Genomic DNA, 143140 nt, shown 5'->3' with positions numbered 1-143140 from the left:
CAAGGTTTTGTTTTACTGTACAAAAATACATCACCTGCTCTAGTCAGGTTATAAATATAATCTGTGAATTTTTTTAAAGTCTCATGTCCAAGTACAAAAATAAATACATTAAATAGCAAAAAATAAATAAATATATTAACTAATAAATATATCCAACAGTAGAAAGATATTACAAAAATCTTGTACAAGTATGATCTCAATTAAGATGGGGAATGCATAAAGATAATCACGAAAGGAAACAATACATAAATAAGATACACTGTGACCAGTACTAGACTAATACGGTAAAGAGCTGGTGGTTTGGGGTCATGCCTCTGCAGGAATTGAGGACTGGAGCTCTTGACCTCGAATACTCTTAGCAGCAGCATCACTTTCCTCCTATTCTGTCTCCTCCATCCATTGCAGAAGAATGTCTAGTTCCCCCAAAGCCTTCACAACTGCTGCCTGAGGCTCCAGCTGAAAGAGATACACACCCATGTTGTTAGCAATTCATGAGACAACATTTGCTCCACGGTTAATTCTCTCTTTTATGTATAGGTCTGCTGACAATTGTGAGCAGAGCATTCTTTTCAAGATGAAGCACTTGAAGAAGTTATAGAATCTCAAGATCTCACACAAGGAAGGGAAATCATTGAGTTCATCACCCTGGGCTTATGTACAGAAACTGAGGTGCAAGGGGGTAGCAGAAGCAAAACTGCTACCTAAGACTCTTGTATCACAGAGATCAAAGTAATCAAGCTATTTTCTTTAAGAAATGTGTGTGTGTGTGCCTGTGTGTTTGTGTGTGTGTGTGTAGGGGTTGCCTACTGTGCATACATCAATTGAACAGATATTGATTATGCCAGTCACCTGGCTGATGGCTAGGGATGAAAAGGTGAATGGCACAATCCCTATCCACAGTTGAGTGAGGAGATTGGCAAAAACAGGCAACTAAAATGTAGTGTGGTGAATAAAGGGATGAAATTCCCACAGAATGATGTGGGAGGCCTCTAACTCTGAGAGAAGGAGCCAGCACCTTCCTGAAAGTGATGCCCAGGCTGAGTCTTTAAGGATGAGTAGGATTTAGTCAGTGAGGAGTGAATTCCAGGCCTTCCTGGCAGACATGAGAAGGTGTGAAGGTGAGAAATTGAATGGCATGGGTGTGTGTGAAATTGTGAGGTTTCAAATGTACGTACAAGTGTGTGAACATCGAAAAACTATGGCCTCTGGTTTGTGCAGCTAAAAGATCCAAATGTCACTGTAGTGACTTCTGGAATCATGGCCATTCCCTTTCCATTTCCAGAGCATCACCCAGAGAGGGTACTCTTCTAGAGCCTGGATGGGTGTCCCCTGGGTTAAAGCAAGGGCTGGTCATCATGATTTCAGAGGGCTATGAACCTGAAGGCTACAGGATGTCTAAGAGATGTCTGCAATATCCATCCCACCCACCTATGATCTCAGTTCTTAAAACACACCCATCCCAATCAATGCCAAAATTGCATATACCTCTTCAAAGTGACTCAGAATCTGGCCGTATTTCTTCATTGCTTCCTCCCCACAATGGCATGTCATGTGGGCATGCTGGAAAGCACCCAAAGAATAATAGATTATATTACAGATTCTGATTTTTTACCCTTGCCATTGACATGAAGCAGGTAGAAATTATACTCTTTCACCCACAACCATGAGGATGCCTATTCCTATAGAAAAGCTCTTTCAGACCTCACATTTGGAATCATTAAGTTCATCATCAGCTAGGAGAGGAAGCTACCTTTTAGGCTCAAACATGGAACTCATTGCTTCTTTTTTAGAAACAGGCAGGCAGTGCTGAAGGCATTTGCCATTCCCGTACCCCATCTGGCCTCCCCACAACCCCCAGCTGTACTCTAGGAGCTCTATCCCAGAGCTCTTTGAGTCTCCATGAAGGAAAAAAAAAAAAGAATTGAATTCCTAGGTCCTATTCACACTATATTCTGAGGTCAAGTTCAATGGTCTATTAATTGACTGCCTAGACAGAGGATACACTAATATACTGTAGAATACCTCACCTACAGAAAAAGTATAATTTCAAAGATAATAGAGTTATAATTAATATCAAATAGTTAGCACCTTATAGTTCTTTAGACTTTGCAAAGTACTTTTTGCCCAGAGCATATACCCAAAAGTCAATAAAACTGAGTTCTTATTAGTTCTTATTACCTAGTCACATGTCTCAACACAGATTATTAGAACTTTTGGACTCAGTTTCTCCATCCATTAAATGGAGGCAGGAAAGAGAGTTTAGTTGCTAAGCCATTGAAGCTGTGTGCTGAGAGGCATCCTGTTACCCAAGATCCACACTCACACAGAGCCGGAGGTCCTTCTTGATGGTAAGAAAGGAATTGGCGAGGCTGCTGATCTTCCGGAGAGTATAATGGTCAGGGGTCTGGTAGTTTTTAAATACTCTGTCCAGGTAGAGTCTTAGCAAATGGCGTAGAAGGCAGCACCGATCCGTAGGCTGCAAAAAAAAAAAAACACAGGTGTGCTGGTGAGGGGAAAGGGGACAGCAGAGACAAGAGCAGGGTGATGGAGATGCTCCCACTCCACATCTCCTCCCAGAGTTGGTCTGGGCCAAGCGCATACCTTTGTGTCTTGCAAAGACTCAGTCCTCCTTAAGATTCTGATGTCAGTGTTTCCATCTTTGGCTTGCTAAACAGAAGAAGACAAAGTGAACAAGGATGAGTCAGTGACTGCTGCCAGGGTCTTCAATATCAAGACTTCTCATCCACTGCCTGCCAAGAACTAGTGGGAGTTCTGCCTACAAGAACTTTCCCAAAACATTTTACATATTTGAACTACAGTTATTTCTTGGGAATACACCCCACACCCCCACCACCGGGTAACGAGTCCCCAGCCTGCCTCTTTTCATGATTACACTGTCAGGACTGCCAGGAAAGAGAAACGGACAAGGAAGGAAGAGGCTTCCAGGAGAGGTAGATACCCGCTTACGTACCACACTGCCCCGTATCTCAGAAAATCCATTTCGTATTTCCCAAAGGTTTGTGGCGATCACACAGCTTCCCAAATTGAGTGTCTTCAGTCCAGTGGAAGGAGTCCATAGGAGGCAAAACGCAGCAGAGAGAAGGCTGAAGGCAAGACTAGAGGCTTTCATCTTATGCTTGAATTCTGGAGACCACAGGAGCTAGGAATTCAAAGAGAGCGTGACTTACTGATTTCCCCTCCTCCAAGTGTCCACGGGGTGGGGGGGGTGGGGGGACAGGGGAACAGAACAGCCTTATCTGGCCTCAGACAGTGTGGCCCATCCATGTAACTTACTAAGAAAAACTGCCAAGCCTCCCGTGAAGAGAAGCTTTCAGGTCTGAGTTCAGAGTCTGAGTGCGAGTTGGTGCCACAGGTCGTGGCTCCTTTATTCTGTCCCCATCCTGGCTCCGCCGTTAGTGCCCAGCAGGTAAGGCCTGGAACAGCAGGCACTTGCAGTGACTAGACAGAGGATGACATTTCAGGAGAAATGTCAAAACTTGTTTTAGGGAATTGACGCATATAGCCTCCCCTTCCAGAATGCCAACGTAGCTCACCCTTCTGGTCCCCTCAGACCCACAGGGGAACTGCGGAGAAACGGAGTTTCACTGAAGCTGCGGCTGCGCTATCGAAAACACCTGGGGGGAAATTGTCTGGATTTTATGGCCACGCACAGGGCAAATAAACTGAGCTCTGTTTGGCATTTGTCTGAGATCAGATAGGTTATTTGAGAATAACAGATTCCCTTAAGCCCCAGAGGCAAAAGAAAGTCAATGATTTCATAACAAGCCTACTGCCAGGGAAAGGCAAGACGTGGATGGGCAATCAGCCCGATTCCACCTAACCCTCAAGTGTCTGGGACTCCACAGCGCCCTCTGCAGCAGGACTGTAGTCAGGCACTCCTGGGTGGATTCGAGAGTACACCCTTTTCTGGCCCTGGAACTCAGGTCCTAGACCAAGCAAAGGGTCCCAAAAGTCAGAGAAGAAAGGCGATGACGGAATTCTTTATTCTTGGGTGAGGCTCCTCAGTAAGAGATCAGGTTAGGGTGTTTGCTGAATTTTAAGATAAAATGATAATGGGCTGGGGTTAGGGTAAAACAATTGCACTCATTTTGGGTGCAAAATTTAAGGGAGCACTAAAAAACTTCAGTAATCAAGATAAAAATATTTTAATGCAGTATCAAAATGAATTAAAAAGTTTATGAGGAACAAAATATCAAAATTTTAAATAAAGACAAAATATAGACTATGCCATGCTGAGCAATATTGAAGCAAAAGGAAAAATATGTACCGCTATTCACATGTTTTCATGTTTCATTCTTAATGGTTAACTTTGTTTCTCAAAAGCATATAATGAAAATATTATTGATGAGTTTCCTTCCCTTAAAACCAGGACAGTAAAATTATAATAAATTTTGTTTGGGGCATAAATCAAATATTTAAACTTAAAGTCATGAGTTGTAATAAACCTACTTTTTAATTTTTCAATTTTCTCAACTATTTTAATATTTTTGAAAGAAATAACATACATAAAATGTATAAAGACATATATACACACACACATTTTATATATATATGTATGTACACATCCATATATATATGACTGGCTCCATAGCTTGGCACAGCACTGATAATCATTATCACTTACTGAATTTTTCCTATGTGCCAGGCAATATGCTAGACATTTTTTACATTTATGACCACTCGAGATACTGTCAAATGTAGGAAAAGGAAAAAAGCAAACCAAACCCAAAAGAATCAGAGAGAACTCTGTGTTTGGAGACAAGAGAGCTGGGTCCAAATAAATCCTTGCTTTACTAGTTCCCATTGATGTGGGTCATTCCAGTTTACCCAGGACTGAGGTTGGGGGGTGGGGAGTGGTTCCTGAGATACAGAAATTTCAGTTTTAAAACTGGAAAAGCCACAGGTAAACTGGAATGAGTTGGCCACCCTACCTCTATGTGATCTTGGACAAGTCAGCTCACCTCTGAGTTTCATTTCCTTAACCCCAAAATGGTGATAATTAAACTTAACCCAGAAATTGTTTTGACATTTAAATAAAATAATCTATGATTTATACACTTAGTACAGAGTAAGTGATCAATTCATTTTAAGTAGAGATCGATGTTAGTTGTCTTGAACTAACAATTTGATGAGCATTTAATGAGCACCCACTGTCTTGAATGTTGTGCTAGGCACTGAAGTACAAAGATAAACATGATGATTATTTGTCCTCAAAGAGATTTTGTCCTCATGGAAAAAGGTCCTTTAGATGTAACCTTGAACATACCTGGGTAAATGATTGGGAGAAGTAGGTGATCCCCAGAACAATGTGAGCAGTGTCAGTAGAGGGTAAGGTCTCTTACCTGAGCTCAGGAAGGGCTGCTGCTTCTGGTCTCCTAGAAGCCTGTTTCAAGTTGAAAGGCTTCCAATTGTTTGTATCTATCTATATATATGTCACATGAAGGAAGTGAGCTCAGGCAGGTGAGGGCTGGAACTCCCTTGGAATTTCTCTGGTGGCATTGCTCTTCCTCAAGCGCTGCAGCAGCTTAATTGCAGGACAGATTACCCCAACACCTTCCTCCTGGAAGAAGCACTGCCTGAGGGGATTACTGGTTGTACTGTGGATAAAGGATGTGCCTCCTTCTGGCTCCACCTTCCTGCTTGGTAAAATGATAGGATAGAGAAGATCTGAGTTACTGAACCGGAAAAGAATTCGGGGGATTCTCTTGCCCTCTCCTCTAAACCCAGTTCCCATTAACCAAGTTTCTCCGCAACTCCAGACACTTTGGGCTCATTCCTGCTGTTTTTCCTCAGCCCTTGCTATCCCCACCATTGCTCTCCAACATGGCCACCCTTCCCTCTAGTCATCATTAAAGAGGAGACCCAAATCTTTTTTCCTGAACAACTCCGGGTTACACCAATCCCTCCCTTCTCTGACTTCCAATAGCAGATTTTTTATTTGGCAGTGAAAGCATCTAATGTTGTCCTCTGTTTCATGGAACTTGGTCTTTTCTCCCTAGCGACACTAGAAAATTTTTTTAGGTTGGGACTAGTCCATCATGTAGGACCATGCTCCTGGACAAAATTAAATTCAAAGAACCTGGGATGAATTACAGACAACACTTTGAAAATCATAAAAGTGGTAGAGACTATCATATGCTCTTTATCAACTTTTTAAAAATTAAATATCTAAAACTCTGAAGTCTTATATTTGAGTCCAAAGATTCCATAGTTTAAAGGATGACTTTGACAAATGATTGTGTCTTTCTGGATCTCAGTTTACAAATCTGTAAAATGAGAGAAACAGACTAAACAGTGTGTAATGTCTTTTCCTGTTCTGACATTCAATGACTCTTTGTGTTTCTACCTTTTGGATCAGAATGTTCTTTTCACCATCTTTTGATATCTTCTTAAAGTTTCCTGAAAATAAAGACCATGGCTTTTTATTGTAATGCTTGATAAATGTTGAAAATATGTACAAATAACTAATCTAAATATCTCTTAAGCTACTTAAGCTCATGCCTATTTTTTCCATCATTGGTGTCAAGTCAATCATTTCTCATGATCATCCTTAAGTGTGATTAAAGTAAAATTGGGAGATGTGGTCTGATGAGAATAGTTGAAATCAAGATTTTCAGTAAATCTAGGTTTGCATAAGCCAGTCATGTCAGTCAATTCCTTTTCATTACCTGAGAACAACCCAATTGCATTGTTTTAAATTACCTGTAATGATTAATTAAACTTAGTATTCACACAAAATCCCAATTCTATTTTTTTTTTTTTTTTTTTTGAGACAGAGTCTCACTCTGTCACCCAGGCCGGAGTGCAGTGGCGCGATCTCGGCTGACTGCAAGCTCCACCTCCCGGGTTCATGTCATTCTCCTGCCTTAGCCTCCAGAGTAGCTGGGACTACAGGCGCCCACCACCACGCCCAGCTAATTTTTTTTGTATTTTTAGTGGAGACGGGGTTTCACCATGTTAACCAGGATGGTCTCGATCTCCTGACCTTGTGATCTGCCCATCTTGGCTTCCCAATTCTATTTTAATCATCAAGTCTCCCCTTTTCCTATCTCAAAATACTTTTTTTTTTTTGAGGTTTTTTTTTTTTTTTTTGAGAAGGAGTCTCACTGTCGCCCAGGCTGGAGTGCAGTGGCCAGATCTCAGCTCACTGCAAGTTCCGCCTCCCGGGTTTACGCCATTCTCCTGCCTCAGCCTCCCGAGTAGCTGGGACTACAGGCGCCCGCCACCTTGCCCGGCTAGTTTTTTGTATTTTTTAGTAGAGATGGGGTTTCACGTGTTAGCCAGGATGGTCTCGATCTCCTGACCTCGTGATCCGCCCATCTTGGCCTCCCAAAGTGCTGGGATTACAGGCTTGAGCCACTGCACCCGGCCTTGAGTTGTTTTTAAGACAGGGTCCCTCTCTGTCTCCCAGGCTGGAGCGCAGTGGCACAATCACAGCTCACTGCAATTTCCTGGGCTCAAGTGGTCCCTGGTCTCAGCCTCCAGAGTAGTTGGGACTACTGTGTGTGCCACCATTCTTGGCTAAGTTTTTTTTATATTTTGTAGTGATGGGGGTTTCATCATGTTGCTCAGGCTGGTCTCAAACTCTTGGGCTCAAACAACCCACCCTCCTCAGCCTCTCAAATTGTTGGGATTACAGGTGTGATCCCACACCCAGTTCAAAATACTTCATTCTTTTAAAATTCACTGCCCACATTCCATATCACATTCTGTACAGACACCAACTTACCTCATCTCCTCTGCAAAACTTCCCCTGCCTCACCCTAATCTCTCTCTTCACCCCCGTTTCCCAAGGCGAAACTGATTCCTCCCACCGTTTCACCTTAACTTTACGTTGTATATTGCTTTTTATATTTATCACAGTCAATTATAATTTTTTAGTTGCATCTCTCACAAATAGAGAGCTCCTTGTTCATTTTCTTGGTCCCAGCACCCAAACGCTCCTGGTAGGTACTCAGTGAACACTTGATGACTATGGAATGAGTATATTGATTTCTCACTGTTCCTTCTTTCTGCTGTGTTCTAAAGCATGAGCTCTATGATTTAACTTATGAGGGGACCCTGGGGCTCCCCTGACACACATCTTCTCCAGTAGGTCCTGGAAGGTCCACAAATTTTTTCAATTAAGGAATTCTACCTCAATGGCTAGAATATCCTTATCTAATGATAGACTGTTCCTCCTGGACTGTTAGAGCAAGAAGTGAGTTTTAAGAACAACAAGTCTAATTCCTTCATTGTATAAATGGGGAAACCATAGTTCAAAGAGGTGAAGTAACTTGCCCAAGGTCATTCAGCTGGTAAAAGGCAGACCCCAAAGTTGTATTCAGCAAGTGTTCATTCTACTACATGACACTCTTAACGCATGAGAAACTCCTATAGTAAATAGCTTTTCTTAAAATGAGACTGAGAAGGAAGCTTTTCCCATCTCATAATTCTGGTAGAGAAATGAGGCTTCAGTGGAAACAGGGTAAAGGGTATTTGCACTGAAGATCACATGGGACTGAGAGCCAGAAGACCCAGTCCTAATACTCTTTCTCACCAATTTTCAGGGTGAACTTGGGTGACCCAAGTCTAGTTTTTACACCTTTCAGGAATTCAGAGTTTCATTAATAAAATGGAGATAACACCTACATCATCTGTCTGGCTCATCCAGTTGGCAGGAGTTTCATATATATATATATGCATATTTATATAAACCTATAAACACAAAAGATCATTTTTATCATCCTTGTGTCTGATAGATCTTAAAAGCCATCCTTTCAATAAATATTTATTAAATGCCTATTATGTGCAAGACACTGTGCTGAATGCTGTGAGGATTGCAGAGATGCCCCAGGCAGGTCTCTGGCCACTGCCTGCCTACAGCCTTGGAGGATATGTGGTATGCTTGCAGAACCAAGATCAATACTGCTGAGCGCACAGAAAGTTAAGTGCCAAGGGGCACAGAGGAGGGCACTATCACATAAGAGAGCCTGAGCTGAGCCTTGAGGGGTGGGCAGAATTTAAATGAGCAGAGATGCTGGGGAGGGGTAGAGAGGAGGGTGATGTTGAACAAAGGACATTCAGAATAGAAATGAGAGGACAGAAAGACCCACAAGGTACTTGAGGACTGGCAAATAGATTTGTTAGGCTGGAGCTCAGTTTCATGGGGAAAAGCCATGGAGAATCAAGTTGGAAATATGGCTGTAATATTAACGACCAAGAATACCATACCAAGGAATATAAATTTGATCTGGGAGTTTAGAAACTTAAGTTCTAGGCCGGGCGCGGTGGCTCAAGCCTGTAACCCCAGCACTTTGGGAGGCCGAGACGGGCGGATCACGAGGTCAGGAGATCGAGACCATCCTGGCGTACACGGTGAAACCCCGTCTCTACTAAAAAAAAAAATACAAAAAACTAGCCGGGCGAGGTGGCGGGCGCCTGTAGTCCCAGCTACTCCGGAGGCTGAGGCAGGAGAATGGCGTAAACCCGGAGGCGGAGCTTGCAGTGAGCTGAGATCCGGCCACTGCACTCCAGCCCGGGCTAGAGCGAGACTCCGTCTCAAAAAAAAAAAAAAAAAAAACTTAAGTTCTAGCTCTAGCTTTACCTTCACCTCATTGTGTGATCTTGGTAAAATCACTTCCCTTCCTTATCTGTAAATTATGGGAAAATAAATTAAATGATTTATTAAACCCCTTTCTACTTGGCTTTCTTAATTCTGTAATTCTTGACTTTTCCCCCTTAAGGCCATAGGGCCACTGAAGACTCTTACAGTGGGGGAGAGATGTGGGAATAGCTGTGCACGAACCATGGGGTCTTCAAGGGCAGCAAGTGCTTGGCACCTTGCTAGTGCTCAAATGGAACAGATTGGGGATGCAGCTGTGTTAGAGAATCCAGGGGTACATTTCATGGGCACTTCAAGCCAGCTTGAGAAAGTGAGGTTCCAAAGCCGGGAGTCAGGCTATAATCGGTGCCAGTGGCATTGCAAAGGTAAGCCGGGCAGAAGGAAGAGAAGGAGAATCCCTTCCTAGGAAACAAACTTAGCTTCCTAACCAGCCATTTTTGGGCAGGAAACAATTTTCTAGACAGCAAGGAGAAAATCCAGCCGCTCCTTTTTTTCCAAAGCAAGACCTGAGTTTGCAGTGCAGGGTTTTCCCTGTCTAGGACGTCACAGTTGCTGACATCTGAGCTTCCTGCCCAGTTGCATCACTTTGCAGGGAAGTACATGGGCCTTCAGTTCTGCTGGAGGAAAAAAAGCCTTAGTTCACAAGGTGGGCAGGTGAAGGCCCTTGCCACTCCCAGGCGGGTAGTGCTGGGAGCTTTGCCCCACCTGCAATTCCAGCTACCTTTGGGAGACAGCAAGGTGGGATGGGCAGAGTAGCTGACTATCAAAAGCGTACATTTTCAGTTCCTTGTCCTCAAAGCTGCCAGCATGAGTGACGTCATTTCCCTTTCCTGCGTTTTTTCATCATGCTCTGTTTAACCAGCTCAACTTGTTTCCAGGCTTTCTCCTGAGACTTCCTCTGGCGTAGCTGGATCCCCAAAGTTGGTTAATTCCTCCCGCCCCCTGCCTGCAGAGCAAGAGACACTGGGCATTTATTTCCTCCTCTGGAACTGGAGTTGGGAACAAAAATCCAGAGAAGGACTTGATTTAACAGTTTCTTCACCTGAGAGAGCAGGGATGTACCAGTTACTTTCCTTTTATTTTATTAATTTATTTTTTTGAGAACGAGTCTCACTCTGTCACCCAGGCTGGAGTACAGCGATGTGATCTCTGCTCACTGCAACCTCCGCCTCCTGGATTTAAGTAATTCTCATGCCTCAGCCTCCCAAGTAGCTGGGATTACAGGTGCATGCCACGATGCCTGGCTAATTTTTGTGTCTTTAGTAGAGACAAGGTTTGACCCTGTTGCCCAAGGTGGTCTCAAACTCCTAGGCTCAAGTGATCCACCTGCCTCAGTCTCCCAAAGTACTGGGATTACAGGCGTAAGCCACCACGCCAGGCCAGTTCTTTTCCTTTCAATTTCACAAACAAGCACAGAGAGTCTCCCATGTGTGAGCACTAAGCTGGATTGACCCAAGGGCTACCAAAGTGGAAAAGACATGGTCTCTTGGGATCCCCCTCCATGGGACCTCATAGTGTCATGAAGGCAACAGACCCTCTAAGGCAGGAGTTCTTAACTTGGGAGAAGGTAGATGGGAAGACACTACATCTTTTCTTTTAGCTAACCCCTAATTGAAATTCAGCATTTTCTTCAATTATAAGGATAGGGAACAAATACAAACCACAATAATATTAACAGTACCAATGACTTTGTCACTGATGGAAATCACAAATATTTTTGTATCACATTACAGTGGTTTCACGTATCTCAAAATATCACTTATAGTCATTACTACTTAGAAATGTCAGCAGTTTGTAGGCCTACTGCTAGATCATGCATTAATGCATTAGTAAAGAAGCACATATATATTACCTATTTGTCATTTCCATATTTTGATAGCTATATTTTACTACTGCTAGTTTCCTTTATAACCCGATTTCTTTTATTTTGTGCATTTAGAAATGTTATTCTGAGTTCATAAGCTTCACTGGCATACCAAAGGAATCCATGGCACACAAAAGGTTAAGAGGCCTTGCTGTAATACCTGTGGGCATGGTGACCACAACTCCCCAGTTGTGACACACAGTCTGAAAACAATGAGACGATATTAAGGGGATGATGGGAAGGAATTTGTTATCAGGACATTCCTAAAAAATTCAGAGTCTATGTTCATAATAGGCATTTGGGTGAGGAGAGGAGAAAGGCACTGAGATTCCTTCTGAGGGACAAGAAGGGTATCTGAGATTTCTTAGAGAAAGTTTGGTTTGAGCAAGGCCTTGACAGACTAATGGGTTTGTGAGCTTTGAGGATGGAGAATGTGGCAGGGTCAGAAGAACTCTTACTCCTTCCAGCAAGAAAAGATGGCACAAAATTCCTGAGGCCAGAGAGCACTCCTACCTCCCGTACCTGAGGGATGGCGACTTGTGGATGTTGGGTGGGGTTCAGGAGCAGGTATTGAAGAAAGTTTAAAAAAATCCTGGAATTGCAATGAACTGTGGGCATGAACTTGAGAAACTACACTCTGAGACGTTCTAAGAATCAGTAACTGTTTTCCTTTGGTAACCCACTCAGAATCTAGGCCAACATCATACATCACAATAGGTCAACTGACTTGCTTACTGATGTGTTTCCCTAATTTCAAATTCAAAGCACCTTTTTTTTTTTTTTTTAGAGAGAGAGACATATAGAGACAGGGTCTTGCTTTGTCATCCAGGCTGGAGTGCAGTGGTGTAGTCATAGCTCAATGTAACCTCAAACTCCTGGGTTTAAGCAACCCTCACATCTTAGCCTCCTTAGTAGCTAAGACTACAGGCATTCACCACCATGCCTGGCTAATTTTTTGTTTTTGTAGCTGTGGTGTCTCGCTATGTTGCCCAGGCTGGTCTCAAACTCTGGCCTTCAAAGTACTTTTTCGTTCACTGGTTTCCTGCAGAGACTGAGCTCTCTACTATCCAACAACTTTCACATTAGACACCATTTCTAGCCACCTAGTGGTACTGGAAGGACCCTGCCTGCACTCTGCCTAAGGGGTATCTCATCTAGACTTACACCTTGCTCTTCTTGAGCCAGGTGTGAGGGACATTTTGGAGCCATTGAGGAGGTGAGGAAGAAGAGGTGAAGTCTTGAGTTCTTTCTCCCCACTCATAGGGTGGCTGGTCTGAAAAAGCTGAGAACTTCTGGCCCAAGTGAGAAGGTGCTGCTTCTGCTGCTGCTGACCTTGTTGGAGCAGATGATGCCCTCTAGCCTGCAGACTTGGGACTGCACCACTCCTAGGTGAGAAGGGCCCCGGTTAGCAAGACACCCAGAGCCCTGGCCAGCCGAGGAGTTGAGTGGAGACATTAATCTTCAGGCTTCAGGATGTGAAGTTAAGGACCATAGGACAATAATCAGGGGTGAAAGAGAAATGAAAGGCAAGAAGGACAGACAGAAAATTGACTCCTTTGCCATGGAGCTAGAAACAAAGGACGTGGAACAGAGGTAGAGGATCCAAGTGGAGGATAAAAGGAAGGCTGAGAGGTTCCAAAACCAACGACAAAGTCACAGGCTTCCTTTAAGTGGGCTCTGCCTTTGCTTCATGCATGCATTCATTCATTCAATGAACATTTATATACTGAGTGCAGCCATTTACAAAGTGGCTGTGCCCTCAGAAGCTCAGAATTCTGGAGATAGGAAAAGGATACTGAGATATCTCTGACTTGTCAAGAACTGGAAAACCATTCCGGGTCCCAAGGAACACAACGAGGAGTGGAGGTAGAGAGGAAGGAGCAAGAGGAAGATTGCTTTCTGCCCTGGGGGAAGGGCTGCAGTTCTTGGGAAGTTAAGCCTGTGCTGGGGATAGAGTTAAGATGCACTAGAAGGTGACCACAGGCTCTTTTGTGGTTTGTTTGTAGCACTTACTGTGTGCCAGGCACTATGTACTTCATGAAATATTAGTTCCTTTAATTCTCATGCAACCCCATGAAGTATGTGTGCTTATTCTCTTCATTTTCCAAATAAGGATATTGAGGCACAGAGTGTTGTTAGAATGTCTAGGGAAGTGATCAGCAGAGGCGTCCAGACCAGAGTGTGCTGAGTCATACTTACCTCCTGATATGAAAGCTAGATTCTGAACCCACTCCCCATCCCTGGTGCTGGATCCAGCCTCATTTACAGCACTTGAATCTTCACTGAAGGTGGTTCTTTGGCAGAGCTCTGAAACTGAACTAATTGAATGTCTTTCAGTAACAGAATGCGAAGTATATAGACGTCTGTAGAATGCTCTAGAGCAGGGGTCCCCAACTCCCAGGCCATGGACCAGTACTGGTTGGTGTTCTGTTAGGAACGAGGCCATAGTAGGAGGTGAGCTGCAGGCCAGCGAGCATTACCACCTGAGATATGCCTTCTGTCAGACCAGTGATGGCATTAGATTCTGATTGGAATGTGAACCCCAGTGAACTGTGCATGTGAGGGATCTAGGTTGCACTCCTTATGAGAATCTAACTAATGCCTGATGATCTGAGGTGGAACAGTTTCATCCCAAAACCATCCGCCCTCCGCACCCTTGACCTGATGGAAAAATTATCTTCCACAAAACCAGTTGCTGGTGCCAAAAGGGTTGGAGACTGCTGCTCCAGAGAATGCTCTATCTCGGGCCAAGTGCTGTGGCTCACACCTGTAATCCCAGCACTCTGAGAGGCCAAGGCAGGGAGATCACCTGAGGTCAGGAGTTCAAGACCAGCCTGGCCAACATGGTGAAACCCCGTCTCTACTAACAAAAATACAAAAATTAGCCAGGTGTGGTGGCGCACACCTGTAATCCCAGCTACTCGGGAGGCTAAGGCAGGAGAATCACTTGAACCTGGGAGGTGGAGCTTGCAGTGAGCCAAGATCATACCACTGCACTCCAGGCTGCTAGAGAGAGTGAGACTCCATTTCAAAAAAAAAAAAAAAGAACACTCTATCTCTGGAATGCCTTGTCTCGCTACTTAAGAAACAAAAACAAACAAAAAAACTCATGCAACTTGAGCTCATAGCAACTTTTAAAGAATTTATCCTCTCCCAAAGGCCTTGGCCAAATGTGGTATGCTGACCCCTACTGTGGACCTACATCCAGGAATAATTGCTTTGCCCTGCTACCCACAGTCAGGCATTGCTCATGGCTGCATGGGAGGTACTGAGTGCATCTTATGTGCCAAGGGTTATTCTAGGCATGACAATTAGTGCTGAACAAAGCAGGGATCCGTATAGAGTCAGGGGAAGAGTCCTTCACTGATGAGTACTGTGACAGAGGAAGAACAGAGCACTGGGTCAGCCTGCAGGAGGGGTACCTGAGTAGCAGGGAGAACCAGGAAGGCTACCTGGAGCCTGACTGGCCATGCAGAAACTGCAAGAGCCATTGCTAGGATGCGGCAGAGAGCCATCTGGAGATGCAGACCTCGAGGAAAGTACAGCTGCCCTGGGCCAGAGTCTCTTGCCTTCATACTTGCTAGTTATAAATAAATAAATAAATAATAAATAAATAAATGTACAAGTAAAACTCTCCTAAAACAACACTGTTATATGGGAAATAAAATCGTAAAGTTGAGAATCATTAAATACTAAAATCATCTTTTATTCAAATGTTTATTTTTTGTGAGTACACAGCAGGTGTATATATTTATGGGGCACATGAGATGCCGTTATACAGGCATACAATGTGTGACAACCACATCATAAAAAATGGGGCATCCGTCCCCTCAAGCACTTATCTCCCATGTTATAAATAGTCCAGTTATATACTCTTCTAGTTATTCTAAAATGCACAAATTACTATTGACTATAGTCACCTTGTTGTGCCATCAAACACCAGGGCCCATTCATTCCATTTTTTTTGTTATTTTTACCAATTAACCATCCTCCCCTCCGCTCAAGCCCCCTACTACTCTTCTCAGCCTCCGGTAACCATGCTTCTACTCTCTATCTCCATGGGTTCAATTGTTTTGATATTTTAGTCACACAAATAAGTGAGAACATGTGATATTTGTCTTTCTTTGTCTGACTTATTTCACTTAACATCATAACCTCCAGTTGCATTCAGGTTGTTGTAAATGACTGAACCTCATTCTTCTTTATGGCTGAATAGTACTCCACTGTGTATATGGTACCACATTTTCTTTATCCATTCATCTGCTCACAGACACTTAGGTTATTTTCCAAATCTTGGCTGCTGTGAACAGAGCTACAGCAAACATGGGAGTGCAGATATCTCTTCAATATAATGTTTCCATTCTTTTGAGTATATACCCAGCAGTGGGATTGCTGAATTGTATGGTAGCTCTATTTTTAGTTTTGTAAGGAACCTCCAAACTGTTCTCCATAGTGGTTGTACTAATTTACATTCCCACCAACAGTGTATGAGGGTTCACTTTTCTCCACATCGTTGCCAGCATTTATTATTGCCTGTCTTTCGGATATAAGGCATTTTCACTGGGGTGACATGATATCTCATTGTAGTTTTGATTTGCATTTCTCTGATGATCAATGATGTTCAGCACCTTTTCATATGCTTGTTTGTCATTTGTATGCCTTCTTTAGAGAAATGTCTATTCAAATCTTTTGCCCATGTTTTGATTGGGTTATTAGATGTTTTCCTAGAGAGTTATTTGAGTTCCTTATATATTCTGGTTATTAATCCCTTGCCATATGGGTAGTTTTAAAATATTTTCTCTCATTCTGTGAATTGCCTTTTCATATTGTTGATTGTATTCTTTGCTGTGCACAAAAACTTGATGTGATCCCATTTGTCTATGTTTGCTTTGGTTACCTGGGCTTGTGAAATATTGCTCAAGAAATTTTTGCCCAGGCCAATGTCCTGGAGAGTTTCCCTAATGTTTCCTTGTAGTAGTTTCACGGTTTAGGGTCTTAGATTTAAGTCTTTAATCCATTTTTATTTGAACTTTGTATATAGTGAGAGATAGGGGTCTCATTTCATTCTTCTGCATATGGATATCCAGTTTTCCAAGCACCACTTATTGAAGAGACTGTCTTTTTCCCAGTGTATGTTCTTGGTACCTTTGGCAAAAATGGCAAAAAACTGTAAGTGTGTGGATTTGTTTTGGGGGTCTCTATTCTGTTCCATTGGTCTATATGTCTGTTTTTATGCCAGTATCATGCTTTCTTGGTTACTATAGCTCTGAAATATAATTTAAAATCAGATAATATGATTCCTCCAGTTTTGTTCTTTTTGCTTAGGATAGCTTTGACTATTCAGGGTCTTTTGTGGTTCCATATAAATTTTAGAATCGTTTTTCTATTTCTATGAAGAATGTCTGTATTTTGATAGGGATTCCATCAAATCTGTAGATTGCTTTGGGTAGTATGGACATTTTAACAATATTCGTTCTTCCAATCCATGAACATGGAACATTTTTCCATTTTTTGGTGTCCTCATCAATTTCTTTTAGCGGTGTTTTATCGTTGCCATTATAGAGACCTTTCACCTCTTTTGTTAATCCCTAGGTATTTAATTTTATTTGTGGCTAGTGTAAATGAGATTACTTTCTTGATGTCTTTTTCAGATTGCTCACTATTGGCATAGAGAAATGCTACTGATTTCTGTATGTTGATTTTGTATCCTGCCACTTTACTGAATGTGTTTATCAGTTCTAATAATTTTTGGTTGAGTCTTTAGGTTTTTACAAGTATAAGATTATGTCGGCCGGGCGCGGTGGCTCAAGCCTGTAATCCCAGCACTTTGGGAGGCTGAGACGGGCGGATCACGAGGTCAGGAGATCGAGACCATCCTGGCTAACACTGTGAAACCCCCGTCTCTACTAAAAAATACAAAAAACTATCCGGGCGAGGTGGCGGGCGCCTGTAGTCCCAGCTACTCAGGAGGCTGAGGCTGGAGAATGGCGTAAACCCGGGAGGCGGAGCTTGCAGTGAGCTGAGATCCGGCCACTGCACTCCAGCCCCGGCGACAGAGTGAGACTCCGTCTCAAAAAAAAAAAAAAGATTATGTCATCTGTAAACAAGAATAATTTGACTTTTTATTTTCCAATTTGGATACCCTTTATTTCTTTCTCTTGCCTGATTGCTCTAGCTAGGACTTCAAGTACTACATTTAATAACAGTGGTAAAAGTGGACATCCTCGTGGTGTTCCAGATCTTAGGGGAAAGGCTTTCAGTTTTTCCTCATTCAGTATGATACTCGCTGTGAGTATGTCCTATATGGCTTTTATTATGCTGAAGTGTTTTCTTTCTATACCCAGTTTTTTGGGGATTTTTATGAAGGGATGTTAAATTTTACCAAATGCTTTTTCAGCATCAATTGAAATAATCATACGGTTTTTATCCTTCATTCTGTTGATATGATGTATCACATGGATTCATTTGCGTATGTTGAAACATCCTTGCCTGCCAGGGATAAACCCCACTTGGTCATGATGAATGATCTTAATGTATTGTGAAATTCGGTTTGCCAGTATTTTGTTGAGGAGTTTTGCATCAATAGTTATCAGAGATATTGGCCTGTAATTTTCTTTTTTGAGGGGTCTTTGTCTGGTTTTGTCTTTAGTGGTCCATAGTAGCCACTAAATGATCCTTTGAATTTCTGTGGTTCAGGAGTGTATTGTTTAATTTCCATGTATCTGTATAATTTCCAAAATTCCTCTTGCTATTAGTTTCTAGTTTTATTCCGTTGTGGTCAGAGAAGATGCTTGATATTTTCTTTTATTTTTTTTTTTTTAATGTTTTAACTGGTTTTGTGACCTAACATGTGGTCTATCCTTGAGAATGAGCCAAGGATAATACTGGCCTCATAGAATGAGTTTGGAAATATTACCTCCTCCTCTATTTTTCAGAATAGTTTGAGTAAGGTTGGTACTAGTTCTTCTTTAAGTGCTTGTAGAATTCAGCAGTGAAGCCATTGGGTCCTGGGCTTTTTTTTTTTTTTCCACTGGAGACTTTTTATTACAACTTTAATCACGTTACTCATTATTGGTCTGTTCAGGTTTTGGATTTCTTCAAAAGCTTGATAGGTTCTATGTGTCTAGGAATCTTTTCATTTTTTCATTTCTTCTAGATTTTCCAATGTGTTGGCATATAGTTGCTCATAGTAACTCACTAATGATCCTTTGAATTTCTGTGGTATCAGTTGTAATGTCTCCTTTTTCATCTCCAATTTTATTTATTTGAATCTTTTTTCCTAGTTAGTCTGGCTAAAGGTTTGTCCATTTTGTTTAACTTTTCAAAAAACCGACTTTTTGTTTCATTGATCTTTTGTATTGTTTTCTTCATTTCAATTTCATTTATTTCTGCTCTGATTTTATTATTTCTTTTCTTCTACTAATTTTGGATTCGGTTTGCTCTTACTTCTCAAGTTCTTTAAAATGCATTGTTCAGTTATTTAGTTGACATCTGTCTTCTTTTTTCATGTAGGCATTTATAGCTATAAACTTACCTCTTAGTACTGTTTTTGCTGTATCCCATAGGTTTTGGCATCTTGTGTTTCTGTGATCATTTGCTTCAAGAAATTTTTCAATTTCCTTCTTCATTTACCCGCTGGTTATTAAGGAGCATATTGTTTAATTTCCATGTATTTGTATAATTTCCACAATTCCTCTTGCTATTAGTTTCTAGTTTTATTCCATTGTGGTCAGAGAAGATGCTTGGTATCTCAATTTTTTTAAATGTTTTGACTTGTTTTGTGACCTAACATATGGTCTATCCTTGAGAATGAGCCATGTGCTGGGAAAAGAATGTGTGTTCTGCAGCAGTTGGATGAAATATTCTGTAAATATCTATTAGATTCTTTTGGTCTATAGCGCAGATTAAGTTTTTTTGTGGATTTTCTGTCTGGAAGATCTTTTCAATGCTGAAAGTGGGATGTTGAAATCTCCAGCTTTTATTGTATCAGGGTCTATCTCTCTTTTGTTCTAATGTTTGCTTTGTATATCTGGGTGCTCCAGTATCAAGTGCATATGTATTTAAAATTGTTATATCCTGTTGCTGAATTGACCCATTTTCATTATGTAGTGACCTTCTTTGTCTCTTCTTATAGTTTTTGTCTTGAAATCTATTTTGTCTGATTTAAGTGTAGGCATTCCTGCTCTTTTTAGTTTCCATTTGTGTGGAATATGTTTTTCCATCCCTTTATTTTCACTCTGTGTGTCTTAACAAACGAAGTACATTTCTTGTAGGCAGTAGATCATTGGGTCTTTTTTAAAAAATCCATTCAGCCACTCTATGTATTTTGATGGGATCATTTAGTCCATTTACATTCAATGTTATTATTGAAAAGTAAGGACTTACTTCTGCCATTTTGTGATTTGTTTTCTGGCTGGTTTGTGATCTTCCCTTTCTTCTTTCTTTCCTTCCTGTCTTCCTTTTAGTGAAAGCGATTTTCTATGGTGATATAATTTAGTTTCTTGTTTTTTATTTTTGTGTATGTTTGTGTATCCATTGTATGTTTTTTGGTTTGAGGTTACCATGAGGATTGCAAATACTATTTATTAATCCATTGATTTAACTTGATAACAGCTTAACACTGCTTGCATAAACAAGGAAACAAAAATCAAGCAAAAAAAAAAAAAACTAATAAAGATTCTAAGCCTTAACTTTGTCCCCAAACTTTTTAACTTTTTGTTGTTACTCTTCATATCTTATTGTACTGTCTGTGTCTCTAAAACTTACTGTCTTGAAAACTTGTTCCACTCCTCAAGTGGAAGTTATTATTTTTCATAATTTTTCATCTTAAGATAAAAGTAGTTTATACACCACAGTTACAGTGTTGTAGTATTCTGTATTTTTCTATGCACTTACTGTTACCAGTGAGTTTTGTACTTTCAAATGATTCCTTACTGCTCATTAATATCCTTTTCTTTCTGATTAAAGCACTCCTTTGAACATTACTTACAGGATAGGTCTGGTGTTGATGAAGTCCCTCAGCTTTTGCTCATCTTGGAAAGTCTTTCTTTTTCATGTTTGAAGGCTATTTTCACTGGATATGATATTCTAGAGTAAAAGTTTTTTTCCTTCAGCACTTTAAATAGGTTGTGACGCCACTCTCTCTTGGCCTACAAGGTTTCCACTGAAATATCTGCTGCCAGATGTATTGAAGTTATGGTGTACATTATTTGCTTCTTTTTTCTTCCTGCTTTTAGGATCCTTTCTTTACCTTTGACCTTTGGGAGTTTGATTATTAAATGCTTTGAGGTAGTCTTCTTTGAGTTAAATTTGCTTGGTGTTCTATAAACTTCTTGTACTTCAATATTAATATCTTTCTCTGTACTTGAGAAGTTCTCTGTTATTATTCCTTTCAATAAACTTTCTACCCCTACCACTCTACTTCCTCTTTAAGGCCAATAACTCTTAGATTTGCCCTTTTGAAGCTATTTTCTAGATCCTGTAGACGTGCTTCATTGTTTTTTATTACTTTTTCTTTTGTCTCCTCTTACTGTATATTTTCAAATAGCCTGTCTTCTGCTTGATCAATTCTGCTATTAAAAAACTCTGATGTGGCTGGGCGCAATGGCTCACGCCTATAATACCAGCACTTTGGGAGAATGAGGCAGGCAGATCACGAGGTCAGGAGATCAAGACCATCCTGGCTAACATGGTGAAACCCCATCTCTACAAAAATTACAAAAACAAAATTAGCCAGGCAGGGTCGTGGGCACCTGTAGTCCCAGCTGCTCCAGAGGCTGAGGCAGGAGAATGGTGTGAACCCAGGAGGCAGAGCTTGCAGAGAGCTGAGATTGTGCCACTGCACTCCAGCCTGGGCGACAGAGCAAGACTCTGTCTCAAAACAAAAAAAAACTCTGATGTATTCTTCAGTATGCCAAGTGTATTTTTCAGCTTCAGAATTTCTGCTTTATTTTTCTCATTATTTCAATCTCTTTGTTAAATTTATCTGATAGAATTCTGAATTCCTTCTCTGTGTGATCTTGAATTTCTTCAGGTTTTCTCAACACAGCTATTTTGAATTCTCTTTCTGAAAGGTTACATATCTCTGTTTCTCCAGGATTGGTTTGTCCCTGGTGCCTTATTTAGTTCACTAGGTGAGGTAATATTTTCCTAGATTATCTTGATACTTGTAGATGTTTGTCTGTGTCTAGGCATTTAGCTATTAATTGTAAGAGTTAGGTATTGTAATCTTCACAGTCTGGGCTTGTTTGTACCTGTCCTTCTTAGGAGGGCTTTCTACATGTTCAAAAGGACTTGAGTGTTGTGATCTAAGCTCTATCTGCTTTAGGGGGCACCTCAAGCCCACTAACAGTGTGATTCTTGCAGACTTGTAGAGGTACCACCTTGACAGTCTTGGACAAGATCCAGAAGAATTCTCTGGATTACCAGGCAAAGATTCCTGTTTTCTTCCCTTACTTTCTCCCAGTCTCTCTCTCTGTTTTGAGACACCTGGAGTTCAGGGTGGAGTGACACAAGCACCCCTGTGGCCACCAAGGACTGTGCTGGGTCAGATCTGACGCCAGCACAGCACTGGGTCTCACCCCTTCTGTAACCATTCCCTAGCTACCGCCTATGTTTGCTCAAGGCCCTGGGGCTCTACAACCAGCAGGTAACAAAGCCAGCCAGGCCTCTGTCATTCTTATCAGTGTGACAAGTTCCCCCAGGCCCCCAGAGGTGCTATCTGGGAGTCAGAGACTAGAGTCAAAAACCTCAGGAGTCTACCCTGTGTTCTGTGTTCTACTGTACTGCACCTGAGCTGGCACTCAAATCACAAGATATAGCCTTTCCCACTCTTTCCTCCCTTTCCAAAGGCAGAAGAGCTTCATCGGATGGCTACCACCACCCCAGGCCCACAGAGAGTACTGACACACTACTGCCAGTGTTCCCAAGGGCTCTTCAGTCAACTTACAGTGAATGCTTCTAGGCCTGGGACTCACCCTTCAGGGCCATGGCCTCCAATGTGCCCCAGGACAGGTTTAGAAATGTCATCCAAGAGCCAAGTCCTAGAATCAGGGACCCCAGGACCCCAATTGATGCTGTATGCCATTGTGTCCAAGCCGGTACCTAAGGTGAAAAACAAAGTCCCCTTTACGTTTCCCTCCACTTTTCTCAAGAAGAAGTCTCACCCCATAGCTACCATAGTCGGGAATGTGAGTCTCATCTGAAGCCAGCAAGTCTCACAGTCTCACCCAAGGCCCTTGACATAGTACCTGGATATCATTGCTGGTTATTCAGGCCCAAGGGCTGTTCAGTTGGCCGGTGATGAATCCTGCCAAAACTGGGTTCTTCCCTTCAAGGCAACCGGTCCCCTTCTGGCCCACAGGGTGCCTAGAAATGTCAAGTGAGAGCTAGGACCTGGAAAGGGGGCCTCATGACTGACCATTGCCCTATCCTGATGTGGCTGAGCTGGTATCCAAGATATAAGACAAAGTCCTCCCTACTCTTTTGTCTCCACTCCTCAAGTGGAAGGAAGGAGTCTCATTATTTTGAACCATCAGTTGTGCAGCCTGGGGTTAGAGGAGGGGTAATGCTGGCACCACTTTAGCTGCCTTGGTTGGTGTCTCAGTATATTGTGTGCCCTCACACCCTAGTCTGCTGGCTCTGGGCCCAGTTCAACACTAGTACTTGCCTAGGAGTTGCAGTCCTTGTGGCCTAGACTGAATTTCAAGTTTATTTAGAACCCCAGAGCACTTCAGCCCACAGTGGTAAGTCTTGCAGAAACTCAAGTTCTGACTGTTGGGGTCAGTGACTCCCCTCTGGGTAGGGCTGGTTTAAATCTCCCTCCATGGGTGGGCATCAGGTGAATGTGTTCCAGTTTTGCTTCCTCCTATAACAAGGACAGTACTGATTTCAATGCCTCACAATTGCTGCGCTCTCCCTCTCCCTAGCACACAAAACTGCTCTCTGCACCACACTGCCACTGCTGGGGAATTGGGGACAGGGTGGCATCAGTGATTCAAGACTGTTTTTCCTACCTCTTCAGCACCTCTTTCAGCAGTATGAAGTTTCAGTAGTATGAACATGTGTGGCTGTTAACAATTTGTTCTGGAAGATGGAAGAAGGATAGAGCATCCCCAGGAGGAGCCCAGGCCTCAGCTGGGCCGGGAACATCGCGTGACACACTCAGAAGTTGGCCTCTGCTCCTTTGCTCTGTGTTGGTCCATAAATTCGTGGGTAACTTCAGAAGTTTGTGGCTAGTTAGTCCAAGCCCCTTTTGGTGCATCTGGGTTTAGTTATCTGCATTCCTGGCATTCAGCATAGTAACCTGGGTCCTAGGTTATACAGTCTTGTCCAGGATGAAATGAACTCTGCTAGCAGCAAGAGGAGAGGGCACCAAAGCCAGAAAGATGGGGCATGGATTCATTTTCTGGATGTGCCATCCCAAAGCTATGTGGACTTGGGCAAGCTCCCCCACCTCCCTGAGTCTAAGATGCCTTCACTGACCGTATGAGGATAAGAACTCCAACCCCCTTGGCTTCCTCTGAGGCTTGAATGAAGTCCTACGTGTAAAGTGCCTATCATGGCCCTGGTGCATGACACGGGTTCCCTTCCCATGCACCTTAGCAGTGGAAGTGAGCTCCAGATTTTTCAAGGGTACCTACTAGGGACTGACAGAGGACTCAGCATGGTTTGGGAGATAATGTTACTCTTGGTTTCCTAGCATGTATTTCTTAAGCACTAGCTCTGTGAAGAAACACACACACACCACGATGCCAGAACTACTGTGAACTCAAAAAGCATTGGGACATATTCTTCAAGTCTGAAAAACGAGAAAGGAAAGGTAGATGAGGAAAGGAAGCAAACAAGAGACGTAGGAGAGTTTCGAGCAAGATACCAGCCATTTCAGAGAGGATGAGTGAGCTCTTCTTCAATTATCTTCCTCCTGCTCCTCCTCCTCTTTTACTAGTACTTCTATCACCATTGATAATAACAATATTTCCTGCAGGTGCAGGTCATTATTGCCAGTAAATCACCTTCTCATGTGGGCTTCTTGCCACATGAGCAAGATGCACAAGCCACAACAAACCATCATGATGGAGGACTCAGGCTTTGGAGTAGGACACCCGGAGTTGGTATATTGTCAAACTCACTAATCTCCAGACTTTTTTGTTTTGTTTTGTTTTGTTTTGTTTTTGAGATGGAGTCTGGCTCTGTCGCCCAGGCTGGAGTGCAGTGGAACAATCTCAGCTCACTGCAACACCTGCCTCCTGGGTTCAAGTGATTCTCCTGCCTCAGCCTCCCTAGTAGCTGGGATTACAGGCACCTGCCACCACGCCCAGCTAGTTTTTCTATTTTCAGTAGAAACGGAGTTTCACTGTGTTGATCAGGCTGGTCTCGAACTCCTGACCTAGTGATCTGCTCACCTCGGCCTCCCAAAGTGCAGACTTCTTCACCTTATAGTTATAACCTTACCTTAGAGAACTATCATGAGGAGTAAAGGAGGAGCCATAAGTTAAGTTCTCACCTTGGTGCCTGGCACATGATGAACTCACCATATGGACATTATTGTGGACATTATAGTTCATTCTGGAATGTGGCTGCCTGGATTGGAAGCTCAGCTCTTCTAGTTATGCAATGTGTGGCCTAGGGTAAGTTATTTAACCTCTCTGTGCCTAGTTTCCTTCTGGGGGTTTAATTATCTGTAGTGCTAGCAATCAATGAGGTAGCCTTTTTCATTTTATTTCATTCTAAAAACCCTAAAATAGGATCGTTTTGAGAAATAAATGACATATATATATCATATACACTTATATTATATTACAAGAAGTATATTTCTTAGACTGTTGGCTTGCCTATAGGAAGCACTATGTATGTGTTGGTGGTTATTCACATTTCTTGAATAAATAATCTGGCTGAATTGTGAATTTAACACCTACGAAGTGCCAGGCAGTGAACAAACTAAACCAGCCCTACACTCATGAAGCTTACCTTCGTATGGAGAAAGAGCTAATAAACAAAATAGGATGCTAGATAAACAGAAAAGGGGTATGAGGTGTGCTGAAGGTGGAAATGGCGGGTTATCCTCCAACAGGAGACCTTTGGAGTGAAGGTCTGAAAGACGTGGAGGTGCAAGCCATGCAGGTGTCTGGGGAAGCACATCCCAGGGCAGTGATAAAAGATCAGAAATGCTATAACTGCCATCATCCTGCCATCACCCAGCCTGCTCAGGGTGGGTGCCCATCCAAGGTCACTTTGGAAAGCTTAGGTGCTCAGCAAACAACCCTGCTCCCTAATAGCCTATGAATTCCATTAACGCATAATGTGTGGAGGGTTTCTTTTATTTTTTAACCCTACCTCAATTTATGAGTGTGCATGTACACAAAGTGCAAAGGCTGTATGGTGAGAACATGCCTGGTGTGTTTGAGAAATACAGAGCCAAACACTATGGTTGGGTCAGAGTGAGCCCAGGGAAGCAGCAGGGGCACAGTCGGGGGAAATAGCCAGGAGGGGTGTGTGTGCACATATTAGGGTTGTCAAAGCCCTCATAATGACTCCATCTTTTAAATGATTATATAGAGGCAGGTGTGGTGGCTCATGTCTGTAATGCCAGCACTTTGGGAGGCCGAGGAGGGAGGATTGATTGAGCTAGGAGTTTGAGACTACAGTGAGCAATGATCATGCCACTGTGCTCCAGCCTGGGTGACAGAGTGAGACCCTGTCTCCATAAATAAATAATCATATGGAGCAGGTAGTACAGAAGGGTCAGTATCCACACTACCAAAAACTAAGGACCAAAGAAATGTACTGACCTGCCCTGGGAAATTCATGGCAGGAGACGCCTTAGAACCAGAAGGTGGCCCCTGAATCAGCAGTCTTTATACTGCACTGTGCTGTCTCCCACCCTGCTGAGGTCATGAGAGACCTTCTCCTCACTCAATGCTCACAGCAACACTACAGGACTGGTGTTAATATCTTCACTTTACAATAGAGGACACTGAGTCTTAGAAACGTTAAGTGCTTTTTTCGAAGTCACATAGGATTGGAACCAGATCTGTCGGACTTCAGAGGTCTTGTTCTTTCCATTAAAGCATGTGATATGAAATCTGAAAGATAGGCATTTGTGCTCTGAATCATCTATGCGGTGTCCATCTAGATGTTGGTGCCCTTTTTGGCCTCTCTACCCAGTGGCCCCTCTACTTACTTGTGGCTGTGCTTGTTCAGCTTTGTCACCATGACAACCATTCCTCTGTCAGAAACACCCTGTCCTCAGTCTTGACTGACTCTCCCTGAATGAAAAGATCCTTCCATTCATACGTAAAATACAGAATTTATTCAGAAAAACCAGTCAGTACAATGTGTACTACAGGATATCACACTCGGCTCACATCACAGACATGGACTATACGACTTCACAATAAATTAGAGGGTAGGCAGCCCTTTACTCCCTGCAGGCCCTTTCAGCAGATAGAGTTCAGTATCAATACCACAGTAGACTTTTTGACTATTTTCAAGTGGAATCAGACAGCCTGAGGCCAGCCAGTGGGACTGTCCGTTGCAAAGGGCCTTCCCCATCTCCTTCCCCTTCAAGGTGGGCCGTCTCCCACAGTAAACTGCACAGGGGATGTTCATCACTGGATCACCATACAGGTTCCTTGTCATCAGGCTGAGGACGTTACTTCATGATTCTTAGCAATCCAGGCTAGAAAGATGTCGAGCTCTCCCAGGGATTTGACGGCAGCAGAGCGGACCTCCAGCTGAAATCAGAGATCATTGTAAGAACCCATCTTTCTAGACTGTGTAATGGTTTTCAAGTCACTTTCTTCACATGCTGGTCCCCACAAGGTTTTGTTTTTTGTCGTGAAATATATTTGCATAACATACAGACTCAGTATTCTTTTCCTCGCAGGCAATCAATTTTTTTCCCCACAAACAAGCAATTAAATCATTTCAGCTCCTTATAAACAAAACTTTAAAATTCTTCATTCTTTTCCCTCAGGTTTTTTTTTCCTCTGTTTTTCACAGGAAAAAAATCTGCCTTACTGGCCAGTTCTGCTGATTTTCTTCTCCACATCAGCTTGCTTTAGTGCTTCTGTTATCCCAGAACATCTTCGTCCCTGTGGTGCTGGACAGCGGGTAGGGAGAGCATGTTGTCCCCATTTGACATATTAGAACACTAAAGTCCCTAAGAGCAAGTGTCCTACCCAGTGTCACACAGACAGTTAGTAACAGAGTTGGAACTGAAGCCCAAGTCTCCTGCCTTATTCCACCTCCTTCCCCAGCAGACTGAGTTCATGCTTTTAGCATGTCCTGCAGAGCCAGCCAGCGTGGGATTGAATCCTACCTCTGCCATGCAATTGCAGTGTGAACTTAGTTTAGTTACTGCACCTGCTCGAGCCTCAGTTTCTTAATGTATCCAATGCAAATAATGACTCATAGCATTGTTCCGAACGACAAATGTATAATACTTGTTGTGTGCCTAGAACAATACCCAGCTTATGGTAAGAACCATGTAATCCTTAGCTATTTCTATAACATTATCTTACAGAGCCTCTCCACAAAGAAGCAGAGCCCATAATAGGCTCCCTAACTCCTTGCTATTCAAAGCATTGGCATCATTTGTCAGTATGATCTAAATGCAGAAACTCAGGCTCACCCCAGCCCTGCTGAGCCAGAATCTGCATTTTAACAAGATCTGCTGATGCTCATGAAAAGCACTGCTTCTCCCTCTACATCCACGTGAGATGTGCATTTTACACCAACATTAACATGAGAAGTACCGTGTCTTCATCACTACACACAATATGGGCGGGGGGGCAGGTAGTGATCGCAGTGACAGCATGCAGGTAACACGTTTTACGCATAATAGCTCACATTTTATGGGGGATCTTTGCTCCCTCTGTGTCATCCCATCTTAAGCAGTGGGTGCTTTCCCCAAATCGTACAGGTCAGGCTTGATATACGAGGCTATGAGAAAATGGTGGAGGAATGATGGAGATGGGGAGCCCAGGAGGTTAGCAAATGAGGTAAGATCAAAACTCTCTTTACAGACACAGAGAATTGAGGCCTGCCCACAATGACTGCTTATAGAGTGAATGCACGAATTTAAGTGGAGAGGAGGCTGAAGGGCTGGCACCCTCCTGATCTCTCATCTTCCATCTTCCCCATCCTCTTCCCAGATCTTACCTGATCATAGTTGTCATGGATGACTCTGGTGACATTGGTAGCTTCCTGCCTGCAGTGACACTGCCTCTGTTCCTGCTGTGATAAAGTGGAGGAAGCTCCTATCAGAGGACATTTCCACTCGGGCCCTCTCTTATTCCTACCTGCCCGCATGAGAAGTGACATTTCTCCTCCCTCCCACAGTGAGAATCAGATGAGTAAACTCAGGTGGGAACAGCCATGGAAAAATAGAGCTTGTTTGTAGAATCACCTGCATCTGCCCACGCCTTTTGTTTTTTCTGCATTTAGAGCCCATCGGACTGTTAGCACTAAGAAAGCAGACACCATATCTGTCTTATCACCACTCTGAGTGCTGCCTCCCACAGGGTAGGCACTCAATGAACATTTGTTAAATATTAATTAGATAATAAATATTAATAGATTATTAATTAAATAACTGGTTAGGTGAATTTGTTTGAGTCCATTATCATATTAATGCAAGTAGGACAGGGACCGTCACCCCTTCTAACAATTTCAGAATCTGAGGCACAGAGAGGTGAAGTCACTTGACACAAAGTCTCACAGGAAATCATTAGCAGGAATGGGACTAGAGCCCAGATTCTCTACTGGTCTAAGTTTTTGTTGCTTTGTGTTGGTTTTGTTTCTGATGTTGGATTTGAATAGATTGCAATGAATTTCTAGGTGACCTTTAGGGATAGGCCATACCAAGGACCTACCCAGAAGTTTATTGATGTAAAGACACCAAAGGGCCAGAAATAAAGAAACCAGGGGTATGCTTATAGTAGAACTGGTGTCCCTGCCATGCCTCTTACTAAGGAATATGTTGACATAAGTCGGTCACCCCAGGAGGGTTATCTAGGAGGAGACCATCCGAGGAGTTGTCAGCAGGCAGGGAGCCCTGGGGAAGCAGTGGCCACTGGGAGAGGTTCTCAACAGTTCTCCACGTAGACGTGGGCAGAGAATTTCCTTTGACTCCAAGCACCATATCAGGAGACCGATGGGGGCCAGCACATCGTGGCCTCTCCTGGGGCAGAAGGGGAGCAGATGCTGGAATCCTGACCCAGTGACTCACACATTGCCGCAGAGTTTTCTGCATGTAGAGGAAAGAGTTGGCAATGCTGCTGATTTTTCTCAAGATTTGGGGGTTTGGCTCTTGATGATCCTTGAACACCCTGTCCACGTAGAATGCTAGGAGGTTCTTGGTCACGCAGCACACATCTAAGGGCTACAAACACAAATTAGAGAAACACTGGAGGCCTATTCTCTCATTATGTTAGAGACCAGGGCAGTCCATTTGAGTGGGGTCAGCAACACATGAGAGAACTAAAAGTCATTTTGGAAAAATTCGTAATGGTCTCAGAGTGTTCATCCTCTCTTATTCCCAGCAAAACTACTTATGACAAAAATGGTGAGAAGAGATTCCAGTTCTCCCCATTTTTTGTATGGCCAAGAAATACATTTACCAAGGATGGGGCCCAGAATCCATCATAGACTAATTCTCTCTACAGTATCCCTAGCGTGTCATCACTAACTTCCACTTAAATCTTTCCAGGAACCAGTTGCCTCCTTTTTAAAAGGACTGATGGCTGAGCAACTTTTTGGGAAAGGACTTCCTTACATTACAGGGGCTGAAGTCGGCCTCTCTGTTATGTCTCCTGTCTGGCAACACACAAGGACTGTTGCATGCCAGTCATCCTGCTAGGTGTGCATTCCTCCAACTGTAATCACAGTGCATTCATTCTAGCCACCTTACTCTGGGCCACACTGCTTAGCTCTCCTCTAGTCTGTCCTTTTACAACCAGAAGGAGCACTAGAATGAGGCTGAGATTTGCAAGAAGGGAGACCGACAGCTGCAGAAGTGGACATATTTGGGTAGGTCTGCAGCCTGCAGAGTGCAGATGTCCCAAAAAGATAGTCTCTAAATTCCCAGGCACAGCCCAGAGAAGTTGGCTAGACAGTTTCCTTCCAGAAGTTTGCCTGCCATCTGCCCTGAGAGTCAGTTACTCTGCAGAAGATAAACTGTTCAGTCTAAGCAGGGAGTGGTTAACGGTGGGACAGCACATCTATCTTCATTCAAGAAGCAAAGCCTCCTTGGCCCCAGTGGCAGCTTTTCCTAGATGGCAACACAAAAACCCTTCTCCTCCTTCACTTTTGCTGATTCCCTTAACCAGAAGGGCAAAGTGTTACACTCCTCTGCACTATCAAAGACTGTGGTACTAGAAAAAGGAACACTGCAGAAAAAAGGAAGGTGGGGCTGAGAAAGGAAGGGAAGGAGAGAGGAAGGGAGGGAGAGAGGAAGGGAGGGAGAGAGGAAGGGAAGGAAAGGGAAGGGAAGGGCAGGGAAGGGAAAGGCAGGGCAGGGCAGGGCAGGGAAGGGAAGGGAAGGGAAGGGAAGGGAAGGGAAGGGAAGGATAAAGACCTGAATCCTTATTGACTCCTTTTCTTATTCCACATGAGCTACTTCCCAACCTTGAAAGGAGAAAGAATCTGAAGATGGGGGCATACACCTGGGGGTCTATTCCTAGCTCTGCCACTAACTCATCATGCTCCCTCCCAAGGTCTCACTGTCCTCATTTGAAAATGATGGTTTTGGAATAGATGATCTTTTGGGTTCCTTCCAGCTGTCATATCTTATGCGTCTATAATACAGTTGGCTAGAATTTTATTTAGTAAGTGGCTACATCTCTTCACCATAAATAAATCACTGCTTAGAAGAATTATGAAGGGGTGTGTGTGTGTCTCTCTCACGTATGCAGAGAAACCTGAGAAAAAAGTAACTCAATACAAATATACCTCACACTCTGTCATATAAAATCCCCCCTTAAACTGGATCTGTCTAGAATACTTCCCAGGACTAGAGAAGCTCACTTTTAAAGGCATCTCTCATGGGCCTTTTTGTAAAATGAATGATCACCTGATAAACCAGCTATTTTGTAACATACTCTCGTCACCTCCTGTCTAGATGGTTGGACTGATCTTCTCACTGGCTTTCCTGCCTCACGTTGTCCATTGTAAGAACAGCACCAGATTGTCTTCCTAAAACAATTTATGATCATATAACTTTGGGCTCAAAAATTTCCATGACTCTCTATTGCTGCTATTATTTTCTTTTATTCTTTTATATCTCCATGGGGCCTTCCAAAATTACCCCTAAGCTACAGAAGTCCTAATCGCCTCTGAGCACTGGGCACCCCCAATCACTCTCTAGGAGATGGCACTTCTTTAGGTCCTCCCAGGGGTTCCAAGTCCTTGGGACACTAGTGTGCCCTAACACACATTCTTTTATTCTTTTTGGGCATCTCAATCTGGCGCCCAGGCTGGAGTGCAGTGACACAGTCATGGCTCACTGCAGCCTTCACCTCCCAGGCTCAAGCAATTCTCCCATCTCAGCCCCCCAAGTAGCTGGGACTACAGTTGCATGCCACTATAACCTGCTAATTGTTTTGTTTTGTTTTGTTTTGGAGACGAGGTCTTGCTATGTTGCCCAGGCTGGTCTCAAGCTCCTGACCTCAAGCAATCCTACCCGCCTCAGCCTCCCAAAATGGCATAAACCACTGCACCCAGCCTATTGCCTGTACTATAAGTCTGAGGCTCAGCCTGGCTCCAGGGACCTTTATAAAATGACTCCAAGGTATTTTTTTGCCTCATCTCCCACCACTCACTTACATGTCCTTCGGGTCACAAACCTGGTCACCTCTCTGTCCAACCTTCACTGATCTTACAGCCATTATCTTATCTTGCCCAAATACCTTCCTCCTTCTTATCCACTGATCTATGACCTCCTCAGGTTTTAAGTCACTGTTTTCTTAGCTACCTCCATGGGACCTTCCAAAATTAGCCCTAAGCCACAGAAATCCTGTCCCCTCTGAGCACCCCCAATCACTCTCTAGGAAGTGGCACTTCTTTCATTCCTCCCAGGGGTTGCATGTCCCTGGGACACCAGCATGCCCTAACACATCATCTGACAAAGAAGAAGCCTGGTGCATTTAGAGTGCATTGGAGATTAGGAAAGAGAAGATGATAATGTAGGGATTTCTTTCTCAACCCAGAGCCATTTAGACATGAAGATAAAAATATTAGAAAAAGCAGACATAGGCCAATACCTTAATGATCTGCAGAGTCTCCAATGTGGACAGGATAGTGACATTTGGGAAGGTGTCCTTAGCTTGCTGTGGAGGGAAACATAAGAACAGACATAAGCAATCAGTATCCTATGTTATTCTGAGATGCAAAAGGCAATGAGAAGGAACTCATTTTCAAGCTAAGATGTAAGGGGAGGTATACCCCATCACCCACACCTTTATACCAACCCATACTCACGATGGCTCTTTTGATTTCTTGGAAACTCTCTTCTATATGGTGCATGTCTGTGGAAATCAGACATCTCCTGAGACCATGGTTGTCTACTGAGCACAACATCAGTATTGTACCCAGGAGCCAAAGGGAAACACAATGTAACTTCATGCCTGCACAAAGGAGAGGAAGTCAGCTGTCCAGCCAAGAGTGGAGAGCAATGAAAGAGAAGAGCCCTGATTGACGTCCCCTTCCAGCCCCAAAAGCAGGCCAGGTGAAATACAAGAAAACAAGACTAAATACCTCAGCCTTGAGGAGTTTCAGGGGTATGTGTCTCCTCTGGTTTTCTTGAGTCAACTGGATATGAGTTCTTCCCCACCCTCACCCCATGCCCCCACCTCCACCCCAGAAAGCATGATACACCACTCTCTTAAGTCCCAGGAAGCATACTTGTGTGCATATCACTCTCCTATGACTCAACACAGCCTACTTTGTCAACAGGGGTGAAAAGCATTGTTTTTAATAAATTAAGTAGGAAAAGCAGGGTTGGTAAGATGCCCTAGGAATTGGGCAACAGATGTGAAAAACCATAAAAACACACTTGGTTTTTGATGTTTACCCCCAAAATAAGTAACACCCTTTTATTATAAACCTCAAGAGTGTATCTGCTTAAAATCATTTGTTTGAAGCCAGCTGTGGAGATTTCATCTTCTGGAGAGGATGGGAAAGGGAGACACAAGCCATCTTCAAGAACTAATTAGCCACAATGAGGAGCTAGGGGAAGATGCCAATGGTAGAGGGCAGCTTGGCAACTTCCCGTCTGTCACCCGCTGAGCCAAAGGGTATGAGCGGCATGTTTGCAGCTGGCTGCTTCATAGCCAGGGCCAGACCCTGAGAGGTTTGCCGCCTCTTCTCATTCTCTTACCCTTCTTGCGTCTGTCTTTCTTGCTGCCTCTTCATTTAACCACTTTATATTGTGCCATATAATGCACACAGAGAAAAGTGCATAAAATATAATGGTACAGCTTATGGGGTTATCTCTGCTTTCACCCACATTTCCCAAGCTTATAAACAGAGCTTAGCCTTAATGCACGTCTTATGACAACACATGTGACGAGAGCAGCCCTCTGCTATGCACTTTGCATGATGCCCACTGAGATCTCCCATTTACAGCTGTGTGTGCCAAGGTAAGTGTATCATGTGTGGCCGTGGAGGAGAGGAGGGCATCAGACACAGGGAGCCAGCTGCGGGGACTGCAGAGCTATAGTTAGAGCTGCTGTAACTCACACATGTGAGTGTGAACCCCAGCTGCCCCCACTCCCTATGCCTTCCTCAGGATTCCCAGCTCCTTCTCTGGAAAGTCAGGAAACAGGAAATCCTGTTTAGAAACCATTTTTGCCTTGTCTCTCCGTAACTGGGCCTCATTCCCAGGGAATAGACAGGTGTATGCTGAGACCTTACCACGTGGCAGGCATTAGGCCAAAGAGCACCCTTCCTCTTTTATCAACCTTTCTTTCTGGCTAAACAAAGATGGGCCCCATTGCCAGGGAAGTTTGTAGAGAGTCCCCCAGAGCTCTGTCCCCTCAGAAGGCTACTGGGGTGCTTCTAGAAAGCCAAGAAAGAGAGTGCGTTTTTTCTTCTGACAAGATAACTCTCAGAAGCAGTAGGATATTGCCTGCTCATCCCATGCCAGGAGACTTGCATATTTTGTGGAGGAGAAAGATGCCTCCCTTAGCTTGGTGAGTCAATGCCAGACATCTTGGCTATTTCAGATATTAGTAGTAGGTAACATTTATCCTACGTGCCATGTGCATTGGGCACTGTCCCAAGAATTTTACGTAATTTTCTCATTTAATGCTCACAACTACCGTGTGAGGTAGGCTCTGTTTTTGTTCCCATTTTACCAAGAAAATGAAGTAACTTGCCCAAGCCAGGGTTTGAGGGAAGGCGGGCCAGTCCCTGAGCTGGCTCTCTTTACTGCTACTCCACCCCACTAACAACACTGTTTCTCTCTGGCATCACAGCCTGGAATCCCAGTAGCTCCCCTGACACCAGACAGACAGGAACCCATTTATGAACCGGTGGTGCTCCTTACATTTAAAAAGACATTTAACATTGCAAAGGATTAAACAATGATAACACATTACAAAGTGCCCAACACAGTTCTTGGAACAAAAAAGCAATAGTAAAGACATTAGATTCCTTACCTTTCCTTCCTTCCCTCCTTCCTTCCCACCCTCTATCTCTTCTCATTGAAACTAAGGTACTAGAAAATTCACCCCTTCTATAGAGTATCTCTTCCCGTTCTATCAAATGCCCAGCATCTGGAACATCATAGCCACACACAATGGTAATAGGTCACCTCTCTGCGGCCATGAAGGAGGAGGTCTAGGATGGCGGTGCATATGAGCCCCTGACGATGGACAGTATGAGCCTCACCTCTCACTTGGTGCTTGCGGGCTGCTCCTTGTGTCTCCTCTCAGTGCTCTCTGCCATTTGGAAAGGGCTGGTCATTTTTATTCAGGTGGATAAGAGGAAATGCTGTCAAGGTTTGCTGGGTGGATCCACCTTGGGGAGATTGTTTTTTCCCTTGTTTTCTTAGTATCCTATTTCCTTAATTGTTTTCTTTCTTCTTTAAGATATAGCTGATTAATCATTACTATAAAATGCCTCTTTCTTCTGGGTCTTGACATGCAGCTTCTAGGAAAAATAAACTCCCCATTTCCATGCAAATGAGAATTTTTTGCAATTCTGTGTCCATGCAGAAAAATCCAAGTTAGGTCACTTTCCTGAGAGCTGTGGCACATTACCAACTGTACCCTGCAGGCCAGCTCATGAAAGCACTCTCAGTCAGCCACACCCTGCAGCAGCCAACCCGTGAGGCTCTGCAGGTGCCTCTGGCTCCAGCATGATCCAGCTCTCCAATGCCTCAGGCAGCTATGAGTGTCTGCCATGTGCCAGGTGCTAGCTAACTGCTTTACCTGCATTATTTTGTTGAACTTCATGAAGAACAGTTTTTCCCCTCATAAAGCAAGTATTTCTTTGCACATCATCTCTTTCACCTTCATCTTGTCCCCTGGAGAGTTCTCTCATTCTTGATTAATGCAGAGAGAGAGATAATGAGACTGGAAAGAAGAGAGGTTTAAGAGAAGCCAGTGGCAGAGCCAGGACCTGAAATCCTTATTCTTGGGCTAGAAGACTCTCTATCTAAACTACCTTTTTACATAAACTTTTTACCATGAAGTTCTCTAGGGATCAGGGTTTGGGGCAATGAAAAGATAGGGTGTAAACAGTTTCTTCCCAATAAATAAAATTTCCAGGAGGTGATTGGTTTGGACCGAGTTACTGCACTAGGCCAATAGGCCAAACCGAAATGGAATCACTCATGCTGAATGAAGTTCCACACCACCAAGCTGAAACTAAATTGTTTATCTAACCTTCTGAGAAATCAGGAGAGAGAAAGATAATAGCCAAATCCTCAAGTGAGCCAGTTTTAGCCAGCATATAAGGAAGTCTCCTCTGCTCTAACCTTTACAAGGAAAGTAGCTTGAAATGACCAATCTGCTTTTTGTTCTCTGTTTCTGCTTCCTCCAGCCCTTGTCTGCCTATAAAACCACTCTCCTCTGTCAGCTCATGGGGCCACTCATTCTATGTCTATAAAATGGGATGTTGCCTGATTCTAGGATTGCAAATAAAAGCCAATTAAGATCTTTTAACTAAATGTGTTGTAATTTTGTCTTTTGACATCCCCAAACACAGTCTCCCAGAATAAATGGAGCTTTATTCAAATGAAGTGAATAAGTCAAATGAAGTGACCTCGGGATGAGATGCAATTATGAGACCCCATTGGGCTGGTACAAACCCTGCCCCTGCAGCCAGATTCAGGAGACAGAGAGGGTGATAGGGCACCGGCAAAGAAGGAAAAGGGACGGGAAGGATTGGGGTCTTTTATGGGACAGGTGCAAGGGAAAGAAACCCCAGGGACTTGATGTCTTGTGGTCCAGCATCTTGGACATAATAAAATGATAAGTGTTGAGGGAAGTGGTAGACTGTAGCGGTTCACAATGTAGTTCTGGGTTTAAACCCTGGCTCTCTCTCTTCTCTTCTCCCTTGTCTCCCTTCTCTTCTTGGTAGCATGCCACAGCTCTCAAGAAAGTGACTTAACTTGGATTTTTCTGTATGAACAAAGAATTGCAAAAAACTCTCATTTGCATGGAGATGGGGAGTTTATCATTTTTCCTAGAAGCTACATGTCAAGACCCAGAAGAAAGAGGCATTTCATAATAACGATTAATCAGCTATATCTTAAAGAAGAAAGAAAATGATTAAGGAAATAAGATGAGGGTATGGCCAGGTAGGTACCCTCTCTGCCTGGCTCAGAGAGGGTACCATGCCTATTGCCTTCTGTGGGAATGAGGCTTCACGGAGTTGAGCAATATGTGGCCCTATTGCAGAGTCTGGATGAAATGCATTAGGTCTATAGACACTGGACAAGCTACTTAAAGCCTTTCTGAAGCTCCATAAAGTAAGCCTTTCTGAAGCTCCATAAAGTAGGTAAAATAAACTGTGAAGATTTCAATGAACTAATGGACCTGTATCATAGTAAGTACTCCTTAATAAATGTTATGTTTTTCTAAGCTGTGTGCCAGGCACCTGGAAAAGGAGAAGACATCTTTGTTAGGAGCTAATGGACATCTTTCTGCTCCTTTGGAGAGGGGGCAAAGAGCCACTCTTGACATCGGAAATCTCCCCTATCCCCCTATCCCCACCCTTGTTTCCCCCAGAGGGGTCGGATGGAGGGAGGTGGGTGCTGTTTTCCCAGCAGGGACTGAGCTGCCTGGCTCAGAGCCCCTCTGCACATGTGAAAAGAGCAGTTCAGAGCCCAGCCACACATATGAGAGGATTTGCAACACTGTCCTTGCTGAGTCTCACCCCACATTCACCCCTTGTGTTCAGACTATATGTTCTGACCCAGCTTTCATTTCAGGGCAAATATGTCATACCAGGAAGCTTGCAGGGGAAGGGAATAAGTGATGTGTTTATAACTCCGCTTCCAGCATGCAGTGTACCATAATTGCCGGTACTGGAAGCTGGGTTGACTGGCTCTACTTTCTATGGCTGTCAGACTGAAGGCAAGCCACTTAATCTCAGTGCCTGTTTACTCATCTGTCAAATGGTACACATCATGTCTACTGCACATTCACCATGTAGGCACGGCATGAAGATAAAGTGATTACACGTAAGTCCTCAGCACAGTGCCTGGCACATAATAAGCAACTTGAAAATGATGACATTTATTATCAATTTTACAATTCCCTTTAAAGCTCCTAAATCAGGAAGAAGGAACTATAAGAAATAAGTTCTCTTCATATTAAGCCTTGCTACCTGACCCCTAATATCAAAAATAAAATATAGATTGAGATAGAATGGCATCTTTCCCAGGATTGCAATTAAATTATGAATCTGGTCTCCAGACATATGGCTGCATCTCACCTTAGAATTGGGACTTCTGGGACCAATGGACCCACCATTGAGATATCAGAGCTCAATTTTCCACTTGTTAAGTAGGGAAGCAGAAAGAATATGAAGAAAGATTGGCGAGCCAGAATGGAGAATGCTCTGAGTTTGATATGTTCTGGACACAACTCTCTCATGTCTTCCAATTCCTTATCCCCACCTAACATGCACTCCAACCTCATGAATTTTTCATAGTGATGCCAAGGCAATTTCCTTCCCTTAAAAGAGTTGATTCTGGCCATTCCTAAGTACTTAGTGCTGGAGCACATACAAAAATTGCATAATTCCAGAGGGTACCATGCCTATTGCCTTCTATGGGAATGAGGCTCCATGGAGTTGAGCAATGTGTGGCCCTATTGCAGGATTTGGATGAAATGCATTAGATCTATATGAGTAATTTTGGTTAGATTTGAGAAAGAACCTGTCATTATGAGGACTATAAAACACTAAGAAGTATGACTGAGAACGAATTTGTAATAGAAAGAAATATAGGCTGGGCGCGGTGATTCACGCCTGTAATCCCAGCACTTTGGGAGGCCGAGGGGGGCAGATCACGAGATCAGGAGATCAAGACCATCCTAGCCAACATGGTAAAACCCTGTCTCTACTAAAAATACAAAAAATTAGCTGGGCGTGGTGGCAGGAGCCTGTAATCCCAGCAACTCGGGAGGCTGAGGTGAGAGAATGGTGTGAACCCAGGAAGCAGAGCTTGTAGTGAGCCAAGATCGCACCACTGCACTTCAGCCTGGGTGACAGAGCAAGACTCCGTCTCAAAAAATATATATATATACACACACTATATATGTATATATATAATGTATGTATACATAATATATATACATGTATAATCTGCGTATATATAACATATGTATATATTATATATATTACTGATAATGATGGATGGGTATTTTATTTGGGAAACTAATAGGAATTTTAAAACAATATATAAGTGTTTAGATGTCTTGGTAAATATATCTAGATCATAATGATATGTGTGAACTTGAGTAGAGCTTTGAAAATAAAACAAAAAAAAAAGATGAGAAAAAGAACTGGGAAATTTAAACCTAAAAAAGTTTCTCCTTTGTTTTGTTTTTGTTTTTTTATCTTTTGTCTCTCTTTTATTCTTCATTTTCAGTGGGGTTGGCTCTCCTTTGTTGTGATATTTGGAAATGAGAGTCAGAGAATATAACAAAGAACTCAGTTCAATGTTCGCATTACAGGGATGAAGAAATAGAGAAGTGAACCAGTCCTCCATGGCACAGCAAGGAAGTGGCTCTCAAACTTCTCTCTCCTCACCTCTGGCTCAGCGCGCTTTCTAACCCCACGCTGCCCTTTCACTCTGGGATTAGGTGGAGTGGAAAGGAACCTAGACTTGTGAGGGACCTCAAGCCCGTTCAGCAGGGGAGGTGACGTAACTCTCCCAAGCCATGCTGTTCTGACTTGTCATTACCCAGAAAGCTGATGACCTAAGGAAATCCAAACTGGCCACACCTGTGCTCCTGGGGAGGGAAGTACAAATCCACATTGGGCACCTATGCCGCTTCAGCCTGGACTTCCTCCTCCTCCTCCTTTTTTGCCCACAGGGCTCTCAGTCAAAGCCTGTTCAAAGCCTCAGGCCCCGGGTAACATATCTTATGTCAATGGGCTCTGTAGCTCAAATGTTGTGAAAGAGCCCCAGTGGAGATGGGATGGAGGGATAGGTCATGGAAAGAGCCCAACTGATGCCTCCCCATTCCTCTCCTGAACAATCCACTCTTCCCTAGGCAGGTGGACTTTCTAAAATGCAAACCCAGCCTTGGAACTCTCCAGTCTAAAACTCCCAGCGTAACGCCCTGGGGCCTCTCAGTAGCAGAAAATCTGCTCCCCACAACATCCAGACCCATCGCAGCCTGGACCTTGCCTACATTTTCCACCTCATCTCTCTTGCAGGTCTCCCACACCTTACGGGCTCATCTTACCTAGAAAGCCCTCCCTGGCTCTTCTACCTTGCAAACACCAACCCAACGTCAAGACCTAGCTCTGGTGTGACTTCGTTTGTGAAATTTCTCCCCTCTTCCTTTCCTCTCCCCACTCCCCTCCTCCTCCCCACTTCAACCCTGGTTGAGTTGACCACTACTTTCCTTTTTTATATTCCCACTGTATACAAGATGCACATTTAGCTTTGAATTTCAGACGAAAACATCTCAGTGTTTATCTATCTGAAATTCCAAGTTAACTGGGGGTCTTGTATTTGTATTTGCTAAATCTGGCAACTGCTACAGCTCATACAATTGAGTGGGGAGGGTCCTTTTAAGAAATTGAATTCAGGCTGGGCACAGTGGCTCACACCTGTAACCTCTGCACTTTGGGAAGCCGAGGTGGGAGGATCCCTTGAGACCAAGAGTTTGAGACCAGTATGGGCAACAAAGCGAGACCACATCTCTTGAAAAAAAAAAAAAAAAAAAAAAGCTGTGTGTGTTGGCACATGCCTGCCTGTAGTCCTCGTGCACACCTGTAGTCAGGAAGTTGAAGCAGGACAATTGCTTGAGGTCAGGAGTTGAAGACTGCAGTCTGCTATAATTGCACCATTGCACTCCAGCCTGGGCAACAGAGTGAGATCCCATCTGGGGAAAAAAATTGAACTCAAAAATAGAAGTACAAAATTAGAGACAAAAGTAAATGTTTATTTAGAAAGAGAAATTACAACAAATTACAAATTCATAAAAGTTAACAAATACCACAAACACCATAAAATCCAGAAAAAAACATTTTTATTCATTAACTCCTGATAACTTTTTGTTTCCTTCTTCTATGTGAATACTTTTTTTATTGTTATTTTCTGTAGAGAGAATAAAAAGATATTCAGTCTGTCCTTTGCTGTGGTTGTTTCCATCAGCTTACCCCAATGGAAGGTTAAGATTTAATTCTTTCATAACACTCCGTACAAACCTGTTATTTCTTTCCCCCATCCCACCAACATAAACGTATCACAACGGCACCTCTTTCTAGGCAACGTGTCACCCACATTGGCCCAGGGAGGTATCCGCTTTGGGAGAAGGCAGAGTCTTACTCTCCTGTAGCCTTGTGTCTCTGGGAGAACCAGAGAATGGTATTGGGTCCACATGTTTATGTACCTTTCACTCCAATTTCTAACATTTCTCATGGTCACATACTCAAGATGTTGCCAGAAAAGAGGATCCCAATCTAGACCCCAAGAGTCGGTTCTTAGATCTCATACAGGAAAGAATTGGAGCACAGAGAAAGAAGCAAATTTGTTGGAAACTACTCCATTAGAGAGTAGGGCATGCCCAGAAAGCAGGAGGAGGAACCCCTGTCCTTTAGGAACATCTCTGCTTATAAGAAACTATAAGGAGCTATGATTAAACTTGGAATGTGCAGATGTGCTCACTAAAGGTACAGGCTGTTGGTGCTCTTCAACCTAAGTCTGCTCGTTGATGTTATCTCTGAGTAAAGTGGACTGTACTTGGGACATCTGGACATTCTGCAGACTTGGTGGGAGATGTCCTGTATGGCCATCAGTCTTCTGTAATTATAAGTGGTGGTCAGCTTAGAATGTGGCTATTTTCAGACCATAAAGCATTAACCTTCTAGGTGCCTTGTGAGTGCCTAGCCTACTCACTTCAGGATGGAGTCGCTCCAGTCATGTTTTATTAAACCAGAGGCCTGGTAAGCAGGAGTTCCTCCAACAAAATTCATAGACTGAAAGAGTAGACTCACACTAATAGCTAACAAGTACTGAGCACTTTTGCTGCCCCAGGGTCTGTGTGAAGCATCTATATGCATGGTCTCCTTTCATATTCACACCTATTCCATGAGGTCAACACTATTTCTGTGTCCATCATTTTGGATGAGGAATATGAGACTTGGAGCTACTAAGTACCTCACCCAAAGATACCCAGGTGGGGTGTGGTAGAGCTGGGTGCAGTCATAGGCAGCCCACTCCAGCGCTTCATTGCACCAGACATGAAAGAGCATCTGGTCCAGCCTTCTCATTTACAGATGAGGAAACAGCTGAGGCCCAGAGAGAAGCATTTTGAAATTGAAAACTGACTTCAAAAATAGAAGGATAAAATTAGAGACAAAAGTAAATATTTATTTAGAAAGAGAAATTGCAACAAATTACAAATTTGTAAAAGCTAATAAATACCACAAACACCATAAAATCCAGAAAGAAAACAACATTTCTATTCATTAACTCCTGACAACTTTTTGTTTTCTTCTTCTATGTCAATACTTTTTTTACTGTTATTTTCTATAAAGAGAATAAAAAAAATTCAGTCTGTCCTTTGCTGTGGTTGTTTCCATCAGCTTACCCCAATGGAAGGTTAAGATTTAATTCTTTCTTAACACTCCGTACAAACCAGTTATTACTTTCCCCCATCCCACCAACATAAACGTATCACAACGGCACTTCTTTCTAGGCAACGTGCCACCCACATTGGCCCAGGGAGGTATCACAGATTTTTGTTTCTTTCTTCAGACAACTGAGTAGTGGTGGAGCTGGGACCGGAGGCCACATCCCTGAACTCTCAGTCCAGTGCTCTTTCCATTCACAGAATCTTTGTCCCCTCTTCTCACTTCAAACTTCCTCCCTATAGAAACAGGCGTCTCTTCCCTCCAAGCGAAGGAACAGCCGAATGGCAAATGGCATACAGGATGGCTTGACAGTGTCCTTCCCAGCTGGCAAGTCCCAGGCGTGTCAGGAGGAACTCTAATTCTGTGGAAATCGGTTGTGGTTCTTGTCCCTTATTGTTAAAATAAATCATGTCAGTTGAAAAGAGTTTCTCCCATCGGTACTGGGAGCCAGGGAGTTCCTGGGGAGGGCTTCACCCCAGAGCCCTGGGAGGAGGAGAGGGTGGACTGGAGGCTGCTGGCCTGCTGCAGAGTTACAGAAAGCAGGTGGCAGAGTGAGAGCTGACTCATCTGAAATACTAAAGCGATAAGGGCAGGCCAGGGACAAGGACTGCATCTTGCATCCACATTGTTTCCTGGAAGAAACCCCACCCAGCTGCCCTCTCCCCTACTACCTTCCCAGCTCCTCAGATCCTGTCCATTCAGAAAGCTAGTGGTGTAGTTCAGACTTCGTTTCCTAGAGGATTTTCTGCCCTAGGCTGTCTAAATCTCCACCATGTCCCGGGGCCAAAGTCATTCAATATGGCAGGTCAAATAGAAGCCAGCTATCAGCGTCTACTTAGAAGTTAGCTAAGATTTGCAGTTTAGGGCTAAAATTCAAAGCAAGGTGCAATTCCTCTAGGAATCCCTCTCTCACTGCCCTCACTGCGTTATCTTCTCCTTGGTCTCCCCTCAGCGCTTGAGGACTTATTTTGAGCTCTGTTCACTTCCACTTTAGATTGTTTGGGCCACTCTGAAATCTCTCACCTATCAGACTTGAAGGTGGAGGAAGGCTGAGACTGTGTCTCCCAAGCGGAGGGTGCATAACAGTTAGTGGCCAGATGAGAGGCCCCTTTGTTAAGTTGGTCTCTCAGTTTGAAGGTCAAGCTCTGGTTTGAATATAGACTCCACAAGGGCAGGGGTCTTGTCTGTGTTATTCATCACTTTATCCTCAAAATGTAGCACATACTGGGTGCTCCAAGTTTGTTGACTGAATGAAGGAATGACAGGGAATGAGACCTTCCAAAGGCAGGGACAGTCGTGCAGTTCCTTGGTGTTTCCCCACACCCACCTGCACAGGGTTTTGGTAAGTTCCATGTGAACAGCATGCCTGTTAAGCTGGGTTCCTGGTGGGAAGGAGCCCCTGAATCCATGCTGTAGAAACATTATTCTTCTGTGCCCCTTCGGTGAAGCTCTTCCAGAGAAAAATCAGAAAGGTCAGGCCCAAAGAGTCTACCTGCTTCTCTCCCAGTATCCAACATAACTAGATTCAGAAGGGGGTGGAGACAGGCAATCCTGGCTGTTAAAGAGTTGAATTATAGTCTTTTTTCTTCCAGGGTATGCACCTAGGTCGAAGATTAAACAAAATGTGGTATCAGAAGAAAAAGTGTTGATCTTGACATCTTACAGATACTGAAGAGTTATTAAGCCGGGAGAAAGAAAAATTCAAGTTGGCCAGCTGCGTCAAAGGCAAATCAATCATTTTGACTAACAACCTTGAAGCGCAGTAACAATTAAGTACATTTTAAGTGCCCAAGTAACTTGCCATCACTAAAGCTTTTCTTGTAGTATATCAATGTTTAAATACAGAAAGAGTTACTTAGGGACCAACTACAGGTCCAAGATTTTGGATTCATTTATTTGAGAAGTTGATTCAATATTTGGAATCCCTCTCCCCCCAAAAATGTACACATATGCAAACCTTCCTTCTGATGTCTTTCTGCGAACCCCTCCATGAATCCTAAATTAGTAACATTAAAAGACTTGGATTCAGGGGGCCTGGCACAGTGGCTCATGCCTATAATTCCAGCACTTTGGGAGGCCGAGGTGAACAGAACGCCTGAGGTCAGGAGTTTGAGAATGGCCTGGCCAACATGGTGAAACCTTGTCTCTACTAAAAATACAGAAAACTAGCGGGGTGTGGTGACAGGCACCTGTAATCCCAGGAAGCTGAGGCAGGATAATCACTTGAACCCAGGAGGCAGAGATTGCAGTGGGCTGAGATCGTGCCACTGCACTCCAGCCTGGGCAACAAGAACAAAACTCCATCTCAAAAAAAAAAAAAAAAGACTTGAGGACTCAGGTCTAACTTTGACACTTGCTGGCTCTATAACTTCAGACAAATCAATTAATCTCTCTGTGCCTCAGTTTCCTCATCCGGAGAAATGGGGGTGATAATTCCTCCCCTACTCTTACTAGCTCTGTGATCTTGGGAAAACCAGGTCAGTGTATCTTTCATTAGCCCCAGTTTTCTCATATATAACATGTGGCAAATGAGGACCAGACGGTATAACATACAGGAAGCTCCTAGAAGAAGGAGGAAATGCCATACATGTTTTTGACTCGGCAGATGCAAGAAACATAAACTTAACTCACTGAAAAGAGTCCATGTTTTCCTCTATTCCACCAAATACTTTTCTCATTCACAAATAGCACCTGTCCATCACTTTATGTTCTCCAGGGCATTTTCACATATAGTATTACTTCACACTCAGAATTCCATGTCAACAGGGAAGATGTTCCATATCTAGGGAAGATGTCCTCCTTTCTTCAGATGGGAAGGCTAAGGCTCAGTGATTGAAGGATCATGCAGCCAGCTAGAGCTAGAACTCAGCCTACCTGGGCACCTTAACTCGGTCCGGGCCTCCTCTCTGCCTTCCCCCTGGGACAGCAGCTAGGGTTGCCCTCCATCCGGGGGCCCCAGACCTCTAGAGAGAAATAATCCACTGATATCAAGTAACAGTGCTGGGGTGAGCAGCAGGAGCAGCAGTTTTGCCCCTCAAATGATACACTCAGTACCATTTCTTGGCAAAAGATTCATGGTTGAGAACATTCTTTCCCTCTGAAAACATGGTGATCCTGTTAAAACTGAAACTTGCCCCAGTCACATCCTTCTTAAGATGGAGGGAAACAGGGCTTCCACCCCCATGGCTTTGAGCATTGAGAATTCCCTCGGCAGGAACAGCTTGTGAAACCTCCAACAGGCCTTGGAAGGCTGAGAAGCCTTCCCACCACACACTATTTATTCCCTGCATTTCTTACCCATTCTTATCTTTCGGTGATGGCTCCTCCCCTCCTGACAATGGAGAGTGTTATGTTTGTTTAATAACATTTTTTTCTCAGCCATTAGAAAAGTAATCCTTGCTTTGGTATGGAAAAATTATAGAGAATACAAAAATAAAATAGATAATGGAATAAAAACTAGAAGGAAAGAAAAATGGTCATCCACACTTATTCTACCCAGGAATAATCTTGGTGTCTTTTTTTTTTCTTCTTGCTCTGTCATCCAGGCTGGAGCGCAGTGGCGCGATCTCAGCTGCAACCTCTGCCTCCCGGGTTCAAGCAATTCTCCTGCCTCAGTCTCCTGAGTAGCTGGGACTACAGGTGCATGCCACCATGCCCAGCTAAATTTTTTTTGTATTTTTAGTAGAGACGGGGTTTCACCATGTTGGCCAGGATGGTCTCAATCCGTGAGCCACCACACCCAACCACCTTGGTGTCTTTTCTAACTTGGATCACCTAGAAAAAGAAAATATTTAGGCCAGATGCGGTGGCACACGCCTCCCGGCACTTTGGGAGGCCAAGGCTAGTGGATTACTTGAGGTCAGGGGTTTGAGACCAGCCTGGCCAACATGGAGAAACCCTGTCTCTACTAAAAATACAAAAATTAGCCAGGTGTGGTGGCATGTGACTGTTGTGCCAGCTACTCAGGTAGCTGAGACAGGAAAATCACTGGAACCTGGGAGGCGGAGGTTGCAGTGAGCCAAGATTGCACCACCATACTCCAGCCCAGGTGACACAGTGAGACTTCATTTCAAAAAAAAAAAAAAAGAAAGAAAAAGAAAGGATCCATGCAGTGAAATATAACCCTAGAGCCTAACCCCCACAAGGACTGCAACCACCTGAGCCCACCCTGGTCACTTACACATTCATTCAACCGGACCCCTACAAGCCAGGCCCTGCACTAGGTTTGGGGGACACCAAAGTGGACAGCACAGTCCCGGCCCCACAGATCTCACAGTAGCAGGAGAGACTGGCCACTAAACAGTTGTCACGATCGCTCTCACCAGTCAAGACCTGGGCTCTAGGTCGGGCGCGGTGGCTCAAGCCTGTAATCCCAGCACTTTGGGAGGCCCAGACGGGCGGATCACGAGGTCAGGAGATCGAGACCATCCTGGCTAACACGGTGAAACCCCGTCTCTATTAAAAAAAAAAAATCTAGCCGGGCAAGGTGGCAGGCACCTGTAGTCCCAGCTACTCAGGAGGCTGAGGCAGGAGAATGGTGGGAACCCGGGAGGCCGAGCTTGCAGTGAGCTGAGATCCAGCCACTGCACTCCAGCCTGGGTGATAGAGCGAGACTCCGTCTCAAAAAAAAAAAAAAAAAAAAGACCTGGGCTCTGTGCTAAGTATTTTCAATATATTAATTTATTTATCCTTACAACCTTGTTGTGAGAAGGTACTATCTTTAGCCATGTCACACAGATTGATAAAACTGAAATTAAAAGAGTTTTAACACTTGGACAAGGTTGTCGAGCCTGTAAATGAGGAGCTGAGATCCGGACCCACGGAGACCAACTCCAAAATAGAATGAGGGTTATGAGGATCAGGAAAGGTCTCTCTAAGGGAGTGAGGTTTAACCTGAGACATGGCGGAGGAGCACAAGTAGAACATTTCAACCCCATTCTTTCCCCTATATCACCCACCAGCCTCCAACTCACCCATAGCTGTGGCTCTTCATGGGCCCTGCAGCTGCCATTCCCACTTGTCTTGCTTCTCAGCCCTTCTATGCAGGGGTGTTTCCCCCATCGTCCTTCTCCATTTCCCCCTTTATGGAAGCCTCTTACCCAGGACCCAGACCTGCTCATTCTCTCGAGGGCATCTTGGAAATTCCCCTTTCCCCCTTGCCCAGGATAATTTCAGGCTTAGCCCAGAACCCCCAGTTTTCCCAGCACCAAATATTAATCACAGTTCGGGCTAAAACTGCCGTGCTCAAGTTCTTCCAAATTCCAGGCAGGGTGGTGCACGGACATGATGAGAGAACTCTGGGACTTTTCAGCTTCCGGCCACCCTAGAAAGGCAGGGCAAGAACAAGGCCTGCGGGAACTTGAAGAACCTGAACACCTCCTCCAAATTAAGGTGCAGACCAAACCCTCTCCCAAAGTGTAAGGAGCTTTCATTTCAGTGGGCGGCTTTCCTTCCAGCCTTCCCACACAGGACATCCTGGGGAACAGTAACTGTTGATCCCAGGGTGGCGGCATACCAGAGCACTCTGTCCCTGAATTCACTTCTCCCTTTCCTTAACCCTGCTGTGCCTGGGGAAGCTTAGAACCACCTGGCAGGTGGTGATCCCTGCATCCACCTGTTGCAGTGGAAGCCAATAGGAGAAAAGCTGATGGCACTAGAGCAGGGACTGAGCCTTTGCCAAGAGAAAAACACATGCAGATTCTGTCAGTCTTGAACACACTTTCTCTTCCAGAGGATTCCTCCCAGGGAACTCCCAGAGGAGGAGGAAGTGCCAAGGTCGTCCAAGGTCCCTGTTAAAGAAAAACCCTGATGGGAGAGCAAAAAGAACCTTTGGCAAAGACAGTTCTATACCTGAAAGCCGCAGGCATCATAACAATGATAATAGCAACAACGAATTCGTATATGGTGCTTACTGTGTGTGAGACACTGCTCCAAATGCTTTATGGACTTGAACTCATTTAATCTTACATCCAGTAGAACCTGCTTCACTGCAGCTCTTTACAGGTGCCAGGTCTTGTTGCTAATCTGGTATTTCGATAGCATCATTTTAACTTCCAGAACCTGTCATCATCACATCACTCATTGATTCAACAGATTGAGCACCTACTATATCTTACACACTATGCTATGGTCTGGGAATGCAAAATGACAACAATTTCGTCCCCTGAAGAGCTGCTAATCTCGTGGGAAAGACAGGCAAACAAAGAGGATAATCCATTACAGCAGGATAAGTGCTTTGAAAAGGGGAAATAAAGTGTGCTATGGAACACAGTAGAGAGATAGTAATGCAAACCAAGTTGTGTGGGGGCAGGGGATATCAGGGAAGGCTTCTAGGTAGAGGTGACACCTTGGCTGAGTTTTTGAGGATACATGGAAAAGGACAAGCACACTGGATGGAGCCCTAGAGATGGTCAATGATGGCACATTGTGGGAAACACAGGTTGGTCAATACGGGCAGAGTTTGAAAGCAGGGTGGGGAGGGAGCGGCATGAAGCCATGAGAAAAGCTGACAAGACTCTCAGAGTTGTGCTAGAGGAGCCTCACTGTGCCAGTCCCCAGCTGTTCTTTAAGCCCAGCCGATGCCACAGTAAAGTAGACGCCCACTGTTCTCACCCAGCCATGCCCACATTTCAAATTCATCAGTGAATAAATGATTGCTATTGTTTGAAGCCACTGTTGTGGGATGGTTTGTTTTTCAGCAACAAATAATCAAACAACCACTTTAGAGATGAGGGCAGTAAGAAGGAGGGCTAAGTGGAAATGACAAGCATCAACACTGGTGCCAATATCTTGATCCTTCTGGCCCTTATGTTTGGTTAGAAGCAAACATTGTTTGTCTAACATCTGGAAGTCAGTTACAACCAGTATATGATTCTAGATGGTGCTAGTAGGTCTTTAGGCTCCAAATACAAAACATATCCCCTAGAATCTGGAGATAAGAACAGAAATGGGTTGGTATGCTGGTATCTTGAAGGTTACAGACTGGTAAACTGATATAAACCTCAAGTGGGAGGGTTTCTAATAGCTGACCACAGGCCTTCATCCTTTCCCTTGCCTTAGCAATGATTTTTATCGATCACTCAGATGAAGTTTAAAGGGGCCATATTTATCAAAGTCACTAAATACATGAATCTTGGAAGGCGAGAGAACATATGGAATGACAGGATGAGGATCCTAAAATATTTTGACAATCTGGAGCAATAAACTTAATCCAACAAGATAAAATTTAGGAGGGATAAATGTAAGACTCCGTGGTTGAATGTGAAAAGAATCCTCCACAAGTATAGAAGGAAAGGGGTGTGGCCTCGTCACAGGAGATATGACACGCACCTAAGAATTCAGGCTTTGGGGTTAGATAGACATACGTTTACATGTTAGGTACACCAGTTAGTAACTGTGACCCTTGGAAAATTATTCAAGCTTCTCATAGTCTTTCCTTGCAAGAATTAGAGATAATTCATATAAAGGACCTGGCAGTTTCTGGCAAAAGTAAGTGCTCAACAAGTGACCCGTGAAAGATCTAAGTTGCCTGTAATCAGTGCTGAGTCTCTACATAGCCCAGGAAAAAGCTGTCCAAAAGAACTTTCTCTAATGGCAGAAATGTTCTATAATCTGAACTCTCCAATATGGTGGCCACTAGCCACAAAAGGCTATTGAGTTCTTGGAATGTGCCTATTGCAACTAAGGACTGAGTTTTACTTTTTTTTTTTTTGAGATGGATTCTTGCTCTGTCACCCAGGGTAGAGTTAATGTCACATCTTGGCTCACTGCAATCTCCGCCTCCCAGGTTCAAGCGATTCTCATGCCTCAGCCTGCCGAGTAGCTGGGACTACAGGCACACACCACCATGACCAGCTAATTTCTGTACTTTTAGTAGAGATGGGATTTCACCATATTGGTCAGGCTGGTCTTGAACTCCTGACCTCACGATCTGCCCACCTCAGCCTCCCAAAGTGCTGGGATTACAGGTGTGAGCTACTGCACCCAGCCCAGTTTTACATTTTAATTGTAATTAATTTAAATTTGGATGGCCACTTGTGGCTAGTAGGTTATTATATTGAACAGTGTGGGTTAAGATGATGTTAAGAAATGCTAAACTCTGAGACAGGAGGATTGTTTGAGCCCAGGAGCTTGAGGCCAGCCCAAGCAACACAGCAAGACTCATCTCTTAAAAGAAAAAAAAGTCTGGGTGCGGTGGCTCACCCCTGTAATCCCAGAACTTTGGGAGGCCAAGGCAGGCCGATCACGAGGTCAGGAGTTTGAGACCAGCCTGGCCAACATAGTGAAACCCCATCTCTACTAAAAATACAAAAATTAACTGGACGCAGTGGCGGGTACCTGTAATCCCAGCTACCTGGGAGGCTGAGGCAGGAGAATCGCTTGAACCTGGGAGGTGGAGGTTGCAGTGAGCCAAGCTCATGCCACAGCATTCCAGCCTAGGCAACAGAAGTAGACTCCATCTCAAAAAAAAAGAAAAGAAAAGAAAGAAAAGAAAGAAAGAAAGAAAGAAAGAAAGAAGAAAGAAAGAAAGAAAGGCAGAGAGAGAAGGAGGGAAGGAGGCAGGGAGGGAGGGAGGGAGGGAAAGAAATACCAAACTCTAAACCTAAGTAAGATCTGGAGCAGAGGGACAATTTTCACTTTTCTTTATAAACTTCTAAATGGGCTCTTTATTGTAATGAAAGTGTACAATTTGATAAGCTTTGGCATATCCAGACACCCATAAAACCATCACCTCAATTAAACTGTGAACATACTCAGTAGCCCCAGCAGTTTCTCCTGCTCCATTTTAATCCTTCTCTCCTGCCCTCTCACCCACATCCCCACTCCAATCCTGCTCAGGCAAGCACTAATCTGCTTTCTGAAAGTATAGACTAATTTGGGTTTTCTAGTGTATTATGTGAATAGAATCATACAGTATGTAGTCTTTTTTGTCTGGTTTCAACTAAACATAATTATCTTGAGATTTGTCCATGATGTTGCATGTATGACCAGTTCATTTCTTTCTAATGCTTAGTAATAGCCATTATGTGGCTATGCCACAATTTGTTTGCCCATTCTCCTTCTGATGGACATTTGAGCTATTTCCAGTTTAGAGCTATTGCAAATAAAGCTGCTACGAACATTTCTGGAGAAGGTTTTTTTTAATAGACATATGCTTTCCTTTCTCTTGGGTAGATACCTTGGAGTGAAATTGCTGGATCATATAACAGATGTCTGTCTGACTTTTCTTTTCTTTTCTCTCTCTCTCTCTTTTTTTTTTTTTTTTTGAAATGAAGTTTTTCTCTTATTACCCAAGCTAGAATGCAATGGGACCATCTCGGCTCACTGCAACCTCTGCCTCCCAGGTTCAAGTGATTCTTTTGCCTCAGCCTCCCGAGTAGCTGGGATTACAGGTATATGCCATCATGTTCAGCTAATGTTTTTGTATTTTTAGTAGAGACGGGATTTCACCATGTTGGTCAGGCTGGTCTTGCACTCCTGATCTCAGGTGATCCACCCACCTCAGCCTTCCAAAGTGTTGGGATTACAGGCGTGAGTCACTGCACCCAGCCTGTCTGATTTATTGTTATTATTTTTTTAATTCTCAATTAGGATACGAAAGTATTCAGCAATGACCGGGTTCCTCACTATAGGGTGCTGGGCCAAGGAAGTCATGGTCAGGAGTGCAGAGTACCCCTCCACACTGACCCCTCCTTAGTGCTACTTGCATGGCCACTCATGTTTGAGTCCCTTGTAAGAAAGGCAGTCGCTAAAAGGCACTAAGCTGCTGGCACCATAGAAACTCTCCGGTGATGCTTGTCTCTTCACGGTGACATACTAACCTCTTTGAAACACTTCAACGATGCCTTTAGGGGTGAAATTTTGCATCAATATCTAGCTTGGTGGCTTCCCTAGTGAGATATCCATAAATTCTTTCTCCTTCATGGTATGACTGACACCATGTGGGAGTCCTGGTGTCTGCTGTCTGATTTTTTTAAGAAACTGCCAAACTCTTTTCCAACATGGTTGTAACATTTTGCTTTCCCATTGACAATGTTGTAAAAGCCCCTGTTCCTCTTATCCTCACCAACACTCAATGTGATCAATATTCTTAAATTTTAGACATTCTAATACATTTCAATGTCGGTATATCTTGTAGCTTTAATTTGCATTTTTCCCTAATGACTCAGATCATTGAATAACTTTTCATGTGTTTATTTGCCATCTGTATAATTTTTCTGATGAGGTGTCCAATCAAATGTCTTGCCCATTTTTAAGACTGAGTTGTTTATTTTCTTATTATGCAATTTAGAGAATATATTTTCTGGATACAAGTCTTTTATCAGATATACACTTTGCAAATATTTTCTCCCAATCTGTGGCTTGTATTTTGTTTTATTTTATTTTTTATTATACTTTATGTTCTAGGGTACGTGTGCACAACGTGCAGATTTGTTACATATGCATACATGTGCCATGTTGGTGTGCTGCACCCATTAACTCATCATTTACATTAGGTACATTTCCTAATGCTATCCCTCCCCCCACACCCCACAACAGGCCCCAATGTGTGATGTTCCCCTTCCTGTGTCCAAGTGATTTCATTGTTCATTCCCACCTGTGAGTGAGAACATGCGGTGTTTGGTTTTCTGTTCTTGCGATAGTTTGCTGAGAATGATGGTTTCCAGCTGCATCCATGTCCCTACTAAGGATATGAACTCATCCTTTTTTATGGCTGCATAGTAATCCATAGTGTATATGTGCCACATTTTCTTAATCCAGTCTATCATTGATGGACATTTGGGTTGGTTCCAAGTCTTTACTGTCGTGAATAGTGTGTGGCTTGTATTTTAATTCTCTTAACAGTGCCTTTTGAAAAGCAAAAGTTTTAAATTTTGGCCAAGTCTTATTTATCAATTGGTTCTTTTATGGATTTTGCTGTTGATGTTATATTTAAGGACTTTTTGCCTAAGCCAAAGTCGCAAAGATTTTCTTCCATATTTTCTTCCAAAAGCTTTATAATTTTAGATTGTACATTTAAGTCTATGATTCAATTTTAGCTAATTTTTGTATATGGTGCAAGGTAAAGATCCAAGTTTTCTTTTTAATATAATATCCAATTGTTATAGCCCCATTTGCAGAAAAAGCTGTCCTTTCTCCATTGATTGCCTTCACACCTTTGTTAAAAATCAGTTGTCCATATGTGTATGGGCCTATTTCTGGCCTCTATTCTGTTTCATTGATCCATTTATCTGTCTTTATTTGCCTTGATTACTGCACCTTTGTAGTACATCTTGAAATCAGGAAGTGTTAGGCTCCAACTTTGTTATTCTTTTTAAAAATGGTTTTTAACTATTCTTAGTCCTTTGAATTTCTACATATTTTAGAATGAGCTTGTCAAATTCTACCCACACACAGAAAACTTTGGGATTTGTTTTTTAATCTGTAGGTTCAACAAATAACAGTCAAAATATCAGCAGACTTTTTCTTTTCTTCTTTTTGAGGCAGGATCTCACTCTGTTGCCCAGACTGGGCACCATGGCTCATCCCTGTAATCCCAGCACTTTGGGAAGCTGAGATGGGAGGAACACTTGAACCCAGGAGTTTGAGACCAGCCTGGGCAACATGGTAAAACCCCATCTACAAAAAAAAAAAAAAAAAAAAAAAATTAGCCAGGCTTGGTAGGGTACTCCTGTAGTCCCAGCTACTCAGGAAACTAATTGGGAGGATCACTTGAGCCCAGGATGTCTAGGCTGTAGTCACCACTGTACTATGGACTGGGGAACAGAGTGAGACCCTGTCTCAAAGAAAAAAAATAAAATAAAAAGTCTACTGGGATTTTGACTCATATTTGTTGAATCTATAGATCAACAGAATTGCTATGTTAACTATTTGAGTCTTCTGACTCATGAACAAGCTGCACCTCCCTATTTATTTAGATCTTCCTTAATTTCTCTCAGCAATGTTTTATAGTTTTCACAATACAGGCCTTTTACAGTTTTTGTAAAACTTATTAGGTATTTCAAATTTTTATGCTATTGTAAATAGTGTTTTTAATTTCAGTTTCTGATTGTCCATTGCTAGTATACACGACTTGATTCTTTTTTTTTTTTCAGTTGCAGTCTTGCTCTGTTGCCCAGGCTGGAGTACAGTGGTGCAATCTTGGCTCACTGCAACCTCCACCTCCTGGGTTCAAGTGATCCTCTTGCCTTAGCCTCCCAAGTAGCTGGGACTAAAGGTGTCTGCCACCATGCCTGGCTAATTTTTGTATTTTTAGTAGACATGTTGTTTTACCATGTTGGCCAGGCTGGTCTTGAACTCCTGACCTCAAGTGATCCACTTGCCTCGGCCTGCCAAAGTGCTGGGATTATAGGCATGAGCCACTGTCCTCGGCCTCAAACTTGATTTTTGTATATTTTATTTTAAAACAATCATTTTTTATATATTAGTTTTGCATTCTGCAACCTCTCTTGACTCACTTAACAATTTCAGAATTTTTTTAAGATTCCATAGAATTTTCTGTATAGACTGAATAAAGATAGCTTTACTTCTTTCTTTCCAATCTGGATGCCTTTTTTGTTTCCTTGCCTTATTGCTGTGATTAAAATCTCAAGTACAATGTTAAATAGGAGTGGTGAGAGTGAACATCCTTGTATTGTTTGTGATATTAGGAAGAAAGAGAAAGTTTTCAGTCTTTCTCCATTAAGTATTATGCTAGTTATAGACTTTTCATAAATGCCCTTTATCAGATTGAGAAATTTTTTCTAATATAGGCATTTGGTGTTATAAATATTCTCCTAAGTATTGCTTTAGCAGCATTCCACAAATTCTACATATGATATTTTCATTATCATTTGGTTCAAATTACGTTGTTTTTTTGTTTGTTTGTTTGTTTTTTTGAGATGGAGTTTTGCTCTTGTTGACCAGGCTGGAGTGCAATGGCATGATCTTGGCTCACTGCAACCTCTGCCTCCTAGGTTCAAGCAATTCTCCTGCCTCAGCCTCCCAAGTAGCTGGGATTACAGGCATGTGCCACCACACCCAGCTAATTTTGTATTTTTAGTAGAGGTGGGGTTTCTCCATGTTGGTCAGACTTGTCTTGAACTCCCAACCTCAGGTGATCCACCCGCCTCAGCCTCCAAAAGTGCTGGGATTACAGGCTTGAGCCACCATGCCTGCTGTTTCAAAATACTTTCTAATTTATCTTTGATTTCTTCTTTGATCCAAGGGTTATTTAGAAGTATGTTATTTAGTTTCCAAATATTTTGGAATTTTCCAAATATCATTCTGCTATTGATTTCTAATTTAATTCCATTATATTCAGAGAGCCTACTTTGTATGACTTGAATCCTTTTAAATTTACTGAGATTTGTTTTATGGTCCAGAATATGGTCTATATTGGTAAAGATTCTGTTTGCACTCAAAAAAGATGAACATTCTAATATTGTTAGGTAGAGTGTTCTATATATGTTAATTAGGTCAACTTGGTTGACAGTGTTATTTAGGTCTACTACATCCTTGCTAATTCTGCCTACTTATTTTAAGGATTATTGAGAAAAGGGTATTGAAATCTTCTACCATAATTGGCCGAGTGTGGTGGCTCACGCCTGCAATCCCAGCACTTTTGGAGGCTGAGGCAGGCAGCAGATCACTTGAGGTCAGGAGTTTGAGACCAACCTGACCAACATGGTGAAACCCCATCTCTACTAAAAATACTAATATTAGTTGGTAGTGGTGGCACACACCTGTAATCCCAGCTACTCAGGAGGCTGAGGCAGAAGAATTGCTTGAACCCAGAAGGCAGAGGTTGCAGTGAGCCAAGATTGCACCACTGTACTCCAGCCTGGGCAACAGAGAAAGACTTTGTCTCGAATTAAAAAAAAAAAAAAAGAAATCTTCTACCATAATTGTAAAATTTTCTATATCTCCTTGTAGTTCTATGAAGTTTTATCTACTTTAAAGCTCTGTTATTAGGTGCATAAACACTTAAGACTGTTATGTCCTCTTGATAAATTTACCTGTTTATCATTATGAAATGACCTTCTCTATCCCTGGTAATATGCCTCTCTGAAATATGTGTGATATAGATATAGGTAAGATTTATACCTCTAGATAAATAGGTAGACATATATGATAGCCAGCTTTCTTTTGACCATTATTAGTGTTACTGCACAAAAGTGGCTTGCTGCTGGATGTGCTAGAAGCCAATATTACGACATTGAGTTTTTGAGAAAAGAAAAGCTTTATATTGTGAGTTGACTCACAAGAAAAGAGTGTCAAGCTCAAATCTGTCTCGTTGTGCTGGCTTCAAGGCAATATTTTGATAAGGAAAAGTTCAGGGGGTGGATTCTGAGATTAGTAGGTGATTGGTGGAAGAAAAGGGGAGGTCTGGAAAGTCCTTAGGCATGCGCAGTTATCTCTTCATGTTAACTCACAGGTCATATGTGCAAATTCAGAGGAGTTAGTATGAAACATAGGGTGGAAATTTAGGCTGTGATGTCAGCAAGCTCGTTCTGTGCAAACTCCAGTAGACCATCTCAGTTCCAACTGATTCAGTCAGTTTTTTCTTGATATCACAAGCCGAGGGAGTTTCAGCGTTTTAGCAAGTTGCTTCTTATCTGATATCCTGCCAACTCAAGAATTTCTGTTACTGGTTTCTTACTCTTTGGTGCACAGTTTCAGTTTCAACTTTTCAGCAAGTTGTTTCTTTTCTTACCTGCTATCCTATAAACCCAAGAATTTAGTCTTTGGTTTCTCTAACTCATTGAGGGACAGTTTCATTAGCATAGTATATCTTTCTCCATTTTCTGCATTCTTTTACTGTTAACCTATTTGTGTTTTTAAAGTATGTTTCTCATATAGTTTGTACCCATGTATTTTTTTTTTTAATTCAATCTGATTATGTCTGCTTTTTAATGGTCGTATTTAGGCCATTTGTATTTAATGTGATTATTGATATGGCGAGGTTTGGGGCTATCCTCTGGCTATTTGTTTTCTATTTGTACCATCTATTTTTTTAATACATTTGCCCCCTTTTTCTGCCTTCTTTTGATTTCATTAAGTATTTTCATTATTCCATTTTATCTCCTTTGTTGACTTATTATATACAACTTTGTTTTATTATGTTAGTGGCTGCTTTAGGGTTTCATATATACCTTATACTTTTAACTCATCTGCCTTCAAATCATACTATATATTTCATGTAAGGTATAAAAGCCTTATGATAGTGTACTTCCATTTCTTCACTCCCAGCTTTTATGCTATTATTTTCATAGATTTACCTATACCTATTTTATAAATTCCAAAATAATTATTTTTAAAAATAATTATATTTTAAAGATTTTTTAAAAATCTTATACACTTACCCATGTAGTACCATATCCAGTGCTCTTTATTTATTTGTGTATATTCAAAATTCCATCTGATATCATTTTCTTTCTGCCTAAAGGACATTAACATTTCTTGTAGCGCAGGTCTGCTTGCAATGCACTTTTTCAACTTTTATATGCCTGAAAAGTCTTTATTTCCTCTTTATTTTTCAGAGATAATTTCACTGGGTATAGAATTTTAGGCCGGCAGGTTTTTTTCTTTCAGTACAGTAATTCCTCACTTAACTTCATTGGTAGGTTCTTGGAAACTGCAACTTGAAACAAAACAACCTACAATAAAAGCACTTTTTTCTCATCAATGTTATAATGAAGCAATGTCAAAGGAAACAACATTATTCAAGGGCCTGCTGTACATCGTTTTGCTAAAAGTTGCCATTTTCAAGAACCTATCTACAATGTTAAGTGGGGACTTACTGTACTTTAAAGATATTGCTTCGCTGTCTTCTTATTTGCATTGCTTCCAATGAGAAATTTGCTATCATTTTCATCTTTCTTACTCTCCCCATAGATGTCTCTCTTATATAGCTGCTTTTAAGATATGTCTGGTTATAACTTGCTTGGTGTTATTTTCTTACCAAGACTATGTTTCATATAGGATTATGCTACTCCTTTTTTGCTGATGTTAATCTCCAAAACCAAGGTGGATAACCATGGTGGATAACTAAAGCCACCCAATCCAAAGAGAACTACATACACTTTAGTTAGCAGTTAACTTGGCCAGTTAGGAATTCTCAAGAGTAAAATTTTGGCTGCCTGTTCTAATATTTCCTCTGTGGCCATTTTAAAACATGGTCCCAAAATTCTTTGACATTCTTCCCACTAAGACATGACGTCTATATCTCCTGCCCTCGAATCTGAGTTCTGTGACCACTTAACTGATAGAATGCAGCAGAAACAAGTTTTTTTGGTCCAGACATTAAGACTCTGTCAGTTTCTCATTTTCTCTCTCAGGCTGTTTGTTCTTAGAACCCAGCCATAAATGATCCCAAACATCCTGGAGATAGACTCACAAGGGAAAGAGGTTCATAGCCCACTGCTCTGGCAGAGCTCCCAGAGAGCCAGCCTCAGTCACATGAATGAGATATCTTGAAAGTGGATCTGGCAGTCCTCGTTGAGCTGTTTCAGCTAACATTATGTGGAACAGAAATGATCTGTACTGAGCCCTGTCCAGATCGTATATTTGTGAGCAAAATAAATGATTATTGTTGTTTTAAGTCTCTAAGGTCTCAGATGATTAGTGACACACAACTGTCTCCAGTAAGTAACTTCTGCTGTGATCCAGGGTGGTTTCCTCTCTTCTAAATTCTAATCTTCTATTTGACCCAAGGTGTTCCATTCTGTTTTTCTTCTGCACTGACATAGTCCTGTCCTAGTAGTACTCATACTGCTATTCATAGAAAGTAGTTGTGCTTCCACTCTGCATATGTTCAAAGTGAATTGTGTGTGTGTGTGTGTGTGTGTGGTGTGTGTGTGTGACAGAGTCTCACTCTGTTGCCCAGGCTGGAGTGCAATGGCACAGTCTCAGCTCACTACAACCTCCGCCCCCCAGGTCCAAGTGATTCTCACGCCTCAGCCCCTCAAGTAGCTGGGATTACAGGTGCCTGTCACTACGCCTGGTTAATTTTTTGTGTGTTTTTAGTAGAGATGGAGTTTTGCCATATTGGCTAGGCTGATCTCGAATGCCTGGCCTCATGTGATCTGCCCACCTTAGCCTCCCAAAGTGCTGGGATTACAGGTGTGAACCACCGCACCAGGCCCAAAGTGTTCTGATTCCCTCCATTATCCTCTGCAGAATGCCGCTTACCTGTTCTATGTGTTAACCATTGTCTCTTGCTGCTCTTCTAACCTACATACTTGGGTTTGCCATATTCTCTGCCTAAGCAATGTTCTATTAATATTTACTGACTGCAATCTCTGCTCACAATTGCTGTTCAAACTTACACTTAGTATAGGAGTCTTTATTGAAAACTTCCAATTGTGCATTGCTTGACTCACTTAGAGTTCAGTCAGGAGATGGAAACCACAACAGTTATTTAAATACATGTAAATAGGTACAAATATTCTAACTAGATAACTATATCAGTCAGAGATCTCCAGGAAAACAGAACCAGCATTTCTTACTATATACAAACAGATTTATTTCAAGAAATTAACTGATACAACCATGGGAGCTAGCAAGCCTGAAATCTGCAGGGCAGGTTGGCAGGCTGGAAACTCCCAGGAAAGAGGGATTTTGCAGTCTTGAGAATTCCTTCTTCCTCCAAGAAACCTCAGTTTTTGCTCTTCAGGTCTTTCAACTGATTGAATGAGGTCCACCCACACTATTGAGGGCCATCTCCTTTACTTAAAGTCAATTTAGTGTAGCTCTGCAAGATACCTTCACAACAATACCTGATTAGTGCTTAATTGAATAACTAGGTACTACAGCCAAGCCAAACTGATATATAAAACTAACAACCACAGTAACTAAAAAAAGTTAAAAGAGAACTCTAAAATATCATAAAGGTTGCAACTGCTAAGAGCCAAGAGGCAAAGAGAAAAGGTTGAAATTACTAAAAATTAGAAACTTAGTAGAGAAGCCCCAAGGAACTGAAACTCAGATCTATAAGAGGCATTGCTTGGCCGGTGCTTGTTGTCTGAGTTCACAGGGAGGGATCCAGGGGATTAGGACCCAAATCTCTGCAGAAAGGACACTGACTGGCTATTGCTGGTGTCCCCAAGGGACACATGATGAAGCTGATTCTGCAACTTAGAAAAACTGAAAACTACATTTAGCTGCTGCTATAAGGAAAAAAAAAGTTATGATGAAAAAGCTTCTCTGGGGTAACACTCACAGGAACCACAAGCGACAGGAAACCCTCAGGAAGCATATAGAAAGGAGAAAACCCCTTGTTCTGCCTCCAGCTTTGAAGTCTCCATCTAGTGCCCCTATTGGCAGAGCCAACTGGCAATGCAGAAATGTGGTTTTTAGGGTCTGGGCTCTAGGATAACAAAGCAGACTATAGAAGGGTGGGTTTAGAACTGAGAGGCAATAACTGATACAGTTCACCCCTTTGGCTATTTAGCATCCATTACACTGCTCCACAAAAATTTGAACTTTGATACAACCACAAAACAATTCATTTCCTCCCAACAAAATGCAACTATTCAGCATATAAAACAGGCGAGCATCACCTTCTCCCCAAATTCAGAATTATAAAGTATCAAGTCATTGTATCCATCTCTGAGAAATGTTAATTCTCAAATTCAGTCACGGTCCCATCTGAATATGTTTTCTAAAAACCAAATTGCAAAGTTAACTTCCAACAAGACCTGTATGAAATGATATGAATTAGATGAAAAAATAAAACAATTAATATATACAAATACACACACAGTAAACAAGTAACTAGTCATGAGGCCATAATTGATATTTATAACTTCCTTCTTCCACTGCCTATTTTATGTTTCCTTTGCCTTCATCCAGCACCTCACATGGTTGGGGTTTTTTATGTGGTGGGGTAATCCATCTGGCCTGAAGGGTCTGAATCATCAGTGGTTATGCCTTTAGCCAGGGGCTGAGGAAGTTGTCATCTTCCGTTAACTTTTACTATTGGACATGAAAATCCTAAAAGACACCCCAGAAAACCCCCCTGGGTTCCAGATATAGTCCTCTCTGGGCCCATGGAGTGGCAGCAATCCAATTTCACTTTGGTAATCAATCGCCGTAGTCATAGAGTAACCTTCTTCTTAGCCTGTTGATTTGGCATCATGAGGAGCCCCAAATGGCCAAATGGTAGTCTCATCTTCCAAACCAATGGGACATTGATGTATTTCCTGGTAGAGACATTTGTTCCTTAGGAATCAAGACTCCAAACCAACAGAGTTCAAAGGCACAGGGATGAAAAGCAAAAATTCCATGAGTAGGCTATGAGATGCGAAAGTGTGAAGAGCTAGTCCCCCTTCCACCCCTGATTCCCAGACCTGTGTAGTCTGGCTGTGGGAAATATGGAACCATATAGTTGTCTATGATTCCAAGTATAATCTACATCCTTTGATGTAGAACCCCATCTTTTCAGACTGTAATCTCCCAACTGGTACCATAACTGAATCTTCAGTAGACCGTCAAATCTTTCTATTATGCCATCTGCTTCTGGGGATTAGGATATGTGGTTGTACCAGTTAATTCCATGAGCATAAATCCATTGCTGCAGTTCTTTTGAAATTACTTTCTTGATCAGAAGAAATGTTGTATGCAGTACACCATATTTTGTAGTCACAACTACCAGAAGATTTTTGGACAGGATAACAAATCTGTACTGAGAATTCATATGTCCTACAGTAAAGAAACATTTTTGCTTCCCTCCATGATGGAAGGGTTGCACTGTAATCAACCTGCCCCTGGGGGCTGGCTGGGCCTTTTAGGGAGTTGTACCATAACAGAGGCTTAGTTTAGTTGGCAAGCTAGGCATTCAGCAGTGTTGGTATTCAGAAAAACCTTGACTAGGGTAAATTCATGTTGTTGAATCCATGCATAGTCCCCATCCCTGACATTATGGTCACCTGATGCTCAGGGCCATTGAACAAGCACGAGAATAGCTGGAGAAAGATACTAACTGAAATCCACAGGATGCATCATTTGTCCACCTTCAGTCAAGAGATTCTAAGTCTGGAACCGGCCTAGGTCTGGAAATAGAATGAAAGGCAGCTCGAGTTTTTGGTTACCAAACTTTTTTTTTTTGAAATGGAGCCTTGCTCTGTCACCCAGGCTGGAGTGCAGTGGCGTGATCTCCTCTCACTGCAAGCTCTGCCTCCCAGGTTCTCGCCATTCTCCTGCCTCAGCCTCCTGAGTAGCTGGGGCTACAAGTGTCCGCCACCATGCCCAGGTAATGTTTTTTTGTATTTTTAGTAGAGGTGGGGTCACCAAACTTTTTATATAGCTCAGATGACATTTTAGTAAACTGGCCATCTTTTTCATTCCTAGATGCACCATGATCAATTCGCCTCACTAAAAATCTCCGGGTTTCAAAACAGTTTGATTATCATTATGCCCTTCCTGTTTTTTATGGTATTTGTCTTAGTCTATTTTGCATTGCTATACAGGAACACTTGAGGCTGGATACTTTATAAAGAAAAGAGGTTTATTTTGGCTTGCAGTTCTGCACACTGTGCAAGAAGCATTGCACTGGCATCTGCTTCTGCTGAGGGCTCCAGGAAGCATCCAATCTGGTGGAAAGCAAAGGGGGCATGTTACATGGTGAGATAGGAAACAAGAGAGATGCCATGCTGTTATAGACAACTAGCTTTTGTGTGAACAAATAGAGTGAGAACTCACTCATTACTCTGAGGAGAACACCAAGCCATTCATGAAGGATCTGTCCCCATGAGTCAAACACTTCCCAGTAGGCCCCACCTCCATCTCCAGCATTGGGGATCACATTTCAGCATGAGATTTGGAGGGGACAGACATCCAAACTATGTCAGTATTTGCAGTCCCCTTGTCTCTAATGGTTAAATTATAGCATTTGGCCTCTGCTGTATGGGAATCTCATCATTTCTATTAAAATCAGATCCAACTCAATGGAGGTGTCTCACCATCATTCCTGGCTTATAGAAGACAGCCACCACAGAGTTTTTCAGAGATGCAAGTGCTACCTTTGTCAATATGTTTCTCAATGTCTTTATGAAGGGATTGTCCTCTAGGCATTCTGGGGGATGGATTTGAGTGCGGTAAATGTAGAGATTTCACGTGATAAAGTCACTCCATCATTCCTTCCTCCTTGAATCTTGGATGCCTTCCTCTACATTGTGTCAGGGAAGTTCTGGCATTCCAGGCTTATTGAACATATGCCACCATTGGGTCCGAGGTTTAGTCAGCCAACCAAGAAATTTTAGAGCCACTTTCAGTTACAAGAGCTAGCACACTAAACCCAGAATGTCTCATAAATATACCCAATAAATTCAATCCAATCCAGTGCTATATTCTATCTTTCTTGGTCTAACACCCTTAGAATCTATTCTCACACATATTTCCCAAGATTCTGCCAGTATTTATTAGTAAAATCTTGCACTTCTTTTAGTGTATAAACTATTCTGAGTCAGACTTTGTCCATGCCCTCCAACCCCCAAAGAAAGGTGAGATCCGACCCTAATGGTGAGACTAGTGGCAATAAAGAGAGGTTGGGATGGGTCTTGAGAGGAAGGAGAATTTATTCCCTTAAAGGAAATTGCCCCAAGTGAAGTTGTCATAAGGTTTTTCGCAAACATGGATGAGATGGTTGATTCTACACCTGGTGGTGATTGCTCAGCTGCAACATGCAATCCACTGATGAATCTGGGGAAGTTCCTGTCAAACTCATTATAAATGAAGGACAGTATCTTGCAAGTCATCTAATGGAAATTTGTCCTTATCATTATCCTGGGCCCAACTCCACCTCCCAGCTATTATATTTCTTGTTTGAAGCAGGTCTCATCTAATGCACCGAGGCTGCTATGGTGCCATCTAGTGCCAATTGAACAACCCGCCTTATAGTTTACATGCTACTTACAGTCGATCAAGAGGACAAATTCACCTTTTCTGGTGATTTTCCTAAAACTAGGTAGATGCCCAGAGATTGGTATGGTACTTTTACAGTCTACAGTGGTGCAGTATAAAATCATCTTTTAAAGTCCCTACCAGAGCTGTGGGCTGGGCAGAGAAATATTCTACCCAGTTGGCCAACAGAGTCTTCCTTTGAGGCTGAGCTAAAGTGAAGACCTGCAGGAAAAGCCAGTGTAGGTCAGGCCCACAGACAGCATCTTCTGAAGCTCATGCCCACCCACCTCACACCAAGTACAACTAACAGTACAGACTACAAAGCCTATCACATATGGAGATCTCACATAGGGATGTGGAAATCATGCATTATTATCCCTTCCTTTCAGATGAGAGCAGTCTTAAGATAATGAACCAGCTTGGATTTACACAGATAGTAAATAGCAGAGACAAGTATTCCAGCCCAGGTCTGCTGCCTAGGAATGCTTTATCTACCACTCTTCACTGCTCCTAGGTGCTCCTGTCTGCAGGTAGCAATGCCCATAGGGGCTGCTTTGAGGGACATCATGATCAACATAGACAAAGACTGTTTGCCAAGAATAGAGAGCAGCTTTGTTCTCTCCCCCTAAACAAGACCTGTTTCTGAGTTCATGGGGAGTAGTATAAGTTTGTTTCCAGAACCTTCTGCCTTCCTTCTCTGTCATACAGAATCCTCAGGCACCCTCTTCACTCATGATGCCCCACCCAGGCCGTCCTTTCCTGGCCAGCATCTCTAGCTCCTGCAGCCTCTTCACTACATCTGTCTCTTACCTTCTTTGTTGCACCACAAGGGGTCCTTATTGTCCACAGACCAAATGGGCTGGGAGCCTTTTCTCAGGACTCCTGCTAAGACTTGTGTCAACTGTAGGCACACATACATAGCAACAAGCCCCTCTAAAGTGGATGCTTTGTCCTCATGGCAACACTTTCTACATTACTCTCTGTGAATTTAACCTACCGCGAGTTCTCTTGTACCTGGAAGTCTTAGGTGCTCCTCACCCTCCCACCTCACTCCATTTACTCTGTCTCAGTGCCAGATCTCTGCTTACCTAGTCTTTTCCTACCTCACCCCACCACATGTGCACATGTACGTGTGTGCACACACACACACACAAAATTCCCTTCATACCTCTCCCTAATTTTCTGAATTATATCCTTCCTTCAAGGCCACAATCACTCTACATGCACAGTTAATTTTACTCTCAGAGCTTCACATCACGTCAGTCGTATCTTTGTTTGGTATAGTTTGTTTTTGTTTTTGTTTTTGTTTTTTTTGCTGTTGTTTGTTTGTTTTTGTTTAGATGGAGTTTCGCTCTGTTTCTCAGGCTGGAATGCAATAGTGCAATCTTGGCTTACCACAACCTCTGCCTTCAGGGTTCAAGTGATTTTCGTGCCTCAGCCACCAGAGTAGCTGGGATTACAGGCATGTGTCACCACACCCGGCTAATTTTTGTATTTTTAGTAGAGACAGGGTTTCGCCATGTTGGCCAGGCTGGTCTCGAACTCCTGGCCTCAAGTGATCTGCTTGCCTCAGCCACCCAAAGTGCTGGGATTACAGGCATGAGCCACCACACCTGGCCTATATCAATTTTTAAGGCACCAAATTAGGAACCAAAAGCACTATATACTTAATGTGTTTATGTACTCTTTTAAATATGTTTTCTGCTCCATTTTTTAACACCATAGTTCATCTCTTTAATAGAAAAAAATGTTTACCATCACCTTAGAAATTATAGTTAAATCAATTCCCATAACGTATTTCTATATATTTGTTTCTATATATAGTTACCCCCTTTCAATGTTTCTTCTTGCCTTATTCCTACAAATATAAATTGCACACCATTTCTGTGTCATGCACTGTGCTAAGACCTGGGAATTCAGTGGCAAATAGATTAAACATGGCCCCTGCTTTTGTGGGGTTCATACTCTAAGAGAAGACAAATGTAACACAAGTAAACACATAAATATATAGCTACATTTTGTGATTAGTGGTCTGAGATAAAGATGCCAAAAAAAAAAAATTAAAGGAAGCTTATTTGCAGATTGTGAGACCAGAAAACTTCTGAAGAGGTGATATAAGTAAGCTGAGATGTAATGAGAAAGAAGGAGCCAGGAAAAGAAAGGGTTGGGGGAAGAGAGTTCCAGGTCTAGGGAACAGCATGAGTGAAGGCCCTGAGAGAAGAAGGAGCTTAGCATGTGCACAGCAAGAACTGATCAGTGGCTATGTGACTATAGCATGGTGAGTGGAGGATAGTGTGGCTGGGCTGGGAATAACTGCAGAGGTAGAATCAGGCAAAGTCTTGAAGGTCATAGCAAGGAGCTTGAATTGACTCTACATGCCGTAGGATATGGTTTGGCTGTATCTCCACCCAAACTTCATCTTGAATTGTAGTTCCCATAATCCCCATATGTCATGGGAAGTACCTGGTGGGAGGTAATTGAATCATGGGAGCCGTTACCCCCATGCTGCTGTTCTAGTAATAGTGGGTGAATTCTCATGAGATCTGCTGGTTTTATAAAGGGCTTTTCCCTCTTTGCTCAGCACTTCTTCCTGCTGCCATATGAAGAAGGACGTGTTTGCTTCCACTTCTGCCATGATTGTAAGTTTCCTGAGGCCTCCCCAGCCCTGCAGGACAGTGAGTCAATTAAACCTCTTTCCTTTATAAATTACCCAGTCTTGGGTATGTTTTTATAACAGTAGGAGAACAAACTAATACCCATAAGAAACTGTAAATTTATTTTAAGCAAGAAAGTGACACGATCTGGTTTATTAGACCATTGGTGACATGTAGAGAATGACTTAGAAGGGCTAAGAGTGGAAGAGACAGGCAAGTTAATAGGCTGTGGCAATAGTCCAGGTAAAATATGATATTGACTTGGACTAACAGCATACCAGGTTGATAATGGAAAGGGGACCAATTTGTAGTGTATTTCAGAGGTAGAATGATAGGACTGGGTGATAATTTGTACCAACTCTAATTTATCCTTATTGTGATACATTTTTTACTAGTTTGCTCAGGGAGAGTCCTGGGAATTGTATTTTTCGAGTGCATATGTTATGCATATGTTATGAGTGACAATTTACGTAGGCACACCCCATTTTCCTCTGGCGATCTCTCCCTTATTTGCAGTCCATATGACAAAGCTGACCCATCCTCTCATCCCAGGAGTGGGTATGTGCTGCCGGTGAGATTAAGGCAACAACCCTTCTCAATTGCATAGATTGGTTCAAGGGTGAGTACATGACCCAAGCCAAGCCAATCAAAATCAATAAGGATCAACCCAAGGTTAATGGCACATGTATTAGGACTCTCTTTTCCACTGGGATTGGCAAACTGGGAGAATGTAAGTCTGGAGATACCGAATGTCACCCTACAGGAGCAACCCTCCCAAGAATGACGGCAATCCAGAGAAAAGCAACAGCAGCAGGGATGGATTCCTAGTGAACCCTTGGACTTCGTTAAGTGAACCAGCAAAATTCCTTTTTAGTTTAAGCCAGTTTGAACTGACCCTGACACAACCCAGACTACTGATGAATACAGTAAGCACATTCAGTTTTTAAAATAAGATTTTACTTAAAGCCATTATATTTTCTACGTATGGCTTCTGCTCCAAAAGAGTCTGTTCATTATTTTTATGAACTCCTGTTATGTGTAGGTTAGCTCTTTGATATCTGTATTTCATGTTTACTCTATTCTTTCATTTTCATTTCTTTATCTTTTACTTTTGTGTTCTAGGAAATTTATCTTCAGTTTGCCTTTTACTCATTATTTCAGTTTTCTGCAGTGTCCATTTGTAAGCTATGGCTTGCATTTTGGAGTTTAATTCAATAACTGTATTTTCCAGCCTGATAAAATATTTCTTCCATTTGGATTGTTTCCTTTTTATAATGGCTTGCTCTAGTCACACACATGTAAATTGTTTTAGCATCTAGCACATGGCATTCTTTGATAAACAGAAAAAAGTGAATGAGGTGATTATTCATTTTTCAGGCCAATGATTTTCCTGATTCTATCACTTAACTCCCCTTAGCCTGCTTTGTCTTTATAGCCTCTACCACCTGGTATATATTTGTATCAAGACCTAGAGCAGTGGCTGCACAAGTTGTCACTAAAATCTATTTATTGGACGTGTAAATGGGTCGGTACAGATGTGTTTTCACTCTTAATTTGCTCAAAGTCCCATTGAGAAGGTAAAACTAGCACAAAAAAGTAAATAACCATCCCAGGCAGCTGAGAGCTATCAGAAATACATACATGATTAATAGCCAAATAAATTGTGCCAATACAGGTGTGTACTCTAGAATCAGAGCCAGGGATGCAGACAGCAGGAGATCATTTCATGCCTGAATGATCAGAACAGTGTCCACAGAGGATCCAAGGACTGACGGGAACTTCGAAGAAGGGTATGATTTAGAAAGGAAGGAGTCTGGTGGATTCTTCTAAAGAGCATTTCTGTGGGATTCAGATAATTTCACCCATGCAGTTAGCACTCATTCTATCCCTGAAAGATACAGCTACTCTTCCTATAAGGTAAGAGAATTTCAGGCTCGAACAGAGAATTTTAGATTGAAAAATCCAAGCCCATTTTCTGTTCCTCCAACCGCAAATAAAGGTGTGGAAAGCAGTTGAGGAAACAGATTGAAATGAGTTTCATTGAAGCCTTGCTCTCTTACATCTCTGTTTGATCCCTGGGTCATTCTCTCAGGCATCTCTGGTTGGAAACACTTTCAAACCCCAAATCTCATCCTTATTGGGTTTGCATTGTGCTTAGAAAGATGTTGACACCAATAAAAGCTTGTTGCTTAAAGACACAGCCTATGACTCACACAATGCACACTTTATACACCCTAATTGCTTCCGTCTATAGTAACTTTCAGCTTCTCATTACCTAAATTATTTCATTGCACTCAACCTGGGGGTTATCATCATATAGGGAATCAAAGGAGGTGCCAGAAACAGATAAAAATCAAGAAAACAACCATTTGAAAAGGTTATCATCGGCATCAGGGAATGTCTGTGTTGGAAAGGATCTCCAGGTTCATTAGCCCCCGCTCCCAGCACAGGAACCCTCTTTGTTATGACTCGGACAGATGTTATCCAATTTTGCTTCACAACTTTCAAGGCCTGGGTGCCACATTCTGCAGCTGTCATATGCAGACTTGACAGGCAGGTGAATGTGGCAAGCAACCCATATTTAAATATAGTTGAAGCCCTCCTGGAATTTACACAGCTACATCTTTCCCTGTACTGCCCTGCAAGAAACATGAGAGAGGAAGCTCTTCTGAGCCTCATGCCATGTTATACAGAGCAAGAAAGAGAAGGGAAGAGACAGGGCGAAGAAAGAAAGGATGACTTAATATTGTAGTGTTCAAGCTGGAATAATTTTCCCTCCCACCTTACTGGAGTGCTTTCCAAGTGCTATTTCCTGGAGCAATGCCAGATTAGTTATTCCAGAATTCCCGGGGACTTTGCACAGAGTCCCAGACCCCATCCCTGAGAGATGAATTTGGTACATCTGGGATGAGGCCTGGGCATCTCTATTTGTTAAAGCTTCTGATTATTTTGAAGCGCAGTCAGGTTGAAAGTCACTTTATTAGAGGGCTCTGGACTAGGTCACCCCATTCCTGGTGGTTGAAAAACCTCATGCAAGCAGATCACTCCTATGTCCTGTGGCAGTTTTCTGTAAGCATGTTTTTGTGTTGCTGAAGGCAGCCCCATCAGCCCCTGGGGGAATAATCCTTTCCTGTTCTCTCCAGCCATGCCCTACAGGATCACCTGAGGCCTGTGTCTGGGCCTCTTTACTGCAGCACAGCATCCAGCTTGTACTCTTTGTTGTGGGCTGGCCAAGATGCTGACAGGAACAAAAATGACTTGTTTTTGAGAGTAAAGATACAAGCTTTGACTGAGATGACGCACACATGTTCATGGAGGGAGACTCTCACATCCGACCTACCTTCTTCCGTCCACAGAGAGTCACGTTGCTACTCTAACCACATCACTAATTCCGAAAGATGGGGACTCCTACACAGGGCCTGAGGTCAATGCCTCTGATTAGGGCAAGGAACTGGAAGGCATCCAACCCCAACTTCCTGGCACTCCAAGTTCTCTCAGCAGCAATAGAGAAAGCCCATGGATGTAATTGCATTACCGAAGGCAAGGCCCTCAATGTGTAGACTCTCTGGGGTGCTGGTTTTAAAAAGGCAAACTCTCAAGCCCTACAAAAAGATGTTTTGAAGATCAGAGTGAGGACAGGAAATCCACCTTTTGAGCAAGCAGGACTAGGGAATTCTGAGGAAGGCTAGTATTTGAACTTTACCCATTTGGGACTGAACCTCAAAGGAAAAAAGGGATCTGGAAAAGGAAATGACGTCCCCTCTGCCCTTCCAGAGCCACTGGTGCATCTGCTCTTGAGATATTGGCCAGGCCCCTTATTTTTCTGACATTCCCCTTGCTTTCCTGTCGCCTCATCTTCCTTAACAGGCCTTCTTATCTGCCAGAAGATTGGTCTTTCTTTAAGGCTAGCAGTTAGCCTTGCTTGGGGATCCAATTCTATACATGTGGGCATAGAGGACAGAGCAAGAAGACAGGGCAAGTGGGCAGAACTGTACAGGGAAGGGAAGGACAGTGTTGGAAGTGAAGCCCAGGCTTGGAACTTGCCTATGGCAAAAAAAAAAAAAAAAAAAAAAAGGAAAATTATACCTCCAATATGTCACCAGGGATTGAAATTAAGTTATGACTCACGACTTACCCATGAAGCTCTTTCCCAATTAGTCTGGGTTGTGTCATCAAACGACCTGAATTTAAGTCATGGCTCCATCGCTTATTGGCTGTGTGATCTTGGGAAAATTATTGAACTCTCTGACATTTAGTTTCCTTATCTATAAAATAAGGGTAATCGCTTGATAAAGGTGCTGTTCGTTTTGATGAGGTGATACATAAAAATGCTTAGTCCAGGTTTTGGCACATGGAAGGCAGAAAAAAAAAAACCACCCTAGATATTATGAATAACATAATTCTGTCATGTACACCTTTCCACACTTAACCTCCTCTCACAACCTACTCCTTACTCTAGGCACCAGGCAACCTGAATTACTAAATGTTCTCTAGGGCCCCAATAAGCCATGGGTTTTAGAGTCTAATGGAATGGCCTAATCCCATCTCCATCACCAACTCATGAGCTGTGTGACCTTCCTGGGCCTCTGTTCCCTTCTCTATGGATCAATGCCAATACATCAGGTTTCTGCAAAGGCCTGGTACATTCACTGATGCGCACAAGGAGCCCAGGACAGTGCTCAGAGCACCCTGTGCTGCAGCCTCCCTTTCCCCTCCTTCCTTGCAGGCTCCCATGTTTGTCCATGCCTTTCCACGGCAGTGCCTTTGTTCAAACTGTTTCTTCCACCAGGAATGTCCCCTCCCTTTTTCTGCTCATTGGAGTTCTTCCCAAAGCTGCCTTCATCCTACCTCAACCCCAACAGTCAAGATACCCAGATAATCACCCTTCATTGACAAATAGAGTATGTACTGAGAGTCTGTGATGTGTCAGGCACTGTTGCTCATGACCAGGGATACAGAGATGATTAAGATCTAGTCCCCAAGAAATTCAGTCTACTTAACATAAGAACATAAGAAGAATATGAACATAAGAACAAATAACTGCCCTCCAAGGAAGCGGGGGTAATAATAGAAGTGAATCAAAAGTTCAGGGACAGCACAGAAGAGGGAGCTCTTGGGTCTGACTCAGGTGGGATGGAGAAGCCTTTATAGAGACACAGACTTTTGACTGGAAGGGTGAGTGATGTTGGACAGGCAGAGAAGGGGGAGTAGTAGTTTGTCTAAGACTGACCCAGAGCAATAGAGATCTGAGATAGACAGGTGGGCCAACAGTGCTGGAGGCTGACCAGGAATTGGGAGGGCACAGAGACAGAGCTGTAAAGAGAAGAGGACCAGGTGCCAATGGCCTTGAGCCTGGCCAGGGAAAGGTCCCGGAAGTTGCCTCCATTCCACCCCTGCCTAGGCACATGGGGACAGTGGAGAGCAGATCTGTCATCTGTGAGGAACATTCCAGAGCAGGAGCAGTCCATGGAAATCCTTCATCTCTAGTCCCCCTCATATCATTGGCTAGAAGGCCATGGGCTACAGGCTTGTAATTCAAAAGACACAGGGGTGTGGAGGCAGACTTCTGTTGCTTTTTTTTTTTTTTCTACAAATGGACAACTTTCTTTGATTTCTTAAATTCAATTGCAAAATTTAGAAAAGCCCACTCCACTAAGGAGAGAGTGAAAGTTAGAATATCCAGTGCTTTCTGAGGAAGGTTGCAATATAAGAGTGACAAATTTCACCAGAATCTCACCATCCAGCCATCTCCCTCCATGAGCCAGAGGTCAATGACCTCAGGCAGGAGTAATGTCTCATCCTAAGGCCTTCTGGAATATGTTTCTGGCCAGAGGTAGCTGGTCTCCAGGGTCCTCATGCCCAGCCAACGTCATTGCCTTCAGACCCCAGGGCAACTGGCAGTATCTACTTACCCACTGCCTCCCGGACTTAGCACACAAGGCCAGGAAGGGCCGGGGCCAATTTCCCCATTTTTTTCCCCATATTTTTTGTGTGCCAGATATACTAAATGTCTCACCTTCCTCCAGACACAGCAGCTCTTTCACAATGCCTAAAATCTTTTTCCAGATAAATGACTTGATCTGGAAGGGCTTGATCACCATCATTCCTATCTCCTTTCCCCATCCTGGTTCCCTAAACACATGCACACTCACATACTCAACTCCCACTCTCCCTGGCAAACTCTTATTCACCCTTCAAGTTCAGTCACGTGTCACTGTTCTCAGCAAAATCTCCCTTGACCACACCCTCCTCCTCTAGGTCGTAAATCACTCTCTCTTTGGGGTCTTACAGCACTTCTTCCCCAACCCTTAACTAATAATACTGTCATGTTCTTCACCAATACACTGGAAGCTCAATGGGGTATGGACTTTGTCTTGTTCAGCGTTGTGTCCTCGGCAGTCTGGTATGTAGAAAGCACTCAATAAAAATTGGTTGAATTAATTGCATTTAATTAAGCCAGGACAATTTTCAGTGAAATGAAACACTTGCCCAAGTTGCTTAAGTTCCTGAAAATTTATTTATCTGAAGAGTATCAATGACTTTGGATAATTATTGAATATATCCTTTTTGTACAAGCTGCGAAATATATGAAGATAAACAAACTTGCTTATAGATAGGTGGGAGAGGGGATGAGATGTTTATAAAAATAATAGTAACACAAAATAGAAAGCAATACATGCCAAGAAGAGAAAGTGCTGTGGGGATTCAGGAGAGAGGGCACTTCTTCCATAGGATTGATCAGGAGTCTTCACAGAGGACAAGCCATTTAACTTGGGACACCATTGATGATGTTTTCCACCCTGAACTTGGTCCACTGGCAGCCATGTGACCCTGGTCTCCTGGCTATAGCTGATTAGAAAGTGAATAACTGACCTAAGCTGAGCTGTTCGTCTCTGTCTCCCAGTGATTTGGTCTTGGGACTTTAGAGCACCAGTCAGTCTTGGCTGGTCCCTTGAATTACAGACTGGTAGCCTCTAGAGCTGTGTAGTTGCAATCCTCTGCAAACTGCTAAGAGATGCAGAGAAAGCTTCCAAGGAAAGCAGAAAGGTGTGACCATGTGGACTCAGAGAGCAAGAAGCTGAGTCCTGGCTTTCTGATGACTTCTACTCCTGGTTCCAATCCCTCAGTGTCCTGCAGCAGCTTCCATCCCACAGATATTCCAAGACACCCCAGGCTCTTTACAGTAAATTCCCCCTTTTTACTATAGCTAGCTGGACTGTACCATTGCAGTTAGCAATCTTGGTGAAGACTTGTTTGTGTGAAGAAATGGGCCATGACCAGTATGGGAGCTGATAGGGAAGGGGTATGCAGATATGTTTTATTTGTCTTCCTTTCCACCCTACACTCCCTCACTCACCCTCAGCATCTCCAGTCTGGTGACCCCTCTATCTCCCCTAAACCTAGCCAGCAGTCTGTCAAAAAGGAACCTTATGACAGACAAAGGTGTCATAGGTGTCTGGAAGTCCAGTCTTTCAGACTCTTAAAATAAATTGGATATCTCTAGTCCCAGAGAATGGCTCCACATCCACGGTCCCTATAGCAGAAGTTACTCACTCCATGGAACAGAGCCCCAAAGCACTGGCACACACACGGATATATGTGTACACACATGTGAGAGGTAAGGAACATGCAGATCTGTGTGGAAACGCTCCCTTAGTGCACATTTTTGGACTCCTGTCAGTGTGTACAAGCACTGCTCGATGGAGAAAATCATAGAGAGTCATCATTACAAAAAGGTGCACTCAGCTCCCTCCTTCTGGTGGCTTTGAGGTCGGCAAAAGTGCACACACGGCAACCTCTTTACAAAAATTCAACCCAGCTACTCTGAACCGAATCACACCCTCAATCAAGGCTTGTACTGTGTGGGAGAGCTCCAGGAGGACAGTGGTGTTTCTCAGGGCGTTGTGGGACTCTGACATTTGGTAAATCGGGTCGGGGAAGAGGGTGGCCAGATTTTATGAGGCCCAGAGGCATACATAATGGGAGGGAGAACTGTCTTTTAAGAAAAAAAAATGTATATATAATTACTTTGGCTGTGGAAAGGACCAATGCAAGTAAGAGACCCTGAAGCTTTTATTAGTGTCACAGGATATTGACTTGGGGGTGGGAAGGTGGGAGCTTAAAATTAAACCCCGATTTCCTTTGCTCTGTGCTTGTCATTTCTATACAAATTGAAGCCCGCAAGGACTGCAGTTCCACAACAGCACCACTTCCCTTGCAGAGGGGATGCCTAGGCTGGAGTGTGGGCTTGCACACCCCCCCGCAGGCTAGCAAGGTCAAGCTCGGATGGAACAGTGAGCCAGGTGAAGAATGTGAACTAGGCAGCTTGGAGAGAGAGAAATGAACCACTCCTCTGACACAGCAATTCCCAAACTTGATCTTGATCCTTTTATTTCTACATCTCACAGATCATCCCCGCTCTCTGGATCCCCAAGTCACAAAATCCCTTCCTTTGGTGGGGGTCGGGAGGTGGGGCAGGTGGAGGCAGGAGGAAGATGTACCATTATTCTGTAGTACCGCCTCTAGGTCTGGGAGGCAATGAAGCCAAGAATGGGAGCTTGGAACCAGGCTTCCTGGGTGTGGAGCCCAGCTCTGCCACTTAGCTGGATGACCTTGGGCAAGTTATTTCAGCGTTCTCTCTGACTTTCAGTTTCCCCCCTGTAAAACTAAAATAAGGTTAGCCCCTATCTCATAGGGTTATCTGAAAATAATTCGGGGAAAATGTCTAACACAGTAGGGCTCACGAGGTTAACTCTTATGGGTCATAACTCACCAGCCAGCAGCTGTTGGATTTTAATGCTCTGGCCTCCCAACCTCGTGAGGATCGTGCCCTCTTGTTGGACAAGTCTCTTTCCTCAACCCTCTCTCTGAGGAACTCAAACAATTTCTAAGATATACTGCCTTGGAGCACAAGACAAGGAACTTGGGGCAATTCTCCCCATTTTACAGCCAGGCAAAATAAGGCCGAGAGCTGTTAGGGGCAGGGCCAGAGGCTCAGAGAAAAGTAAAGGCATGTCTACAAGTGAAGCTGAGGGCTCATGGCTCCTCGGTAGTATTCTCTGGACAGGGAAGGTGGTGGAGTTGTCCCGTGGAACACCACCACTCTGCCTGGTACTCTGCTAATGAGGAGGGGTCGTTGGCAACAGTGGCTCGCCCTGTAGTCCCAGTGACTCAGGAGGCTGAGTGGGGAGGATTGCTTGAGCCCAGGAGTTCGAGGCTGCAGTGCACTATCATTGCACCTATGAATGAAGAGCCATTGCACTCCATCCCAGGCAATATAGTGAGACCCCATCTCAAAGATAATTCAAAGGGGAAGTAGACAGCAAGAGGTCTGGGGAAAGTCATCTGACCCCATGACCTACAGCAGGTGTGCCCTGCTTCCTCCTTCAACTCCACCTCAGCACAACCAAACACCGAAGGTGCTGAGCTCTCTGGGAAAGGACTGCCTGTCAGGAGGTTTGTGGCCTGTGAGTCACAGCTCTGCCACTAGCTAGCTCTGAAATCCACTTCTTCTGCCTGTAAAATCAGGGATTAGGCTGGATGACATCTAAGGTTTTTATCTTAAACCTCTTCAGAAATTGCTTCATCTCATAGCCACATGAAGAAAGAGCCAGAAGTCAATATCCCTGAATGTGGCACTTCCTGACAACCACGACACCTTCTCCGGACTCCTATCATGTCCCAGGGAGTCCTGATCCATGTGGGGACATAGCCTGAAACGGTCAACTGCTGTCCTCCTTGGGCCATGGAACCTCTAGGGTTTGTGAGTGGTAAGAGTAGGTCTGAAGGAGGCAGCAGGAAACGTCCTTGAGAAAAAAAAATCAGGAAAATGATTTTTCCATTTAAAGGGCAATGCTTCAAATAATTTTTTAAGACAGATGAACACAGACAACTGCCCATTCCCAATATACAAATTCCCAAACATTTTTCTTGTTTTCCAGGAAAAACAGGAAAGGGCTCTGGATAAGCTACAGTAGCAAAAATGGAGACATTTGCAAGAATACCTGAACTCTCGGAGGTGAGGAATGTGTAAATGGGTGACTGCAGGTCAATGTGGAAACCCTCTGGTGCCTCTGACGTCCATGTGCCTGCTTAGGAAGATGTATGACATGACCTCCACCTCACCCCACCCTCCGCCATGAATTCCCTTCCTGCCTGAGAATTCTAGAATTCTACACCAGTTGAGCAAGAAAGTACAAAGGAGGACTGACTTGGCAAAATCCCATGGGGCCCTGGTGAAACCAACAGGTTTGGCAATGATTGTGTCACTGTGACCCCAGACAAGTGACTTAACTTGACCATGCAAAAGTCAAGGATGTTCACATCCTGTCCCGCAGCAAAGTCTCTACACTGCAGGGAGTGAGCCCTGACCCTTAGAGACTGACCCCAGCGAAGGAGTCAGGGAAGGTTCTTCTTCCTCCAAGTCTTACCCCAGCCTCAGCATGAGGAGGCTTTGTGATCTGGTTATCGGGCAATACTTCCCATTTACTGGGCTACGAACATCCCTGAGTCTGTAGCCCTGGGCTGGACAAAGGGTGAAAATCCAGATAAAGATTGCAAGACAGTCATTACTGTTGGGGCCTCCTAGAATGATGGAGGAAGCTGCCAGACTAATGAAGGTGATATAGAACACACTAAAATTCAGTCATGTGTCACTCAACAGTGGGGATATGTTCTGAGAGATGCCTTATTAGGTGATTTTGTCATTGTGCAAACATCATAGAGTGTATTTACACAAAACCAAGATAGGCCATATAGTATAGCCTATTGCTCCTAGGCTTCAAACCTGTACAGCATGATGCTGTACTGAATACTGCAGGCAACTGTAACATGATGGTAGGTTATTTGTGTATCTAAACATATCTAAACATAGAAAAGGTATAGTAAAATACAGCATCATAATCTTATGGGACCATCATGATATATGTGGTCCATTATTGACTGAAACACCATTACATGGTGTATGCCTGTAATCCTACAGGAGCTCATGGGGGAAAAACAATGGCAAGTGAAAATTAACACAGCACAAGCCACCGGCCTAGAAAAGAATGGAGGATTGTGATGGCTAATTTATGGTCAACTTGACTGAATCACAGGATGTCCAGATGTCTGGTTAAGCATGATTTCTGGGTGTGCGTGTGAGAATGTTTCTGGAAGAGATTAGCATTTGAAGTTGTGGACCGAGTGAAACAGATTGCCCTTCTCAGTGTGAGTGGGCATGGTCTGATCTATGAAGGGTTCCAGTAGAACAAAAAAAAGTGGGGGAAAGGAGAATCCCCCTCTCTGTCTGACTGCTTGGACTTGCACTGAAGCATCCATCTTCTCCTGCCTGGGAACTTCTTCTAGTTCTTAGGCCTTCAGAACTGAACTAGAATCTAGCCCATGGGACTCTCCAACTGGCCTTTGAACTATACCATCAGCTTTTCTGGGTCTCCAACTGCAGATAGGTGATCATGGGGCTTCTCAGCCTTCATAATCACATGATCCATACCTTATACCTTATAATAAATCACACACACACACACACCACACACACACACACACACATTTCTATTGATTCTGTTTCTCTGGAAAATCCTCACACAAAAATGAACTGAATTAATCAAAGAAGGCTTTTTCTTGGAGAAGGTGAGTTTCAAGACTGCTAATAGAAGGAATAAAGAGAAGGGAGCCTTTGATTCAGACACAACTGATGGAACAACAGTGGGCTATGGGGGATACCTTGAGGGCAGGCCCTGATCCAGGAGCAGGAATGTACACAGCTATCCATGTGTAGAATGTAGAGGTTGTAAGAAGCTCATAGCAAATCACCCCCAAGGCTTGGGTCTGTCTGCCCATCCATAGAATGAGGAAGAAGGTAGACTAGCTAGTCTCTACAGCTCCTTCCAACTCCAGCATTCTACAGTTCACAATCCTAAAAGCGTGGGAAGGAGTCAAACGGTGAGTTGGCTTGGGTTCAGTAGAAAACAGGTGGTTAGTAGAAGGGGAGTAAGCCAGGCTCTTGAAGCATCCAGTCTGAGAGTAATTTAAACATATCTGCCTGGGCTGAGCAAACTCAAACCTCATTCCTGACCAAACATCATCCAGGACTAGTTCTTATAAAGCAGCCTCAAAGCCGAAGGCAACTTGTGTATATGACAGAATATACCCAGCTGGATGCAAAAAGACTAAAATGTTCAAGAAGGTGGGCTAGGTCTAGAAAAGTGCTGCAGCTTCAAGGTGACATGTCCGTCCCCTTTCACAACAGACCACTGTCTGAAGACTGTTGTCAGGCTGAACTGTACCAGCCTTGATGGTCAGGCATTACTCTACTTCCCAATTCTCCAGCTGGCCCTTCTGTCTGGATCTAGACTGGCCTCTACGCCTAAGCTTTTTGTGGAGAATGAAAGGCCCTGAGAGACACCTGGGCCAGAGCATAACAGCCAAGGTTGCTTTAGCTGGCATGGAGAGATGGAGGAAGGGTTTTGGTGATCTGCCGGGCATGAAGCAGTTTTGGTACTCCACATCCTGCCCTGAAGGATGTACTCACTGACCCTTTTCCCTGAGATTCCAATATTTTCCATCCCACAGCACTTTTGCCAATTCATATGAGTGCCATGGGCAGAAATAGGTATGGAAAGTGGGGAGCATAGGAGGATTCCAGCTTAACAAAGCACCAGGCTTGGTACAGGTCATGAAACGTGGTACAGGGAAATCCCCAAACAGAAGTGCCCCAGATGGTTTCCCCATTACTTTGGGTAACTTTCCATTGCCACACACCCACCCCTACCCACCTCCCAGGTCTCTTCTAAAGAACCTATTGCTCACCTTGTGACTTGGCAGACATGAGAATCAAAAGAAGCAATGAGCCCAGTTCCTGAACTTGAGAAGCTAAAATCTATGTGAGAACATGAAACTTATACCCATTCTACAAGTAGGGAGGACCCAACAGGAGGAGCCGGGGCCACCCGTAGTATAAGAGCTCAGAGAGGGGGTGTCGACGTGAGCTGGAACAGTGGGAAGAGGCTTCACAAAGGAGGGACACGGGGTCATGGGAATCAGTGAATGTGTGGGAGGCAGGGCAGGAGTCATGGAACAGGTGACAGACATTGGAGTACAAGATGTGATGGACCATACACAGAAATAGAGTGAAATAAACCATCACCTACTGAGTGCCTACTGTGTGCCAGGCACTTTCCATCGTTATTTCATTTTATCCTCCCAATAACAGCAGCAGTATCTTTATTTCCAAGTTACAGGTGGGGAAACTGAAAAGTTCATATGAATTTAGAGTTGTTCTGGTGGCCTATGAGAAGTCTCTCCCAGTGGCCAAACTGGGGAATAACTTGATGGTGATGGTGATGGAATGAGATTGGCCTGGCCATGATGTCCAAAGTACTGGAGAACATTGCCCATCCACCACCTGAAGAGCCATGAACCAGGAGCCCCTAGATGTCCTTGGAACATTAAGTGGTGGTCTCTGACTTAGGGATCTGTCCTCTTGACTCAGGTGCACTAGCGCTAGCCTTAGCCCAGGCTTCCACCCACAGTTCCCTGTCCCACTCTCCTTCCCCTTCTTCTCAGCCCCTGTTTCTTGTCAACAGGCACACTCCTCCCTAGCCCTTTGACCAGATGATGTCATTAATCACTACCAACTGCTGAGGAAGCCACTGAGGTGCTATCATAACAAGCACCCGAACTATGACTATGACTAATCGAGTGGTGTTAGAGATGCAGAAAACATTAATAATTATTATAATTATTTTTTTCTGCGTTGTGTTTTTTCTGCTGTTTGAGGTTCCAGGCATGAGATGGAGGGTGAAAGGAAGTCCCAACCTTTCCGGAGTTGAGAGGATGTGCCATTTTGTTCAGCCTCCCAACCAGCCTTGCAGTGGGCAAGGGGATTGCCTGCTGCAGCCTCTTTGACTCTCCAAGCAGCACCTTGACAGAGGTCTGAGCGATGCAGGGTGAGTCAGGCCAGCTGGGGGAATCGGAGGCATTCGACCAGAGTGCGACTGCCAGGCCACACAGTCGGGGAATCCCTCAAGGGAACCAGGGACCCATGCTGACCAAATCCAGCCTGTAGGAAAGCCCTGTCTTGCTACATGATGCCTGATTCATGGCTTTCCCCTCCTGGGGCCCAGCTCACATGCTGCCCCTAAAGCAGCCATCACCAGCTGCCTTACGTTATTTTTAAAACTGTTACCCCCAAAATCCTCAGAGAACCACCTCCCTGAGATGAAGAGACTGAAATGTCAGAAGCTATAAAAGTCATTGGCAGAAGGCCCCATTGGGATTTAGCTCCAGGTATAAACCTCTGAGGACGGTGCTGACCAACCCAGATGATTGTCAGCGGCTTGTGTGGGTGTCCCACAAGCGCATTCATGCACTCAGATGCAAATCCTTTTAACTCTAATGGATTCTGAAAGCCCTTCATTCCACTGTCATTAAAATGCAAACCATTCCTGGGGCAAGGGAACTAACATTTATTGTGGTACCTTTGTGCCAGGTACCACGAAGTACTTCATTTCAGCTAATAATATGCCAATTAGTTCCCCATAGCTTTGTTAAGGGACAACAGAGTGTGGCCTCTGCAGCCACACTGCCCAGGGTTCAAATCCTGGTTTTGACACTTACTAGCTGTGTGGGCTTGGATTGGTCACATCACCTCTCTGAACTCAGTTTCCTCACCTGTAAGATGGGCTTAAGAGAGATACATACATCTAGCCAGGCATGCTGGCTCACACCTGTAATCCCAGCACTTTAGGAGGCCAAGGTGGGCAGATCACGAGGTCAGGAAATCCAGACCATCCTGGCCAGCATGATGAAACCCGTCTCTACTAAAAATACAAAAATTAGCTGGGCGTGGTGGCATGCACCTCTAATCCCAGCTACTCTGGAGGCTAAGGCATGAGAATCACTTGAACCCAGGAAGCAGAGTTTGCAGTGAGCCGAGATCACCCCATTCCACTCCAGCATGCGCAACAGAGCAACACTCCATCTCAAACAAAAAAAAAAGGGGGGGCTGGGGGGAATTGTGAAATTGTGAATGTGCTAAACCACAAAGGGTCAATCAGAGCATCATGTTTTTGTCATTACCCAATTTTTTCTAGGGTGGCCCTGTGAGGGAGCATCCATCACTGCTCATAAATATAGCCTTTAATGGAGGGGTGGAGGGGTGGAGGGGTCGAGGCCATGCCAGGTTGGGAAAGGGAAGAAAAAGATGGTTAAGGAATTTAGGTCTGCCCCTGACTCAGGAACACTCAGCAATGTTCACTCAGGAAGTGGGTAGGCAGTTGGTTTGCTTGTATACTATTTCCAGGGTAGACTTTTATGCTGTTCCCCAGGCTTTCTCAGAATCTTGGAACCAAGAGAAGGCATCTCAGACTCAGCCCTCAGAAGCCACAAATATTACCAGGTTGGGGCAATTCCAGAGAAGTGGGCATCTGCCCGTGAGTGGCACTGCTCATCTTAAATGTTGGGAAGGGCAGATGAGCTGATAAATCCAACCAGCCTGGGAAGACCCAGGGCCTCCGCACCCCCACTCAAATGCACATACACGCACACACGCACAGGGCCAAGGATGTGCCAATTTAGATACCCTGTCTGGGATATTACCAGTGAAAACTACAAATCTTTTTCTGGGAGGGTGAAAGGTGCAGTTACAACCTATTTTTAAAAATGTTCAGTTGGCCAGTTACCTTTAAGAAAATGGGGTTTTTACAGGGGGAGGAGAAAGGAGCCTCTGGTGAGGGTGAAGTTCTTGGTGAAGGAAACCACACTGAGGCTTTGAAAGCCAAAGCACCAGTGAGAGGGCACTGGGGCTGGGCATGGGGCACAGGAAGCTTTGGGACTGAGCACAGTGTGCAGAGAGCCAAAGCCAAAACCTAGGGACCAGTCACGGTGGTTCACGCCTGTAATCCCAGCACTTTGGGAGGCCAAGGTGGGCAGATCACTTGAGGTCAGGAGTTCGAGACCAGCCAACATGGTGAAACCCTGTCTCTACTCAAAATACAGAAATTAGCCGGGCATGGTGGTGGGCGCCTGTGATCCTAGCTGCTCGGGAGGCTGAGGCAGAAGAATCGCTTGAACCCAGGAGGTGGAGGTTGCAGTGAGCTGAGATCATGCCATTGTACTTGAGCCTGGGCAACAAGACTGAAATTCCATCTAAAAAAAAAAAAAACCTAAGGACCTCCCGGTCACACCCAGCAGCAGAGCTGCAGGGAATTTGACCAGCTCCATCCTGATAATGAACCAATCACTTTCCAATTAGTCCTCTCTGTCTAACTCTACAGTTGTCCCTTGAAACAATCTCTTTCTTACCAAAAGGAAAAGGATGCCGGGCGCGGTGGCTCAAGCCTGTAATCCCAGCACTTTGGGAGGCCGAGACGGGCGGATCACGAGGTCAGGAGATCGAGACCATCCTGACTAACACGGTGAAACCCTGTCTCTACTAAAAAATACAAAAAAAAAAAAAAAAAAACTAGCCGGGCAAGGTGGCGGGCGCCTGTAGTCCCAGCTACTCCGGAGGCTGAGGCAGGAGAATGGCGGGAACCCAGGAAGCGGAGCTTGCAGTGAGCTGAGATCCGGCCACTGCACTCCAGCCTGGGCGACAGAGCCAGACTCCGTCTCAAAAAAAAAAAAAAAAAAAAAAAAAAAGGAAAAGGAAAAGGTCACTCTGGCATTCTGATTGGTATCTGTTTATTGGTGGATACGACATACACGGTCCATCTTCGTATCTTGATCAGCAAATGAGGTGGTAAAACTGACCAGACCCGGAAAGCCCCTCTACCTAGAAATGCCTTACACACACAGGCACTGCACAACAGAAAATAACTTAGCAAAAAGAAATGAGGAAAGATATCAAAGGTCACCTACCATGTCATCCTCAACTTTCTGGAATCTGGGCTAAGAGAAACCCCTATGGAATCAAGGCTCTTGCCTCCATCCTGCCTGCACTGCCTTAGGTTGAGGCATGTGCTAAGCAGATTCTGGAGATGGTGAAAACCCTAACAACTTTCCAGCACCTCTAACTGCTTCTGCCTCAGCTAGTCTGGTCCTGGGGCAGTTGGGGGCAATGGGGGAAGGGGATGAGGTGTCAGAGGCCTGGACAAGTTCGTAAACCCCCAGACACCTGTCAGAGCCTTAAACTTGCGTCAGAGTCTGTCTCCACCAAAAGGAAAGAAACCAAGAGTGCCACAACCAAATCACAGTAGCCGGAGTGGAAAATGTAGCTCTGACACAGGCCGTTGGCTCTGGGGAAAATTCTGCCGATGAACCATATTGAGACTCAATGTTGTTTATCTTCTATAGTTGCCGAGCTTGGGTTTTTACATTTTACATTTTTTCCCTCTTTTTCTACCTGGGAGGTGCTGGGTATTTTCCTTCCCCTGCAGTAGAGGGGGAAGCAGGCCACAATCAGAGACAGAAACAGAACATGCCATGGGGCTCAGTTTTTTTTTCTGGGATAGTGAAAGGATGGCACAATGAGAGGACCACGCCCTGATGGCATTTTTTAGCCTTTTAAAAACTACTGGAAGAACCACAATGAGATACCACCTTACCCCAGCCAGAACGGCCATTATTAAAAAGTCAAGAAACAATAGATGCCGGTGTGGATGTGGTGAAAAGGGAATGCTTATATGCTACTGGTGAAATGTATATTAGTACAACCTTTATGGAAAACAGTATGGAGATTTCTCAAAAAACTTAAAGTGCATTTACCACTCAATCCTGCAATCCCACTACTGGGTATCTATTTAAAGGAAAAGAAGTCACTATATATATATATCAAAAAGACAACTAACTGCAAATATATGTTTACTGCAGCACAATTCACAATTGCAAAGATATGGAACTAACCTAAGTGCCCACCAACCAATTAGTGAAAAAAAAAATGAGATCATATCCTTTGCAGGGACATGGAAGGAGCTGGAGGCCATTATCCTTAGCAAACTGACACAGGAACAGAAAACCAAATACCACAGGTTCTCACTTGTAAGTCAGAGCTAAATGATGAGAACACATGGACACATAGAGGAGAACAACACACACCGGGCCTGTCAGAGGGTGGGAGGAGGGAAAGGATCAGGAAAAATAACCAATGGGTACTAGGCTTAATACCCATATTAGTAAGACAGCAAACTCCCATGACACAAGGTTGCCTATGTAACAAATCTGCGCATGTACCCTGAGCTTAAAAGTCGAAAAAAACTACTGAAACATAAAAAAAGAAAGTATGGTATATATACACCATGGAATACCACTCAACCATAAAAAAGTATAAAATAATGTCTTTTGCAGCAACTTGGATGGAACTGGAGGCCATTATTCTAGGTGATATAACTCAGGAATCAAAAACCAAATATCCATGTTCTCACTTACAAGTGGGAGCTAAGCTATGGGTTCGCAAAGGCATACAGGGTGGTATAATGGTCATCGGATCCTCAGAAGGGCAGGGGATAAGGGTTTTAAAATTACCTGTTGGATACAATGTTTAGTAATTTCCAAAAAGGGAACTTCAATGAGAAGGTTTCATAGTGTCTAATGACCCTAATGGTCAGAGCATCTTCTTCAGTTCGACAAAGATCTCTCGTACTGCACTATAAGCCCAGAGCAACCTTCTTGGAACGCCAGGACTTCAGATCATCAAATCACTTTCCAGTCAGTCCTCTCTATCTAACCCTACAGCTATCCCTTGAAACAATCTCTTTCTTTCCAAGGAGGAAAAAGAAAAGGTCACTCTGGCATTCTGATTGGTATCTGATTATTCGTGGATACGACGTACACGGTCCATCTTTTACATCTTGATCAGCAGATGAGATGGTAAAACTGACCAGACCCAGGAAAGCTCCTCTGCCTGGAAATGCCTTACACACACAGGCACCGCACAACAGAGAATAACTTAGCAAAATGGAATGAAGAAAGATATCAAAGGTCATCTATCGTGTCATCCTCAACTTTCTGGAATCTGGGCTAAGAGAAACCCCTATGGAATCAAGGCTCTTGCCTCCGTCCTGCCTGCACTGCCTTAGGTTGAGGCATGTGCTAAGCAGATTCTGGAGATGGTGAAAACCCTAACAACTTTCCAGCACCTCTAACTGCTTCTGCCTCAGCTAATCTGGTCCTGGGGCAGTCGGGGGCAATGGGGGAAAGGGAAGAGGTGTCAGAGGCCTGGACAAGGTGCACTAAAATCCTAGACTTCACCACTGTACAGTTCATCCATGTAACCAAAAATCACTTGTACCTCTAAAGTTGTTGAGACCAAAAAAAAAAAAAAAAAACAAAATTTAATTATTGGAGTCACATTATTTGTCTCTGCATGGAGATATGGGTAAAAGAACGAACTGATTATCAGGAGACTTGAGCCTTATTTTATGCTACTGTAAAATAGAATTAATGATTGGATCAAATCTTTAGATTGTTGTAAAACTTAAAATGAAACAATATGAAGTGTCTTATACATAGTAAGACATCAAAGAGCGATAGGGGAGACCAACTAAGACAGGTAGTAGTTTGCCATTGGCCTCGCCTGGGGTCTAGGGCTTGGGTCAGCACATGTCTCAGTCTATAGCATATGGTGGGCACACAGTATACAGTATCAGATAACTGGCATCAGTTAGTCATAGGACAGCTGCAAAGAGTCACACACGCACACACACATGTGAGCACACTCACATAACAGATAAGATTGCTCAAGCCACCTCCGGGATCGTGAAGATGAATAAGAGGTCTGCAGACCAGTGTGTTTCCCCAACCATGTCACAAGGAAGGAAGGTCCACAGGGTCCCCAGGAACCCTGGGCAGAGGGGGATTTTAGAAGGAAGCTTGCTGAAAAACACGGATTCCCATGGCTATGAATGTGGCTGGTGGAAAGGAAAGCGAGACCTGACGGGCTGCACCACATAGTGCAGTGGAAAGGATAACACAGCCCAGGAAAAGATTGTGTGGCTTGGTGGTTTGTGGCATGGCTGGGGAGGAGAAACTCCTGGATCCTAGTCCTACCGCTGGTTCTGAGAAAAGCCACCAGAGCCTCCCTTCTTGAGTCAAGGACAAGACCACAGAGGGGCTCTTTCATGCATTTAGCTATTTTGTGGCTTTTAAGTATTTCAACCTATTGACACATCTCTTTGATCCTCTGTAAAGCAGGAGAAAGAACTGAGGAGTCTCTCCATTTCACAGAGACAGAAATCGAGACTCATTGAAGGTGGAAGACAGCTCACAGTCACATAGAAGAAAGACAAAAACCCGGGCCTCCTTTTCCCAGACCTAGGTCTTTACCATTTGCGAATAGTAAACCTGTGCCTTAGCCAAAATGAGAAAAATATACACACCAAGCTAGACTGTGTCTCCTCTCTATCTCTGGCATATATAAAACATGGGTCCAGGCCACAGGGATGAAATACACACATATGCATATGTGCACACATGCATCCACGCAGGCAAAGACATTTCACAACTCTAAGGCAGGGTACACAAAATACTGCCAAGGATGGTCATAAGCACTGGAGGATTTTTTTTTTTAATGAAATCTCAGTGGAGTCAGGTTGTTAAAGGAAGGCTCATGGAAGAGGTAGTGCTGAATTGAAAGAATTCTGTTGGAAAAAGGGAGGGTGGTTATTGCAGGCCAGTGAAGCCATGCGTGGAAGTAAGGAGGCGGGAGAGTACAGGGTATATGCTGACAATAGTGAGAGCCCCCTTGTTTTGGTTAGAGATCTTGTGCAGAGAACCTGTGGGAAGGAAAGTTGTGAAGGCATTTGGGAGTGCAAATGTCAAGCTAGGTTGGGCTGTGTTCTGAAAGCCCTGGGCTGCCACTGATGGTTTGTGAGAGTGGAGTTTTGCTGATACAATGAGTGCTTTGAAAAGTGAACCTGTCTTGGTGGTTTGAAAAAACTAAGACTTTAAGAATGCTTTCTGTTCTCCTGTGGCTTGGGGGCTGGAGAACAGAATTTAACATGTTAACTTGGTTGTTCTCAGAAGGTTGATGGCAGTAACTACAGCTGAATGAACCTCCATGTGGCCTTTAGCTTAGCTAGGGTGGGAAGTACTGGGGAGAAGGGTGGGGTCAATGTGAAGAGCTCAGAATCCCTCGCACCATTTCCACAGGACCACACCCTGGTTACCGTGGCCCTAGCAGCTTCAACCCCAATTTTCCTACCACTGCAGCCTATAGAGAAGCAAGTTCTGGTTCAATGTGGCCTGGTTCAATGTGGCCTGGTTCAATGTGGCCTGGTTCAATGTGGCCTGGTTCAATGTGGCCTGGTTCAATGTGGCCTGGTTCAATGTGGCCTGGTTCAATGTGGCCTGGTTCAATGTGGCCTGCTGCAACTCAGTCTCTCCTCCTCCCCTCCCATTTACTCTAAAGCCCTCTGATTTTACCTGAAATGAAACAGAAGCCCCAGCTACGGTCACAGTGACCAGAAGCTCCTGTGTCCCACTCCACCAAGGACCTTGCCTTTTAGTCCCCAGCCAACCTTCACTCACACAGAAAGCACTGTGGGGACATTAACTCTCCCTCCACTTGCACCAGTCTTTGGATGTTCAAAGTCATTACAGGAAGCCCAGAAGAGAAAGAGAAATTGTGGTGGTATCAACAGTCATAGCTGTCCTGATAGTACTGGCCATAGTAGCTGTAGTAGTCTCAGTATAGTTATAGTCATTGTAGAGCAAGCAATGGTTTGTCAGGTTAAAGTCACTGAGTGCTTGCTATGTGCTGTGCACTATGACAAGCATTTATCCCATTTTTTTCTCATAGCCAGGAGGTAAGTATCATTATGTTTTCCATCTTACAGATATGATAGGGTATCCTTGGTGAAGACGTATATGGGATTCTGGATTCCAATGGCAGAGCTTTGGTGAGGCCAGCTTGCTCATGACACCCTCTAAGGATGTCCTATATCCCTCCCCTTTCCCTTCCCCACCCCAAGTCCCCGTCACCACCTCTCCCAAACACACAGTTTACATCGTGCAACCCCTTTGACCAGATATATGTTTATACACTTTGGTGCAGGTAGCTTTCCAATTTTGCACAGATGTCTGTAAGTCACTTTTTTGGAACTTGGAGCAACATATTTGTAGAAACTCTACTTATAAATGTTGATTCATTCCCAGTCTACAAAGCAATTGGGTTACACTATAAATAGCATCAAACTTAGTTCAGGTTCTTGGGAGCTAGGGGTCTATGAGATTTACAAAGGACAGCTTCTTTCTCCTACTGGACATATGAACAGCCTCAGGCAACATCTGAAATAGTCAAGGTCATCTTGGGTCAACTTCTGTCACACTCTACTCCCTCTCCCTAGCTGCCCTCTCTGGAGGTCCCTCTGAACTTTCCCCTCTGAGGGGCTGTAGGCCCTCCATTGAAATGCTAACCTTCTGCCCTGCTTAACTACCTGCTCCCAGATGACCTACTCTCCTCCCGACCTGCCCCCGCTCACCAAATCAGCCCCACAGGATCTCCACCTCCGGGATTAGAACCACCCAGGGATTTCAGCATCATTTTCATGGCTTCTTTCCCACCACTGTATTTGACCTCCTGGCTCTCTAGCAGTTGCTGGTGATTTCATAAAGGATTTCTCACAAGCAGGGTTAAGGAAGAGCCAATGGTTGCCACTCAAGTCCATAGAAAACAGGCACTTCTAAATTGGGGGTGGTGTATGTATTCTTTTGCATTATCCGTATGTTTGTGTTTCATGGGTCTTCAGTCTACCTGAAGTCCATCTGCATGGACACTCCTTCAAGGATCCAAGAATCTGCTGATCCAGAGCCTGCATGGCCTGAGTGTTCATACACAGTGGTTTTCACAGGGGTCAGATATCCTGTTTCCAGCACTGGCCATTCCTCCCTACCTGCTTGGCTTTTCCCATGGGATGCAATGGAGGCATTGGGGGACTTTAAGACTTCAAAGCCCAGAGCAGCTGGCAACTCCTGGGACTGAACCAGCACCCAGACTGGCCTCACTGTGCTCTGCCATGGGAATTCAGCATCCCATGGTCACCTCTCTCAAGGGAATGTATTATCTGAATCCCATGTCGGGAGTCAACTACGCCATGAACACTTCCCCCTCGGCATAGGCCTGCGTCGCGCAGGCATCAAAGCAACACAGACATTTTACTGCGTGGTGCAGATAATTGCTTAAGAATGCAAAGTTCTTTCTGAAAGAGATGTGAAGCGCTTTCTAGGGCTTTCCAGTAATCTTCTTTTCTCCCTGAAACAGTCAATGTGAGAAATCCACTTCCGGAAGGTGACCACCTCCCTTCCACACCCCCGCCGCCCCCAGGGCCATGCTCTTGAGGAAAAGGCAGCATCACGTCCTCCCCTACCAAGTGGAGGCTCTTCTGATTTCCACTGCTCTCAGCAGGCCTGACTCACAACGAAACTGCAAGCTCAAAGTGCTGGGGGCCAGGATTGCGAGAAGGAAATACAGGTGAACACACGCAAAAGCTGCCGGAGGAAAAGGTTTTGTTTCTCTTACAGAATGGCACTTCCAGAGCTAGGCAGAAGCTATGAGCTAGAAGAGGCTGACAGGGCCTGGTCTTGTGCTGACCTGGTGGGTTTGGAAAGGAAGGAAAATGTGTATCAGAACCACTCACGTTCGCTCACTCCGGCCAAGGGGAACAGAAGGGGCAGGCTGGGAGGAGAGATAGGGGAATCACAAAATTCAAGGGCCGTAGCTTTGGAAATCTTCTTAGAAAAACAACTTTGGCAAGCCCTTGGCTTACTGATGCAGAAAGCAAGGCCAAGGGATGAAAAGGAACTTGTTTGGGATCTCACAGTAGAAGGTCCGGGGCTGGAAACTGGATCTCGTAAATGCCTGAGCCAGACAGTCTTTCTACTATGAGACTGACTTCTCTGTCTCCCTGTAACATCCTCAGAATATTGGAGTTGAAACCTGCTCTGTTCCAAGTCTTCAGATACATGAAGAGACATACTTAGCTTTTAGCAGCTGAGTATTCCCAAGGAAAATCATCAGCCACTACACCTCGGATGGACTGACTACTTGCCGTATGTCAAGTATTCATCCAAGCATTGTGTACAGTCACTCATTCCGCCCTTGCAACACTATGACACTGCCAATTATCATCTCCAATTGTATATAGATAGTGTCCCACAGGGAAGCTCAGAAACTTGTCCAAGGTCACACAGATGGGAAAGGGCAGAGCTGGGTTGCAAATCCAGTCTGACTCCAGGGCCCACACACTTAACCACCATGCTCTGCTGCAAAGACAAGCCCAAAGACAGAGCACATCTTGGGGTTTCCAGTAACAGAACACTTGGACCCAGGGTAGGGCTGGGGATTGGGCAAAGTGGGGAAGGCATTTCCAGCCTTTGCTGTCAGAGGTATATAAGGTCTGCCACATAAGAGAGGCTCAAGTGCACAACCCTTAGCCACTTTCATGAAACCAACTGACTACCTGATACCAATTTATATCCAACCCACTGCTTGAGGCACCTGAATTCAAGGTTCTTGCTGGGAACAGTCTCAGATCACCCAAAAGCCAAACAGTACAAAAGGTACAAACAGATTATCCTTAATTACTTGAAAGAATAATACTGTTTAGAAAGTATTCCTTGTATTTTAAGTAAGTATTTCAAGTATTTTAATCTTAAAAGGAATACTTTTTAAAATCATCAAAAGAGTATCAGAACCTTGTTGGGTCTCCTTAAACTATTTTGAACTGTATCTGAAGGTTGAAACAACTTAGGGCCTCTGGAGTTCTTAGTCCAGCACCAGGGGAAAAAGAGTTTTTTTCCCCTCCTTCTATAGATGGTCTCCCACAGTCAGGTGGGCAACCAGGGATTGAGCTTTAATCTGACCACACAATGTCTGACCCAGTTCCTAAAAGGGCGCCCTCCTTATGAAATGATTTCTAAATTCGCCAGAGCACTTAGAGTCCACCTACTGTGTGTGCCAGGCAAATCTGCATGGGATGAGAAGAGAATGGCAAGCCAATGATATTGATTTAATTGGATAAATTCTGGCCAGTGGGGCTAGGAAATGTCTGTTTTTATTTTTAATGTTGTTCTAAAAACTGAGAAAGCACAAGGGTTACCAAAGACTCAGCAGGGTTTTTAATACCCCTTGGAATTAAAGAGGAGGGAGAGAGGAGAAAGAAAGGCAGAAGAAAAAAGCAGAGCCCAAAATAAGCCTGCAGCAGAGTCTGTCCAACAGCTCTGTGCCCCTTGACCACGCCCAGCCCCTAGAACCTAGTCCTAGGCCTGGGGCCCCTTGGAGAAGGGGTTTACAGTAATGCTAGGTCACTGCTAAATCAACCCCAGAACTCCCATGGGTTTTGACTTGAAACCACAAACACTGCTTGTGAGGCACTGTAGCTTCCGTGACATGTGAGAGGCTCACAGGAGCTGATAAACTGAAAGACCACCCTGGTTATTTGGAAACTCTGAATAAAGAACACAGCAGTGGGCTTCTCCCTTATCTACCCAGGCCAGGTGCCCTGTTGGTACATCCTCTGCACCTGCCTCTGAGGCCACATTTTGATCATTCTCCTCCCGCTCGTCCTCACCCAGAGACTTCTGTGAAACACTTACAGCATTCATTCTCTAAGGGTGGTCTGAGAAACCTTGAGAGGTCTTCCCTTTTCCACGGGAAAATTTTTATGCTCTGACTAAAACGGCGTTATTACAACAGACCGGATGTAGGAGCAGTTGTGAGGATCCTGCTTCTATCAAGCCAGAGAATTAAAGAGGCTTGGGAAAAAATGCAAAACAATGCCACTCTTCTCACTAAATGTGTTTTGGTTTGGAAAATAGTTACATCTCATTTAAAAATGTCATGCTGTTTTCTCCTCCCGCCGCCCAAGATGCCGAAAGGAAAGAAGGCCAAGGGAAAGAAAGTGGCTCCGGCCCCTGCTGTCGTGAAAAAGCAGGAGGCCAAGAAAGTGGTGAATCCCCTGTTTGAGAAAAGACCTAAGAATTTTGGCATTGGACAGGACATCCAGCCCAAAAGAGACCTCACCCGCTTTGTGAAATGGCCTCGCTATATCAGGTTGCAGCGTCAGAGAGCCATCCTCTATAAGCGGCTGAAAGTGCCTCCTGCTATTAACCAGTTCACCCAGGCCCTGGACCGCCAAACAGCTACTCAGCTGCTTAAGCTGGCCCACAAGTACAGACTAGAGACAAAGCAAGAGAAGAAGCAGAGGCTGTTGGCCCAGGCCGAGAAGAAAGCTGCTGGCAAAGGGGATGTTCCCACTAAGAGACCACCTGTCCTTCGAGCAGGAGTTAACACCGTCACCACCTTGGTGGAGAACAAGAAAGCTCAGCTGGTGGTGATTGCACACGACGTGGATCCCATCGAGCTGGTTGTCTTCTTGCCTGCCCTGTGTCGTAAAATGGGGGTCCCTTACTGCATTATCAAGGGGAAGGCCAGACTGGGTCGTCTAGTCCACAGGAAGACCTGCACCACTGTCGCCTTCACACAGGTGAACTCGGAAGACAAAGGCGCTTTGGCTAAGCTGGTGGAAGCTATCAGGACCAATTACAACGACAGATACGATGAGATCCGCCGTCACTGGGGCGGCAATGTCCTGGGTCCCAAGTCCGTGGCTCGTATCGCCAAGCTCGAAAAGGCAAAGGCTAAAGAACTTGCCACTAAGCTGGGTTAAATGTACACTGTTGAGTTTTCTGTACATAAAAATAATTAAAATACAAATTTTCCGTCAAAAAAAAAAAAAAAGTCATGCTAACATGTAAGGGTTTATTATTGTTTATGACTTTAAAATGATGTCATAGGAAGTATTTTTAAAATTTCTCAGTTTTACTTTCTAATATGATAAATGTTTATATATGTGTGTGTGTGTGTATATATATGTGTGTGTGTGTATATATACATGTATGTATATATAACCCACATAAGTGAAAGTTCTTTGGGGGTCCTCAATAACTTTGAAGACTGTAAAGGGATCCACATAGTTCGCCAACAGCTGACTTAGGGAACCGAGGGCAAGGCTGGACGCAGTTACTCGCACCCACTCCCTTTCCCTTCTTCCTTAGTCTATGAGCTAACCAGTAAATGACAGTCATAGTGGAAGTAGCATGAATCCAAGGTTGGAGGAAGCACCTGCATCTTCACGTGCAATGCAGCTGTGCCTCCAAAATGCACAAAACAAACAGAGTACAGGGAAGATTGAGAGTCAGTGGCACATTTTAGAGGTAAGGACCAGAATGGCCAAGATGATGGGAAGTGCTCAACTTTCTCCTTTTTTTTTTTTTTTTTTTAATGAGACAGAGTCTCACTCTGTCACCCAAGCTGGAGCACAGTGGTGTGATCTCTGCTTACTGCAGCCTCAGCCTCCCGGGTTCAAGTGATTCTCTTGCCTCAGCCTCCGCAGTAGCTGGGATTACAGGCACCCACCACCATGCCCAGCTAATTTTTGTATTTTTAGTAGAGACAGGGTTTCACCATGTTGGCCAAACTAGTCTTAAACTCCTGACCTAGTGATCAACCCACCTCAGCCTCCCAAAATGCTGGGATTACAGGCGTGAGCCACTGCGCCCAGCCCCTCTCCTCTCTTTCATAAGGTTTCTGGAAGGTGTTGCTCCTGTAGGGGTACTGCAGTGGGAAGGCAGGCCAAACTACGCTTTTTAATACTGTGACACTCATGGATCAGAGACAAAATAGAAATGCTGTTCTGTCTGAAAATATTCCAAGGCTCAAAATCTTCCCCTAAGACAAAAATATCTAAGCCAACCTCACTATCATCCCCAATTCCTAAACCTAAGGTACCCAAGGAGTATAAAATAGATTCATAACTGTTTAATAGATGGAAACTTATTGTCACAGACTTCCAACTTCTTACCACCACAACCTCACACACTGTATACATTTTAGACAACTGCCCCTAATTGTTGCTGCAGGCCCAGAGAACTCAGAGTTATTTGATACTTATGTGAGTAAAGGAATTAGGTACTGATTTGAAAAAGAATTGCATTCAAATTCTACCTTTGCCATTAACTACCTCTAGGACCTGGGAAAGTCTTCTCCAGGCCTCTGTTTGCCCATTTGTAAAATAAGACACGTGAATTTGATAATGTGTAAGACTCCCTCCTCTTCTGACATCCTATAGAATTTTTACATTCCAGCAGCCATGGGAGAGTTAACATATGCCTGGAAGAGCACTAATTAGTAATCAGATCAATTCTTTTAAAAACTGGAAAAGCTATAATGGGTATACGCATATAGTTTGTAAGGATAGTGGTTTCTTCAGATGAGTCCATTCTCTACTTATACTTTATAAGAGATGGAAGAACAATAGACATACAGCCATGTAGCACTACAAAAAGTTTAGGAAGCACATGCTCAGCCACTCAGTCAGCCAACAAATATTTAGTGAGAACCTTGGATGTGCCCAGAACCATGCTGAGTACTGAGCAAACAATACTCATCAAAAATAGATACAGGCCCTGCCCTCAAGGTGGCCACAGTCTAACAGGAGAGACAGAGGTCAATCAAATGATCACACAGCCACATGTCTAATTCAAACCAACATAAATACTATGGAGGGGCAGGAGCAAGGTGTTCCGAGAAGATACACCCAGGGGGCCTGACCTAGACTGGGGAATGATGAACTCATTTGAGGAAGGAACATCTGAGCTGAGAGCTGAAGGATGAAGACAGGAGGAGAATAGGAAAGGAGAACTAAATGTGCAAAGGCCCTGTGATAGGAGAAAGAGGGGATAAATCACTGGGCATAGTGGCTGATGTATGTAAGCCCAGCCACTTGGAGGCTGAGGCAAGAGGATCACTTGAACCTAGGAGTTCAAAAACAGCCTGGGCAACATAGCAAGACCCTGTCTCTTTAAAAAAAAAAAAAAGAGAGAGAGAGATCATGTGGATCATTTGAAAAAAAAGAAGAAGAAAGTCAATGAGGCTGGAGTGCAGAGGGAAGTAGAAAGTGGAGAGTGCCGCAAGTTGAAGCAGAAGAGATAGGCAGGGTCAGATGATAAAGGAAGTTATAGAAAACATTAAGAATATGAGTCCTTATTTGACCAAGAGAGGGAAAGTGGGAAGCCAAGGAAGGGTTCAAGTAGCAACAGAGTCATGATCAGATTGGTGCTTGGAAATAATGACTTGCTACAACATGGAGAACGTCTAGAGAATGGATATTAGAACACCAACTTGGCATTTATTTTGGAGTCCAGGAGAGATAAGATAATGTTGGGGTGATGAGACCCAGCACCAGGCCATGGGGGCTACAAAGTCTGGCGGAGTCAAAGGAATGAGCAAAGACAAGTTAAGCGTGCATAAAGTGGGTCCAGGGGGCCAACGCTGGTACGGAGGCTGTGAAGGCCCCAAGTTTTGGGAGCCCACATTATTTATTGGTGATCGAACAAAGAAGCAGGTGGTGAGGACTTGGGGGTAAACAGTTGAGGGCAAGAGGATGTGGGGGTAGAAAGGTAGTGGTGCATCAAGCATAGATGTGACAGTTTAGCATTTTCTTTGACACATATAGAATATGCTGTGCTGCTCAAGATAATGGAGAGCATGTTTACGAGCCTGGGAGAGCAACCAAGTCTGTGCACATTCCAGAGGCTACGATGGATTTTATGCCCTAAGCCCTAGCCACGAGGGGTTTTATGTCCTGGGCTTAGATTTGTGGTGCAGCAGGGCAGCCTTCCACAATTTGGCACAGAGCTTGGTGTTCCAAAGGCCATGAGCAGTTTGAGACCCTGGACCCCGGACATCTTCCAAGACTCTTTTATATTATGACAGACAAGCCAGTCCTGCCTCAACTCTTCTACCAACAGATAGTAGCTTGAACTAGACAGTCATTGTTGGTGATGATGGAAATGGAGACAAAGCAGTAGATTAGAGAAATGTTTATGAAGAAAAATCTGGAGGTTCTGGTGACAGATTGAACATAGATGGGCAAGGAAAAGGGAGGGACCAACAAATCATTTCTAGAGTTAATTGATAGTTCCATTTACTGAGCTAGGGTGCACTGGAGGAAGGTGAAAGCAGAGAGAGATGATTTTACTCTCAGATCCAGAATCAACTACATAAATTGGCAGGGGAGGGCAGTACAAAATAAAAATGTGGAACCTCCTGCTCAACAGTTATTGAGAATTTCAAGATGGTGATAGCAGAGCAAGGGGAAGACTCTTTTAGTCATGGGACCTTGTATGACTGCAGAAGTCACTTACCTACAGACCCAGCCCTGCTTGGGTATGTTGGGTTGGAGGTGCCAGTCATCCAGTGGAGACTGGAGCAAACTAAAGCCCACCAGAGGGACTGTCCTGGAGCTAAAAGAATCCATTTTTGCCCACACTTAGGAGCCCACTGGTTATCCTAGGTAGTCATAAAGATAGAGCAGAAATGGCTATGGTCCTCTGGGTGGCCAAGGTTCCAACACCTGGTGTCCTGGTCCCTGATAAGCCAAATTTCTCATATGAGAAGTTACAGAGCACAGTGTCCATCCCCTAAGGAAAATCCAAATTGCCTGATGTGGTGCCACAGTTGCACAAAGGGGAATTCCACATTGGCTGCCCAAAGATCAGCCCTCCCGCTCATCTGTGGTTTGCAGTGTCTGCCAGCCATGATCCTCGGAAGGGCACTTAATCTGGTTTGCGTAACCCTTGTTCCATTCCACCTAAGGGCCATCCCCAGCCCAGGGTCCTCCTAAACTTCTGGCCCACCAGGCCTTTATTCTGAAGTACCCCAGACACTATCAAAGCCAATGTCAAGACAGCCCAGAGGAATATGGTGCTCACAGACCCCTGACCCCTTGCACCCCAAGCTGGCCACACTTTGGGTGTGTGATGGATATGGGGTCTGTTGCAGCACAGCTTCCGAGGAAGCCTCTGTCCAAGGAGCTGAGGAAGGTTATTCAAGGGAATACTAGAAATTTCAAGCTGGCGAAGCTATTTTACACACTAAATGTCCTGGATAAGAAGAAATGAAACTTCCTTTATCAGCCTTAAAAAATAACTACTAATGGCAAGTAGGAGTCAAGCCCCGAGGGGCTTCTTCATCAGGACAGTTGTATCCCCTCCCCAAGATGGCCACAATCTCACCTTCTCTGCCTGCATCATCAACCTGCCTGCTCTCTGCTGGCTGACCCTGTTGCCCAACAAGCTGTCTAAACTCAGAGTTCAGCAAGCCCAGATCCCTGAACCTTCCCTCTGCAGTTCCAGAGCCACCCTCACAGGGCTCCTAGCCCACTCCCAACTCTTGGGTTTGAGCTGTGGAATTGCAGTAAGGCATGGGGTAACTACACCAAGAAGGTTGCCATTTTGCTTAGCATGAGAGTAGCTGGGAGGCAGATTCCTTTTTTTTTTTTTTTTTTTGAGATGGAGTCTCACTCTATCACACAGGCTAGAGTGCAGTGGCGCGATCTCGGCTCACTGCAACCTCCACCTCCTGGGTTCATGCCATTCTCCTGCCTCATCCTTCTGAGTAGCTGGGACTACAAGTGCCTGCCACCACACCTGGCTAATTTTTTTTTTTTTTTTTTTTAGTAGAGACGAGGTTTCATCATGTTAGCCAGGATGGTCTTGATCTCCTGACCTCGTGATCCACCCACCTCGGCCTCCCAAAGTGCTGGGATTACAGGTGTGAGCCACCACGCCCAGCAAGGGAGGCAGATTCCTTTTTTTTTTTTTTTTCAGTTGCAAGATTTAATAGAGTGAAAACAGAGCTCCCGTACAAAGGGAGAGGACCCAAAGAGGGTAGCCATTGTCCCTCCTGCTGTGCTCTCAGGCGATATATGATTGGCTATTTCTTTACCTCCTGTTTTTGCCTAATTAGCATTTTAGTGAGCTCTCTTTACTACCTGATTGGTTGGGTGTGAGCTAAGTTGCAAGCCCCGTGTTTAATGGTGGATGCGGTCACCTTCCCAGCTAGGCTTAGGGATTCTCAGTTGGTCTAGGAAATCCAGCTAGTCCTGTCTCTCAGTCCCGCCTCTCAACAGGAAAACCCAAGTGCTATTGGGGAGGTTGGGCAATGACCGCTCTAATAGGAGGCAGATTCTTTATAAGATCTTGTGAACTGTAGAAAGCACCCTTCAAAATCTATTTGCGTAAGCACACACACACATACACATACACACACACACACACACACACACCCCAGCAGTTCTTGTCTGTCCAGATTCCTCTGCAGCTAAAGTGGTGAAACTTATGGGGTGGAGCTTCCTAAAAAGATTATCAAGGTCTCCTGGGTTGGTGTGCCTTTAAACCTTTGGACTTTACCACCTCCTATCTCTCCTATCTCCTCTCCAACAAAGGTTAGGAGAACAAGAATACAGAAAAAACGGGCCCAGGATGACATCTGAGTGCTTGCTTTGGGCTTCTTGATGAGTGAGACAGAAAATAAAATAAAATCCCCCTTTTTTAAAGCCATGCTTACTCAGGTTTTCCTTCATTTGCAGCTAAATACAAAAATGAGAGAATATTTTGGAGTAGGGATGGAAGAAGAGAAGTATTCGCCTTCCCACAACCTTCTGATTTCCCAGTGTGTCCCCAACTGGAAAAATTCATTTAAAATCAGTGTAATAAGTTTGATTAGATGCCTGCTATGCATCTAGGCTTGAGGGCAAACCGGACTCGGCCTTTTGGCCTCAAGAAGCTCACAGTATGAGAGTGGCATTTGTGACCTCTTGAAATTCACAGAACTGAATTGTGCCCAGGTTGACACTCTGTCCATCCATAGGTGCCTGCCTTCTCACTTCCCTCTTTGCATGAGCGCCTTGTACCAAAATCCAAACCCAAATCTCCTCACATGTGAGTGTTGGCATTTATGTCTCAAACACGACCTATGGGTTTGGGACTTTTCCCCGTGGACCCCAGTGACTTTTCAGATGAACAGATATCTTCAAAAACTTGAGAAATAGAAGTCCTGTTTGTTGTTCTTGTTGCCTTGTCAATATGAGGGCATAGGGTCTTTACTCAAATGTTCATATCTATCTCTTGACAGCAATACTATGAGACATATTGATGGAGAAGCTGTTGTCTCCATATGTTAAATGAGGACGTGCATCAGGGAACTTGCCTATGGTTCTCTCCAACCACTTAAATTCTGAAACTTTGAAATGAGAGTGGACAGTAATTTCAAATCAATGGGTAAAGAATCAACTCTTCAGCAAATGGCTTGAGATAATTAGCTATACATTTCAGAACAAATAAAGAAGTCAGTTCCCGGCCGGGCGCGGTGGCTCACGTCTGTATTCCCAGCACTTTGGGAGGCCGAGGTGGGTGGATCACGAGGTCAGGAGATCAAGACCATCCTGGTTAAAACGGTGAAACCCTGTCTCTACTATAATATATATATATATATATATATATATGTATATTAGCTGGGTGTGGTGGCGGGCGCCTGTAGTCCCAATACTCGGGAGACTGAGGCAGGAGAATGACTTGAACCCAGGAGGCGGAGCTTGCAGTGAGCCGAGAATGTGCCACTGCACTCCAGCCTGGGTGACACAGCAAGATTCCGTCTCAAAAAAAAAAAAAAAAAAAGAAGTCAGATCCTAACCTCAACCCTATTTAATAGATTATAGATGAAAGAAAGGTACAAATGGCTTTTACACTCCCTTCTCCCTGACATTGTGTGTGTGTGTGTGTATTTGCACACACATCTCAAATAATAAGAAAATTGAAGGGAGGCTGCCTGCCTCCCTGAGTCACTCTCCTTCTCCTTCTGAGTGCTTACCTGTGTCCAGACCGCCTCCTTAGCCTCACACCCTCCAGGCTCACAGGGCACTCTTCTCTGCCCATCCCAAGTATAGCTGATCCTTCCACGGGCCAGACTCGGTGCTAGGTAGCAAGTATGCAAAGATTAATAAAACAATGCCCTGTTTCAGGGAGCTCAAAGCTGATTGGGCAAGGCATGATGTGTACACGAATGACAGCCAAGGTAGGGTTGTAGGTTTCCTAGTAAGGTAAGCACAGTGCATGATGGGAAACAAAGGAAGGAGGGGTTCGCAGCCTCACCCAGAGTTCAGAACCCCTGGCCTGCCTGATGTCTATGCTGAGTCCACAACACCCAGCTCAGAGAGGGGGCTAGCCCTGCAGGCTAACGCAGACACAGCCCAGAAAACCCAGGAGCTGAGGGGGAAGGAGAAAGGTGCAAGCAGGGGAAACCCAGGTCCTGGTCCCCTTCTCTCTGCTTCCTGGCAGCAGAACTCAGACAGAACTCTTGAGCCAGTGTAAGGCTGGCAGGACCAGTAAGTTCTGAGTTAGCTCCATACTAGTTTCTAGAAGGCTCTTTCTCACTTCCTGATTCTTAGGTTTCTACATTGACACTCCCTGAAGAGTTGGGAAGAGACACCACAGTCCCCTGACCCTGATCCATAGGTCACCACAGCAGGGACATCCATAGGCTGGGCCTGGGCCCTCTCATCCCTCCCTCCCACTCACTCTATGCTGGCTGGGCCCCAAGGTGTTTGCACCCATTGTGGTGAGTGACCTTCTCCAGTGGAGCAGATTCAGAACCTTCTGCCATTGGAGATGTCCCATTGCTGATGCAGGAAGGTGAAGAGCCAGCAGAACACTGGGAAGGCCCTCCATCTGGGTCCATGGCTACCTAAGCTCAGTGCTGCCTGGCAGGCAGAGGGACAAGTGCTGTTGCCCTGTTGGGACAGACAAAAAACAGACACAGGGAGGATGAGTGACTTGCCCTGAGTATAGAGTGACAGGGCCAAGGCAGAGCCCAGGCTTCCTGCAGCTAGGCCAGTGTTCCTCCCAGTTACAGTCTAAACTGGAACGGCAGGCGAAGTCCCTGTGGAAGGGGAAGGTGAAGTCTCAAAGGATCCCCAGAGACTTTGCAGGTATCTGAAGAAGTCCTGATGTCACTGCTCTGGTCCTTCCCCAAGTAGAGCAATGCTCCACGCCACAACCCAACTGGCTCCCTTACCTTGTACACACACACACACACACACACACACACACACACACACACACACAAATCCAAGACAACACTGTTAAGGCTTCTTTGGGAAGGGGAAGTAGGGATAGGTAAGAGGAAAGTAAGGGACCTCCTATCCAGCCTCCATGGAATCCTGACTTCTTTTCCCCGTTATTTCAACTTCTTCCTCCCCATCTTTTAAACTTTAGACTCCAGCCACAGAAGCTTACAACTAAAAGAAACTCTAAGGCCAATTTAACCCAAGGTTTCACTCTATGTGCTGGAGATGGCATAGAGTAGGGTGAGGGAACCAAATTCTCAGTTGGCACTGGTGTACCCTTGTACAGGTGATGTAACCTCTCTGTGCCTCAGTTTGCTTACTATAAAATAGAGATGGTAGGGGTCATGGTGAGCACTACCTGACTAGCATATAACAAGCTTTCGGCCAGTGCAGACTACTCTTACCCACTTCCCCCAAGTACAGTTGGGGTGGGGGACACCTGGGACAGCTGAAGGGAGGAAACATGCGCCTGAGAATCCAAATGAAATCAGGGTAAAGGAGCCTGGAGCACATCCTGTGACCCTGCCTGTCCTGTAGGAAGCCAGTCTCTGGAAGGTAAAATGGAAGAGCTGCTTGGGAGCTTTGAGGATATTTAGCCCACCCCCTCATTTTTACTTGGGGAAACCTAAGGTGACTGTCTAAGTTAGCAAGGAGACGTCTTGGGTATTCACCCCGGGTTGGGGGGACCCAATTATTTCTCAATCCCATTGTATTCTGGAATGGGCAATTTGTCCACGTCACTGTGACCTAGGAACACGCGAATGGGAACCCACAGGGCCTCTGCGCACAAAACAGCTGTTCTCCCCAGGAAATCAACTTTTTTTAATTGAGAAGCTAAAAAATTATTCTAAGAGAGGTAGCCCATCCTAAAAATAGCTGTGCAGAAGTTATTGTTCAACCAATCGTTTTTGCTTACGATGCTAAATTTGAAAACTAAGTTTATTAGAGAGGTTAGAGAAGGAGGAGCTCTAAGCAGAAAAAATCCTGTGCCGGGAAACCTGTGATTGTGGCTTTTTATGAATGAAGAGGCCTCCCTGAGCTTACAATATAAAAGGGGGACAGAGAGGTGAAGGTCTACACATCAGGGGCTTGCTCTTGCAAAACCAAACCACAAGACAGACTTGCAAAAGAAGGCATGCACAGCTCAGCACTGCTCTGTTGCCTGGTCCTCCTGACTGGGGTGAGGGCCAGCCCAGGCCAGGGCACCCATTCTGAGAACAGCTGCACCCGCTTCCCAGGCAACGTGCCTCACATGCTTCGAGACCTCCGAGATGCCTTCAGGAGAGTGAAGACTTTCTTTGTGAGTATGATTCCCTCCTGTGCTTTCTCTCTTCCTGGGACTGCCTGAACTAGGCATTCTCCTGGAGCTATAAGAAGAACCCTCCTCCTGTGCCTCCACTTCCATCCCCAACACCTATTTCCCCAAACTTAAATTCTTAAGAGAATCCTAGATCAAGCCATAGGTTTAGTGAGTTAAGCTAAGCCAGATGATATAGTAAATGTGCAGGAAAAGCTGCCTTAAAAAGTAAATGCATTCTTTCTCATGCTGAGAAACTTCTTATAAGATCCTGCTAGAGCTCTATACTTTATTGGCTAGGAGAAGTAAAGAAAGGTCTGATTTGAGGTGAAAATGCTCCCTATGCCCTGTAACAGGGAAGCTTAAATTGCCTCTGCTTAGAGCCTTTCCAGACCTGAAAGACCAGTGGTTTGGGGAAGCACTCTACATGAGGGAAACCTGCATTAGAAGGAGCTTCTTATTCCCTGGGATCTTTCCAAGTTGAACTGGATGTCTACAGTGGGGAGAAAGAAAAGCAGAGAACAGGACATGAGAGGGGGCTCAAGGCACCAAAGCGTTGACATAGGTGTTCCTTAAAGCCGAACGTAGCTCTGCAGAAAGAAGACCAGGACTGAGTCAAGTTTCTGCTTTCGCTTCAAAATCGGCCAGATTTTTTAAATAACTTGACTCTGAGGAGGAGGACCAGATTTAAGTGATGGTCCCATCACTGTTGAATCCTCTGTTTTTAAAACTCCCCTTTTGATATTTTGGGCCAGAGCCAATTTGATTTAAAAAAACAGAAACAAACAAACAAAAAAAAACTCGAAACGCAAGGGCATCAAAAAGACCGCATTTCAGTTATTTCCCCAAACCTCAAGTTCATTCTCCTTTTGTTCTTCATGCAGCAAATGAAGGATCAGCTGGACAACATATTATTAAAGGAGTCCTTGCTGGAAGACTTTAAGGTGAGAGCAGGGGCGGGGTGCTGGGGGAGCGTGCAGCCTGATTAAGGGAAGGGAGGCTCTGCTTCCTGATTGCAGGAAATTGGGTCTGTTTCCTTCTCTTTGAAAAGGAGAAGTGGGAAGATCTTAACTCAGCACATCCAGCAGCCAGAGGGTTTACAAAAGGCTCAGTCCTTGGGGGGAGGTTTCTGGTGAAGGAGGATCGCTGGAACCAAGCTGTCCTCTCAAGCTATTTGCAGCAGCCCCTCCTCCCAGTCACCTCCACCAATCTCTCACTCACCTTTGGCTCCTGCCCTTAGGGTTACCTGGGTTGCCAAGCCTTGTCTGAGATGATCCAGTTTTACCTGGAGGAGGTGATGCCCCAAGCTGAGAACCAAGACCCAGACATCAAGGAGCATGTGAACTCCCTGGGGGAGAATCTGAAGACCCTCAGGCTGAGGCTGCGGCGCTGTGTAAGTAGCAGAACAGTTCTTTCCCTTGCAGCTGCCCCCAAAATACCATCTCCTACAGACCAGCATCCAGAGACACTCACATCTAGAGACACAGTAAAGACACAGACTGGCAGAGCTAGCTGTAAATGTGGAAAGACTCCTGGAGTCAGATCTCTTGCTCATTTCTCTGAGCAGGCGTGGGGGGTGGCTGCTAGGCATTTACATGTGAAATTTGCAAGCAGCTTTCCTGTTATTTGTGAGTCATTTGTGGGTTATTAACTACTCCCCTCTCTCTCTTCATGAAAGGAGCCCAGAGCTTCAGTCAGGCCTCCACTGCCTCTTTGTAACTAGATGCTGGGCTGGGAGCTAAGGTTTCCAAGCAGAGGAAACATCACTCACCTCTTTTAATCTCAACATTTGGAAAGCAAAGCTCTAAGAAGGGCCCAATTGACTGACAGGACTTCCCCTGGCATTTTAGAAAGGACAAGGGGACTATTCATCCCCGGGCTAGTGTCTATGAGTAATTCCTCTAAGTAATTTATTTCTCCAACTGACATGATGCCCTCACTACTAATGGTTTCTCTTGTTCTCTCACCAATATTGGAAAAACAGTTGGTGTCTATTTGTAGGACAGGGCTATGTGAAGGGTTTGGTGCCAGTAGTTTCCCTCCTCAGATGCTTAGAAATGGTCCTCGGTAGCTGTGACTGATGGGGAGGGACAGGATAGAGAGGCAAAAAAGGACAGGCTGAAGAATGCCTCACTCAGCACTGCAGGAGATACTGTAGAGTTCCGGGGGAGGAAGGAATCCCAAGACCTGGGTTGTCATTCAAGCCTTGCGAACATCTCGGGGTGGGTCCTGGAGAAATACATTTTATCTCCCAGGGCCATGGTTCTTCTCTGACCCTTGGATAGTTAGTAAGGGTGAAGCAGGGCTCAGTTCTCTCTGGGAGCTGTGAGGCAAGGCATTTGGATAAATCTAGAACCCTCATGATGCCACCAGCTTGTCCCCCAAGTGCGATGGACATGGAGCTGGGAGCTGGGATCACCAACACTTTCTCTTTTCTTCCACAGCATCGATTTCTTCCCTGTGAAAACAAGAGCAAAGCCGTGGAGCAGGTGAAGAATGCCTTTAGTAAGGTGAGCTTGGATGGTGGCAGAGAGGGTCTGCAGAGCACAGCCCATGCCGACTCCCCAACCCCAAAGCGTGGAAGGTGGTGGGGACTCTTAGGCCCCATCCTTCATTGGAAGGAGTGTGGGAACCTGACAGATGGTATGACCTGCTCAGCCAGTGAGGAGCTGCCGCCTTGTTGTATTTGTTTTCTGTTAAGTGTCTTTGGGGGTTTCTAAATGACTGCTCGCTGCCTTTGCAGGCTTGCGGGTTAGGCTGGCCGGCCAGCCTGTGAACACAGTGAGCTGTGTGCTGGGGAGAGTGACAAAGGAAACAGAAAGTACAGAAAGTAGCTTGTTGGGAATCTAGGCCGAACCCACACGTGCAGGAAGCTGGCACACAAATGTGCACATACAAATACACCTGGGGGTTCAGCCCAGACTCCCCAGAACTCAGAATGAGCAGGAAGCTGGATTCTCACTTAGCTGGAGTTGGTTCAAGGCCACTTTCCATTTGCCCCTTGCACCTGCCAAGGTGCCTGAGAATGTCAGCTCCCAAACCAAACAGGGTTTCACACTTCCAACTGTGCGTGAACTTTTTCAACCTGATTTCCCAGAAACCATGTGGCCTGTGTCCTCCTCGTGGGCTGGGGACAGACACTGCACAGAGTGCCAACATTAGGGGGTGTGAATTTCTCATAGTAGATCAGGGCGGCAGGGCAGGGCCTGCTCAATGTGTTGGTGGGAGAACACAGACATTTAAAAGGCTCCCTCCTCTCCTTCTCTCACCATCTTGGTTTCAAAGTGCTTCCTCTAATGTCTTTTCATCGCATTCTGCATAATCATCATGTGAATATGTGACCTTTAAAATTGTTGAAAAGGCATCATTTTGAAGACAGCGCTTTGCAAAATAAATGCTCCCCTTGCTAGGCAGTAGCCATACTTCAGGCCTGGAGGAGAAGGTCAATGCACTGCCTTTCCCAAGGCAGCTGGGCCTATCCTCTGGTTTACTTCCCAGCGTAAGGGAGAACAAGCAGCCTCTGCACTCAAGGTCATGCCCATCCATGAGCATGGGAAAGGGGAGCCTATTTAGTCCCCAGAAGGGATTTAACTGAATGTTTCTTATCTCTCTGCACAGCTCCAAGAGAAAGGCGTCTACAAAGCCATGAGTGAGTTTGACATCTTCATCAACTACATAGAAGCCTACATGACAATGAAGATGCAAAACTGAGACATCAGGGTGGCGACTCTATAGACTCTAGGACATAAATTAGAGGTCTCCAAAATCAGATCCGGGGTTCTGGAATACCTGACCCAGCCCCTTGGGAAACCTTATTGTACCTCTTTCACAGAATATTTATTACCTCTGATACCTCAACCCCCATTTCTATTTATTTACTGAGCTTCTCTGTGAATGACTTAGAAAGAAGCCCAATATTATAATTTTTTTTCAATATTTATTATTTTCACCTGTTTTTAAGCTGTTTCCATAGGGTGACACACTATGGTATTTGAGTGTTTTAAGATAAATTATAAGTTATATAAGGGAGAAAAAAAAAAACCTTCCTTGGGAAGCCAACAGAAGCTTCCATTCCAAGCCTGACCACGCTTTGTAGCTGTTGAGCTGTTTTCCCTGACCTCCCTCTAATTTCTCTTGTCTGTGGGCTTGGGGCTTCCTAACTGCTGCACATACTCTTAGGAAGAGAAACCAGGGAGCCCCTTTGATGATTAATTCACCTTCCAGTGGCTCAGAGGGATTCCCCTAACCTCATTCGCCAACCACTTCATTCTTGAAAGCTGTGGCCAGCTTGTTATTTATAACAACCTAAATTTGGTTCTAGGCCGGGCACGGTGGCGTACGCCTGTAATCCCAGCACTTTGGGAGGCCAAGGCGGGTGGATCACTTAAGGTCAGGAGTTCCTAACCAGCCTGGCCAACATGGTAAAACCCCATCTCTACTAAAAATACAAAAATTAGCCAGGCATGGTGGCGCACACCTGTAATCCCAGCTACTCGGGAGGCTGAGGCAGGAGAATTGCTTGAACCCAGGAGGCGGAGGTTGCAGTGAGCTGATACCATGCCACTGTACTTCAGCCTGGGTGACAGAGCAAGACTCTGCCTCAAAAAAATAAAAATAAAAATAAATTTGGTTCTAATAGAACTCAGTTTTAACTAGAATTGATTCAATTCCTCTGGGAATGTTACATTGTTTGTCTGTCTTCTTGGCAGATTTTAATTTTGAATAAATAAATGTATCTTGTTCACATTGTGTGCTGGTGTCCGTTGACTCTTGTCTGACTAAAATTGTTCTCTCGAAGCTCCCAAGACAAAAGAGAATGGGTGAATGAATTCTACATTTCAGAGAAAGGAAGCCAGCTACCCCCTCCCAGGAGAGAGGGAAGGCTCCAAACCCGATCAGAGAAAAAGCTATTCTCACTGCAAAAGCCAACAGCAAAGACACCATGGTCTTCCCACAACTCAATCCTTCAAAGATTTGCTCCTAAATCCTTAAAGATCATGCTGATTTTCAAGGCTAAGGAGTAGATTCTATAGGTACCAAAATTAGAAAGGAAAACAGGGGAAGTTTTTTGGGGTTTGTTTTTGTTTTTGTTTTTGTTTTTGCCTTTTGAGATGGAGTCTCTCCCTGTCTCCCAGGCTGGAATGCAATGGCATGATCTCGGCTCACTGCAACCTCTGCCTCCCAGGTTCAAGCGATTCTCCTACCTCAGCTTCCCAAGTAGCTGGATCTACAGGCTCATGCCACCATGCCTGGCTAATTTTTTGTATTTTTAGTAAAAATGGGGTTTCACCATGTTGGCCAGGCTAGTTATGAACTCCTGACCTCAAGTGATCCACCCGCCTCAGCCTCCCAAAGTGTCGGGATTACAGGTGTGAGCCACCACCCCCAGCCAGGGGAAGTTTTTAGGGTGAATACGAATTGCCTGGGTTATCCTGAGGATTAAGATAATGAGCTCACAGAGCTTCTGTCACTAGCAGATGGTCGCAGTGCATACAGTTGGTTGTTATTGGTCATCACAACCAAAAACTCCCGCCAAATCCTCTTTGAGCTGAGATCAGAGGCAACAGGGCTGGACCCAACAGAGTCGAAAATAAGCAAATTAGCCCACTTGAGAGGATAGCCAAGGACATCAGCTGCTGCTCTTTCTGTCCCTTCTCTGAGCCACCAGACAAATGTGAGACTGGCTTCTGACTGCGGTCTGCTGGGAGGGGCACGGCGGCTGGGGAAGCCCTACTCAAAGCCCCGTGACTTAGAGGAGAGAGGAGGAAAAAAACGGGCTGAGTAAACACTAGTCCACCTCACGCTCTGCCTGGGCAGCCCTGGTCTGGGGAAGGCTGGGAGCGGAGAGGCTGTGGTCAGTTTTTCAGTAAGACCTGACTCACTTTGGTTAAAGTAACCATAGGAAGGAAGTGGGAAACATCAAAGTGAAAATTCTGAGATGAAAGGGTAGGAGTAAGAATGGAGGTTAGCAGAAGATAAGGAGTGGGGCCAGAAGCTATCTACTCTGAGGCTGTCCATACTGAACTGAAGAAGACATCCTGAGTCTGTGAAAGGAAAATCTTGGGTCCTCAAAATCACTAGGCTAAAGGGAAAAGTCAAGCTGGGAACTACTGAGGGCAAACCTGCCTTCCATTCTATTCAAAGCCATCCCTCTGTTCACTGAGATAGATGCATATCTGATAGCCTCCTTTGGAAAAGAATGCAACCATTTGTCTCTCACCTACCTGTGACCTGGAAGCCCCTTCCCTGTTTTGAGTTGTCCCCATCTTTCTGGATGGAACCAATGCACTTCTTACATATATTGATTGATGTCTCCTGTCTCCCTAAAATGTATAAAACCAAACTGTGCCCCAACCACCTTGGGCACATGTCATCAGAACTTCCTGAGGCTGTGTCACGGGCACGTGTCCTCAACCTTGGCAAAATAAACTTTCTAAATTAACTGAGACCTGTCTCAAATTTTCAGGATTCACAAGTCCCCTGGTCTGGAAAGCTTAGGCAGTTAGCCTTCCAGGCAATGCATACTGACTTTAGTTTGAGGCTGGCATTTCATTTGAGGGAAGTGGGCATCTGAAACAAAAAGAAACTCACCTGAAAAAAAGCTGTACAGCTGATAAGATGTTAATGATAGCTACAATTTATTAGGCAACTACAGTTTATTAAGCTAGTCACTTATTTTAAGCCATCTGGTAGTATTATGTAGCAATTACATGGCATTATTGCTGTTTTCTCTAAGAGGAAGCTGATACTAAGTCATTTTTTTCTGTTACATTTGCTCTATTGGGATTTAATAATCTAACATTCTGTAGATCATATTTGTCAAGGCTTCTGAACAACCATATTAACTCAGCTCTTTAAATCATGAGTTGACCACAGGTTAACCTGGGAGAAAACAGGCTCTGCACTTCCAATTTATCATCTGTTTGTGTGTATAATTGTTCCTGTATACCTGATATTTATGTTAATGGCAATATGAACATTTACTAAAGTCATTTGCTGGCTACTTTGCTAAGTATTTGATATATATTAGCTCATTAATTATCATGTAAGACTATGAGGCACTCTTAATATCTCCATATTTTCATGTAGTGAAAATGAGACCCACTTTGGTCATCCAGCTGTTAAATGACAGTCCATGGTCTTAATGATTATCCTACACTCCTAAAGTCATTTTCACAGGTAAATTACTGCATTATTCTTCTTTTCTAATATAATTCTGTTTGTATCATGAAACACTGAGATGCAGGTTTTATAGTATGTTGTGTATCCCCTTTTGTTTGTCTCAAGATGTTTTTAAATTTCTTTTTAAATTTCTTCTTTGACTCACTAGCTGTTTGGGAGCATGAGAAATGTCAATCTGGCTTAGACACATGGGAAACATGGAGAATGGAGAACTATGTGTAGAATAAAATACTTTTCTCTTTGTATTAATTATCTATTGCTGTCTTCAAAATTTAGCAGCTTAAAACAACACTCATTTGTTATCTCAGCTTCTGTAGGTCAGGAGTCTGGGAGTGACAACTAGGAATTCTATCTCAGGATTCCAATGAGGCTTTGTCAGAAGGACAGCCAGGGCTGCAGTCACCTGGTGGCCTGACTGGGCTAGCGGATTCGTGAGTAACATGGCACACTCATAGGGCTGTTGGCAGGTGGCCTTTGTTCCTCTTCATAGGGCTTCTTGAGTGTCCTCACAACATGGCAGCTGTCCTACCCAGAGCCAATGATGAAAGAGAGAATAAGGAGAAAGTCGCAATATATTTTATGACCTAATTCCAGAAATCTCACACCATCACTTCTGCTATATTCTATTTGTTAGAAGTGCACCGGTAAGTCTAGTCCACATTCAAGGGAAAAGGAATTAGATTCTGCCTTTTGAAGGGAGGAGTGTCCAAGAATTTGTGCACCTATTTTAAAACAATCACACCCTTCTAAGAATCTAGAAGAAATAGTTTTGTGCTCTTGAGCTGGTAGGGAAAAGGGGAGGAATTGGGTGGGCCTCAGTGTGCCTGGATAGGCCATCATCATGCACACTCCCACCCTCAGTCCTCTCTCATAGGCTCACTCTGATAGATTTATTTCTCTAAGGTTTAGTTTCTCATCTGGAAAACTAGCAAAATGTCTTCCCAGGTGCTATGGCCTGAATGTTTGTGTCTCACCAAAATTCATATTTTAAAGCCCTTTCTCCCAGTGTGATGATGGTACTTGAAGGGGGGAACTTTTGGAGGTGAGTAGGATTAGATGGGGTCATAAGGGTGGGACCCTCAGGATAAGATTAGTGCCCTAGAGAGCTTGCTGTCTTCCCCCCACTACCCCCAAGTGCACTCAAAGAAGAGGTCATGTGAGCACACAGTGAGATGACGGCCACCTCCAAGCCAAGAGAAGAGGACTCAGAATGAAACTTGCCTTGCCAGCACCTTGATTTTGGACTCCCTAGCCTCCAGAACAGTGAGAAAACAAGCTTCTGTTGTTTAAGCCACCCAGTCTGTGGTATTTTGCTGTGGCAACCTGAGCTGACTAATATACCAGGTTTGCTATAACTGCCAAATGAAATCTCAGGTATGAAGGTACGTATGTGTTTTGAACAGGGAGCACAGAGATGAGGTTTTGATGGGATTTGTTTTTCAACAAGCCTTTATTCTCTAAGAAAAGCAACAGTCTCCTCTCTTCCATGTCTACTCCGTGCCCTTACACCTGAGTCTGAAAAATAGTGGAGAATGAGAATCTCTGTTTGTGATCCTGGCTTTGGAGGTAAGGAAGGCGGAAGCAGTGAGAAGTTCCTGCAATCTGTGATGACAATGTGGTTACCTATGGAGCCACTGACAGAAATTAGAGAAGAAGCAAATAGGTCCTTCCACCCTGGGAGTGAAGCACAAGGCAGAAGGAAGGGGAAGAGATCAGAGATGAAAAGAAAGAAGAGGCCAGGTGCCATGGCTCACACCTGTAATCCCAGCACTTTGGGAGGCCGAGGCAGGTGGATCACCTGAGTTCAGGAGTTCAAGACCAGTCTGGCCAACATGGTGAAACCCCATCTCTACTAAAAATACAGAAAAAAAAAAAAAAAAAGTCAGGTGCAAGCCTGTAGTCCCAGCTACTTAGGAGGCTGAGACAGGAGAATCACTAGAACCTGGGAGGTGGAGATTGCAGTGAGGCAAGATTGTGCCATTGCACTCCAGCCTGGGCAACAAGAGTGAAACTTTTAAAAAAGTCAAGAAAAGAAAAGATAAAAGAAAGAAAAGAAAAGAAAAGGAAAGAAAGAAAGAAGAAAAGAAAAGGAAGGAAGGAAGGAAGAAAGGAAAGAAGGGAAGGAAAGGAAAGAAAAGAAAGAAAAGAAAAGAAAAGAAAAAGGCAAGTTAGTACAGTGGCAAATATTGCCCATTCTGTGACATGTGTCCCTCTCAAAACACTTATATGAGTAGTTTTAACTGTGGAATGCGGGAACCAGCTTTAGTCCTGGGGCGATTTAGGGAAAACCAGACATAACACTCCAAGGAAATGGGAACTGAATTGTAAGAACATAAACCTAGAATTTTAAATGATGGGAAAATCTTTCAACTTTCATATGTGACGGAACTAGCTACAGAATGAACCAGTCAATTGCATATCTCTGAGGGACTAGTGGGTCCCAGGTGACACATGGGTTCCATTATTCAATTCCCCTTCTAGGCACTAACTCACTTGGTGACTTCAAAGATTTTATTTAACTTGCCTGGGACTCAGTTTCCTCAATCATAAATAAGAAAATAAGTCTGAATCAATGGTTTACCTTGGGGAAAACCATTCACCCTTGTGGCCACTACAGTGGAGCCAATTGCCCCTGAGCCAATCGCCCCTGGGGCCACAAGAGTGACAGCACTCAGAGCAGGGGATGAGTAGTCTGAGCAATTTCCAAAATTTGAAAAAGCCTCATGGAAATTGTGCATTCAGCAATACCTCCTCTCATAAGTCTGCACAAGCTCATTAAAAAGCACTTCTCCCTGTCTGGATGGAGTTATCCACTTTGTGTGGAAAGACAGGTTGCCCCATGCCAATCGGAGTTCTATTTGGCAGTCATCTATTACATCTTTTTTTTTTTTTTCAAAGGATTCTCGCTCTGTCGCTCAGGCTGGAATGTGCAGTGGCACGATCTCGGCTCACTGCAACCTCTGCCTCCCAGGTTCAAGTAATTCTCATGCCTCAGCCTCCCAAGTAGCTGAGATTACAGGTGCACACCACTATGCTTGGCTAATTTTTGTATTTTTAGTAGAGATGGGGTTTCACTATGTTGGCGAGGCTGGTCTTGAACTCCTGACCTCAAGAGATCCACCTGCCTCAGCCTACCAAAGTGCTAGGATTACAGGTATGAGCACCATGCTCAGCCCATCTTATTATATCTTCGATTAAGGCAATCAAAGATATAATTCCAAAGAAAATGGAATTATTTCTTTAAAAGTTTTTAAGCAGTCAAAACATTTTAAAATAGAGAGTCTCTGGAGAAATTTAATAGCAGCAGTCCTTAAATTAAAAGCTTCAAAACCACTAAAGTAGATGACCTCTTAATTCTGTTCAAGCCTATAGTTCCTCATTCCAGCCACCGACTCCTCCAGTCCACCAGGCCTATTCCCACTGGACCCTCCTCCAGGACTCATTCCTATGTCTACAGCATCTGCACTCCTAATTTTCCAGGCAGTTCTCACTTGTGTGTGTATCATCAACAGCTCCCTCCCCCAGCAGAATTGAGCTGCCATTGAGCTTTTAGCTTCCAGAGGCCTCCTTGGCATCCTGACTGGAGAAGACAAGGGGGACATAAAAGACCTAAGGAAAGTGACATAGCATACCTCTGACTCTACAGCACAGGGTGCTATGCACAGCCTCTGGAGTCTAAGCCTAGGCTGCCACTTACTTCTCAGCTACATGACCTTGAGACATTCCATAGCTTGGTATTCTCCTCTGTAACATGGAGAGAATAATTACTCTTTCAAGGTGTCATTGTTAGAAAAAATAAGGGCGTGAATACATAAAAATCTCCTGGCACAGAGTAAATACTTAATAACAGCAGCTCTATCGTAGACATTTGGGAAAATGCTTCCATCCAACCAGATGGAACAATAGGTACCAACACTATAGAAGATAGCCGGACATGCCTTGCACTTGTACGAATCATAGACCTGGGCTTTTCCTTACAATGCCTTCTGCCTCCCTACCCACTATTTCTGGGCAGAAAGAGTAAAAGGTTCGTCCCTGCACTTGGAAGGGAAAGAAAGGAAGCAACAGTTTTTGAGTGCCTACTTTCAATTTCTTGAAGGTGACCTCAGAAATTTTTGGCTTGGTGAAGTAAAAAAATACATGTTATGAATTATAGCCCCTAGAGTTCTATAAATCCAGTGAACAGCTTAACATACATGCCTAACTGCCATTTAGAACAATAATAGCTACACATATTATTAAGTATGGATTAGAGTAAACATGTAGAAAGCGTATTTGATTACAGCACTGGACTTTGCTCAAATATGCTCATTCTCCATCATTGCTGCTGATCTGCTAGTAATGTGAAATATGATAATTCAGGCAACTATTCTGCTTCTCCCTTACTATTATTCAAGAAAAAAGTATTTTCCAAGATCATGAAGCCATTACATAACAGAGCTCATTGTGTGTCCAGTACACAACCTGGAATCTTATGCCTTTTTAAAGAAGTCTTCCTGCATTACTTAGGGAAGTGGGGTGTTATTTCCGCAAACCGACCCCATTATACACTCTTCACCAAGGCTGAATTAGTAACGTTGGTCAGTATGTGGCATTAAGTAACTAATTGAATCTCCCTACATAATAATCTCCACATTCATGTCTGATGATCGTGACACCCCAATCAAAGCAGAAGTAGACTGCTTCTCCATAATCTGCAAAGATGGAGTCATCCACTTTGTGTGGAAAGACAGGTTGCCTCATGCCAATCAGAGTTCTATTTGGCAGTCATCTATTACATCTTTTTCTTTTTTTCTTTTCTTTTTTTTTTTTGGAAAGGAGTCTCCAAACCTCTGGCTTGGAGGCAAGCCAAGCCAGAGGTTTTACAAGATACACCCTTATTCCCTCGAACCTATTATGCTCTAGGTACTATGCTGGGTGTCGAAGAAAAAGCAGTGAATAAGACAGACATAATCCTTGCCCTCATGGATTTCTTTTAATCTTTAAAATAGAGATGGGGATCTTACTATGTTGCCCAGGCTGGATTCGAACTCCTGGGTGCAAGTGATCCTCCTGCCTCAACCTCCCACCAATCCTGGCTCCAGCTATATGAATTTAATAGCTAGATGAGGAAACAGATATTATAAAGTTAACGATACAATTTTATTATAATCGTGATTATTTCTATTAATTAGAAGTGTGAGATTTAAGAAAGCAACTAACCTAGACTCAGGGCTATGGGATGCTTTCATGAGATGGTACATTCAACCAGACATGAAGGAAGAGCAGGAGATGGCCCAGTAAAGAGAGAGGTGGTAAGAAGCAGAGCATTTTGCAGATTTAAAGACCACTTGAAACAGCAAAGAATGGGGGAAAAGGGGTTTACCTCTGGAGCAAAGGTAGATTTGTACCAATTCACGACCCAGCTGGACCCTGGGCTCTCTTCACAGCCCTCTGACTTTTCCATCCCATCTCATGTTCTGAGGCCCTGAGGCAAGAAGAAACTTAAACTGTTTGAGAAACTAAAAGATGAATCACAGAAAGTAAGTTACGTTATACGTGACAGGGAGAGATTTAAGATGAGCTTGAAGAAGCAGGCATGGGTCTGATCATTCAGGGATGGTAGACTATGGTCAAAAATTTAGACTCTAAGAGCAAAGGGAAGCCATTGAAGGCTACTAACCAGAGAGGATAATATATACCTTCTGTATGAGGCCATTTAGGAGCCATCTGCTTCCAGTCCAGACAGGAAGAAATTGTGGTCTGGACTAAGGTGGTAATAAACAGGAATTGAGAAGAGTGCAAGGTTTCAAATAGTCTGCAATTATTTAGGTCAGAATGGTGAGAGTGAGTGACGGCCAAGATGAACCCTCATCTCTGGTCTGAGCAGTTGGGCGGAGAAGCAGCAGGTTTGAAGGGGAAGATGATCTGGTCTACACTGGCCCTGCTGAGTTGGAGGTGCCTCTGAGACTTTAAGTGAAAATATACACTTGGTCAGATGGACATCAATATCGAGTCTGGAGATCATTATGTGGGGGTCATTGATACAAAGATGATGAGTAAAATCTTGGGAGTGGATAAGATCACCAAGGGAAAAGAGTGCAGAATGGAAGAGAAGAGAGCCCAGAACCAAGCTCTGAAGAACTCAGATATTCATAAGCCAGAGCAGGAGAAACTGTCAAGGAACTCATTAAAGAGTGACCTGAGCAGTAAAAAGAAAGACCAGAAGACAGTGGCATCCCTGAGGACAAGGAAAGAAACCATTTCAAGAAAGAGAATGGTCAGCTGGATCAAATGCTATCAAAAGGTCAAGTAAAATCAAGACAAAAGAGCCCCTACTGCATGGAGCATATGAAGGTGCTGTTGACTTTATCAAAAGAGCTGTAGGGATGTACAGCTGTAGGGATGTAGAGTGGTGGGGATGGAAGATGGATAGTTGCACATGAAATAGGAGGTGAAAAAATTGCTGATGCCTGCAACACCAGCACAGTGGCTCATGCCTACAATCCCAGCATTTTGGGAGGCCAAGGCAGGCAGATCATCTGAGGTCAGGAGTTCAAGACCAGCCTGGTCAACATGGTGAAACCCCATCTCTACTAAAAATACAAAATTCAGTCAGGCATGGTAATGCACGCCTGTAATCCCAGCTACTCGGGAGGCTGAGGTGGGAGAATTGCTTGAAACAGGGAGGCAGAGGTTGCAGTGAGCCAAGATCTTGCCTTTGTGCTTCAGCCTGGGTGAGAGAGCAATAATTATCAAATAATAATAATAGGATGACAAGCGTTGACAACTATTTCAAGACATTGGGCCAGGAGAGGAGAAGAAGAAGTTGAAGACAGAAGAGTGAGATGGGAGAACTGATGAAGTCAGGTTACTCAGAAAGCAGGACGGGGTGGGATGCAGGCAGAGGAAAGAACTATCTTGAAATGAAGAGGGCACCTCCTCTGAATAATACAGGAAGAAGTAGAGACGGTGGGTACAGAAGTAGGTTGGTTTGAAGAATCGTTGGCAGGAAGTTGAGGTTAATTTCATCAGATGACTTATATTTACTCTTAAGAGAATGAATAAGGAGGAGAGACGCGGGGGCGGTTTGAGAAGAGAAACGAAGGTTTGAAATGATGTTTGCAGAGATACGGAAGACAAACGACTCTAGAGAAATGTAGTAGATTCCCAGGCAATGTTGAGCCCAGTTGAGGTAGGTGACTCTTGAATTAAAGTGGTCTGCCAGACTGTATCATTTTTCTCAGGATTCTTTTGGCAGCCTGGAGAGCAACACATAGAAGGCAGAATTGCTTTGCCCTGTGAGTATAACAAAAAGACAAGGAGGAGGAGTTGAGAGTACAAGCATACCTCATTTTATTGCACTTCACTTTATTATGCTTTGTAGATAATGCAGGGTTTTTTCATAAATTGAAGGTTTGTGGCAACCCATGACAAGCAAGTCTATCGACACTATTTTTCCAACAGCACGTGCTCAGTTTGTGTCTCTGCGTCACATTTGGGTAATTCTCAGAATATTCCAAAGTTTTCATGATTATTCAGTCTGTTGTGGTGTCCTGTGATCAGTGATCTTTGATGCTAATATTGTAGTTGTTTGGGGACACCACAAACTGTGTCCATATAAGACCAAGAACTTAACTGATCAATGTTGTGTGTATTCTTTTTTCTTGTACAAAATATAAAATGCTTTAATTTCATCCTATAAATTGCTATCACTTATATTGTAATTTTTATCTCTTAAAGCAATATCTAGAACCATACGCTACATCTTAAATTATTTCAAAGTTACCAGTTTGCTCAAATCTCTCTACAGTTAAGATTATGGCTTGTTCTATAATGAGCAGAAAATAGGTTCCATTGAAATTAGTTTGAGAATTATTTGTGCATGAATTTTTGCCTTCAAAGTCAGGCAAATATTTTCCTTGCTCTGATTTTCTTATGTTGTATTGAACTGTCACTTTTGTTCATATGTCACATGCAGTTTCACTCAATTTAAATAGTCAATTTTGTCTAAAATTAAAACAAAATTTTAAAAAGTGAATCTATTTTTGGCTTTGTAACCTTTTAATAACATTATTGATATAAGTGATACACAAAAGCTTTAGGGTAGCAAATATAAAATTAATCTTATTTTTCACCAACAACTACAATTCACTCTTCATTTAAGGATCTTCTAATGTTTCACTTATATATCTTCTGTCTTGTCTAGACTAAGGCTAATTGCTTTAGTAGCATTATTTTAGGGGAAAAGAGAATTGTTCATTTCCCTCCATGGGGTTTAGACAAGTAATTTCACATTTCATTTATGTTGTGTGTGCTCTGACTGCTCCACCAACTGCCTGCTCCTCCATCACTCTCCTTCTCCTAGGACTTCTCTATTACTTGAGATATAACAACACTGAAATTAGGCCAATTAATAACCCTACAATGGTCCCTAAGTGTTCAAGGAGAAAGAAGACTCACACATCTCTCACTTTAAATTAAAAGCTAGAAATGGTTAAGCTTAGTGAGGAAGGCATGTTGAAAGCTGAGACAGGCCAAAAGCTAGGGCTTTCATACCAAACAGCCAAGCTGTAAATGTGAAGGAAAAGTTTCTGAAGGAAATTAAAAAGTGCTATTCTACTGAATACACAGATGATAAGTCAGTGAAACAGCCTTATTGCTGATACGGAGAAAGTTTGAGGGGTCTGGATAGATCAAATCCACCACAATACTCCCTTAAGTCAAAGCATAATCCAGAGTAAGGCCCTCACTCTCTTCAATTCAAGGTCCTTGCTCTGGATTAGAAGAAACTGCAGAAGAAAAGTTGGAAGCTATGTGTAGTTAGTTCACGAGGTTTAAGGAAAAAGAGCCATCTTCTTAACGTAAAAGTACAAAGTGAAACAGCAAGTGCTAACATAGAAGCTGCAGCAGGTTAACCAGAAGATCTAGCTAAGATCATGGATAAAAGTGGCTACATTACAGAATAGATTTTCAATGTAGATAAAACATTCTTATATTGGAAGAAAATGTCATCTAGGGCTTTCATAGCTAGAAAGAAGTCAATGCCTAACTTCAAAGTTTCTAAGGACAGGCTTACTATCTTGTTAGGGCTAATGCAGCTGGTGACTTTAAGTTGAAACCAGGTCCTTTTTTTTTTTTTGAGACGGAGTCTCCTCTGTCACCAAACTGGAGTGCAGTGGCATGAACTTGGCTCACTACAACCTCCGCCTCCCAGGTTCAAGTGATTCTCTTGCCTCAGCCTCTCGAGTAGCTGAGACTACAGGCATGCACGACCATGCCCAGCTAATTTTTGTATTTTTAGTAGAGATGGGGTTTCATCATGTTGGCCAGGATGGTCTTGAGCTCTTGACCTCGTGATCTGCCCACCTCGAGGGCATTTACCATTCTAAAAATCCTAGGACCCTCAATAATTATACGAATTCGACTCTGCCTGTGCTCTATCCATGGAACAATAAAGCCAGGATGACAACACATATCTTTACGGCATGGTTTACTTAATATTTTAAGCCCACTGTTGAGATCTACTGCTCAGAAAAAAGATGTTTTTCAAAAATATTACTCATAATTGACAATGCTCCTGGTCACCCAAGAGCTCTGATGCAGATTTACAAAAAGGTGAATCTCGTTTTCCTGCCTGCTAACACAACATCCACTCTGCAGCCCCTGGATCAGGTAGTAATTTTGGCTTTCAAGTCTTATTATTTAAGAAATGCATTGTGTAAAGCTATAGCTGCCATAATGATTCCTTTGATGGGTTTGGGAAAGGTAAACTGAAACCGTTCTGGAAAAAAACTCACCATTCTAGATGCCATTAAGAACACTGGTGATTCATGGGAGAAGGTCAAAATATCAACTTTAGCAGAAGTTTGGAAGAAGTTAATTTCAACCCTCAAGAATGACTTTAAGGAGTTCAAGACTTTAGTGGAGGAAATCACTGCAGATGTGGTGGAAATAGCAAGAGAACTAGAAATGGAGGCTGAAAACGTGATTGAGTTGCTGCAATCTCATGATCAAACTTGAACAGGTGAAGAGTTACTTCTTATGAATGAGCAAGGAAAGTGGTTTCTAAGAGAGAATCTACTCCTGGGGAAGGTGCTGTGAATATTGTTGAAATGACAACAAAACATTTTGAATACTCCATAAACATAACTGGTAAAGCAGCAGACAGGCCTGAGAGAACTGACTCCACTTTTGAAAGATGTTCCTCTGTAGGTAAAATGCTATCAAACAGCATCGCATGCTACAGAGAAATCTGTTGTGAAAGAGTCAATCAATGCAGCAAACTTCACTGCTGTCTTATTTTAAGAAATTGCTACAACCACCTCAGCCTTCAGCAACCACCACCTTAATCAGCAGCCATCAACATCAAGGTGAGACCCTTGACCAGCACAAAGATTACAACTCACTGAAGGTTCACATGTTATTATTACCACGTTTGTTATTGAGGAATAACAAAATCCAGTCTGTAAACATTAGAGCAAATTGCTGCATAGAGGCAAAGAAAAGATCACTGGAAATATAAAAGTCACAGAATTGAAAAGTCACATTTGGTCAGCCATAATGGTACTGAAGCCCATCAGACTAATGGCAGCAGAAGGAGATCAGCAGAAAGCAGTAGAAGGAAAAATATAAGTGTTCAAATCATTTGTGAATGAAGAAGAGAGGGAGAACATATTTGAGCATCCTGGAGTTTCTGATAGATTCTAGTTTCCACAGGTGTAGTATTCTCAAAGTTTCATCTACTGGACAAATGATCATTCCAGATTTCTTAAAACTTTTTTTTTTGACAGTCTCACTCTGTCACCCAGGCTGGAGTGTAGTGGTTCATTCCAACCTCTTCCTCCCAGGTTCAAGCAATCCCATGCCTCAGCCTCCTGAGTAGCTGGGATTACAGGTGCATGCCACCACACCTGGGTAATTTTTCTATTTTTAGTAGAGACAGCGTTTCGCCATGTTGGCCAGGCTGGCCTCAAACTCCTGGCCTTGAGTGATCCACCTGTCTCGGTCTCCCAAGGTGTTTGAACTACAGGAACAACACCATGCCCAGCTTAGATTTCCTAAAACGTAAAGGAGAATAGATCTAGGTTTCTTGGAAAGACTCCCTAGCACAATTGGAATTTCCTAATAAATGAAAGGACCTCTATGTTTATAAATATATCTTACCAGATTGAAGTCACTTTTATGTCATAAAAGTAATGCATGCCTAAGTATAAACCACACACAACCTTAGAGTCACTCAGCTCAAGAAGCTTTTATTTTTGGCCAGGATGAATCATCATTCAATGACATCCAATGGGGAACCTCCAGCAAATGTCCAAAACAGACTTTCCTTTTAAGGCACAGGTTCTTAGTCCCTTGAGTCTCCTCTGTCTCACATATTACCGTGGAGCTCAGTCTCTTTCCTACACAGCAGAAAGATGGGAAATCATCATCAAGAAATTGTTTCCTAAGGGGGCCAGGTACAGTGGCTCATGCCTGTACTCCCAGCACTTTGGGAGGCCAAGGCAGGTGGATCGCTTGAGTTCAGGAGTTCAAGACCAGCCTGAGCAATGTGGCAAAACCCCATCTCTACAAAAAAAATACAAAAAATTAGCTAGGGTTGGTGGTATACGCTAGGTTTGGTGGTACACGCTAGGTTTGGTGGTACACGCCTGTAATCCCAGCTACTTGAGCAGCTGAGGTGGGAGGATCACTTGAACCTGGGAGTTTGAAGTTGCAGTGAGTCATGATCATGCTACTGCACTCCAACCTGGATGACAGCGCCAAGACCCTGAAAAAAAAAAAAAGAAAGAGGAAAGAAAAGAAAAAAAGAAGGAGGGAGGGAAGGAAGGAGAGAGCGAGAGAGAGAGAGAGAAAGAAAGAAAGAAAGGAAGGAAGGAAGGAAGGAAGGAAGGAAGGAAGGAAGGAAGGAAGAAGGAAGAAAGAAGGAAGAAAGAAAAGAAAAAAAGAAGGAGGGAGGGAAGGAAGGAGAGAGCGAGAGAGAGAGAAAGAAAGAAGAAAGAAAGAAAGAAAGAAAGAAAGAAGAAAGAAAGAAAGAAGAAGAAGAAGGAAGGAAGGAAGGAAGGAAGGAAGGAAGAGGAAGAAGGAAGGAAGGAAGGAAGGAAAGAAGAAGAAGAAAGAAAAGAAAAAAGAAGGAGGAGGGAAGGAAGGAAGAGCGAGAGAGAGAGAAAGAAGAAAGAAAGAAAGAAAGAAAGAGAGAGAAAGGAAGAAAGAAAGAAGAAAGAAAGAAGGAAGAAGGAAGGAAGGAAGGAAGGAAGGAGAAGGAAGGAAGGAAGAAGGAAGAAAAGAAAAGAAAGAAAGAAAGAAGGAAGAAAGAAAAGAAAAAAAGAAGGAGGGAGGGAAGGAAGGAGAGAGCGAGAGAGAGAGAAAGAAAGAAGAAAGAAAGAAAGAACGAAAGAAAGAAAGAGAGAGAAAGGAAGAAAGAAAAAGAAAGAAAGAAAGAAAGAAAGAAAGAAAAAGAGGAAATTGTTTTCTCAAGTCTAATATAAATCTCTTGATGAAAATAGATGTCCTGGAGGGTGGGAGGTGGGAGGAAGGAGATGATCAGGAAAAATAACTAATGGGCACTAGGCTTAATACCTGGGTGATGAAGTAATCTGTGCAGCAGAACCCCGTGACACAGGTTTACCTATGTAACAGACCTGCACTTGTACCTCTGAACTTAAAATTTCAAAAAAGAGGTTTAATTTTCCCTGTGAGCATTTACTTTAAAAAACTTATAAGTTCTTTCTCTACCTGTTTGAAATTATGTAAATCTTTTTAAAAGGTAAATAGCCTCTTGCCAGCTTTCTTCCCTTCAGCAATGTCTTTCTCAAGTACCTGGGAGCCATCTCTTTGAAATGCAATCATTAAGGAAGATAGTGCCCCTACTTCCGTCTCTTCTAGAGAGTAGGAGCCTAACGTGGGCAGGCACCTCTCTCCAAAACTACCTCTTGTCACAAAGATATGACAAATTTATTTTTCCTTTGGATAAATCCAATTAGCAAACACAGATGGTCACCCCAGCTACCAGGCAAATCTAGGATGTGTAACAAATAGTGCAGTCAAGTCCTCTCCCTTGAGGACTAGTCAAGTTGAGGACTAGTCGTGTTTATCTTGAGAACGTGTATGGAAAAAGGATTGTATGGGCTTGTCTATATAGAAGGGTGAATTTTGTTTTCTGACTTTGCAATCTGTTTGCAAATTGCCTATGACGAACATCCCATTCTAGTTAATGCTTACTGAATAATAAAATTTTCTTCTTCTTCTTAAAAAAGAAAAAAAGAAAGGAAGGAAGAAAGAAAACAGAAGTCCCTATGAAAACAACAGACAAAATCTAATCTCTTCCTCTGATGTTTGCCTTAACATTACAACCAGTAATTTTCCCACCATCACCTCAACAAAGGCATCCAATCGTTGAATATCTTTAGTTGCAGTCCAGGGAAGAGGACGGAGGCAGAAAGCTGTCTGAATCCATACTACTCAGTGTGGGCTGAAGACCAGGGCTGGTCCATGATCTGTTTGTTGCCAGCTTGTGGCAAGGTAAGTACAGAAATTAAGAGTTTGGAAAATCTTATAGCAATTTGATGGATTATTTGTGTGTGTGTGTGTGTGTGCGCGCGCGCGTGTGTGTGTGTGCATGTTATACTGAATAATTAAAACAGAGCTGTGTTTTGTATTATTATATTTTCATTTCATTTTCCTGGTATTTCTTTTTTTATATTTTACAAAAAATGTTGATCCGTAATGGATTAAAATTTTTTAACAATCTGACTCTTAGCCAAAGGGAGTTTGATAAGTACAGGTCTAAGCCACACTCCCAGGCTTGTTCCAGACTCATGGAAGATTTTAAGTTGGAAGAAAGACATAGTGAGACATACACTGAACAAACACTGATGTTATACGTGGACTAACCGGATTTCATATTCCCACTCTCACTTACTATTGACCTTGGGTAAGTTACATAATTTTAATCCTTTACCTGAAGATAGGAAGAATAATTCTTCACTTGCAGATTTGAGATGAAGATTGTAATAGACACTGTGCTGTGGGCCTAGCACAATACCAGGCTCATGGTAAGTGTTGTAAGTTGCCTTAAAGGTCATCTGGTTGAACGCACAACCTACTGCTCCAGTGAGAATCTCAGTCCCCACCAAGGAACCAACCACAGCTACCCCAGCACAGCCAGCATATCCCGACTGGGGCCCCCAGCTCAGGTAATGCAAATAGTACTGGCCAGTTCATCTCTACCCTGGTCTCCATTATCCCTGAAGAACTTAGCATCCTAACTCAGGAGAAAACATGACATCCTTCTCTCTCATGATAACAAACCCTGATTTTGTTCAGGTATCAGGCATCCATGTGCTTCAGGGGAAGTGGGCCCCTTCCATGGTAATTCACCTGTCCGGTGACTGATTTAGGAATGGGTTTGTGATATAACTTGGACAATAAAACATGGAGAGAAGTCTGAGTCTCTCCAGGACCGAAGGAGTATCGGGAAATATTTTCTTACTCTTATAAGCAAGGAAACTACGCTTTTTTTTCTGCCTCTAAATGTCCACATTTGAAGCCTGGAATTGCCAAAATCTTCTGGGAACCATGAAGGGACTCAGTCAAAGAGGATAAATCAACATGTGGAAAGCAACAAACAAAATAATAGAAAGAAGTAGGACAGCGATGTTTGTGTTAAACCCATGAATTAACCAATCCAAGATCAGAACTACCTCAGCATTTTCAATATGTAAGATAATAATTTTTCCTTTAAGTCATGGTAATTGGGTTTTCAGTTACTTGCAGCCAAAAGATGTACAAAATAGACACATGAGCTCTGAGGCTATAAACAGTTGGGCACCTTTGATCCGGGGCTTCCCCTACTCCCTTCCTCCTTCTGAACAGCTAAGTCATCTCCGACACACCCAGTGAACCCCGAATATTTAAAGGAGTTCAAGATAGACAAGTTCATTCCCTTTCACCACAGGACATGACTCCTGCATTTTAGCAAATTCTCAGGCCAGCCCCATCCCATCTTCCTCATTGGTTTCACCTAAGGAAATCAGAGCAATGCAAAGCCCACTGCAGACTCCAAAGCTGTAAATGAAAGATGTGAGGCACGCCGGCCATGTGCTGGCCACGTCTGCTTCTCTCTCAGGTTCCACCATCAGCCCCTTCCTCCTAAAGTGGACCCTCCTCTCCAGCTCTTCCCCATCCACTGTGACCGTTTTCAAGCCCCTCCTCTTCTGTGATGCCTTCCAGCATAACGTCAGACCACACTCTGTACTGAACAGTTAGACACTCGGTGATATTCTGCAAGGTTCTGCCTTCAGAGTGTGAACTTGACACTGTCCCTCCAACCTGGCTGTGCATCTTTGAGCGCAGGGATGAGTGCAGATCTCTGCATGTTTCCAGTGGTGCCCAGCACACATAAATGCTTGAGTTCAAGTAAAAACTAAACTTTCCCCACAGACATACAATCACAGATAAAATTTTGAGTTAGGGCCCCAAAAGCTCTCTTGTCCAGCTGCTGCCTTCAATGATCCTACAGATGGAGTTCGATCCTACAGACTTCAGTCTTTGCAGTGGAGCAGAACTCATTACTTTGGGTGCCATCTGTTCCATTTCTGGACAACTCTCAGGATTGGAAGTTTATTTCAATTTTATTATCAGGCCTCAATTTGCTTCCCTATAACCTGTCTTCAGCTCTTTTATTTATGTTTCTGGGATAAAAAAAAAATGTATTCTATTTTCACATACTAGCCCTACAAATATTGAAAGCATCTATTATATCTGTTCTAAATCTTCATTTGTCCAAAATAAATATCTTCAATTACTTAAATTATTCTGTAAGAGGGGAGGGTTCCAGAAATGTGTTTCATATTTCTTGTACACATTCCAATTAGCCATTTCTCTGTTAAGATCTCATTTATTGATTCAACAAATATTGATTGAGTTCCTACTTTATACAAAACTTACATCAGAGAATCTGACTTGGAGCTTGCAGTCCAGGAGGGAAGACAATTAAACAGTGACAGTGAGGAACAAAGTGTGCTGGCTCATGCATTGCCCCATTTCAGGGGCACCATTCACACATAATACAATGCAAATTTCACCCTTGGAGTTGTGCAACTTGGTGACAGGCACTGATGGGAGCAAGCAAATTGTGGGTCAGGAAAGGCCTCCCCAGAAGAAAGGACATTTAAGCTGAGACCTGAACTATGAGTGTCAGTTAATTATGTAAAGCAAGGGAGGAACAGTATGCTGGGCTAAAAGAACAGCATGTGAAAAATGTGGGGGAGAAAGCAGGAGGCAGAGGAAGTGACAGAAAGAAGAGGGAATAAAGAGAAATGAGGCTCAAGAAGTAGGGGTCAGAGCTTGCAGTGTCTAGCAGGCCATGTTAGGGAGGTTGACTCATATCCTAAAGAGGGTGGGATTCCACTGGAGAGATTTAAGCAGGAAAATAATATGATCATATTTGCATTCAGCTTGCTGTATGGAAAGTGGATTTGAAGAGAATAAAACCAGAAGCTGGGAGACCGTTTCAAAACCTGTTACAGTAATCCAAGCCAAAAAAAAAAAAAAATCAGAAACCAAGGTAGTGGTAGTCAAAATAACTAGGACATTATGTAGACACATTTGTGAGCTAGTTCAAATGTAAAGTCAATTAGACTTGGTGACTGACTGGATGTGAGGAGTGAAGGAAAGGAAGAAATCAAGGATTTCACAGGCAAATGGACAGATGGTGGTGCCACCTACTGAGGCTGGAAATCTTGAAGGAAGCCTAGGTTTAAAACAATTAAAAAGTGCCGGGGCAGAGGGGGTGGGAATTGGCTGTCCCAAAGGTAGCGCCTTATCTCGATTGATTGTTCACAGTCAGGTACAGATCAAACTCCTTGTTATCCTCTCTCCCTGCTTCCCAGTACTGCATTTCACTAGTCTTTTAAAAACAAAACTTAAATTAAATTAAATTAAATTAAATTAAAAAGGACTACAATAAAGAGCCCAATTTAGGCCAGGCACAGTAGCTCACACCTATAATCCCAGCACTTTGGGGGGCCGAGACAGGTGAATCGCTTAAGGTCAGGAATTTGAGACCAGCCTGGCCAACATGATGAAACCCTGTCTCTACTAAAAATTCAAAAATTAGCCAGGCATGATAGTGCACGCCTGCAATCCCAGCTACTGAGAAGAGAAAGTTTAAGCCCCTGAGGAACACGGCCATTTAATGGTTGAGTTGAGGCAGAGGTCTCAGCAATGGAGACCAAGGGGGAACAGCCAGAAAGATGAAAGGGAAGATGGGAGTGTGAGGCCACGGAGCCAAGGGAAGCCAGAAGAGCCAAGTCCTGCTGACAGCCCTGGAGCTGGCCTGGTCCAGGCAGCTTAGGAGGATCCTTCTCCTTCTCCAGGATCGTCTGTTGTGATGCAGCCTCACCACTATTGCTGATCCTTCAGTGGCAGCTGCACCATGCTGTTGACCATACTGGGTGTTGTGGGTCGAACTGTGTCTCCCAAAATTATGTTCAAGTCCTAACCCCCGAGTACCTGTGAATGTGACCCTGTGAATGTGACTGTGTTTGTAAATAGGGTCTTTGCAGTTATGATCAAGTTAAAATGAGGTCACACTACATTAGAGTGAGCCCTAATCTGATGACCAGGCCTGATAAGACTAAATTTGGACACAGAGACATACACACACAGAAAGACAACCACATGAAGACAGAGACAGAGATTGGAATTAAACTGCCATGAACAAAGGATTGCGAGTAACCACCAAAAACTAAAAGAGGTAAGGAGGATTCTTCTCCAGAGCCTTCAGAAGAAACGTGCCTGCAGGTACCTTGATGTTGGACCACTAGCATCCAGAATTATGACAGAGCACATTTCTTTTTGTTTTTTTTTTTTGTTGTTGTTGTTGTTGTTTTGAGATGGAGTCTGACTCTGTTGCCCAGGCTGGAGTGCAGTGGCACAATCTCGGCTCACTGCAACCTCTGTCTCCCAGGTTCAAGCAATTCTCCTGCCTCAGCCTCCCAAGTAGCTGCGATTACAGGCATACGCCACCACACCTGGCTAATTTTGGTATTTTTAGTAGTGACGGGTTTCACCATGTTGGCCAGGCTGGTCTCGAACTCCTGATCTCGGGTGATCAGCCCACCTCGGCCTCCCAAAGTATAGGGATTACAGGCATGAGTTACTGTGCCCGGTCATTTCTATTGTTTTAAACCACCCAATTTGTGGTAGTTTATTACAGAAGCTCTAGGAAACTAATACCCTGGGGTCAGCTAAAATCTCAAGCCTTTTTTATCTGAACTATTTATTTGCCTCATTTTCATTCTGTGTTGCACACTGAAGCTTTTTAACTTAATGACACGCACATCCATGTTTGCTTTGCTCTTAGGTATTTTGGGCAATTGATCTACCTTTTAAACTTGTTTTCTACACCTTTGCCCAAGTTGACAAAACGTTAAACATGGTAGGTCAAGGCCATAGTACATCAGATATCAAGGTCCTTCTCCTAGTTAGATGGCCAGGCGCGGTGGCTCACACCTGTAAGCCTAGCACTTCGGGAGGATGAGGTGGGTGGATAACTTGAGCTCAGGAGTTTGAGACCAGCCTAGCCAACATAGCGAAACCTGGTCTCTACTAAAAATACAAAAATTAGCTGGGTGTGGTGGCAGGCACCTGTAATCCCAGCTACTCAGGAGGCTGAGGCAGGAGAATCACTTGAACCAGAGAGGCAGAGGTTGCAGTGAGCCAAGATCATGCCACTGCACACCAGCCTGGGCAACAGAGTGAAATTCCATCTCAAAAAAAAAGTCCTTCTCCCAACTAGAAGTAATAGAAGACAGCTATATCTTGAGACCTCTTATGTGATCAAAAGTCTGCTGGAAATCCATATCTACCCATCCAGTGACCATATGAAATGAGCCACTTGTCTGGACCAGAATGACCTCAAGTCTGCTGTCTCCACACAAGTCAGGTATCAGGCAAAAGTATCTGTTTATTTGGAGTGAACCTCAATTTCTCTACCCTCCATAATCTGACCCCCAACTATGCCACTTGTTCTGGTCTTGCCTCAGCCTTTACATTTGAGGTGCTTTGTCTCACCAGGCATGACTTTGCAGCTCCTCTGAAATCTGACTCTGTCCACATCTACAGGCTCCTCCTGACACAGTATCTCCTAAGCACAGTCCCAACAGGTACCATTCACAGCCTTAAGGTGGGACCCGAACAGTGAATGCTTACTGGATACTAACAACTGTTGCCTTCTCTTCTGCTTGCTCACACGCCATTGTTTTAACAGTCAGCCAATCCATTCTACTCCATTCCTATGACAGAAGCAAGAGGGAGCCTTCCACAAAGAAAGTGGGAGTGAGTGGGAGACTGAGAAAGGAGAGGAGCACGCACATTGGAACTACTCTATTGATGTGAGAAACATGTCACAGAAGCTGAGGCTTGTTAAGCCAAAGATGATACAAATGTATCTCCATGTGTATTGCCAGGAACCAAAGCTTTGTGTAAATGTTGCGTATAGAAGGAAGGAGGGTGGGAAAGTGTGCACCTGTCTGGATTCATCCCTTCCCTTCATCCCTGACTTGCAGCTCCCTTGGGCCTGGGTGACTCCCTCACTGGGGTACATTTATCTGATGGTTGATTCTGCTGTAATGGGTTCTTCCTTTCCTTCCCCTATTGTTTCATGACATATGCTAACCCTCTTTTCCATCCCCTCTTTTTTCCATGGGAAAATACTATAAATGAATAAAGACACATTACTACTGTAAACCAAAGAAACGATCCATCATTCCAGAACTGTGGCACCTTTCTTCCTGTATCCTGAATCACAAGTCTTCACTATCCACAATCGCTTGGCAAGACAGAGTCAGCACCTTCTCTGTAGCCAGAAAGAAAAGTACCCAGTGATTTTTTTGTTCTGATTTCCCAAAAGCTACTGGGGATATTGGCATTAATTAGACAGAAAATGATTAGAACTAGAGACAGCTTTGTCATCAGGTATGCTAGTTAAGGTAACACTACACGCTATAACAGAAAAGCCCTGAAATCTCAGCAGTGTAAACACACAGGAGTTTATTTCTCATTCCCAGAAAGAATACATGTGGAGGGGGCAGCAGTGAGGGGAGGTGGGGAGAGGTACAAGCAAGAGCTCTGCTCCACACAGTCAATCATGCTGATGGAGGCTCTGGGTTAGTCACTCTTCAGAAACAGGATGGACCCCACACCCCAAATGTGTTTCAAACGTCAAGACAGATGATGCCATGCATGCACCAAGAAGTTATAAAAGGGTTTTTTGCTCACATAATAGGGCTTTCTAGGGAGTGCCGGGCAGGTTCCCAGGTAGGTCCAAAAATGCCTTGAGAGAGAGACAAGACGGGCAACTGGCTTGGGTTTTACGATGGTTAGGGGAAGGGATAGGGTTAAGGACCCCGGGTTCAGGCTTGGATTTGCACGGTTTGAACATCCTGCCAGTGCCAAAGAAGGAAGTGCTCAGGCTTCTTTTCAGCTTATGGGGCAGATGGGGTTAGAGGAGTGGTGGGCTTGAAAGCTGTCAACAAATACCAAAAACAGAGTCAGACTCCACTACACTTTGCTGCTGTCAATGCATGGCTTCCAAGGTTGCCCTAGATGTCAGCATGCATCCAGACAATAAGAAAAGCGGGATAATGGAGGATTGCACAGAAGGTCTCCCTAAGTCAGGCCTGGGGATGGTGGTCATGTTCCTTCTGCCCACATTCCACTGGCTAGAACCAAGTCCCCTAGATGCAAGAGGGGCTGGGAAATGTAACTGGCTGGGCAGTCACTTCCCAGCAACAACTACCAAAGGGGGAAGGAATCTTGAGTGTATAGTCAGCCTCTTATTCCACAACGGAATACAAGCAGCAGTTCATCCGGGTTTCGTGGGACCCAAAGCTTGAATAATTTGGAAGCTGTCTTCAAGAAAAAAATAAAAATTACAGATACCAAATAAGCAAAGGGTCCTTGCAAGTCAAGGCTCTGTTTCATTGTTGTTGTTGTTGTTTTGGTTTGGTTTTTGTTTTTTGTTTGTTTTTTGACAGCATCTCACTCCATTGTCCAGGCTGGAATGCAGCAGCACGAGCTCAGCTCACTGTAAGCTGCACTTCCCAGGTTCAAGCAATTCTCCTGCCTCAGCTGCCCGAGTAGCTGGGATTACAGGCACATGCCAGTATGCTCAGCTACTTTTTGTATTTTTAGTAGAGACAGTGTTTCATCGTGTGAGCCAGGCTGGTCTCAAACTCCTGACTTCAAGTGATCTACCCGCCTTGTCCTCCCAAAGTGCTGGGATTACAGGTGTGAGCCACTGCATCCGGCCACAAGTCAAGGCTCTGAAGTTCAGCATTCACTGGCTTCCCCATGAAAGCCTCGGGTTGTAAGTTATCACAGAATGAATCTAAAGAGGCATCACCAACCACTCTTCGTGTCCTATGAGGACAAATCAAGAAGAAAGGGGTGTGATTTCCAACGTGGCTACAGAACTCCTTCTTGGGAGTAAGTACATTCTGGGATTGGTGACTTCAGTTATAGAGTTCATGGAACTCTAGTCTAGATCCTATGAAAACAATTGCAGGTGTGCTATGAGAATTGGGAAAAATAATAGAGTTCTCTGTGCTCTGTTAGTGAAGACTGATGAAATGTTCTCTCTTTGCAATCACAATACCTAAAACAATTCCATCCCCTCAGTTTGTGCTCTATATGTGGCTATTCAGAGGTTTGGAGTCAGTACATCTTTTAAGTAAAAAGTTTGCAGGGGTGGAGCATGGCAAATATTATGATTTGGTGATCTATGATTTCAGAATGTTTGAGAAATAAACAAAAGTATCTTTTCGTGGGCCTCCAGCCCTGAGATTCTATGACTCAGAAATACCCTAGAATGCCCATGTCTCAACCTACTCTTCCATATGCCTGTTTAGGGACATGTGATATTAATATAAACACAGAGAGCAATTGGGACCCCATAAGAATTGTGACACTCCACTTCTCCTATAAGCATGAGGACCAAGTGACATACTCCTACACCCACAATAGGGTTGTGGCCCAGGGTTGTCCTCAGAATGGCTCATTGGAGGAGCAGGGGGTCTAAATATCTAGACAACAGCAGGCTTTACTATCCGGGTTTCAGCTCCACTCGGCTCCACTGAGTGAGAGCTTTTGGTATGTATCCTCATCTCCCTACATTCTCGTTATTATTTTCCTATTTCCTTGATCTTGTGCCACACAGAATACAATCATGCAAGCTTCCATTTGGGAAAAGTGGCATAAAATAAAATGCTAAATACAAACACATAGTAAAGTAAAAAAAAAAAAAACAAAAAACACAGAAATGTGTTTAAATGATGCCACTGTTGTGCCTAGACAGAGGCTGACTCATTTAAATGCCTTCTCAGAGCATCTTTTTTTTCTTTTCTTCTTTTTTTTTAGGGCACTGCCACCCTGGCTGGAGTGCAGTGGTGCTATCATAGCTTACTTCAGCCTTGAACTCCTGGTCTCAAGCAATCCTCCTGCCTCAGCTTCCTAAAGCACTGGGATTACAGAAATGAGCCATTGCACCTGGCCTCCAGGCATCTTTTAACTCTCAGTTTTGTCCATCCACTCATCCTATATTTACTGAGCATCATCTATGTGTTGGGCTTCATGACAAATGCCAGGATGTGCATCCATGGGTTCAACCCTACTCCGAGAGCAAGCTGTCTGCTGCTTGCCCCTTCCAGGCTGTACAAGCCTGTGGGCAATTTGTCTGCAGCAGCCCATACTTAGCCTGCTGGGACGGTGGGGTGAGGAATGAGATGGGCTGGAATGGTTAGTGTGGTTACCACCACAGGACCCACTGAGGGTAGAACAAGAGGAAATGGGCAGAAAGAGCAGGAGGGATCTGGGTTTGAAAGAGCGAAGCCTTCCCTCTATCAGGGCAAGGGGAGCTGTCTCAGCTGCTGGGGGGAGCTAAAGAAATGAGAGTGCCAACTAACCTCCACCAGGAGGGCTTCCCTGGATCTCACAGACTTCTGGGACCTGCTCCTGGCCCCAGCACGTGCTGCTGTCTCTACCACAGCCCTTGGCACTGACTCATACAGCGCCTTGTGTTTTTCTCCACGAAACTGTCAAGTCAGGGAGGTTCATCTTCTTTCTCTGCAAAGAGTACTGGATGCCAGCAGGTTCCCACCAACCTTCAACAAGTAGCTGAAAGCTGCTATGTGCCAGGCACTGGGATGTGTCCATGGATAAAAGAGACACAAATCCCTGCCCTTGTAGAGGTTACATGCCCGCCATTATAAACAAGTTATACAGATTTTTAGAAGGTGACCAAATCTATGGGAGAAAATTAAGTAGGATAACTATGTGTATGTACAGAGTAATTCAATAAAAACGATTTTTAAAAATAGAGCCATGAAGGGTTATAGAGAGTGCCCAGAGTGAGGAGTCAAAGGTGGGAGGGAAAATTGCAGTTCTAAATCAGACAATAAGGGTAGATGTCATTGAAAAAGTGACATGTGGCCGGGGGGCAGTGGCTCACGTCTGTAATTCCAGCACTTTGGGAGGCTGAGGCAGGTGGGTAACTTGAGGTCAGGAGTTCAAGACCAGCCTGGCCAACATGGTGAAACTCCGTCTCAACTAAAAAATACAAAAAAGTAGCCGGGCGTGGTGGCAGGTGCCTGTAATCCCAGCTACATGGGAGGCTGAGGGACAAGTCACTTGAACCCAGGAGGCGGAGGCTGTAGTGAGCCAAGGCTGTAGTGAGCCAAGGTCGTGCCACTACACTCCAGCCTGGGAGACGCAGCGAGACTCCCTCGAAAGAAAGAGAGAAAGAGAGAGAGAGAGAGAAAGGAAGGAGGGAGAGAGGGAGGGAGGGAGGGAGGGAGGGAAAGAAGGAAGGAAGGAAGGAAGGAAGGAAGGAAGGGAGAAAGAAAGAAAGAAGGAAGGGAGAGAAAGAAAAAAGAAGGAAGGAAAGAAAGGAAGAAAGAAAGAAAAAAAGGAGAAAGAAAGGAAGAAAGAAAGAAAAAGAAAGAAAAAGAAAGAAAAAAGAAAGAGAGAGAGAAAGAGAGAGAGAAAAGAAAAAGTCACATGTGAACAACACTCAAAATGAGTTTTGCTGATAACTGAGAAATGTTCCACTGCGAGGACCTGGAGGATGGAAAGTGGCTTCTACCGCACCCATCCAGCTCTGCAACTCCGTGAATTTTGCAGGTCCCTAAGTTGTGGCTTGGCCTTGAGCCTCTCTGAGCTTCAAATGCCTTCACTGCCTCCCGTTTGCCTTTGGGAGGTGTCCCAAGGAGGCGATAAACCTCCATTGAACCCCAGGGTCCTGTACTACAAAGGATTGTTTCCTAGGTACTTAATCAAGCTGAGCCTCAGTTTACAAATCTATAAAATGGGGATAATTATTTCACTTCTTATGGAGTCACTGGAGATCAAAAATCCGAAAGAAAAGAAAGAGTCACAAGGCGGAACTGGCAGTCTCTGAACTGAAGCTGAGAGGCTCTTCCTAGGGCTTTAATTTAGGAACTGGGCTAAAGGTTAACACTGATCCGCTATCTCATTCTCACAACAGCACTATGACAAAGATGCTCTTAAATCACTGTTTTTACTAATGGGGGAATTGAGGCATACAAACACTGAGGGCTCTGAGCTGCCTAGTGCTAGAGCAAGACCATGAATCCAGAACTGTAGGAGTCCGGGGTTCCAGCCTACACACCACACAACCTCTCTTGATTCTCTCAAGCCGAATTTTCTTTGGTGGTGTGAGCAGGAAGAGCCAGGTTCTAAAACCTAAACTAGACACCGCTGTTCTCACATTTCCTCCCAATCAGCCCTAATCTCTGTGGCCTCCTTTGCTGGGATACAACCCAGCGGTTTTCTCGGCCGGATTCTTATAAGAGAACGATTCCCCCCAAAGCTGAGGGCCTGATTAATCTGGGCGACTGTGGGAGGGAGAGAAGGGGAGGCATTCTCAGAACTGGGGCCTAGCCTGGGGCTGGCGGGCTCCACTTTCAGCACATTCTAGAGACCATGGGTATGGGGGTTTTGAGAGAAACCTGTGACTCACCGTGCCTCTCATGGTCTGTTTCACTCGGAGGCTCACTGTCTTCCCATCATCCTCCCTCAGCCCCCACCGCCAACTCTGCGCGGCTGCCAGCACCCCTCAGTGACCCACCCACCTACTTCTGCTACCTCCCAGCAAGCCTACAGCTCAGCAGGGCAGGGGTTCCTCTCTGCGGGGCTAGAGAGCCACAAATCCACTGGGTCTGAACGTCCCTGCAGCAGACCCTTGTAGCAGCCTCCCTTCTCAACGAAAGCCACACAGCGTTAATCACCTTTAACCCAAAAAAAGGAGTCCAGGGCCAGACTAGGGAATTAACAGTAACAACTGCCACTCTTATAAAAAGGGCACGTGTGAGGGGATAGAGAACTCAGGAGATGATGGAGCAGGGAAGGGGCAGGAAAACAGGCTTCTTGACTCCTAAATGCAGTTTCCTAAGTTAAATCAACCTGCTCACACCAGTACGATGGTGGCTACAGTACGCACTACATAATACATGATAATAATGAGTGCTAACTATGTGCCACGCTAAGGCTTTTCCATAATTGTTTAAATGATTTAACTATGCTAAGTCTTTCATATGACTTTTTTTACCTGATTTGTCATTTGGTCTTCACCACCTTCTAAGGTTGATGATAATACCATAGTCTAGATTTTCCAAGCAGATGCCAAAACAGGGTTACACATACAAGGGTTCAGTTAGGGGAAATTTCTTTATGAGAGAAAATACGGAGTGTGAAGCGAGGCTGGGGAACCACCAGACAGTGTGTGACCCCACTAAGGAAAGAGAGAAAGGAGGATGCGCACAAGGGCCCCAGGCACAAGTGTCTATGCAGTTGCCAGGGGCGAAGCTGGCCATCCTTTGAGTCCTGGTTCTCCCAGGAATGGTTGTGCCTTTGCATCCCTGTTGTGCTGTCACTGGGAGCAGGAGGAAGGAAGTGTGGCCTCCACACAAATGAGACAATGAATTTCAGAGCGTAGTAGCTGGGGTCCTTGGACAATTAAGCTCCCCATAATAGGAGGCCTGTGGGGCACATGTCCATGGGTGCCTCAATAATAATTCTCATTTTACTGGGTTGACAAGCTGAGGCTCAGGGAGGACAAGTCATCTGCTCATAGTTGGGACCCAGCTTAGAGTAACACCAAAGATTTATCTTGTGCCATATGCAACTGAGCTACTGACCACCATATCCCAAGCCATCCCCAAGACTGATGCCTCAGATTCGGTACCCAGCAGAGGGCTGGGCACACAATCAGTGTCACATTGGGAGGGAATGTGGCTGAGCTCCTGTCTAGTGAGCTCCTATATAGTGGGACCTGCATGTGTCCTGTGTGCTCCACAACACCTACGTCCCTGAGTCAAAGCCGTCTCCTCCTCCCTGCTATTCCTAACCAGAGGGGTGCCTCCTTCGTAACTTCCCACAGCACTCTGGGCCTCTCTTACAGCACCCACTAGAGTCGGCCTTATGTCACTTATGTTATGTGCACACCTGTCATCCCCCACAGGCATTTGCATGCCAGTCAGAGAAGTAGGTAGCCCGGTCAAGATCAAACACCAGGAGGCCGAACAAGGCTGAACCTCAGATTTTTGTCTTTGAGCCATTCTGCCTACACGCCCAAAATGTATGCAAATAACCATAATTGAGTGAGCAGGGCCACTGATGTGGGGAGATGTTGAAGGAATCCCCTAAACCCCTCTATATCTGACTTTTCCACTCACCCACAATGTGACCGAAGGTCTACATCTCTCAGTTTTGGGAAGTGCTACAAATGCCCTTTTACTCTCGGCTGACTGACTCTATCCCCAGATTTGCTGCTGACAGCAAACCCTTTCATAAAGCTCTCACTTGGAAAGCAATATGCAAAGTGCATTCATTCATAAATCAATACCGTCTTTTTGACGGTCCCTATCAAAAACTAAAATGTGTATACCCTTAAATCTTGCCATTCCACTACTAGGGATCTCTACTACAGAAATCCTTACACATGTGCTCAAATATACTGTACAAGATATTTGTGAGATCTATATAAACAGTAGAAAAAGGGGGGCAGGTAGTCAGTCCTTCAGTGCAAATGAGGTTAAAAGACAAATAAAGAAAAGAGGCGGGGAAATATCCATCCATAGCAGATAAATTGTGGCACATCATATTATAAAATTCTCTGCAACCATTTAAAAAAAGAATGATAGTTCTATGAGTTTGGTCATGGAAATTCATAAGATATGCTAAATGAAGAAAGCAAGTTCCATGTTGTTTAATGGGTATGAAAAAGTTCTGTCAGTTGCACAACAATGTGAACATACTGGTGAAGTGTACAGTTAAAATGTTTAAGATGGTAAATTTTCAGTTAAGTGTATTTTATCACAATTTTTTAAAAGCAGCTTGCAGAACAATATGTCTAATGATTCCATTTATACTTGTTATAACTGTCAAAGAAATTTCTCAGTTGTGCTTATAAGTATATTTGTATCTAGATAAATTAACAGAAACTTTTTGGATAAAAATTTCAAAAAAAAATAAAGCCATTCAATGAAGTTATTTCTGGAGAGGGAATTGGCATCACAGAGGTGGAGAGATTATAAAGAGAAAGGTTCACACCTCACTCTGTATGTCTGTATATGTATATATAATGTCTTGTTTGAGTTACTAAAATTACTTGTGTTAATTTTCCTTTAGATGCATTCATCCACCCAACAGATACTAAGCATCTACCCTGAGTAAGCTGTCATTTTCAGAGCCTGAAATAAGCCAATCAGACTGAATTTCTCCTCTACCCTTTCTCTTCCTTGCACATGGCTCAAAGAACGCCTGGCTGTCATCCTTCCCCTCCTGCCCTCAACCCTCCTGTGGGTGGGTAGGGCTAGAGTCTCACTATGAGGACCATTTCCTTAGAATAGGTTTGTGACCAGAAAAGGAGACAGCTGAGTGCCAGAAAACCAAAGGCCCCTCTAGGTCTTACTACAAATGCCAGGTCTCTCTGCACCACAGACTCCATCTAACCAAGGTCTTGGTCTTAAGACTTAGATGAGATCGTGGTTTCTTTAAAAAGTAAATCTTTGACTGGTGAATTCAGAACCACATGTCTCCAAATCAGAGGGTAAGGGCTGAGAGAACTCAGCTCATTCTGAAACTTGAGGCCTTATTACCCCAAGAGGTAGTAGCTGTTTGAGGAACAAGAGACCCACAGCTGCCTGGACAGAGGAAGGAGCAAGATCACGTTTCACACACTCAGACAGCAGTAGTCAGAGCTAGTAACTGCCCTGGGCTAGGACCACAGCCACCCAGACAGGATGCTCATTTGCATAAACTTGTACAGATACTGTACATATCAGCTTCCTGGGAACACTACTATTCTAGGATCAGAGAGGTTGAGACTAGTATTTGGTCACACAGGACCTCAGAGACACCACCAAAACCAAGGGGTGGGGGAGGACTTAGGAAGGGAGGAGGACTCGTGAGCAGGGAAAGGGGAAAATCAATCCTGGTATTTCACTTGCAAATCCTGGCAGGGGTGTGGGATGGTGGTAGGAAACTTTACTGTCCCTGAGAGCAAGAAAGTTATGCAAACAAATGCATTTGCATGGCAGCCCTGGTCCCTAAAAATGACTTATCATACACAGGTTCCACCACCTCGGCAGCCCCACCTGAAATCCTGCAGGCTTGACAGCCAAAAGACTTCCTGGCCAGAGGCTCTGGGCAGTAACTTACCTTCCAGGCAACTATGACTCCCTCTAGAGGAGACAAGTAAATTCCTAGGTAATCCTGGGTTCCAGATGGCGGTGTGTTAAAAATGGAAAGGGTGGATGCCAAGTATATTGACATTTTTGTGTGTGAGTGCCAAGGAGGCTCCCAAGGGCTCCACTTTCAAACTGAGTGGAGTAAGAACCATGAAGACAAAGAGATGAGAAAGGCTTTTTGGTGGCAGAGGAAAGAGGGACAAGGAAGCCCCCAACAATCCTACTCTTCCAGGAGGGCTCCCAATTTCATGTAATGTCAATGATTCATAAAGTGCCTGACTACAAAAGATCTAAGTTTAAGGGGTACCACTGTAACACTTTTTAAAAAATTAATGAATTGGGTGAAATGTGGCAAAATCCCCATCAGACCACATCCCCAAATTTTGGTTTTTGGGGAGCAAACATCATTTATGAAGGGAATCCAAGTTGGAGGGGCTGGAAAGGGAAAATGGACAGAAAATACCAAGGGCACCCCACAGAGGGGCATAAATCAGATTTCTGTGAGCAGAAGCCATGAGGGGTCAAAGGTCAAGCTAACGAGACGAGCAGACAGCAGTTCAGACCAAAAGACAGGAGGGGTGAACCTGTTGGAGAAGAAAGGATCTAGCTATTGCAGAGAGAAGTAAGAGTAGAAATGCAATGGGGAAATCTCCATCATGCCGTTCCATTTTCTACCATCAAAACTGTCAGTCAGGTTCCAGCTCCAAGGGCTGCTAGGAAGCTCTCCTGGGTCTCTAACAGAACAGCTCCATCTTATGCACCCCAATCACCTCTGCTCTCGTTTTGGAGAGCATCAGCTCTCCTTCTGTTACAACAACACCCGCCACTCCTCTACACTGAGCTCCACAAAGGCTAGACCCACTTCTGGAGTCATCTGTGTGTCTACAAAGTCCTGAGCACTGGGCGTGACACAGAGGAGGTGCTCAACATGAGGTGAATGTTGAAAATGGCATTTTTACTCTTGGATAGTGGCTGAAGGTCTTCTTTTTAAAGAGCAGCCTAGGCTGAAAAGGCCAAGGCACTGACCTGTCTGAATGGTGGCCCAGAGCCCGTGGGCAGTCCTATCTTTCCACATATGAGTTGCGCTTTCCCCACCTTTCAAAGTCTTGGCACAGCCTCATTTAATCCTCACATGCCTGGGTGAGGGAGGACTGAAATCCTCCCCAACAAGGCATGGATGTGAGGTCTTCGTCCAGAGGACGAGGATCCAGGGTGTGGTTTGCTTTTTTGTTTTGGTTTTTTCACCTCACTCATGGTCATCTCAAAACCTGTGGGCAGCTGCCCTATGCCACCGGGGCTTGGATGACACATTGTTCACAGTCTGGAACAGCCCCTAATGTGTCCAGGCCTGTGGGTACAGGGAAAGGAAAGACAAAGTCACTTGCTTCTGCACACAGGCATTTTGTATCTCCCCAACTAGGTTCTCAAGGGCAGGAACTGGGCCCTACACTTCATTTGTTTCTCCCAAAGCACAGCATACACCAAGTGCCTGGATTATCTAGTGGTCGAGTATGCTGGGGAACCACACTGTTCTGACTGCGTGGAGGGAGGCGACAGGGAGATGAAGTCAGCAAAAGGACCCAGGGGTGGCTGGAGCCCCTAAATGTAGGCGTCCAGAGACAGAGGCCGAAAGGAGTTGCATTCTCAGGGCTGAGGATGCAGTGGCTGCCCCTCAAAGCCTCCCCTGTCCCCACTCTGCCCCACCTGGGGATCGCCCAGAGGGTTTGTTTATATTCACCAGTAAGTGGGCCAGCCACTTTCCCCAGCCTCACCACCCTCACCCTCCTCCCTTGAATAACTGAATTTCCTTCACACCCTGAGCAGGCCCGACCTACCCGACCTACCTGCTACCCACTGTACCCACTCGTCACTCACAGCCTCCTGCATTTCCTGTCTCCAACCCAGTCAAAGGAAAACCCCAAATTTACTGTTATTGTTTACCAACCCAACTACCTGCTCACCCCAAGGCACAGAGACCCTCCCTGAAGCTCAGGGCAGGAACATGGACCAGGCCTAGGCCACTGACTCAACTCCAAGCCTGGGGCTCCCTGTACCCCTACTGCTGAGCAGCTCACTGAGGGGTGGGACCCTCCTGGTGATAAAGGCCACCTGGCAGCTGGCATTTTAGGAGGCATTTAAATCCACCATCTAGGCTGGGCACAGTGGCTCATGCCTGTAAGCCCAGCACTTTGGGAGGCCGAGGCAGGTAGATCACCTGAGGTCAGGAGTTCGAGACCAGCCTGGCCAACATGGTGAAACCCCATCTCTACTAAAAATACAAAAATTAGCTGGGCATGGTGGTACGCACCTGTAATCCCAGCTACTCAGGAGGCTGAGGCAAGGGAATTGCTTGAACCTGGGAGGCGGAGGTTGCAGTGAGCCAAGATCACACAATGCACTCCAGCATGGGTGATAGAGTAAGACTCTGTCTCAAATAAATCAATCAGTCCACCATCCCACTGAATTCCTTAAAACAGCCACGGGCCTAGGACTATCACCCTCCTTCCATAGCAAAGAAAACTAGACCTTCCTCAGTGGAGCGGAATCCAGCCTCATATCTCCTCTCCTCCCCACCCCCTCTGCACTCCCTTACCAAGAAGACATCCACGTGCTTTGTTAAAAGAAGCTCTAAACTTGGAAACAGGAGATCCAGGTCAGAATCCCTGACTAGCTGTGTGACGCTGAGCGAATCCCTTTACTCCTCTGAGCTGGAGTTTCTTATAAGTAAGCTGGAGACGAGACTGACTACCTCAGAGGGTTCTGATGATGAAGAGATGGAGGGGAAGAGCCCAGCATCGGTGCCTGAGGGGCCCAGGAGTGTCTGTAGGTCTTTACATCTCACACCACTTAAGGGTGTTCAAGAAGCACACCTGCTCCTGAACTCATGCAAGTCAGCATCTGCCCTTAGGGACAAAAGTTTCCATTGCCATCCCACCCAGGCATTTAGCAGAGGTGTTAAGTTCTCCCTAGAAACAGGGACTCGCAGGGCCATGCCAGCATGGAAGGTCAAGGGCATGGGCATGGGGGGTGGAAAGGTGTGGTGAGACCCCACTAACCACGCCAGACCCCTCCTGGCCCTTTGCCCCAGCCATTTTCCCTGAAAGCCAACCCCAGGCTGAATCCTTGCTGACCACAGAAGCATCCTCCTGAACTGGGCTGAGTCAGGGAAGGAAGCAAAACACAAGGGCCAACATTGGGCACAAGCACAAGAAGGCTGTGAGATGGGCTTCTGTGGCAGAATCTTGGCCCCTAGTGATACCCACGTCTTGGTCCCAGACTGTGGCTATGTTCCCTTACATGGCAAAGGGGACTCTGCAGATGGGATTACAGTTAAGAGCCCTGCAATGGGGCGATCATCCTAGATTATCTGGGTGGGCTCAATCTTATCACACCAGCTGGGTCAGAGATGTGACCACAGAAGGATCAGAAAAATGCACGGTTGCAGTTGAAGATTGAGAAAGGGGTCCATGACCCAAGGAATGCAGGAAGCCTCCAGAACTGGAAAAGGCAAGGAAACAGCCTCCAAAGAGGAATGCAGCCCTGCTGAGACCTGGACTCCAGCCAGCCTAGCAAGACCCTATCACGTTCCTGACCTACAGAACAGGAACATCATAAATCTGTGTTGTTTTAAGCCATAAAATTAATATGGCAGAAGTTT

The 143140-nt window shown here is 44.1% G+C and overlaps 4 protein-coding genes and 1 long non-coding RNA gene across 8 annotated transcripts in view; 2 read left to right on the top strand and 3 right to left on the bottom strand.

The window, feature by feature from the left end:
- The window catches only part of IL20 (interleukin 20), a 3899-nt gene extending 272 nt beyond the window's left edge, over positions 1–3627 (bottom strand). Inside the window, exons 1-6 of one of the 2 annotated variants that reach the window (XM_033196491.1) lie at positions 3295–3627; positions 2972–3160; positions 2602–2667; positions 2324–2476; positions 1486–1560; positions 1–456 (exon numbers count right to left, since the gene is read on the bottom strand). The exon at positions 1–456 is cut by the window's left edge and continues 269 nt beyond it. In XM_033196491.1, coding sequence (XP_033052382.1) covers positions 379–456; positions 1486–1560; positions 2324–2476; positions 2602–2667; positions 2972–3130 — 531 coding nt within the window. In that variant the 5' untranslated portion in view covers positions 3131–3160; positions 3295–3627 and the 3' untranslated portion in view covers positions 1–378. Of the gene's footprint in view, positions 457–1485; positions 1561–2323; positions 2477–2601; positions 2668–2971; positions 3175–3294 lie in introns of those variants that run through there. The other variant, XM_033196492.1, reaches the window with a different exon arrangement.
- A 23149-nt stretch (positions 3628–26776) lies between these two features.
- On the bottom strand, positions 26777–41038 carry IL19 (interleukin 19). 2 transcript variants are annotated; one of them, XM_033200579.1, is made up of 7 exons: positions 40788–41038; positions 35382–36067; positions 32970–33115; positions 32753–32818; positions 29722–29874; positions 28653–28727; positions 26777–27223 (listed from the first exon to the last, which is right to left on the bottom strand). In XM_033200579.1, the coding sequence occupies exons 3-7, from the start codon at positions 33111–33113 to the stop codon at positions 27128–27130; spliced, it is 534 nt and encodes a 177-aa protein (XP_033056470.1). In that variant the 5' UTR covers positions 33114–33115; positions 35382–36067; positions 40788–41038; the 3' UTR covers positions 26777–27127. The 2 variants fall into 2 exon arrangements, with proteins under 2 accessions (XP_033056470.1, XP_033056469.1); XM_033200578.1 differs by lacking the exons at positions 26777–27223; positions 28653–28727; positions 35382–36067; positions 40788–41038 and having other exon boundaries at positions 29461–29874; positions 32970–33289.
- A 277-nt stretch (positions 41039–41315) lies between these two features.
- LOC117076750 lies at positions 41316–104901 on the bottom strand. 2 transcript variants are annotated; one of them, XR_004434465.1, is made up of 4 exons: positions 104768–104901; positions 100995–101098; positions 71487–71616; positions 41316–44416 (listed from the first exon to the last, which is right to left on the bottom strand). It is a non-coding gene; the product is annotated as an uncharacterized LOC117076750 (long non-coding RNA). The 2 variants fall into 2 exon arrangements; XR_004434464.1 differs by lacking the exon at positions 100995–101098 and having other exon boundaries at positions 104768–104867.
- LOC117076747 (60S ribosomal protein L7a-like) lies at positions 93115–94022 on the top strand. Its single transcript, XM_033200577.1, has one exon. It carries the CDS (start codon positions 93118–93120, stop codon positions 93949–93951), a length of 834 nt encoding a protein of 277 aa, XP_033056468.1. The 5' UTR covers positions 93115–93117; the 3' UTR covers positions 93952–94022.
- On the top strand, positions 103203–108293 carry IL10 (interleukin 10). The gene is made up of 5 exons (XM_033200580.1): positions 103203–103549; positions 104431–104490; positions 104787–104939; positions 105991–106056; positions 107165–108293. The coding sequence occupies exons 1-5, from the start codon at positions 103385–103387 to the stop codon at positions 107255–107257; spliced, it is 537 nt and encodes a 178-aa protein (XP_033056471.1). The 5' UTR covers positions 103203–103384; the 3' UTR covers positions 107258–108293.
- Positions 108294–143140: the final 34847 nt, after the last annotated feature.

Source organism: Trachypithecus francoisi, unplaced genomic scaffold, assembly GCF_009764315.1.
Source record: "Trachypithecus francoisi isolate TF-2019V2 unplaced genomic scaffold, Tfra_2.0 Lachesis_group5, whole genome shotgun sequence".
In the NCBI taxonomy this organism is placed as follows: domain Eukaryota; kingdom Metazoa; phylum Chordata; class Mammalia; order Primates; family Cercopithecidae; genus Trachypithecus; species Trachypithecus francoisi.
Note: the sequence above shows the minus strand (reverse complement) of the source record. Positions and strands in the feature narration are given on the sequence as shown.

What these genes read in the sequence shown, in the direction of transcription:
- IL19 (XM_033200578.1), bottom strand. Translation starts at nt 33,113, where the DNA reads ATGAAGTTACATTGTGTTTCCCTTTGGCTCCTGGGTACAATACTGATG. An exon ending in AAGAAATCAAAAGAGCCATC is followed by an intron (nt 32,819 to 32,969) that starts GTGAGTATGGGT and finishes TTCCCTCCACAG; the next exon opens with CAAGCTAAGGACACCTTCCC. An exon ending in AGACTCTGCAGATCATTAAG is followed by an intron (nt 29,875 to 32,752) that starts GTATTGGCCTAT and finishes TTGTGTTTGTAG; the next exon opens with CCCTTAGATGTGTGCTGCGT.
- LOC117076747 (XM_033200577.1), top strand. Translation starts at nt 93,118, where the DNA reads ATGTCATGCTGTTTTCTCCTCCCGCCGCCCAAGATGCCGAAAGGAAAG.
- IL10 (XM_033200580.1), top strand. Translation starts at nt 103,385, where the DNA reads ATGCACAGCTCAGCACTGCTCTGTTGCCTGGTCCTCCTGACTGGGGTG. An exon ending in CCTTGCTGGAAGACTTTAAG is followed by an intron (nt 104,491 to 104,786) that starts GTGAGAGCAGGG and finishes TCCTGCCCTTAG; the next exon opens with GGTTACCTGGGTTGCCAAGC. An exon ending in TGAAGAATGCCTTTAGTAAG is followed by an intron (nt 106,057 to 107,164) that starts GTGAGCTTGGAT and finishes CTCTCTGCACAG; the next exon opens with CTCCAAGAGAAAGGCGTCTA.